The 141,415-nt window shown below is 57.5% G+C and overlaps 1 protein-coding gene across 1 annotated transcript; it reads right to left on the bottom strand.

Moving 5' to 3' along the window:
* Positions 1 to 25,830: 25,830 nt before the first annotated feature.
* On the bottom strand, positions 25,831 to 125,532 carry Ajap1 (adherens junctions associated protein 1). Its single transcript, XM_048350132.1, has 6 exons — positions 125,357 to 125,532; positions 76,864 to 77,681; positions 36,535 to 36,622; positions 34,334 to 34,576; positions 32,369 to 32,500; positions 25,831 to 26,320 (listed from the first exon to the last, which is right to left on the bottom strand). The coding sequence occupies exons 1-5, from the start codon at positions 125,383 to 125,385 to the stop codon at positions 32,428 to 32,430; spliced, it is 1,251 nt and encodes a 416-aa protein (XP_048206089.1). The 5' UTR covers positions 125,386 to 125,532; the 3' UTR covers positions 25,831 to 26,320; positions 32,369 to 32,427.
* Positions 125,533 to 141,415: the final 15,883 nt, after the last annotated feature.

Here is a 141,415-nt window from a genome sequence, read left to right as displayed (position 1 = left end):
GCTCCGAACATGGAAGCAGATGGGCGAAGATTTGGACGATAGCTTACTAGACCTGCCAGACCTTGTCCATGAGCTCGTGAGACCCTTTGAACTCTTGACTCCCTGTGACTCTGCCCCCTTACCATGGCCCTATGTAGGCCTCACTACCTCTACCTCCATGGTGCCACGCCTCGTGTCTCCTGTCTCTCCTCAGGTCACCAACGTGTCCCTCTCCAACTTTCCGTTAGAGTTGGTGTGGTCTGTGGAGATTAGATCCTGCTCTTTCTTTGCTCTGCTACCCCAGTGGCTCAGCTTCCTAGCAGCCTGAAGTGCATTCAAGGCTGCAAGTCTTTGGGACTTGAGTCCACTCGTAGTCTCTGGCGTTCTAATGAGTCAACCTCTCAAAACGTGGCTTCTGTATCTTACAATTGATTTCCTGTAGAACAGTTCTTAAAGATTCCTCCTTGCAAAAAGTTTGTCTTTCCCTTTTTCCCAATGTGTGGGGCTGGTGGCCTCCGCCTGGGTTTCTTTCCCAGCGGGATCTTGTCTGCCTCTCCCTGCAGACCTCAGGCTGGGTTTCCTGTGCCCCTGCAGTCAGAGTACTGTGAAAGTTGCCACCCTAGCACCGGGCCTGACGCACGCAGGCTGGCCAACTCTGCTATTGAGTAACCAAAGGTGACATACACACCCACCAAATGTCCCTGGTCTTGTTAGCAAACCCAACACAGAATCAGACCCGGGGGGCGGGAGGGGGGGGGAGTCTGAATCAGAAAACGCCAGCAGGTAACAGTCTAACCTTGCATGTAGCGCTGGTATCCCCTGTGCGGCTCCCTCATCGGTGACCTGCTGGCTCGGTTGAACCCATTCAGCAATCAGGAGCAGGGTTCCATTATTGCCTCCTCCACTTCTAAACTATTTTGTCATGAAAAACATGGTACGGGACTCTCTCGCATGACTTCCCCCTGTTTGTCTCGATCTTTTCCTCAAACCTGCACGGACAGGGCTGCCCTTTGTTCTGTGATGGTTCTTCAGTGCCAGAAAGTGTTTGGCCTGCTGTGCTGAGAACAGCTGTCATGTCAGCTCCTATGTATCATGTTGGTTGCTCACTCAGGTCTTGCAGCAGTCCTGTGGGCCAGAGGGTTCACAGTGTTACAAAAGACAAAGAAAGTGAGGCTCACAATGACAACCCATAGCAGCAGTGATTGATGCCCAAGGAGCCCCTGATGTTGTGTTGCCCCAGACACGGGAAGGAGGGAGCCTTCTGGAATCCCCATACCACTCAATCCCAGTCCCCGTCTGCTCCTGTGTTATCCCAGGAACCACGTGATCCCATCCCCCATCTGATCCCAGCACCCTATGAACTGCAGCCCCATTTTATCCCAACTGCCACTTGACGATAATCATAAGGGAGACAGTGCAGGAGAGCCCCTCAGCTAAGCCCAGCCAACTCCAAGGAGATTTGGAGAGACTAAATTTGAGATTGCTCTGCTGCAAAGCAATGGATGACGAGGCCACTGGCCCCATCCTGCCCTGTGCTTTTGGGTCAACGTTCAGAAAGGTCAGCCTCTGGGTCCTGCCCAGGGCAGGAGTGGCCTAACCCGTAAGTTAGGATGATTGAGGAGTCAGACATAAAAAGTATTCTGGGACTAGTTAAAGAAGAAAGTCCACTTGTCCCTGGAGTCAGAAAGATTCCCTGGAGAGGGACAATTAGGCAGAGCAAACAGCTCAAGCATGGCCCCAGAGAAGTCACAACACTCTGATTTTTGGCCGGAAGCACAGGATGATTGGAGGTTAGAACTACAAAGTCTTAAAAGTGGGAGAAGCTGGACAGGGAAGATGGCGCCGTCACAATAGGGAGGCACCCCAACTTGCTCCAATGGAAGAGCGAGCTGGGAACTCCAGCACCCAACACCTCATCAAGAATCCAGCAAACCCAACAACCAGAAGCAACAGAGAAACACAGGAAACGAAAAAGAACAAAAAAAGAAGAGCCTATAACCTGCACGGAGCCAGAAAATCTCCGAGGTACCCCCCCCCCCACCTGCCGACCCCGGCCTGAACAGGGCCAGGCTGGGAAAAGAGACCCAGCACCGGCAAACCAACAGCCAAAAAGTCACGCCAGGAGAGCAGAGTCCAGACAGCAGGAGCTCCACAGACCCCAGACGGAGCGTAGACCGACTGAGACAGACGGTGGAGAGGGACGGGAGCTGCGGGACCGAACGGCAGGGATCAGTCATAAGCAGCAGGGGAACCGGTTGGTGCAGATGGGGAGAGCAGGGGCTGCCACCACCAAACGACCGATCGCCACATCCCAGCACCCCACCCCCGAAAAGCCCACAGCAACGCGGGACGCACACACAACCCAGGACCAGTAAATTCCCATTACCCCCTCCCCCAATGGGAGACCAGCTCTAGCAGAGACCCAAAACCTACAAAGAAGCTAGAGCTCCCTCCCTCCTCCTCCCTACCCCGAGGGAATAAAGCAGCCCCATATCTGGTGGTGTTAAGACCTCTGGGATAGCAGGATACAAAATCAACCCACAAAAGTCAGCCGCTTTTCTGTACACCAGCAATAGACAAACAAAAAAGGAAACTATGGAAACAATTCCATTTACAGTAAAGAACCAAAAAAGAGAACCAAAAGAACCAAAGAAGAGAAAAGCCTCCACGCCATGCTGAATCAGCAACCCGCAAACCCCCACCAGGGGCACGCTAGGGTCAGCACAACACAGCAGCAGGACACTGTCCTGCAGAGAAAGACACAGAACCTACCCACCCCCAAGTGCAGTGAGGGTGACCACCCCGGCAACAACCGAGACGGTCACGCTCACCCATTGGGCAGTAAGGTTCAACAGCCAAACTCAAACCCAGAGCCAGGACACAAACAAGTCTCCCACTGATGGACCAGCAGGAACCAGCACAAAGCCAACCCAAGAAAACCACCTACAGATCTCCATATGCGCAAATCACAAAGAAATATTACAAATTACATGAAAGGGCAAACCAACTCGCCAGCTCCAAAAAGCAGTACAACCGAAGAGGAGATGGAGAATAAAAAAGCAACTGAGGCTATGATAGCAGAAATGATGGAAAGCCTCAGGAACAAAATCAGAAAACAATTCCAGGAGTTTAGAATGGAAGTCTCAAAGGACCTTCAGGAAGCCAAGAAAGAAATGGAAGCAAAAATGGATACAGCATAAACCTCTGTTAAAGAAGACCTTAACATCCTGAGAAGCAAAATGCATGAAAAAATAGATTTAAAATACGACTCTTTAAAGGAAGAAATTTCCACGTTCAGAGCTGATCTGGCAACCATAAATAGCTCCCTAACATCCATAAACTCCACACTTGAATCCACAGCACAAAGAATTGACCATATTGAATCCAGAATCTTTCTCTTGGATGATGATGCAGCCGACAAGGACCAGAAAATTGCCACACTCCAAGAAACGGTAAAGCTCCAAGGCAGACTAATCCAGGAGCTAGTGGACAAAGACAAGAGATATAATCTGTGCATAATTGGAATAGAAGAAGGAGCCGAATACCAGAGCAGAGGGCTTCAACATATTTTCAATAAAGTGATTGCAGAAAACTTCCCCAATCTCACAAGCGACCTCACCCAGGTAACCGAAGCCTATAGGACACCTGGCAAAACAGACCCTAGAAAATCCTCACCCACGCACATAATAATCAAGACTTCAGATCTCAAGAATAAAGAGCAAATTTTGAATGCAGCCCAAGCGAAGAAAGAAATTTATTACAATGGGAAAAGGATCCGAATAACAGCAGACCTCTCCACACAAACCTACCACGCGCGAAGAGAATGGAAGAACACCAAGTCCTACAGGCCAACAATTGCCAACCCAGAATGAGATATCCAGCGAAGCTGGAATTCATATTCGAGGGAAAAACCAGATCTTTCCATAGCAAAGAAGATCTAAAGGAGTATGTGAGAAAAAAAAAAAAACAGCCTTACAGCAAATTCTAAGAGGGGAACCCCACCCAACAGAAATCGTACAGGACACACAGACAGAAACAGAAAGAAACTACAATAGCCAGAGCCCAACAGAAAGAGCAGCTCACTAAACACAAGAAAACAAAAGAGAGGAAAAACAGCCTAACAGGAAAATGGGAGGGGAAAAAAACATTCTTATCCTTGATTTTTTCTCTTTGAATATAAACGGTATAAACTATCCGATAAAGAGGAGCAGACTGGCAGAGTGGATCTTCAAACAAAAAGTTGCCATCTGTTGTCTACAAGAGACACATCTTATAGCAAGGGATAAAAACAGGCTCCGAATGAAAGGATGGAGTAAGATCTTCCAAGCAAAGGGACCTACCCAAATGGAAGGAGTAGCCATCCTGATCTCAGACAAGCTTGACTTCTCATTAAAATTAACTCAAAAAGACAAAGAAAGTCACTATATTTTAATACAAGGAAAAATCCAGAATCAAGACATCACAGTGATAAATGTATACTCACCGAACAAAAGAGGCCTTACATATGTCAAGGCAAATTCTCACAGAACTACAGAACAAGATAGACCCAAACACAATCATAGTGGGTGACTTTAATACCCCACTCTCTCCAAGAGACAGATCCAACACCCAGAGGATTAGCAAGGGAGCTGAAGACCTAAGTAACACCATATCCCAAATGGATCTGACAGATCTATACAGAATCTTCCACCCTACAGAGACCCAATACACCTTCTTTTCAGCAGCCCATGGATCATATTCCAAAACAGACCATGTCATAGCCCACACAAAGAACCTTAGCAAATACAAAAGTATTGACATCATCCCATGTATTATATCTGACCACAGTGGAATAAAGGTAACCTTCAACAACAATGGTTACCACAGAGGCTATACACATTCTTGGAGGCTAAACTCCTCACTGCTATCTAACACTTGGGCCACAGACCAAATTAAAGATGAAATTAATGAATTCATAAGCCACAATGACAATGAAAATACATCACAAAGAAACCTATGGGATACAGCTAAAGTAGTACTGAGGGGCAAGATCATTGCCCTCAGCACTCACATTAAAAGAATGGAAGCAGAGCAGGTAAATAACCTCACGATGAAACTAAAACAACTGGAGAAACAAGAAATGACAGAATCTAAAATGACTAGGAGGAGAGAGATCACAAAGATTAAAGAAGAGATAAATCTGATTGAAAATAGAAAGACCATTCAACAAATAAATAACACTAAAAGCTGGTTCTTTGAGAAAATAAAATCGACAGACCCCTCACAAGACTTACAAAAAAAAAGAAGAGAAGAGATTCACATACTTAAAATCAGGGACTCCACAGAAAAATTTACCACAAATGCATACGATATTCAAACAATCATAAGGAACTATTTCCAGAACCTCTACGCACTAAAAAACAATAATTTTACAGAAATGGATCAATTTTTAGAGAAGTATAAACTCCCCAAACTGAACCAAGAAGAAATAAGTAAACTAAATAAACCAATAACTTACAGCGAGATACAGGGGGTAATCAAGAGCCTCCCAACAAAGAAAATCCCAGGCTCAGATGGATTCACCAACGAATTCCATAAAACCTTTAGTGAGGAGCTAATACCAATACTCCTCAAACTCTTCCATGAAATAGAAACAGAGGGAGAAATCCCAAACTCATTCTATGAAGCTAATATTATACTCATCCCCAAACCAGGCAAAGACCCAACAAAAAAAGTGAACTACAGACCAATATCACTAATGAACACAGAGGCAAAGCTCCTCAATAAAATATTAGCTAGCAGGATCCAGAAACTGATCAAGAAAATTATACATCATGACCAAGTAGGCTTCATCCCACAGTCACAAGGATGGTTCAGCATCCGTAAATCAATCAATGTAATTCACCACATCAACAGAACTAAAATCAAGAATCACATTGTTATCTCAGTCGATGCCCAAAAAGCCTTGACAAAAGACAACATCCATACTTATTAAAAGCTCTGGAGATAACAGGAATAGATGGAACATTCCTCAAAACAATAAAAGCCATATACAACAGACCAACTGCTAACATCGTATTAAATGGGGAGAAACTGAAAGCATTCCCCCTAAACTCAGGAACAAGCCAAGGATGCCCACTCTCCCCACTTCTTTTCAATATAGTGCTGGAATCCCTAGCCAAAGCAATAAGGCAAGAGGAGGACATCAAAGGGATCCACATCGGCAAGGAAGAAATCAAGCTATCCCTATTCGCAGATGACATGATCTTATACCTGAAGGATCCAAAAAACTCAGTCCCCAAACTCCTACACCTAATAAATCATTTTGGCAAAGTAGCAGGATACAAAATCAATCCACAAAAGTCAGCAGCTTTTCTGTACACCAGGAATATACAAGCAGAAAAGGAAATTATGGAAATAATTCCTTTTACAGTAGCCAGAAAAAGAATAAAGTACCTAGGGATCAACCTAACCAAAGACGTGACGGACCTATTTAATGAGAACTATACAAATCTAATAAGGGAAATCAAAAAAGACACAAGGAGATGGAAAGACCTCCCATGCTCATGGGTAGACAGAATCAATATAGTGAAAATGGCCACATTGCCCAAATTGTTATACAAATTCCATGCAATCCCCATCAAAATCCCAGCTCCATTCTTCACTGAAATAGAGAAAGCAACCCATACATTCATATGGAACAGCAAAAGACCTAGAATAGCCAAAGCAATTCTAGGCAAAAAAAAGCAGTGCAGGAGGTATCACAATACCAGACTTCAAGCTCTACTATAGAGCCATCCTAACAAAAACATCCTGGTATTGGTATAAAAACAGACCTGAAGACCAGTGGAATAGAATTGAAGACCCAGAAATAAAACCGCACTCTTATTTAACTTGATATTTGACAAAGGAACTAAAGACATACAATGGAATAAACATAGCCTCTTCAACTACTGGTGCTGGGAGAACTAGGCAGCCATATGCAGAAAACTCAAAGTGGACCCTAGCCTACCACCATGCACCAAGATCAACTCAAAATGGATCAAGGACCTCAACATCAGACCTGAATCCTTGAAACTTCTGAAGGACAGAGTAGGAAAGACGCTAGAATGTATAGGTACAGGAAGGAACTTCCTGAATAGAGTCCCAGGGGCACAACAGTTAGGAGAGAGACTCAACAAATGGGACTACTACAAAATAAAAACTTTCTGCACAGCTAAGGACAAAGCCATCAAACTAGAAAGACAGCCAACCATATGGGACAGGATCTTTACCAGCACAGCAACAGACAAAGGCCTAATATCTGTCATCTACAGAGAACTCAAAAAACTAAGCCCCTCCAAGCCCAGTAAACCAATTAGGAAATGGGCAAAGGAGCTAAAGAGAGACTTCACAAGAGAAGATATAAAAATGGCAAAGAAACATATGAGGAAATGTTCAACATCCCTAGCAGTAAAGGAAATGCAAATAAAAACAACCCTGAGATACCACCTCACTCCAGTGAGAATGGCCTATATTCTGAATTCAGGCAACAACAAATGCTGGAGGGGGTGCGGGGAAAGAGGAACCCTTCTCCATTGTTGGTGGGAGTGCAAATTAGTACAACCACTTTGGAGAACAGTATGGAGGTTTCTCAAAAAGCTCAACATAGACCTACCCTATGACCCAGCCATACCACTCCTAGGCATCTATCCTGAACAACAGGTCCCAAAATATCAAAAATACATTTGCACTTCCATGTTTAATCGCGGCACAATTCACAATAGCCAAAATATGGAAACAACCCAGATGCTCCTCCACAGATGAATGGATCCAAAAACTATGGTACCTATACACAATGGAATACTACATAGCGATTAGAAATGGTGAAATATTGGTATTCACAGGGAAATGGTCAGAACTTGAACAAATAATGTTGAGCAAGACAAGCCTAGAGCACAGAAAACAAAGGGGCATGATCTCTCTGATATATGACTGTTAAGAAAGGAAGACGAGAGACAGTAGAGATCAGGTCTGTGAAACCAAAAACTTCTTGTCAAATGGTATTTCCCACAGGTTTGGGTCAGCGACCCTACATTATGTAACTAAAACCAAACAACTACTCAACATATAAAGGTCAAAAACTGACCTCTCAGTGGAATACAATAGCTCAAAAGCTATGTATGTATGTTCATATAAGACTATTGTTGACATATTGTCTACTGTTGACATTACATTTAAAGCCCTAGGCGATTTTCCTTTGGCATAGGCCACGTGGCTACTGTATATGTTCTTGGTACACTGTATATTGTATTTATGTCTACCTGACCTAAGGAAGGGAAAGAAAAACAAGGTGTAAGATATCACAAGAAATGTACACACTGCCCTACTATGTAACTGTACCCCTTGTGCACAACACCTTGTCAAAAATTTTTGTTTAATTAATAAATAAATTTTAAAAAATGTGGGAGAAGCTCATCCAAATGACGCATGGAGACAGAAAGAAGCCTTCCATTGGATGAAGCCTCGGACTCTGGAGGCCTCCCATTGGACGGAGCCTCGGACTCTGGCGGCCTCCCATTGGACGGAGCCTCTGACTCAATACTCCTTTGGACTTTTGTCTGATGCCCCAGCCTTCGTGGGTTATCTCACCTAGGGGTGGAAAGAAAGAGTAATGGCCCTACCACTTTATCTCAAGAGGGAACAGAGGATTTATTAAGCTACTAACAGAAGGTCTGCAGCAGTAACAGATGCATCATGATTTGGCCATTCATATTTCTAGAAGCTGAGGTTGCTGGGTCTTCCTTCGGTAGATGCTCTGTCAGCTCTCCTGTGCTCAGCCCAGCATCTCTGATGGCAGATAGGGGGTTGTGAATTATGCCTGACTTCCTGGTCCACGGCTGGGAAGGGTGGGGCTGGTTGCAAATTACCCCGGGTGTCCACCAAGGGCTTCCCAATGCCTCTGTGGCCAGATGCCTATGTATCTGTGATGCTTGATATTCTTAAACCCATCACCAGTAATAATTCCAACTTAATAGAAGAGAGAAGAAATTCCCTTTGAGAAGGAGGTGGCTTTCACCTTGGTTAGCTTTCAAACTGTGCATAGATGGCAGAAGACACTCAAGAGTACCACATTGGGAGAAAATCACTGGTTTGAGCATAACAAGGGGCCCCAGAGACCTGGAGGTGCTGTAAAGTAAGAGCCTAACATCACGGGGAAGATAGAAATGCCTTAAGCTTGAGAGGCTGGGTGGTCGGGAGAGCTGGAGAAGAGCAGTGGAACCAGTGTCACTGATCCAGGTGCATTGCACTCACCCACCCACCTGTTGAACTGCATCCCTTTGTACAGCTACCTAAAGTTAATAACAAATGGAAAACAAACAAAATAATGGTCCACCTTCATCCTCTGTGGAATGAAACGAACTTTCTCCTGGGTCTTAGCTTCCAAGGGCCTGCTTTTTTTTTCTAGACAAAATGTGACTGACAGGCACTCATCCTTGGGGAGAAACAGGTGGAGTAAAATCACTAAAGTCGTGTTAGTGATGGACAGCAAGAGGGTGGAAGGTCAACGAGAAAAGACTCCGGTAGACTGGTATAGCTCAGCAAAGGTGTGGCCAGAGCAAGTGTGTCTGATGACATTGGTGAAGCAGTAACAAAATGCTAGAGAAAGCTTGGAGGCTGGAAGTCCAAGGCCAGTCTATAGCTGCAGAGGACACGTGGCTTCCATGGTGGAAGGCAGAGGGGTGGGCAGGAATGACTGTGTTCTCACAAGGAGAAGGAGACCGGTAGTAACATTCAACTCCCACTAACCCTTTGCACAGTTGTATTGATATCCTCTCCAGAGCAGAGCCCTCCTGTGCTCTTCTCCCATGAGGTCGCAGATCCCGCCACTGTTCCTCCAGTCTCAACATGAACTTTTGACCAGGACACAGACTTCTGAGACACCGCAAAGTGGGAGGTACAGCGAAGGGCTGAGTCCGAGGAGGAGCTGGTTACCTGTGGGTCCCTAGCAATGACGACCTGGCCCTCAGTGATGCCATCTGCATGCCAGGGTGGTTCTATCACCTTCCCTGCCCTGGGTGGCTCCCGTGGCCTGCCCTGACTCTCTGCCGTCACTCAACAGAGCCCACCCAGGAGCATTCCTTATCAAGGCACAAGTCTCTTGCTTGTGTTGAGTGTGATGTTGGAGGGACTCTGGGACGGAGTCTAGGGAGCGGTAGGTGAGAGCTGAGCCCCCAAGGGGAGCATCTGGGAGACGGCGGCCCTGGGGACCTGGTCAGGGTCCTGGTGTCTGCTTTGTCCCAGGATCACACTGTGAGATCGTCCACCCCTCTTCAGTCCCTCCATCTCAGAGACTGGGAACTGCACTGCCAGACCTCCACTTGGGCTCGGAGCAGTTGTGTGTGGATGTGCTCCCGTAGCGGTATCTGGCTTCCGGGTGGGGTCAGCAGATGGTGATGGAAATAGCTCCATGTTCTGCTTCTCCCATGGGCTCCTCTCTCTGCCACAGGCCTGTCTCCAGTGGCCTCTGTTCTCATTCCTGTCTAGATTACGGGCTCTCACCTGGCCATCCTAGGCCCATCCTCAGCCTGCGTCCAGGGGCTCAGAGCCAGTCTTGTCTGTGATCCCTCGTTTTTCAAAGCACAAACACCCTGCAGGGCTTGGAGACGTGGTTCTGTACCAGTGGGTCCAGGTGGTCCTCTGGGGTGTCAGGTGGTGTGAGCTTGGGCACGTGACCCCCCTGTGCCTCACGTGGGTCATCTGTCAGCTGACTGGCACATGTGAGGCCTGGCATGGAGAGAGGAATGGGGTGAGGTCCTGCCAGAGAGGGGCACTGGGTCTGTGGTCAGGAACAGCCTGATTCGCAGTGAAGGGGAGGAGGAGAAGAAAACTCACCTCTCCCGGGAGAGCTGCGGGCTTTGCCTTTAAGGTGATCTTTTCCCCTCACTGGCAAGGGAATCCTAGGAAACATTCTCCTCTTCATAAAAATCAGAAGGGAAAGAATGGCTGAACCCAAGGAGTGGTTAAGGCTTGCTATAACACAGGCCTCAGATCTAGCAGAGACAATGTCCTTTGGGCTAGTGGAGGTTAGAGGGAGAAAAGGGAGGGAGTGGAGGAGGGATGGGCAGTGCTGTACCCAGCTCCTGCCATCTGCCCTGCGGCAGAGCATCCATCCATCAGTCCAGCCCCTCAGCCGTGCTTCCCATCAAATCCGGGCTCAGGGATGATGCAGTAACCCTGGGGACAGGGTGGGAGCAAACATGTTCAGCCCTCTTCTCCAAAGAGTACTGCCTGTACTGAAGTCAAGATGGGCGTGGAGACCATTCATGATGTGCGCACAGTGCCCTGTGTGTCGATGTCCCTCGGTGCAGGCTTTTATACACAGTAACATCACACAGAGAATTAGTGAGGACCGTTGAAAGACGCGGCTCTCGCCGAGAGCAATGCCCTTGGGGATACTGACAGAAGATTGAACAAACACAAGCAAAGAGAGCCCACAAGAGGGGGGACGGAACCAACGCCATCTTTGACCTCCTTTGAAGAGCAAGTCAAGATTTACATTTGTAGACTGGAATCCTCACTGCATGGGACTGGATAGACTGGGGGAAAATTGGTGAGAGGTGCCCAGTGCTGAGGAGAACCTAGGCTAGGCCCCTCTGTGGGGGCCAGAGCTGAGGGTGACCTGGTGGGGGTCATTGAGGCCCCTCTGGGAAGGGCAGAACCAAGGCTGGAGAGGCTCTCTCTTCCCTCTCTCGTTGGTTCACCTTGGTCTCTCTACCTCTGGCCATGCGGCTGACCCCACCCTAGCCACAGGCAGTGGCCACAGGAAGGGTTTCAGGAAAAGCTCTGTTCTCCCACCCCACCAGGATTAGTGGGTCTCCTTCCTCCCTACGCCTCCAGCCCGCTTTGAACAGTTTAAATATAGAAGGCGGCAGAACCTGGTGTGGCTTCCTGCCTCTCCCAGTACCAGATCCTGCCAAGCCGGCTTCCTGTGTCATTGCTTCCCGAATGAGATGTTCATTTGCTCTTCGAAAATAACATTTGGAACCACAGAAACAAGTCTCTCCGGCTCAGATAAATCACAGGGGTGGAACCGTGGCTCAGGGTTATATTTCATGGAGAGCTGGCCTGCTCTCTCAGAAAGCACCAGGGCTCCTCAACTGAAATACAGCATCCTCCTTAATTTCATTCCACAAGCCCCCTGCCCACTGTCAGGTTGATTTAAGTGCCAATTCAATCCCAAAGTGAGCCACCGATTTCAACGGTTCTCATTATTTTTCTGCATAGTGTTACCATGTATAAAGACTGGGGCTGGGGGAGGCTCCCACCCGACATCACTCAAGCCATGCCCGTGGCCTCTAAGCTCAGCAAGGGTCTGATTTGAGGAATCAGGTGTCTGCCTTGTTCCGGGAGCAATGGTGGTATGATTTCTTCTCTCCAGGGAAGAACAAAGCTCAGACAGATACCCACAAATAATGCTTCATTATTGTTTTTCCTCTATGACACACAACAATGCAGCATGAGTGGTCCCTTGCTGACTTGGGGAGCAGACAACCGTGATGCATGACTTTGACAAAACAAAAGGAGAGCGTGCTCATCACCCTGGGGGGGAAGAAGGTTCTCAGCTGCCTCCTCCGGTGGTGATAGGTTCTGGAAGCCGCTAGTCTTAATGGGACCAAACAGTAGAAGGTACTTTGCGGTTCCAGGAAGGTCCAGACTGAGTCCACGGCTCACTGGCTGTCATTACCAAAACCTCATTATCTCGTAGCTTTCCAGAAGCTACTGTTTGTGCAGAATGGTGCTCAACAACCGTACTCTGGAAGATTGTCTATAAAACTATCAGCAGGATGTCAACACATGGGCTCCAAATGGAATCAGTAAACGAAGCCTCCATCTCCAGCACCATGGAGAGCTCCAGGGAGCCAGCGCAGGCTGGGCGGGCTCTGGGCAGAGCGGTGAGCAGCAGGCTGGGTACCCCTCCCTCCCGAGGCTGAGCACCCCTCCCTCCCGAGGCCGGGCTTCACTGGCCCTGACCTCCAGAGCCCGGGGTGCCACTTCAGGGGTGCCACTCATCTGGAAAGCCACGGCCTCAGAACCCAGAGATTCTGCAGCATCATTTCCACCAAGTTCAAGGTTGAAGAGCTGGGAAACCGGGAGAGCTTTGCAGAGGAAGGAACACGAGGAACTGGTATGGACAGATAGAAGCGACCTGTTTTAAGGCCAAGGGGACTGGCGGGGAGGGGCTGGCCGTTGTTCACAGGCCAGTTGCCAATGTCCCCGGCCAGCAGGGCCTCCTCCTCTCTCCAGGCGGGCAGCAGACCCCAGGGCACTGAAGGTGAAGATAGGAAGCTCAGCGATCTCGAGGCAAGAAAAGGAAACAGAAAGAAGACTCACAGATGCAAATGAAGGAAAGTAAACAGGCGGAGCTCTGCTTTTGCAGCTGCTCTGCTTGTGAAGAGCCCAGCCGAGCCCCCCTCCCCTCTCCCGGGAGGCAGTGTAATGTGTAACCCCTGCAGCTGCTTCACCTCTGTCTGCCAACCCAAGCCACAACACGGCACTGCTCCCTTGCAGTCAGGTAAAGGACGCTGCTTCCGTTCCCTGAGCCCCTCCGTGCCTCAGCTTAGGGAGGCCACCGCTGGCCCTCCTGCTGATGCAGGAGAAGGAGCCTGAGCCTCTCTTTGGACACCACCCTCCCCCCGCTCCCCACTATTCCTCTGAATAGAAGAGGAAAGGGGGGGGAGGTTTCACCCACTTCCTCTGACTTGTGGTGAGATCTGAGCCATGATCCCATCCTGTGTTGAGGTCTGAACTCCAGTGCCCACAGCTGACCTGACTTGGGTCACTGCGTTCCCAGGAAGTCGCGATGAGGAGAGAAGGGGCACGTGCATTATGACTATGCTCTTATGAAAGTGATGCTCTGTGCACAGGGGCACATGGGAGAAATGCCGTGTACAGGTTGGGGTGATACCTTCATGAGCCAAGGTGAGAGAGGCCTGGACCCCCCCCCCCCCGCCGCCGAGGGAGCACAGCCCTGCCAGCCCGACTTCTGGAAGGAGATAAGGAATCCATATTGCTTTGAGCCACATAGCATGTGACCTTTGGCTGCAGAAGCTCCAGCAATGTAATAAACCCAGGAGCAAAGGCAAACCTGGGGAAGGAACATTCATCTGGCATTTCTGAGACCCCTGAAGCCCCGCGGCTTTGCCCAGTGGAGAGCCAGTGCTGGGAGCCGAGCAGCGGCAGAGCGAGGTCTTCGATGAGTCACACTGAGTCCATCCCCAACACGCTCTGTGTGGCTCGGGGGACTTCACCTTGCCCTCCCGCGCTCCTCAAGGTCGGCATGACGGGCCTCGGAAGCTGGGACTTTCCGCATCCTGGGAGGCTTTGCGGCACCCTGGGCCTTGGAGAGCCCAGTAGCATCCCATCCTGTGGTGACAATAAAGTGTCCTCAGCTGTGGCAAGTGTATCTGAGGGAAGGGAGGAAGAACCGGGGACGTAACCCCATCCCCCAAAAGCCACTGTTGCAAGGGAGCCTGTCACGGAGTCAAGCATCACTAAGTCATGGCCTGGGTGATGCTCGGGTTTGCGAGAGCAACTGCAGACGGGAGGGAGCGAGCCCGCAGACGTGAGGTGCCTGAAGCTGGGCGCGTGCCTGCCTGCAGCCCTGGGCCCGGGACCCTGGGGTCTTTCTCCATGCTGCTGCAGCCTGGGTCGTTGGGTTTTGTGGCCGATCCAACGTGCATCCTCCACTTGTAATCCATGAGAATCGTTTCACGGGCCAAGCTCTGGTGGCTCATGCCTGTAATCCCAGGGGTTACTCAGGAGTCGGAACTCTGCAGATCGTGGTTTGAAGTCAGCCTTGGTAAGAAAACCATCTGTGAGAATCTTATCTTACAATTAACCATCAAAAAAGCCAAAAGTGTGGGCATCCGTCCTGAACATGGCCAGCCAGGATTCTGTAAGGACACCTGCGCCCCCCGTCCATGTCCACTGCTGCACTATTCACAATGGCCAAGCTGTGGAAATCACCCAGATGCCCTACAGAAGATGAGGGGACCCAAAAATTGTGGTACCTATGCACCGTGAAATTTCACACAGCCATTAGAAAGAAATAATACTATGCCGTTTGCGGGAAATGGATGGACTTAGCACAATCCATGTTAAGTGAGGTAAGCCAAGCTCAGAGAGACAAATGATGCATATTTTCTCTCATATGTGGGACCTAGAACACGGTGAATTATACAGGACTCTAGGCGTTCACACACACTGAGACCAAAGGAGGATGCTCTTAGGAGCGGAATACAATGGCACACTGCCTAGGTGCATCTGATCATATAAAATATTTAGCGAAATAAACTCCAGGAAATGGAAACAAGAGATTTTCATTTTCTTTGTTGCTGGTCTTTACCTGATGTATGTAACTGTAACATCACCTTTATAATAACAAGAGAGAATGGGAGAGAGAGAGACAGAGACAGATAGAGACAGAGACAGATAGACAGAGAGAGATAGAGACAGAGAGACAGAGAGAGAAAAGTATACAGCATCTTAACAAAACAAAACAAAATCCAGAAGTGGACCTGGGGCTCAAGTGCCAACCTTAAGTGAAAAAGCTAAGGGACAGTGTCTAGGCCCCGAGTTTGAGCCCCAGTACTGGCATTACAAAAGAAAGACCTACAAAAACAGGAGAAACTGTTTTACCTTGAAAGCAGAGCTATGGAGGTCCTTGCTCCTGAAAATGCACCAGCCTGCCCTGTGCGGACCAGGCCCTGCCCCCGTGAGAACCAAGCCCCACCCCGTGAGGACCAGGCCCCGCCCCATGAGGACCAGGCTCCACCCCGTGAGGACCAGGCCCGGCCCCTTGCTGGCCAGACCCCGCCCCCTTGCTCCTGAAAATGCACCAGGCCCCGCCCCCATGAGGACCAGGCCCCGGCCTGTGAGGACCAGGCCCCGCCCTGTGAGGACCAGGCCCCGCCCCATGAAGACCAGGCCCCGCCCCTGGCCCTGCCCAGCCAGCGCCCCCCTCCACGATTCTGATGCGTTTGCACATTTGGAGACTCACCACGGGCATTCTGCCAAATTTCTTCAGCCATATTGAAGCTTATATTTATTTCCTTGGCTTCAATTCAAAGACTGGAGCATTCTGCACTGGAAAATGGATAGCAGAAACCGACCCAATCCCCTCACTGGTGAGCAAATTGAGTTTATTTTAATGGTATCCAGGCTGTTGATTTGTTTAACTCAGTTAAATGACCAAAGTAGTAATTGTGCAGGTTTTTTTTTATTCTACTTGTTAAAGACAGTTATACATCCCGTCCGTCATTGTGTCCAAGGGCATTAAGGCCCTCACCGACTCAGGACAGGTCCCGGCTGTCAGTGGTCATTTCAGCCCTTGTCCAGAGAGCTCACCCATGAACCGAGGCTGGGAATGAGTGTGCAAAGCCAGGCACGGGCATTGCTCAGTGCCCCCACCATGGTCTGGAAGCTGGGGTGGCAGTGGCAGCCCAGGATGGGAGGCAGGTGAGGGACCAGGTAAGCTGCCTACCTGCTCTGTGGTGAACGAGGGGTAGGGCTGACATGCTGGCCCCAGGAGCCATCCAGGAGAAGGGGGAGAGTTGGGCCACTCCTGTCTGCATGGTGGGCTCTGGCCCAGGAGGATGGAGTGCCCTTGTAAGAAGAGGTGGCGGAATCTGACCTGCCACGTTGATGAATCTATGACTATAGCTCTGAGCCTTCTTCCCTCCCATCGTCTCCCTCTTCCCTCCCTCCCTCCCATCATTCCCCTCTTCCCTCCAGTCGCCTCCCTCCTCCCTCCCATGGTCCCATTTCGGGTGTTCAACCTTAAGAAGGCTTTGCATACAAAAAGAAGCGGATCACACCTGTGAACCTAGATACTCAAGAGGCTGAGAGCTGAGGACTTCAGTTCAAGGTTAGCCCAGGGAGACAAATCCAAGAGACTCTAATCAGCAGCTAACCAGCAAAAAGCCAGTACTGGCTCTATATTCTTGGAGGACATTTCAGATGAATCACTAACAAATAAATAAGCAAATAGCATCCCTCCCCCACTCCACAAAGGCCTTGTGATGTTGTGGCCTGAATTCTTGGTGATCTTTTTTCCATACATATATGTGCATATCCATACATACACATATAGATATATAGATATATATTTAGTACCAATATCAGAGTACTAAATATACACAGGAAAGTTAATACGTGTTGCATTTACAATGTTATCCAAATACAGCTTTGAAATACAGAAATAACCTAAAACATCTGGATCAGAAGTTCACCTGTAAGGAAATTACACTCTGTGCCCCCCCTCCTAGCAAATGTATTGTGTTGCTTTGGTTTATTAACATATTTGTGATACGCATTTATGGAAAAATACATTAAACTCCAATAATTTAACCGTTTCAGAAGAGAACTTGCAAATGTGTCCACTGAGACAAATATAAGTATATGGACATGTCACAGAGGGACTTAGTTTTTCTTTTGAAAAAGAGCCATTATTTCATGTAAATGCACAGATAATCAGTTAACACTTTATTGTATCATAAAATAATTTAGGAAAATCAAAATAAACCTGGCTTTGCTCTACACGAGAAAATCGGGCTCTGAAACAGTCACCTTGAAACCTGTGAACACACACATGGACCATGGAGGCTGCGGCCATGTAAGTCTGGGGGCTCTGGGGGCTCCGGGGGCTCTGGGGGCTCCGGGGGCAAGCTGGGGCAGGCAGAACACTGAGCAGGCCTTGGCTTCTGGTTTGTTCCCTGAGACCCGGTAAGACGGATTGAAATGGAGGCGGTGGTGCTGTTCCTCACACTTGCTGTTCTGGGCCAGGTGGAGAGACAGCCCCTCCAGCTAGGAAGCTCGATGCTCCTCTAAGTGCTGATTTCTGCCACCCCAGCGTCCAGTCCGGATGTGCCCAGCAGCCAACACCTGACCGCCTGACAGCCACCCGGGCAGTGGTGCCTTTTCTACCTAATCGCAGAGACGCTCCCCTGACACTGAGCTTCGTCCATGACAAACTGAGCAGCAAGCCTTCAAAGCCTTTGGAGAGATGAAGTATTGGAGCCAGGTCCACTGGACACATCGATTGAAGGAGTCACCGAAGGGACACCTGTCCCCTGTCCCCACACTGCCAGCGTTTGACTTGCCGTCAGATTAAACGATGATTGAAGGGTGTCAGATGTTTCCCTTCTGTTTGGTTATTAGCTTTTTTTTCCCCCCTCATTTTTTAAAGACAGGATCTCACTGTGTAACCTAGGCTGGCCTTGATCTCATGCTCCTCCTGCCTCAGTCTCGGAGTGCCGGGATTGTAGGTGTGTGCCGCCGTGCCTGGTGGCTTCTGGCATATTCTAAATGTTTGTAGTAAGTACATGTTCTTTTGGGGGGAGAAAGAGGATGTAAATGACTGAAAAGTAGTATTATCATCACATGGTCCTTCAACGTCTCCTGACACTGTTTTCCATTTTCTGGGTCTGATGTGTGAGGGATTTGCTTGCTTCAGACCCCGTCCCTGCTCACCAACTGTATTCCAATGATAAGCTAAATAAATTTAATCAACAGGCTCACGGAAGTTCATGTGGGGCTTTGTGGTGGGTGAGTCTACTTTCTACTTAAATAATTTTGTTAGCCTTTCAGTCCTAAGGCTTGAACTCAGGGCCTGGCCACTGTCCCTGAACTCCTGTGGCTCAAGGCTCGGGTTCTACCGCTTTGAGCCACAGTTCCACTTGTGGCTGTTGAGTGGTTAATTGGATGTGAGCCTCATGGAGGCTTTGCTGCCCTGGCTGGCTTCAAACCACAGCCCCTCAGATCACAGCCTCCGGAGGAGCCAGGAAAAGGGGGTGCGGCCTGCCCTGCCCTCGGTTGCCCAAGCACGTTCTCTAGGAATGTAGGGAGAAGAAGGAGCTCAACAAGGCTTCCGGAAGGAAGACGTGAACAGAGGCCCTGTCCTTGCCTGCTGAGTTTCCAGAACCAGGGGGCCCCTCTTCCCCCTCAAGCTCAGAGAAGCTTCGTGTTCCCAGAGCTGTCTAGAGTCATGTGGCCTTCTGCCCGGCCACCAAAGAATACACATGTGACCTTGTGGAACTCAAGTGGTTCAAGGTCACACAACTTGATGTGAGAGAGGAAAAGGCCCTGCCCACGTGAAGGAAGGAAGAAAGTGCTCAAACTAGCGCCCAGGTGGAGGCGGGCAGGGCAGGAGGCTCGTTCTGCTGGAGGCCATCGCCCTGGGATGGAAACTGCGCACTGCTCCGGCCGGGATGGTTGGAGGTTGGGGCGGGAGGGTCCCCGTGGGCTCCGAGTCATCCTGGGTGACCTTGGATGACTGAGGCGTGGAGAAGAGCGGAACTAGGATGGTGGGTGGGGGCGGAGCACGTGTGTTAGCCGATCGTTCCGGGGGTCTTCAGAGTGCCACGTCCCCTAGACAGTCAAGGCGACGCGACGCGTGGTGCCCAAAGAGCCGCCACTCAGAACACACAGTCTTCTTGCCTCCCCCAGGGTGCTCTGAAAGCAACGGGCCCTCGTTCACGCCTGGCAAGGCCAGGGTTCACCGAGAAGCTACTAGAACCACCAGGAAAGAATTGAACTGCGGAATTTCAGGAGTTTGCTCCCTATGTCCCCTATCCCCGCACAGACGCAGCTCCCTCAGGGAGTTGTGCATTAGCGTCGCTCATAGTTCAGTGTTGGATTCTGCATGGAAATGTGGGAGGGGGCTCGGCTCCCCCGGCTTAGTCCAGGCACCCACTTAGCTGAACGTTAGCTACAGCACACGTGAGTTCCGAGTCCACCCCATGCTAGTCAACAACGTCGCGGAGTATGTATTCACGGTTCCCTTCTTCCCCCCGCCTCCATGACACAGGTCCTTGATGGGCGAGGTTGGCCCATCCTTCCTCACATCATTTTTTGATAAAAGCTAAGATTGTCCCGTACGTTGACTTCGATTCTGGGTTCCCCTCGGAGCACCTCCCTTGATTCCATGCACGATACTTCGTGTAGCAACAAGAAGAGGATCTGCAAGATGACATGGGGCAGATGCATCAAAACCCTGTTGGGCCCTCCGTCCAGCTGTCCTGACAGCTGGGTGTGGCTGTGCACTCACAGGTACAGAGGGCGGCCTGCGGCTGTCTTGTGAGGCGACCCATCACGGGTGGCTCCCCTACCGTACCCCACTGCCCTGAAGAGCCCATCACTGCATCTCCCCTGTGGCTCGGTCTGCACTGACTCAGCTCGAGGCTCTGAGGAAGTTCGGGCGCCACCGCGGGCCCCCTGAAACAAGTACTCCGCGGGTTCTTGCTCCGCATGGCCTGGCCACGGGATCCTGAGGTGAACTTGGAAGACTGGGTATTGCAAGCTTGCTACGCTGACCAGCTGAGATCTTTCTAGAATGACCTGAGGGTAGGTGCAGCCCATTCGTCTGTTCGTTTGATGGTTGGGGTGACTGAAAAGATGGCCATGCACTGCCAAACCTCTTTCCATCCATTCCTCCCATCCAAATGCAAGGCCTCAACCCAGAAGTGATGCAAGACTCCCGGTGACCATGCTTCACGCTCTGTAGAGCATATTCCAAAATGCCACACGATCCCGGAAGGCCTCCCGGGGACCCCCTAAGGTAACCCCGAGAGTAATGACAGGCAGGCCTCAGCTCAGAGCCTCCCTCACCACGGCCAGGACGCCTATGCAGAATACGTGTCAAGATAATCAAAGACTCCCGGATGACAAGAGCTGGGCTCCTTTATGTGGGCTGTGCTATTTACACAGGGTAGCAAACAAACAATCACAAAAACAGTATGGCAGAGCAAATTGACAAACTGTTCCCAAGTCACCATTCCAAAATTATATGAATCATGGCACGTTGTGGAATAACTGCTTACTTAAAAGCAGATGTTGAGTGAGAAGGACAGGACTAAGCGGTTTGCGGGGGGGGGGGGGCGTGCATTGGGAAAGGCAGCTGCCTTCTGGGACCAGGATGGCTGGCACTCAGGGTTTCCGTCCCCTTGTCCTCCTTGAACCAGGCTGACCTGATGGAGACCCGGCAGGGGAGGGGTGAGCACGTAGAGAGGCGGTGGCTGTCCGTGAGATGGGCAAGCCCACAGCGAGGAGCAGGCTGATATCACTTGTCTCCCCTCTGCCTCCCCCCTGGCCCCGCCCTCATGACTGTGAGTGAGGGGATCTTCGGAGAGCCAGGTAGAGCTGTTGGCAATGCTTGGGACGTATCACCCTTGGGCTGCACTGCATTTCTATTTGTAGGGTAAGCTAAGGTTGCTTTGCTCCACCCAAGCCCAGGCTCTCCCTCAGAAAGCCAGTGATGACTTCCAGGAGATGAAGGGTAATGGAAGGGAATGGATGCAGGCATCCATCCTCCTACTTCTCATTGCTCTGATGTTTCTCTGGCCTCTGTATGTCTGTCTGTCTCTTCCTCTCCATTATCTGCTGAGCTTCCTTGGTAATTATCTGACTTCTCTGACCATAGGATGCAGAGCCATAGAAACAGGAATGTCCCTCTTGCCCTCAGTAATATAAACACCATGGCAGGAGTTCTACAAGGACTTGGTAAACAAGCAGCTCGAAGGAGGGACCGGCCTGTCATGGGAGAATTCTTCCTCCTCCCTCTGCACCTGACAGTGGTATCTACTCACAAGCTGAAACAAGAACGGCTTCACCAGTCAAGAGCCTGGGTGTCTTCTCCCTCCATGGGCTGAAGGACACGTCTGTGGGAGGCATCAGAGGAGCCTCAGTAAGTGCCGGGTGACTGGGCAGCGACCGATGGACACAGGAAGCTGTGTCCTGGCACCATTTTCAAGTGAATGGCTGGGAAGGGCTGGCCTGACTGTAGCAGGGCTGTGGGGTCTCCTCTCATCCCTGTGTCCCCATCATATCTCTGAAAGTATGGCATCAGCTCAGTTTCCCAAGCTCCAGAAGATCCAGAATCATCTGGGAGCAGAGGTAGGAGGATAGAGTGTAACCCATGGTCAAGGCGGTCAACGCGGAGGCTGCCAATGGCCATGTGTTCCTTTTGTGATTCAGCTAATGGATGGGCCGTCCCCACACCATGCGGCTGAAGATGGAATCATGTTTTGTGAGAAGGAAGAACCTAAGATGACAAGATCGCGGAAGTGACGGCCGGCTTGTGGATAGTCAGATTCAGAGTTGGGGGGGTCTCTAAGTATGAAACCCCCAAGGGGGACCCCTGATAATTGAATACAGAAGTCCACAGGGGCTCAATAGCAAGAAGGACCCAAATCGCGAGTGAGGACCCCAGACGCCCGTCTTTCCCATGCCAGGAGGCCACCACGCAGTCACTACAGCCCTTGCCTTCCCAGGCCATCGCCATGCATGCCCACTGTGGGGAGGCTGCCAGTGCCGAGGGCAGTGGTGACGTGCCCGGCTGTGTCATGGCGTGGTGTGGGGCACTGGCTTGCAGCTTTAAGAGGTGGTCCTAGCCAGCCTGCCCCTTCTCCAACCCTGGGGCTGCTAACCCCGCCTGCCTTCTCCAGGTCCGGACCAGAAAGGTGGTGAAGGCGGCTCTAACCAGCCCCGCCTCCCGCCTCAGACCGCGTGTGCACCAAGATGGCCGCAGATGATCAACCCAGAGGTGGTCCAGTGGGCAGTGACATCTGCCCTTAGGGGAAATGCCATGACGTCACCCTTGATGGACAGCCTAACCAGCCTATCACAGTGCCTAGCTAGCCGCTCCAAATCCCTCCCCTTCCTGCCGCCATTCCTGCTTTATAAACACAACCCTGGAATAAATCCTTGGATGAATGCTAGACTTCTCCCCGGATCGCCTGCGTGTCTTTTCTGGGCTGCAAGCGGGCGGTACGCGGCTCTTCTACCTCTTCTCAGCTAGACCCCATGGGATACGCTCAGCGCTTCTCCTGCCGGCGGGGGAAGCACATGGGCTGACAGCATGGCTGGAATCTGTGCTCAGGGAGAAAGGATCAGGAAGTTTCTCTTGCCTTTCATGCCTGAAAGCTGGACAGAGAGCAATTGAGTCCCTCTTCTGACTACGTGCGAATGGTATCGAGTTGTGAAGGGTAGAAGTGACTGAGCCTGGAAATGAACTTGACCACACAAGAACATGACTTCCAAGAGCCAAACACAATTGCCTCCAACGCTAACACCTAAGGGGCTGGCCAGTGGGCAGTGAGTGACCAGGAGGCGGCCTCGGGCACCTGAGATGGAGAGAGGGAACCAGGAATGTGAAAAGTTTGAGAACATCACCACCGTGTCACACACACTAGCTTTTTTCCCCCAGTCCTGGGCCTTGGACTCAGGGCCTGAGCACTGTCCCTGGCTTCTTCTTGCTCAAGGCTAGCACTCTGCCACTTGAGCCACAGCGCCACTTCTGGCCATTTTCTATATATGTGGTGCTGAGGAATCGAACCCAGGGCTTCATGTATACAAGGCAAGCACTCTACCACTAGGCTGTATTTCCAGCCACACACACACACACACACACACACACACACACACACCAACTTTTAAGAAAGCCGAAGCAAATGTAAAGACCAGTGTTGGGGGTACATACACTGGTGGGCTGAATTCTAGAGGTCAAGGGGAGAAGGGGGAGGGCTCAGGAGTCAGGCCCCACCCACACGGCTGAAGGAAGGACTGCTCCCCTCCGCACACCAGGCGCTGAGCATGCTGGGACTCGCACACCTGGCCTGCCTGACGGGTCCTGAGCTGCAGGGACCTGCTCAGCTCGGATTGGAGGGAGGGCAGGGGCAGTGGCTGTTTACAGGGCCGTGTATTTAAGTGTCATCACTTCTTCCTCCATAGAGGTGCTTTCAGTTGAGGGGTAGGAGAGGTAAGATAAAAATGGAAGACTAGAACAGTGCATGCTCACACTCACACTGCCATCCCAGAAAAGGGAAGCCGTGAATGGGTTTAGTAGGCCGCAGAATGTTCTGGTCTAGCATTCACACCCTTCTCTGTCTAGGGATTGTCCTCGTGTGGTCCCCGAATCTTCTTTAACTTCCCTCCACAGCTCAGTGTCTTAGGGGCTCTGCAAAGGGTGCCAAGCACTCAGCCTGCAGCCTGCCATGCAAAGGCGGGGCGCACGTGCAGTCCGAAGTGACCCAGGAAATCTGCCATCCCCTCCTTTCCAGCTGGGCTTGCTCTGGAGCTTAGAACTACCAAGGTCAGAGCAGCGGCCGCTACGACTTGCTGGACACGGGCAGCCCTCAGCTTGGACCTGGACTGGCTGGTGCTCAGCCAGTCAGGGAGGCCCCAGAGCCCGCCTCCAGGGGGAGAGGTGGGAAAGGTGACGTGATGGACGAGGCTGTGACCCCGGAGGCCCCGTCCAGTTCCAGGAACCCAGAGCAGGTCACGTGCCAGCACCTGCCGTCTGCGTCGTCTTGGCAAGTGCCGGAGCTTTGGAAGGAAAAAGGTGAGACAGAAACCCAGCCCCGAGAGAACCAGTTCCCAGAGCTCTTAGTGAAAGCCACGACTGCACACCTCAACGGAACCACAGCAGGAAGGCATCGGTCTCCCCTCCATGGGTGCCTCTCAACCAGCATGTGCTTGGGGAGGTGCGAAAGCAAACTTCTCAGGTGCATCTCAAGGTGCTGCTGATTCCCCCCCCCCCCAGAACCATCAGAACTTCAGCAGTCCGAGAAGTCGGGGCAGGCTGAGGGGCCTCCTCACCCCTGAGCTTGGAAGCTGGTCTGCAGACACGCTCTCCACCCATCCACACAGCCCCCTGGTGACACCAAGGGGCACCTGGCCACACGGGAGCAGCGCATTCTTTGGAGACTGGTCAACATCTACTTTTGAGCTGGGTTTCTGGGGCTAGCAAGGAGAGAGGGGCTGCTGAGAGCTGTACCCCCGGCTCCCTGACGACACCCCCCTGGACACGGGGTGTTTGGCTGCGATGGGGCCCGCCGGGAGCACGGCAGCTTCTAACACAACGGGTTTGGTGGGGATTCTCAGAACCAAGGGCGGCTCTCAACAGTAAAACCCAACCGTGGCCCACAGGAATCGACAAGAAAGAGGGCACCATTCCCGCCCTCCGGGCCGGCAGTCAGTCACCCTTGAGCTCCAGGGAAAGCCCGCTGCCTGCCCAGGGGCTGGGGGCAGGGAGGGGGGCGGCCCCCACGGAGGGCAGGCCCCGCAGGAGCTGCCTGGGCTCCGGACGCCGAGCCTGGGGCTTCACTCCCCAGCACGCGGGAGCCCCCTGCGTCCCTAACATACGCACACACGGTGTACGGATATATGTCCTTTAATGTTTGGAACTGGAAAATCTCTTTAATTCAGTCTATGCTTGTATAACACAAATGTTCGAGAATCCACCACCCACCCAACCTGGTGCTCAGGCCCGCCTGTCAGCAGCCAGCGACGGAAACGTACGCGTGGCTGTTAGGTAGCAGCTTCCAGCAAGTAAATGAAGAAAGGTAACATTTATGCAGGTGTGTGTATACATATATATAGAAAATCGTGGCATCCTTACTTCCGGCCCAAGGTAAGAACGCATACACTTGGGGAGCACTTGGGGAACACCTGGCAGACACACGATGTCACTGAAGGGGCTCGTCCTCTGATGAGGCTGCCCCCCCCCCCAGAGATGAACCATCAGGTCACTAGGAAGAAGAACGAGTATGCTCACCTGTGGAACTGTATCTCCAATAGATGCGGATAGATGCACGTGTGCACGTGTGTGTATGTGTGTGTGTCTGTCTGAAGGTGTGCGTGCCCATGTGTGGCATGTGTGTGAGCTGCATGGCCAAAGTAGAAAACACCAGTTTATTCTGTTCGTACTAAGCATGTTAAATAAATCAGATTTTTTTTTGTAACCTATAACACAATTCTTTTCATTTTTTTTTAAAAAGGAACATTGAAGATCTTCAAAAATTGCTACAGTACAAAAAAAGTGTATGTGTTTGTGTGTGTGTGTCTGTTGGTATTTATATATTTATATATGTATAGTAACCAGAAATAGTGACTCTATCAGAAGATTCCCACCCCTGTTTGCTGTGAGATTTCTACGCGTGGTCCGCTTGGCTCCAGCTCGCAGCCAAGCTTTGGGGTCAGTTCATGGCACATAATGGCATTATTGGCATGGGTTCAGAATCGTGGTACAAATTCCAGACGTCAGGTTTCCTTCCTCCTGTCCCTTCAGCTGGGTCTCCTTGGCTCTCTGTCTCCAGTCCCCTCCTTGCGGTTCTTCGTTCTGTTCTCCAAAGAAAACTCCGGGAGAAGGCGGCCACCCTTAGGCATGAACATTTGTACAAAAATATATTTTTCCTAGAGTGTCCCGCTCTGCGAGTTTTCAGCCCGCCGACAGAATGGCAGGTTCCCTTAGAGAGTCTAGTTTTAGGTTTTGTATTTTTGTTTTGTTTTTGTTTTTTGTTTTTACAGGTTCACCAACGGAATCCTGTGCAGAAAGAAAAGAAGACGACGTTAGAAGATGGGGGGGGGGGGGGGGGCGGGTCCCGGCACGAGGAGCCTCGGAGGCTACACGCAAAGCCCATGCGTCTCTACCGCCATGAGCCGGCACCCCAGTGGCCTCGGGATGTGCCGGTGTCCCGAGGATGAACTGGCCGTCGAGAAAGGCAACGCGGCAGACACTGGGGATTCGGGGCCAGAAGGTGGGATGCGGCCCCCAGTCCACCACCAGGATCGTCCGTGGAGCTTTGGGCTAAGAAGATGCTAGGCTGGCCATCTCTACTACCCCGGGTCAGTCTGCTGGTGTGTCTGTCTCCTCTCTGCCCCTCTCTCCCCCTTCCCCCCGCCCCCAGCCACCAGGAGGAGGCCCACTGACACCAGCACGCATGAGGGAACAGTGCATCTATTGGAAAAACCACCTCCCTTGGCCCCCTGCCCCCTCCCCAGGCGTCTTACTGAGGAGCACGTGGAGGGCCCTGCCTGGGGGCGGCCAGTCAGCCTTCGGCAGCTCCTGTGGGCGGTGCTGGGAGCCGAGCTCCCAGGAGAGGAGCACCCCACGAGCTCACGGGGGTGCCTTCAAGTTCTCCTCTGTGGATTCAGCTATGGAGTTTTGTTGGGTTTTTTTTCCTGCCCCAGTGAGTTGGGGAAACGGAGGGCTGACGCTCCTGGGTAGAGGGCACCTGCGGGCCACAGGCCTCGTCCTAGGAACATCCAGCAGGCTAGCAGACCCGGGCCCAGGCCCCTGACCGGTGGCCAAAGCCCAGCTGGACATCTCTGTCCATCCAACCAGGGGCAGAAAAGGAGGACAGCCTCTCCCCTAGGACCCCGACCTGCACATCAGAAGCAGGGGGGGGGGGATGCAGGGGTGTCAATTCACTTGCCCCGCTACTCCAAAGGCTACCTGTCCATGAGACCGGTGGGACCCCGTGTCATCTTCCTAAAGAAGGACGCCCTGTCCTGTGACATCCACAATGGACCCCTCTCCGTAATCTTACTGCTGCCGCCCCTGCCCCAGCCCCCACCCATGCACCGCTCCCAACTTCCTAGAATGGGGCAGGGAGGGGTTTGGAAGAAGGGTCATTTAACACTCACAGAAAACTAGCCCTCTTGCCCAGATGCCCTCATTTGTGCTTTCCAACCTTAGAGAACGGGCACACATGTTGTATGATTCCCCTCAGATGAGGGACTTAAGAGTTGTGGGATTCAGAGACCCAGAAGCAGATGAGGGGTGGGGCCAGAGGGGGCGGTGCTAGAATAAGGGGCGGTGCTGGGGGTGGTACTGGAGGGCCGGGGTGGTACTGGAGGGCGGGGCTGGAGGGGGTGCGGTGTGGAGCAGGCAGAACTTGAGTGGGGGAGAGCTGGGTCTGGACAGCTGTCACTGCCCCACAGTACACATGGACGCCATGCACCTTTACAAATGGTGAAAACAGAAGGCTTTTGTTACATCTGTTTCTCCACAATTAAACAAATTTAAATGATACAAATGGTGTCCTTAACCTGGGCACCAAGTGCATCATACCTGTCATTCTAACTACTCAGGAGGCTGAGATTTGAGGGTTGTGGTTCACAGCCAGGCAGGGCAGGAAAGTCTGTGAGACTCTTATCTCCAATGAGTCACCAGAAAGTCAGAAGTGGGTCTATAGCTCAAGTGGAAGAGCACCAGTCTTGAATGAAAAGGTCAGGGACAGTGCTCAGGCCCTGAGTTCAAGCCCCAGGACTGGTACAAAAAAAAAAACCTAACCAAATGAGATCAATAAAGGCTGGACTCAGTGACTTTACTCTTGATTCTCATATGTGTGTGTATACATATATACATTAACATATACACATATATATGTGTTTATATGATATATAATATGCATATATTTGTGTATATGTAATATGTGCATATGATCTGTGTATAATATATATGTGTGTGTATATATTATATGTGTGTGTGTGTGTAAACCACTTTACCTGGCCTCCAATTACTGACTATTAACAGAGGCTAGCTGCTGCTCCAACCTATTCTGAGCAGGTCAGGGACTGGACCTTGAATCACAGGGCCACCTCACCTGCATGGCCAAGGTTTCTTGTGGTGTGCTTCTCCTCCCCCATCCTGACATTTAACAAGTCCAGGCTGGGGGAGCAGCCCCGCCCTGGAGAGGGGCCGTCCTCTGCAGCCTCGCACCTCCTCCAGGTGCTGCTTGCAAGGGGCTCCTGGGGGCGGGGGGCGGGGGTGGGGGGGGGGCGATCGGCAGCATCTCAGAGGAGCTCAGCCCCTGAGAGCCAGACATCTCCAGCCATTCAGGGGAGAAAGTCCCCTCTAAGCTGCCCATACCTAATGTCTGGGGACAAAAGAAAACAAACAACCCCAGAGATAAAGGGTGCCGGTCCCACCCGCATGAAATGACATGCAGTGACCTATAGGGCGGCTGTCAGAGCAAGGAGGGAGCTGCGTCCGTCACAGCCAAGCCCTGAGGGGCTGCCAGGCCCTGCGGCTCCACTCAGGGGTCGGCTTGGACTTTCCAAGACCTGGGGGAAGAACTAGGAGCCCAGGCCCGGCCACCGAGATGAGGGTGGCCAGCCCTGGACCCCAGGGCAGGAAAGACAGGGCAGGGGAACCCAAGGACGCCTTCTGTGGCGCAAAGCCACCTTGAAGATGGGATCTGGGATGAATTCTGCCCTCTGCTGCTTGTGAAGGAGATTTGGACTGTGAGCACCATGGGCTCAGCATTTGCCGTTGTAAAACAGACAGAACAAACCGACAGCAGCCAGCCTGCCCAGCACAGCAGCTCCTGTTCCGTGTCTCCCAAGTGGGAAAGGGCATCCACGCTTCCTTAATGTGGTTGTCATCTCAGATGACAGCTAGAAAGAGTCCGGACGTGGCTTTGGGAAAAGAGTGCTCCTTTGAATTCCAAAACCTTGATATCCACTAATGGGATCTTTAATATAAGAGCAAAGTGGGAAGGCTCAGGTGCATTTCTTACTGTTTTCATTGGTTGTGCCTTTCATATGTTTTCTAACATAATAACAGGATGACTTATTTGCCACTCGTTCTAGACTCGGGGTCTTTGATGGCTCTGTCTGGGATGGAGTGTCTCCGGCGAGTGGGGAGAGAGAATGGAGTGAACTCTAATGAGGTTTGCTCCGCGTTCCCTAATTCCATGAAAAATGGCAGGGGATTAGTGCGGGAGCTAATGGCAGGTGCCCCCTTCCTAGCTTCACTTCATCTCTGTCCACAGCAATCTGGTCCCCTGAAGGAGGATCTGGGCTGCGATCCAGGGAGGAGGCCGAGCCCGGGGAGGAGGTGTGCGTCTCCCGGAGGCCCGGCTCTGCACATCCCTGTCTGCAGGGAAGCAAATGCTCATGGCTGGGTCTCACCTGTGCCCGTGTAGGTAGCAGGGGGGAGCGACATGAGAACGGACTGCTACATCACCATTAAAAAGGCATTCGGAGCGTCCTAACAACTATGTGAGAGAAATATCTCCACTGGCTCTTAAGCCTTAATTAAATGTTTTAGTATTAATTGCTGTTTATTTAAGGGACAATAAGTACCCTAGTAAATCTGAGGGATCTGTCTCCCTCTCTGACTCTTCCAGCTTGATGTTCATGTCCAGGCATTAATTACTAGAATCAGAGGATTCGTGAATCCAAACGCCCTCACTCCAGCGAGTGAAAAACAGTCTGTCGGACACACAGCGACGGAATCTTTAAGCATTTATCACAGACTAACGAGGCTGTTTGCTCAGCCCTCCCAGTCTGCGCCACGGAAAATCACCAGGTGTGAACCAGGACTTGTGTCCACAGGTGTGGTGGCCGGGCTTGGCAGTCCGGGCGCCTCTCCATGCCCCTGGCTCTCCAGCCACCCAGGGGCCCGGGAAGAGCCCCAGGGAGGGAGCCTCCCGCTGTCTGTGTGCAGGGACATTCCCTCATGCAAGCAGGGGTGCTCAGAAACAGTCCCCAGAGCAGGGCTGAGAAGTGGGGTCCCATCTGTGGACCATCTACAGCTCATGTGCCGTGGGAACCCACGCATACGGTGGGACCTTTAGTGCACAGTGGAGCTAGGGGCCAAACAGCTAGCAGAGGAGATGGGGGAGGGGTTCCTGGAATTCAGAAACAAATACCCCCATGCACCAGCTCCGGGGCTCAGGCCCCTGTCCCGCAGAGGAGGCTGCCTGACCCTGAGGGGCCTGTATAGCTGGAGATCTTGGGTCCCCTAGTCCCTCGGCTGTCCTGCCCATGGGGTAGTCTGAGGCAAGCAGGGTCCTTAGCTAGGCAGCTGGAGGTAGCCCCACTAGTAGCCCCACTAGTGCTGTGACAGTAGTAGCCCCACCACTGACAACCTGACAGGCCCTGGCCAAATTGCTTTCTTTTCCCTGGCCTCCGTCCTGTCCCCTGCAAGTGGGATTGTTGGGGAGACTAAATGACCCAGCTTTGGACCCAGTGGTCCCCTGCATCCAAGGCCAGCTGGAGCTGAAGATGGGGGGCCTCTACTCTGTGGGTCCGCACCTCTGGCAGAGAGTAGAGGCTGTTACAGATCCGCCATCTCCAGGTCAGTGAATGTTGTTCTACCAATTTTTAGCACTGGGGATCGAACTCACGGCCTTGTGCACGCCAGGCAAGCACCGGACCGCTTCACTTACACCTCCACCCTTTTTTATTGTTTGCTTTAGTTTGTTTTTCGTACGGGGTCTCATGCTTTTGTCTGGAGCCTAGCCTTTAATGCGCTTTTTGAGTTAGAACGACCCATCTGCGACCTACCGAGCATCCCCGAGCTGGTCCTGGGAGCCCGCTGCTAATCAGCAAGCTCCTGTGATAAGCTTGGCTGCAAAGCCAAAGGGCAAAGCCACAGCCCTAACTAACAAGGCGTGCTCTGCTCTGAGGGTGTACCATGCTTCTATTCCGCCCACCCAGGGGCTGGGGGAGACTCCTCTGCTGTCCACGGGGCTCCACAGAGACCTGCGAGGATGGATGGGGCTCTGGTCTAATCTCACTGCATGCCCTCGCCCACTGGTGGGGCATGCTGGCTTCGGGACAGGGAGTGAGGCTGGAAAGGCGATTTGGAGGGGACCGGACTCATTAACTCTGGGATCTAGAGCTGACCAATACATTCCTGGACTGACTTTCGCTGCCCCCTGGCCGGCCGAGTGCTGTGGACTGAGTCCCCTATAGCTTCTCGGTCTTCATGCCATCTGTCCACAGCGATTCTCACTCAGCCCCGCAAGGAAGACAAAGTGGGGGAGCACTTTCTGGAGGAGAGGCTCCTTCCTGGTGCCCCTACAGGGCTTGGCGGCGTGGCGTGGGAGGATTGTGGGGTGAGGCTCATTCTGGGTGATTCAAGGAGGAAGCGGAGGGTCCCTAGCAGGCCTGGCGTCACACTCGAAGCAAACACGGAAACCCTGGCACGTGCGGGCCATGGAGTCGCCAGCCCTGGGCGGGGTGCTGTCTGCCCTGCAGTCCAGCGTCGCGTCCAAAGATTCGGCACCGAAGAAGCAATTTAACGTTTGCATCCACATTAATATCATTGAAAGCAAACCAAATGTTCCCAGGCAGTAGAGCGTGGAAAATTCATCCTGTCTGGGTGTCGGTCCCTGGCTTCAAATTAGTAGATGTCTCCACTTTCTTTATCATGTTCTTTCTTATCTCTTATTTTTATATTTCAAAATTGTATTTGAATTCTGCTCCTTGCCCTCCCCGAGCTGGTGCTGGGGCAGGGGGGTGGGGGAGGGGGGTGCCAGCCCTGCCCAAAGCCTCCCTGCTGGGGAGGAGCTGGAACCAGAGCTGCTTCCTGGGTGACGCTCCTGCCACACAGGCCTGTGCCTGGCGGCCGCCACGAACACCAACAGACAGACAGACAGACACGTCCTGAAGCTCCATGGGGATGAGGAGAGCCTCCTCCTCTTCTTCCTCCTCCTCCAGAGAGCTGCCGTCCAGCTCCGTCCAGCCTCCCCGTGCGTCCTGAAGAGGGATCCTTCAACACGTACCCCAGCCGCAGAAAGGCCCTCGATTGCCCCCCCCCCCCAGGACGGGAGGAGGAGAGGAGCAGCACACTTACCATGAAATAGACACATGGCGTCTGCCCCGCCCCCAGGAGGTAAAAAAGCCCACGGCCAGTCAGCAGGAGATTTCGAACCATTTCTCAGACACAAAGGCCACAGGGATGAGATGCCGATCAGCAGAGGAGGATCTACAGAGAGAGAGAGAGAGAGAGAGAGAGAGAACGAGCGTGAGCAGGGGAGGGGCTCACAGGACCTGCAGTGCACAGGGGAGGGGCCTGCAGGGCTGGCCTATTTTGGGTGCCCAGGGATGGGGCCCCAGACCCCGAGGCCTGGCTAGCTAACCCCGCTCACACCCTGGAGGACACAGGCCTGGGCACTCAGACGAAGGCGGTGTACGAGTGGAGGCAGAGCCTGGAACCCCCTACCCCATGCTTGTGCCCGCACTAAGATGTGAGTTCTGGAATTTTCAGGACAAGCACCAAGCTCAGGGCATATTTACAAATAATATAGTACGGCGATATACGCAATGGAATACAATACTGTGTAATATCTATCCCCTGGTGGTAGAGACTTGATATACCTTATTGTGTGCCACAGAGAGGGCTCCTAAGATGGAACCGCCTCACTTGGGCAGCTCTGAGGCTAAGCCACCCGGTCCCCAGGCCAGCGAGCCCCAACAGAGCACAACTTGGGGCCCCGTTGTAGGAACCCATCCATTCTCAGCCTTTGTGCCGGGACACCCCAGCTCCGCTCCAATGGGGCCCGCCGTGTGCTGATCAGGTTCCTCCGCACAAAGCAAGAACCCCGGGGGACAAAGCGAAGGAACAAGGCCAGCCTGCAGCCCCTTCCTGAGCACCGCCCTCCACCAGGGCCCCACGGGACAGCCCCGAGGCCCACCCACGAACACAACCCTAGCAACGAAATGTCCGAAGCTCCAGTCCGATCTTGGTGAACTCAGCCTCTGGGGGATAAGGCCGCTCTTACAGAGCTCCCCAAATGTCTGAGGGGGGAACCAAAGGTCTAGGACAAAGGTGCTGCGGTGTCTAGGGTAGGTGGTCCCCCCCGGAAGAAAGGGGGCCTCAGAAGAGAACACTGGAGAATCCAGCACGGACACTAGAAGAGCTGCGGTGACAAATCCTCCCTCGTGGTGGAGAGCAACTCGTGGTGCCCTCAGGAGGAGGGCACAGCACCCATGGCCCCCCTGGGGTTCCCAGCACACCTGGACTGCTGAACCTCTGCCTCTGGGCCCCTGAGGAGTCGCTGAACACCACAAAAGTCCTGCCTACAAGTCAGGATGCCTGGGGGTCCCCGGTCCCCAGGGACTCTCCGACGTGTCCCCGCACCCTGCTGCTGACGGCCCTTCGGGGGACCCCGCAGCACCCCACCAGCTCTTGGCTTCCTAAGACTTTAGTTGGGGATTTTTTTTTTAATTTTACAAAATAATGCAAGAGTGCATGCTCACTTAAAAAAATAGCTTATTGATATTTTAATTTAATTCTGGACAAACCTTCAGAAGCTGACTCAAGGGTTTCGTAAATATTGCCAGCGATGGCTGGAGCAATATGTCTTCTTTGGGAGATCATACATGAATAATAAAAGAAAGCATTTAATAAGAGATGACTGCTCCCGGAGTCTGGATGCTATTTGATTCCTCTCCGCGCTTGCTGCTGACATGTTATTGATGGGGTCTCCAAGACAGACTGGGAGGGACCCGTCATTTGTTGATCTTCAGTGAGGCCAGTCGCTACACGGCCGGCTTTGAACTCTAAGGCCCCCAAGGGCAGAAGCTCAGCCTCTACATCCCAGAGGGGACGGACGGCGGAGGAAACAGCGTCCCCCTCCACCGCCGGTGTTCGGGGGTCTGCCAGGGGAACACAGCATCTCCAAGTCCCCGCGTGTCCCCGCCCCTCCACGAGACGCTAGAGAAAGGGCAAGCAACAGCCCCCCCACGCGCTGGGGCTACCTGCGCACGGATCGGGTCCGGCCCACAGGGGTCCCGAGGACGCAGGAGCCGCGCTTACCGGTTGCCGTTGAACGTGGACTTGTACTCCCCGGTCGAGTGCAGTGTCTCGTCGGTGTAGACGGGCACGGACGCCCGCACGCACTCGTGCGAGCACTGCAGGGTCTCGTTGTAGGCCGTGAAAATGTCTATGCTGCTGGGCACCCGCGCCGGGGTGAAGTCGGTGAGGTTCTGGCAGCTCTCCTCCTGCTGGTTGACCTTCCGCTGGTGGCTGTTCCTCCGCGTGTTCCCGCTTTGGGCGCAGCTAGGAGACAGAGAGGAGGGCGTGGGGGCGGGGGCCGGGAGGGGGCCGGAGCCACAACAAGCACAACTCCCCAGGAGGCGCTTCCGTCCCACAAGGCCCGGCTGCCGGGCCTCGGAGACACCCGCGTCTAATGTCAGACGGCAGGCAGTCTCCGGCCTCCTCGGGAACACCCACCACCGTCAAGCCATCAATTCTTTCGGGGGGGGGGGGAAAGTAAATAAATAAATAAAATAGCTAAAACACAATCTGAAATTCAAATGTGGCTCTGAACCGCAGGGAGAGTCACGGGGTACGTGTCAGCCGGGCGGGGGTGCTGATCTCCGTGTCCCCAAGATGTTTCTGTAGGGTGAAGATTGTGACGGCACGAGGGCCCGGGTGGCGGGGGCCCTGGGGGGACAGGTCAGGGTGGGTGCTCTCCTTCACGGTGGGGTGCCCTACAGAACCATCTCTGGGGAGGCCTGGGCGGTGGAGACACCCCGTCCTCACCCCTACCCTCCTCCAGGAGGGTTCGCAGGAGGGGAACGGTGTGGCTCGCCCTCCAGCCCCGCCAGGGCCATCGAGGGTGCCATTGTGAGCACCCATGCGGCCGTGGAGAATGACCACCCTTGGGGGGGAGGGTCGGACAGGAGGAGGCTCCGCTAACCCCCCTTCCCCGCCCCCATGGCACTTTGATGACTAGCTCACAAAGAGGGTACGTGGGCTGCTGGGGGGAGAACTTCCCTGCAGCTCGGGGGTACCCTCTGCAGGTGCCCTCCCTCCTCCAGAGCCTGTCCAGGCTCCCGTGGGTCTCCTTCCCCCCTGCCTCGGTTTCCCCACAGTGGGGATAGACTCTTGAGCAGAAGCCGTGCCCTCCCACGGAGGTGAGGCAGTGACGGGCACCTCCCGAGGGCGGAAGCCCCGCACGGAGATGCCTGAGGGTCACCACAGCGTCCGCCCCCTGCTGTCAGCCTGCTCCACACCCGGCAGGCAGGCAGGTGCCACGGGAAGGCTCCGCCCCCCGCACAGAGGGGCAGCCAAGGCCCCAGACTCCCTGGGGAGAGGCGACTCTTCCCGTTCCTGACAGAGCCATGGCGACTATCCTGCCACGCCTCTGGCGGGCACGGGGTCTGCAGCCCTGCCAGTCCCTGCCCCAGAAGGTCCTTGTCCCCCATCTCTAGGAAACACCCAGCCAGGGCCCAGGATGTCAGGAGGCAGCTTGGGGCCCTGGCCCCGGGGGGGGGGTGTTCCACCATGTCCGTCCTCTTGCCACCTGCCACTGGGTTTCTCCAGTGGGTGAGTCCTTGCCACGCATTTCTCTGTGGCCCGCGGCCGGGGCCCCGCCGCCCTGGGCCCTGTCTGCTCCTGTGGCTCCGCACAGCACGGGGACCCCTAGAAGGAGGAGCGAGCACCACCCGAGGGGCTGTGCAGACAGAGGCCTCGAGCGGCTTGGGACGCAGCTGCTCCCTCCCTGGCTCTCCGGGCCGGGTATCAGGACTCAAAGTAGGCCATGTTCCAGGAGCAACCAGGGAAGGAGCGCCCCCCACCGCCAGGCAGCGACCTAGTTCAGGAACAGAGCCACCAGGAGAGGAAGGAAGGCGGGGAGGGCTAGGCTGGCCAGGCCCCGCCCCCTCGATCAGGGGGGGCCGGCTGGGCCCCTCCCTGCGGGGAGGGCGTGGGGGTGGGGTGGGGGGGGCACACAGGGACAATCCCCAGGCCAGAGACGGTCAGGCAAGAGGAGCAGCCGGAGAAGCTGGGGCAGAGAAGCCAGGGTGAAGGCCATGGGGAGCCGCGTGGAGAGGCTGCCCCCCCCCCCCCCGCGGTGGCCCCGGCGCCTCAGGGCCCAGGGCCGGGGCTGCCTGCGTGTCTCTAAATGGGAAAAGCAACTCGGAGGACGACAATCCCAGCCCGGGTTTGCCGAGCTGGGGCGTCTGTGCACAACCATCCTGAAGCACCCGCTGTCCCCCATTCCTGAGCCTTACCAATTTTTTAAGACAAGAGTTGTGATGAGCGCAGCGATGACCATGATGAGGGAGACGGTGATGGTGACGATCTGATGCACAGCCAGGCCTGGAGAGGAGGAGACAGGGGTCAGGGCGGGGGCCACCGGGCACGGGGCACAGGGCAAGCCCGGGGCTCTCCCCTCACACCTGCGGGAGGGGGCTGCGGGCACAGAGGCCATTCACCAGGGGAGGGAGGGAGGGAGGGAGGGAGGGAGGGAGGGAGGGAGGGAGGGAGGGAGGGAGGGAGGGAAGGGAAAGACGGAAAGAAAGGAAGAGGGGAAGAAGGGAAGGAAGGAGGGAGGGAGGAAAGAAGGAAAGGAGGGAAGGGAAGGAGGGAGGGGAGAAGGAAGGCAGGGAGGGAGGGAAGGAGAAGGGAGGGAAGAAGGGAAGGGAAAGGGAGGGAAGAAGGGAAAAGAGGGAAGGAAGGAAGGTAGGAAAGAAGGAAGAAAAGGAGAGAAGGAGAAACAGAAGGAAGGGAACAAAGAAGGAAGGGAAAATGGAGGGAGGAAAGGAAGAAAGGGAAGAAGGGAAGGAAGGAAGGAAAAAAGGAAGGAAGGAAGGAAGGAAGGAAGGAAGGAAGGAAGGAAGGAAGAAGGAAAGGGGGAAAGCAGCTCCTGCCTCCAGTCTCTTCCTTCCTGACCACATCTGTCACTTACTTCTGGGACCCAGATGCTAGGGCCAGCCCTGGCTAACTCTCCCAGCCAGCCAGGCCCAGCGAGGTGACCCATTGCCCTGGCCGTGTCCCGTCATTGGAAAACGGAACCCCAGGAGCGGAGGACCAAGCTGTGGAGCTGCGGGGGACATCCCCGCCTCTCCCGGGGCTGAGCTGCCACGGGCTCGAGACACGGGGTGCTCGACCTACCTCCCTACCCCAGATCCCCAATCCTCACGTCACACGCGGCAGAGATCCGCCGCCACGCCACACCCGAGGCCCGGGGTCCGCTGAGGCGAGCCCCGCGCGTGCGCGCTCCCCACGGCAGGCGGCCGCGTCCCCGGCCGACTCCCACGGCAGGCTCGCGAGCAGGTGTTCCCGCTCTGCTGACAGGGTCCTCGTGGAGGAACGGTGGGGAACGATGCAAAGTTGGCAGGCGCAGAAAACCAGCTCTGCCTCCCCACCGCGTCCTCTTCGGGAGCGCCTGCCGTTCGTCACAGGGGACCCCCGCCCTGAATCGCAGGGGGCGCAGGGTCGTTCAAGCACCGTCGGGAGGCAGTGTCGTGGCCGCCCGCCATTCGCCTTCCGTCCACGGATCCGCCCTGCACGCGCCGCACCGCGTTGCTGGGGGCCAGCCCGGCCCCGCCGGCGACCTCAGGGCCCAGCGCCGTGGGGCCTAGCTTTGAAATGTCACCACGCCCGGTTGGCTTGGCCAGTGGCCTCCCTGTGCCCGTGCTCAGCGTGACATCTGCGATAAAGCCCTGTGTGAGCTCTGTGTCCTCTCGCCCTCGCCCCCCACGCAGCCTGAGGGGGAGCCGTCCGGCCCTGAAGAGCAGGTGCTTATTCCGCGCGTGTGACTCCCGCGATGAGGAGAGGCGAGGCTGGTCGTAACAGCAAAGGTGGGATGGACATCCAGGCGGTGGTGAAGAGAGGGCAAGGGGTGGCAGTGATGGTGGAGATGGTGGTGACCACAGTGGTGACGGTGAACGTGGTAGTGACTGGTGGTGGTGGTGGTGGTGGCGATGGTGCTGACGATGGCAAGGAGGGAGATGGTGATGGTGTGTGTGGTCACGGTCGTCTCGATTACAGTGGTGATACGATGCCGGCGGTGACACGCCGCGTTTCCTAGTGGCCCCTCGGACACCGAGTCTCACAAGGAGCTGTTGTCTCCCCGTCGGATGTACGCAGGCACGGGTCTACCAGGGTGATGATGGTGGTGATCGTGATGATGGGGGACGTGACCACGAGGACGCCTGGTGATGGTGATGGTGGAGGTGACTGTGTTGACAGTGGGGGAGGGGGTGATAATGACGATGGAGCTTCTCACGGTGATGGTATGTTGGGGCATTGACTTGGCATTGAGGGGAGCGATCCTGAGAGACTGCCTCCTTCTCCCGCCCTGGGGCTGCCTGGCTGTTAGCCACTCCTACCCCCTTCTGGGTCCAGTACAGGAAGAGGTAGCAAACCAGCCCCACCTTCCACCTCGGCCACGTGTGTGTGTCAAAATGGCACCGGGCCAGGCCCAGGGGGCGGTCCTGTGGGATGTGATGACCGCCCATAGAGGAAGTTCCGTGACATCACTGTGATGGGAAGCTCATCAGCCTATCGCTAGTATCCAGTTAGTCCCTCCCCTTCCTGCCGCCATTACTGTCCTATAAACCCCTCCCCTGAGTAAAATCAGTGGAATTCCCAGAAGTTTTCCCCGAGACGCCCGCGCGTGTCCCGTGTCGTTCTTTAAGTGTGCGAGGGGAGGAGGGGCGTCTCGTGACTACGCACACCCCGAGGCTATCACGTAGCCCTCACTCCAGCTTTGCCGTCTGCGGGACGGGCGGCTCACGCGTGAGGGTGAAAGGGGACTACACAGGAGGTAACAAAGCCCTGCAATGGTAGAGGGCGGGACGATGGTAGTGATGGTGATGGTAGAGGGCGGGACGATGGTAGTGATGGTGATGGTAGAGGGCGGGACGATGGTAGTGATGGTGATGGTAGAGGGCGGGACGATGGTAGTGATGGTGATGGTAGTGGAGGAAATGATGATGGTGCTGAGGAAGATGGTGGTTGTCACCGCCATCTCCTCCTCCTCGTCAGAGTCCTCCTCATTGCCATCGGTGTCAGCAGCATCCTTGCATCCCAGCTCCCACCACCGTCAGCACCGTGGCATTATCGTCATCAGACGATGCTATTGCCATCATGGCCGAGATGATGGATTGGACCAAGACCACGGAGGCATGGCCACAGACCTGACAGGTGGCAGCCACGGCCACCGGGCACCCTGTTTGCTGCAGGCACAGCTCTCCATGATGGAAGGGAAGCTATCTGAGAAAATAGTCCTCGCACCACACAGGGCCCGGTGGCGCCAGCGCTCGCACGAGCCCGTTGTTCCACAGAATGCTGAGCTCGGACTTGGTGAATGGAACTCGTGGGCGGATCTTGTGGCTTTTCCTTCCATCCAGGTCAAAAGCTGGCTCTTCAGCCCAGTCCAGGTCGGGGAGAGAGTGCTCTCAGGCAGCAGGTGTTCACGCCCCGTGGCCTGCACTTTGGGAAGGCCTTTCGGGGATGTTCTAAGTGCATCTCGTGGGGTTCTCAGTCATTTCTTGGCCTACTATAAACCATTTCCCACAGCAAGAGCTAGATTTTCATTTCATAGGCGAAGTGGACCAACTTCTGGGCCAAGGTGGGAAGAATTCACACCTGCGGGAGCAGGTGATAATGGCCAGTAGAGGAGCAAGGGTGAGCCAACAGGTCGATACCAACAGGACTGGTGCAGCCTGAGAGAGCAGGCCTCTTCTAGAGGTTCCAAGAATCCCCTCGCCAGCACCAAACACTCTGCTATCTATTCTGACACAGGGGTCCGGATTCTGACCTCTTAGTTAGGACTCAGAGCAGTACTCTCGCCCTTTGCCTGAGAGGTCCCTGGAGTTTCTGAGCCTCATAAAAAAAGTGCCCGAGTCATCATCATCTTTGTGTCTACCCAACCCCATGCACACACTGCCTGACACAGTTTCTACCCTGCTGCAGTAATTGCATGTCACGTTGCTAAACTTAAAACTGAGAAGTCAAAAATAAGAAGTCAGGGGAACAGGAACAAAGGTGGTGATGTGTCTCTGGTGTTTGATTGCTCTGGGAGGGCCCTTCTCGTGCCTTCTTTGCGAATTCTCTCCATTGGATTTCTCCAATTGCAATTTAGAGAAGCAGTGTGTGGTTAATAACCAGCTAGGAGAATCTGGATGACATGCGACCATAATAGAGCAGCTGTGCTTTCATGGGTAGATTTCTTTATGCTGGGCACCTTGCTAAGCCTCCCCACCTGTGATCTACTCAGTCTGACCTCATCTGGAACTTTTTTCTACCTCTCTGACTGATCAGGAGCCTGATGCTTAAAAGAAAAAATGACTTTCTCTTGGTCACCTTGACAGAGAAAGGATAAAAGGTAGTTTTCTGCTCTGCAGATCTTGAGAAAATCAAATGTCTGAATCCAAATCCAACAGATTGGTAGCCACGTTACGGTCCTAAATTGGTCAGAGACAAATGTCTTTCTACTCCTTGCACACTTTGTTCACAAAGAAAAGAGCCTTGCGCTTCAAAGCTGGGCACATGGGGTTCCTGAGCTTTTAGACACCAGCATAAGAAGCCAGGGCTGTGAGAAGAACTTACAGACCCTACAGAAATTGTGGGTGCACAAAGACTGGGCCTTGTGACAAGCTGTCCAAAGAATATTTGAAGGAAGCAGTTGGGAATGTGGGAACTCCAGAAGGATAACTTTCTTCTCTTTGAAAGGCTGGCTACTATGAAGACAGCAGAGCAGTAGCTGAGAAATGGTTCAGTGTTTAAAACATCTCTGTGACATCTGGTCCTTCCCAACGTTCAGGGGCTGTTTTCTTGTCTGGCTTCTTTACGTCTTGGCTCATGGATCCCAGATAGGTGAATCTTTTCTCCTGAGAGAAAATCTTTTTCCCTGAGAGTCCAGGAAGAGCCATGTCTGTACTGATCTGCTTTGCATGACCATAACAGCGCACCCAAGCATACAGCTTTACATAGGGGAAAGGTTATGAAGGGCATGGTTTGGGAGGCCGAAGGACATGGTACCTACATCATCTCGGTTCAGATGAGGGCCGTAGGTGAAGGCTGCCTTTTTGCAGGTAGAGAGCAGGAACAGGCAAAGCACAGGTGTTCAGCCCTGGAGCTGTAGAATATGGGCAACGTATAGCCATGTTCCAGCGAAACTTCCTTTGCCAACACAGGTGACAGCCCTGTTTGCCCCCACGGGCCAGAGGGCCCCCGCCCCTGATTACTTCACACAGAACACAGTAGCCAAAGGTGGCTTGGGTTGTGAATGGAACATATGTGTCTGTTCCAAATGACTGGTTGAGGCTGAGACTCAAACTACAGTCCTTTTGGTTCAAAGACTAGAAGCTTTCCACTCCATCATCAAACGGCCACAGTCTGGTGGGACTTCCAATGGCCACTGTGAAGATGATTTCAAAGACAGCCACAGCTTACGGCTCACTCAACACCCAGCCGTCCTGGGTTTCATGGAAAGCAGTGTGAGCGTCAATGGCATTGCATTAAGATTTCCTTGTAGAACTCATAAGACAGGACTCTTGAATCAAAACTCAGGTAGGCTTGAACAAATTAATCCTTTGAAAGGCACTTGGAAATATTTCAGGTATGTATCTCATTTCTCGACGTTCACAGTTCACAATACCTCTCCCCTCCTTCCACCCCTCCCCACCTGCTACAACTTGAGGAAGGGAAGGAGGTGGCGATCAGGCAGCCGCGCGATGGAGACCTACTCCACTTTCCTGGACCGTGCAAAGAGGTTCTCAGGAGGAAGTCCCCCAAACTTCTGACTTCTCCCACGATGTCCCTCAACACTGAAACCTTAAATCCGATTCTCTTTAACTAAGTCTCTGGTGGCCATGGGCAAGCAGGGAATGTGTCCCCAGCCCCCTACAGACCCTGGGCCAGGCAGTCCTGAGGGGGCTCCACACCAGCTGGTACGACTGCTGTGATCGGGCGGGTAATGATGTCGCCTAAGTGAAAGCTATATTCCACACCCCAAGGAAGGGGGAAAGAACACCCCCACAAACTTTCTCCTCTCTACTGCCAAGGTCAATCAATGCCGCATCCATCCTCAAACTCGTTGCAATTCTGACGTGGTCCCAGGGCCCAGAGGCATGCTGTGTGGGACTCTTGCTTCCTCTTCCTGACAGGTGTTATTGTTTCTGCTAATTTAGGGGCTCTCTCTGCTACTGGTAATTGCCACTGTATACTAATGTGCTAGGAATCAGCTGCCATCCCGATAATGAAAAATTATACCCAGAATAATGGATGGGGACAGATGGATTACCAAGTTCCACATCCATCAATAGGGCTTTTATGGTTATATTTGTGGTGGTTTGTAATAAGATCAGGCCCTGAAGATTGATGGGTAAGTGGGTAATCCATCTCTGGGTCTGAACGAGGCCTTATTAAAAGAAGCCGAATCAAACACAAGCCATTGTCCGTGGCAAAAACAAGCTTATCATGGCTTTCTTTCCTCGCACGTGAGGGGGTTTTACGGCACATTGGGCCGTCACACTTGGCTGAAGGCCGGAACAATGGCCCCGGAATTTTCCAAGGCAAATGGATGACATTCCTGGGCTCATAGCGGCTGGTTGGACAACGCGGGCTCCTGCACGTAGGCCCGGTAGAGACAAAGGGCCCTCGTGACTGGGCGCAAGCGGGATGTTCTGTAGCGGTCGGTGCAATAGTGATGGCTGGCACTGCTCACCCCAGAGTGAACGTCCGCTGGCCTCTGGGACCAGGAACACACAGAAATGTGCAGTTTCCCTGAGTGAGCGTGCCCAGCCCCCCCGAGGGAAGGGTATTCGTTGGAACAGAACCAGCAGGTGGAACAGAGACGTACTGCTAAGAGATTTCTTAGGAGGATCAGCTCCTGTGTTGATTGATGGGAGGAGCCACGGAGCCCATTGCCTGTCGCTGGCAAGCCCGGGAACCAGAACAGCCTGTGCTGTAGTTTGGTTCAGTCCTAATCCAAAGATCTGAGAGCCAGGGAGCAGCAGTGAGCACCCCAGTCCAAAGCAAAAGCCTGGTGGGCCGAGGGGTACAGACACTGGTGTCTGAGTCTGCCCAAGAATGGAGGTCTTGGGAAGGGCAGGAGGCCCAACTCAAGGAGAGAGCTCACCCTTGCTCCTTGCTCTGCTTTGTCTTCTACCCAAGCTCTCTGCTGGTTGGATGACGCCAGTCCACCCCGAGGAGAGGATTCTATGCTCTGGTTCAAATGCCAGTCTCTCTCCAGAAATGCCCAGCAATGCTGTTTTCCCCATTTTGGCCAGGCAAGGTGAGATACAGAGTGAGCCCCCACCCTGAGGGCCGGCTTGGCTCATGAAGATGCACCAGGCCCAGGCTGTACAGGCCGTCTCCTCATGTCAGACAGGAAAGGGGAGAGCCGAGGTCCCAGGGGGCTCCCCACAGGGCATCCTCGGGGGGTCCCCAGGGAGCCACGGGGGAGCAGCCACCTTCAAACGGGAACACGTGGTCATGCGCAGAGCCAATCCTGATGACCATAAAGTGGCTCTACTGGCACCTAGTGGGTGGAGGCCAAAGACGCTGCTAACCGTCCGTAAGCATGCAGTGAAGAGACAGTGAGTTACCCCTACACGACCATGGTGTTGAGGTGGAGAAGCCCTGGGCCAGAGGCTAACAATGCCTCTCAACCACACCTGGGCGGGGCGAGCTGCTTTCCAGCGTCCCCGCTCCAAAGCTCCCGCCCGCAGGTCCTGCCTTGCTAGTCACATTTGCTACCACTAAAGCTAAGCACTAGGGACGGCATGACGGGGCACGAGGCTGACTTCCAACAGCCCCGTGGGGTCCATGACATCCCCAAGCGTCCCCGGCATCAGAGTGGGCCACAGAGCACCGTGCTAAGGGAAACAGGTCATGCACAGATCACTACAGCACCCCAAAGAAGCTGCCAATGGCAGGGGGCGTTCAGAAAGTTTCCTCAAGGTCACACAGTGCAATTCAGGGGTCCCTCAGTTCTCTAGAGGGATTCCTAGAACTCAGGAACGCTGTCATACTTGTAATTGCGTTTTATTCCAGCAGGAGAACACAGACAAGAAGCAGCGATGGGAAGAGGTGAGTGTGGTTGAGTCCGGAGTACACAGGCAGCCCCCTGCTAGATGCCCCCTTCCGGTGGGCATGGAGGGGAGCACTCGAGGTACCCCAGCAGCTGCGTGAAAACACGTGGTAGCACTTCCAAGGAGGGGCTCTGGCCTGGGTCTTGGGGCCATGGTGTAGCTAGACAGCCGGTCTTGGTATGCAGACCCTCTAGAGGTTAAACTGATAACATAAGGCCAAGACCCCGAGTAGATGAAGAGAATCAGGATTCTCCAGTGGTGTGGGGGCCGCCCCTGGAGAGCAGGGAGCAGAGGTTACCTCCCCTCCTGCTCCGCCCCCCGTGTAAGGCTGGCCCTTACTGCGTACCTGGCAAAGACCATGAATGGGAGAGTTAGGCTCACAAAGCTCCCTCCGGAGCTCAGCTGACTCTAGGCTCGAGGCAGGCTGGAAGCCATGACCCCAGACCAAACCCAGCCCACTGTCTTGGTAGATCAAGTTTGATCAAGGCACAGCCATGCCCACTCATCTATCTCCATGTTGCCCCTGGCAACCCCGAGGGATGACGCCTCGGTTCCCACAGAGACTGCCCGGTCCTTAAACATGGCTGGCCTGGGCACGAGGAGCCCCTGACCCTGGAGCGGGGCCGGCAGCACGGCCCGCGTGCCGGGCAGGCTGTGTGCTCTCTGGGGCTTTTCCAGAATGCCATCCCTCACACCAGAGAGGGGCCAGCCAGCGCCGGGGGAAAGCGGCGAACGCGGAGCGGCCTGGATTCCGAGCTGCAACGCCAGGCCGCCCGTCTCTGCTCCTCCTGACTCCCTCAGCCGGCAGCACAACAGACAGGCATAACGGGGACCCCGGGCTGGGGCTGCACGGGCCTGGCTCCCGCCTGGGCCCCGGCTCCCCGAGAGGAGGGAGAGACGGGCGGGCTTCTGACGGGGCCCCTTTTGCTTGTGCGGCAATCATCTTACAGGAGATGCGGACGCCTCCCAGAGGGGATTAAAGTCAGGACTTCCAGGTGCTTTCAGATCCTGAGTGCACACTGGCTACGTCTGCCGTCCATCTCCCTTGAAAACGGAGGCAGCCACTCGTGGCCTTGAGCTCAGGAGCGGATGCAGAGATGACCCACTTCCTCGGCTAAACCCCAGCAGCATGTGCCGCTCCCGCGGAGGAAGCCGCTCCGCGCACGTCTGTAGGAAAGCCTGCTCTCCTGGCGCCCAAGCGAGGCCAGGGCCTCACAGGGGCCATGACACGTTCTTCAGGAAGGGCGGGGGGCTCAGAGAGCAGACATGGCGGGGGGCCCTGGGATCTGTGTGTCCGCTGGAAATCTGCTCAGTTGTCCCCCAGGAGCACAGCCTCCGAGCAGGAGTGGCGCCCACTCCCCGCTGCACACGGAAGCCGGCAGCGCCGCCCCAGCCAGCCCGGCAGCCCTCCGGCAGAGGTGGCGCCTGGCTGTCAAGGTCTGGAGGCGAGGCCAGGGCTCTCCTGCCCTTTGGAGCCAGCGGCGCCTCTCCCTGGACCCCCGCCCCCGGGGCGTCGCTCTGCAGCTCTCACTGGGGCTTACTTCCTCCGTGCCTTGTGCATGAGGGGCGTGGAGAGGAGATGCCCAGGTTTCGAGACTGAGCACACCGAGGCTACTCACGGGCTGCCGGAGCTGGCCTGCTGACATGCGCGGATGTGCTGGTTCCATGTGGTGAGGTATGAATGCATGGACTGGTATTTGGTGGCTTTATGGGGCGGTGGTGGGGGAGGGACCTGGGTGGAGGCGCTAGGTTGCTGCAGACACGCCTTCGAAGGGGATCTTGCTCCTGGAACCCTGCTGTTCGTCTCTGTGCTTCCTGGCTGCCCTGAAGTGACAGGCTCACCTTGAGACCAAAGCAGCAGGGCCGCCAACCACAGACTAAGCTTCCTAACGCAGGAGCCAAAACACATCATTCCTCCTTCACAAGTCCTCTCTCTCTCTCTCTCTCTCTCTCTCTCTCTCTCTCTCTCGGGTATTTGTCACAGACACAGAGACGGAAAGTAGACCCACACAGGTGTCAGTGCCAGAAGCTTGATTCTGCTCAACTCTGTTTTGATTTCTTTAAACATACGTACACTGCTCCCAAGTGATAGCACCCAAATGACGCAGACCGCTACCCGGCCTGGAAGAGGCTTGCGTGCCCGTGGGTTAAGCCCTCAGGACCAAAGCTGATCCCCGCCCAGAGCAGACACAGCCAGACCTGCCCAGCAGCTGGGCTGACCTCTAACTGGGGCCCGCCTACACCACCGCCTGACACTGCTAGCAAAGGATGAGCCCACCAGTGCGTTCGCTTACTGATCGTTCAGAGGGCTCGTGGCCCAATCTCCTCTCACTGGATTCACCAGCTAGGACCAAGCCTTCGGACGCGTGAGCCCTTAGGGGGACACTGCATGTCCAAACCACGGCGATACTGGATGCCACTGGACAAGGACGTCCTGTGAGCATTGAGGAGCCTTGTGATGCCCGGGCAGTAGGTGGTGGGCAGTGGGCCCTTCCAGTTGTCTATACCCGGTGTATACAATGTCTGCTCCAGGCCACACACGGAGCCACCCAGGCTTAACGGAGCTGAGAGGCAGAAGGGTCTAGTGTAGGCACCACAAGGCAAGGCCCAAGCTGCCCATACAGGCAGCCCAGATGGCTGCTTCAAGACCGCCAGTGTCCTCAGAGCCAGCAGGAGGCCCTGGTCACCCACGCCCCTACAGGGCCATCTGCAGACTGGGAGGGGGAGGGTGCAAGCCCCGAGCCAGATCTCCCTGGTTCTCCGGGGCTTTTGAAAAGGTCCCAGTGGAGCCGGGCGCTGGTGGCTCACACCTGTAGTCCTAGCTACTTAGGAGGCTGAGATCTGAGGAATATGATTTGAAGCCAGCCAGGGCAAGGAAGTCCATGAGGCTCCAATTTGGCCATGGGGGTCAACAGCTTGAAATGAGCTGTCGTTCAGGTGGTAGAGTACCAGCCTTGAGCACCAAAGCTTAAGGACAGTGTGCAGGCTCTGAGTTCAAGCCCCAGGACCAGCATACGTGCATGCACGCATGCATGCACGTGCACACACACACACACACACACACACACACACACACACACGGCCTCCTCAGTGTGTTAAATTCACTAGCACTCACTCTAAATAGCCATTTTATTAAAAGCAGAAAATAGATCAATAGATGGGTTTTGAAGACCCCAGAACCCTTCACTGGACAGTCAGAAGAGGTCCCTTCTCCCAGGGGAGGCCGAGGGCAGCACAGAGGCAGCTCACTCAGCCACAGCTGGGCCTGCAGGGGAGAGGCAGGCTCTAAGACCCACCGTATCCCCAGAACCCCAACTCCAACCCGGGAAGTTGAGGGGCTCGTCAGGGCAGGACAGTCTCCTTACTCTGCACTTCGTTTCTTGGGCTTTTCCAGCCTGTCGGAGACATGAAAAAATAAGAGACAGATTGTCCAGCCTAAAAAATCAGAAGCTGGGAATTCCCTGTAAGTTTGGAGTAAGGAAAGGGTGAAAGCCCAGGAAACACCCACAGGCTGGGGGGGGGGGGTGGGTAATAAAAGGTGAAAGCATCGAAATAAGGTGGGCGACAGGGAAAGGCAGCGGGGCAGCCCCTCTCTACAAGAAGGGTGGATGGCTGGCTTAGGGACGGAGCTGGCGAACCTCCCTGCCAGGGCGGGCGGGGGAGAGGCGAGCAGGTCACGTGGCCTCTGCTAGACCCCCCCCCCCCCCGGCCCGCGTGGGAATGGACGGGCGCCTGCGTGTGCTGCGTATGGTCACTGAGATGAACATTTCAAATCGTCTTCACGCACTGCAAAGTATTACCCTTTCGATTTTCTCAACCATTTAAATATCCGCGAGCTACTCTTGGCTCTGGAGAGGTCCCAACACTGGGAACAGACATCATTTGTCCCAGAGGTTGCTGCCTGCCAAACGCTGATTCAGAGCCCCGCATCATCTCTAGGTTTTCATACACACTCCTGAACGTTCTGCACAGGCGCACCAGGCCCACCGAGGACAAGACCAAACTGGAGAAAAAGAAACTAAAGTAAAGATTACCAGGCCCACCAACAACAAGACCAAACTGGAGAAAAAGAAACTAAAGTAAAAGTTACCAGGCGCACCAGAGGACAAGACCAAACTGGAGAAAAAGAAACTAAAGATTACCAGAGGACAAGACCAAACTGGAAAAAAAGAAACTAAAGATTACCAGGCCCACCGCAGACAAGATCAAACTGGAGAAAAAGAAACTAAAGTAAAAGTTACCAGGCCCACCAGAGGACAAGACCAAACTGGAGAAAAAGAAACTAAAGATTACCAGGCCCACCGCAGACAAGATCAAACTGGAGAAAAAGAAACTAAAGTAAAAGTTACCAGGCCCACCGAGGACAAGACAAAACGGGAGAAAAAGAAACTAAAGTACAGATTACCAGGCACACCAGAGGACAAGACCAAACTGGAGAAAAAGAAACTAAAGATTACCAGAGGACAAGATCAAACTGGAGAAACATAAACTAAAGATTACCAGGCGCACCAGAGGACAAGACCAAAGTGGAGAAAAAGAAACTAAAGATTACCAAAGGACAAGACCAAAGTGGAGAAAAATAAACTAAAGCAAAGATTACCAGGTACACCCGAGGACAAGACCAAATTAGAAAACAACAACAACAACATCAGGAATGAAAATAAAAATCATCAGACACAGCAGAGGACAAGACCAAAAAAAAAAAAAATCAAGAATAAAAATAAATAAGAGATCACCAGGCCTAGTCTCACCAAAGGACTAGACCAAATGAAACTAAATAAATAAATGGGCCAAGAAATAGTCACACAGAATTACAATGCATTGGAACCATCGGTTCCAACTTAAAAATAACAGTGACTAATGTGTCGGAATAAGAAGCAGGTTACAAGATGGGTGATTCCACGAGTATAAGTGCTAGCACTGTACACGTAAGCGATGTGCATGAAGAAGGTGTATATGTACGCATGAATGATACACGGGGGGTATTTTTGAACCCGTGTTAGTAACCTGGGTACTGGCCGATCCCCTCTGTATGAGGTGGAGCCGGGCCTGGACCAGCCGCTCTCTGAGCCAAGCTTGCTCCTCCAGGCTGTCTTTCAGCTCACACAGGCACCCTATCTACACGATCCACACCACCCTCCACAAGCTACCACTAGGGGAGTGTCTTGGGACCCGGCCCCCCATCACTCAGGCCAGTCCTCCTGAAGGTCGCCATCTGTGGCTACCACCCAGGGGAGGGTCTTGCTTATTTCCAACAAACCAATCACCAAATTGCCAAAAGCGGGGAGAAGAAGATGGGGAGGGCAACACAAACAGCCAGTCCCCGACCATCTGGTGTGTAACAGGTTTCCAGGTTCCGCTGCTCACTCTCCTGAGTGGCCTTTACATCCTCTTTACTACATAAACTCTTTACAGGTGCAAACAGAACCACAAGCACCATAGCAGGAGGCCTTCCCCCACCCACGGCCTTGAGCACCGCCCGTCCTTGGCTCACACCCCCGGGGCATCTGTTTCCAGGCTCCTCCTTCACCATGGCTAACCCTGCCTCTCCATCTCAGCAGGTTCCCCTCCTCTGCTCCCCCCCAATCCCTTTCTTCACCTTCCTCCCCCTCCCCAGCTCTCTCTCTTCTTCTTCCTCTCCGTCCTGCTCCCCTTCTTCTTCTGTTCCTCCTATCTCATCTTCCCCTTCCCTCCCCTCTCTGCCCTCTCTCTTCTCCTTCCCTCGTCCTCCTCCTATGCTAGGCTGTGGCTCACCCCAGTCCTTTCTAGGGTGTCTTCCAAGCGCTCAGCTTTGGCATAGCTTTCCCGGGAGCTCCCCTCTGCCTTGCGGGCACTGCTGTGAGGATCCGCGCGGATGGATGGATGGACGGCAGGCACCTGGCCCGGGAGGGGCTCTGGCTGAATGAGGAGGAGGGCCGGGGGCGGGTGACTCCAGGCCTGGCTCCGCAGCGGCTGCACAGGACCCTCTCTTTCTGTGCAGAGTGGAGGCATGCATGGCAGAAAGCCGCACTGCAGCCCCTTCCTGGGCTTTTGCGGCAGCCGCGTTTTCTACCCCTGGACTGAACGCCATCCTCCATCTTCTCACCAGGTGAGAAGAAGTGTGCGGGTGGATCTGTGGGCTTTGGATAAACGTGGGAGAGGGAGCCCCGGACAGGGTGAGATGAGCTGTTCCCAGGACGGGCCCCCAGGAGGAGGCTCCCCGCTCCTGGCTCGCTGTGTCTCCCCGAGCGGCGGTCACACGGCGGCGAATCCTTGGCAAGTGGGGAAGACAGCCTTTGATCCAGTGGCGGGCGCTTCCCCTCTCCCTGGCTGCCTCCCCTGAGGCGCACCTGGCAGGGGGCCCGGCCTGCTCAGCTCCTGGTCCTGCTGAGTCAGAGAGCCAGGGAGCAGGCTCCTCGTATCTCTCTCTCTCCTGGAAGCGAGCCGAGGTCTGATGCTCATCCGTGGCTTCCTGCACACGCGGGGCTGCGCCGGCGATGCTGGTGGGATCCTCTGGGCCGGTGACAGAGGGGGAATGGGTGTCTGGAGGCCCGTGGCCTGCCCTGCTGGGCTCCCGAGGGGCGGCACGGGTCCTAGGTGAGAACCTGCTTGGGTCCTGGAGCCCCTTAAGCCTCCTGAAGGAACTTTATAATCCAGGGGGAGATGCAGCATTCACACGGTGAGGACAGAGGCCATTAATTAAGAGCCCAAATGCGCTGGAGTTCAGGACATGTGTTACTGGTGGAATTGGGTCAGCGAGGACCGGCCGGCCCTCCATCATGGTCCACTTGTGCTGGGTAGCTTCTACGCAGACGATCGCTCCCAGGTCCTAGAGACTGGAAAGTCCAAGGTCAAGACGCCGGCAGATGCAGTGTGCACTGGGGGCTTGCTCCCTGCTTCCAAGATGGTGGCTCGCTGCTGCGTCCTCCTGTGGAGGAGGAGCCGTGGGCCGGAGACGCTCCCTCTCCTCCTCCCCCGTAGGCGCGCTCACGCGTGGGTGTGCACGCAAACCACGAGTGGGGGCGGAGGCCCGCACGGCGCCCTCTGTGTGGGTGCAGCATGAAGCCACGCACCGCCTTGGCATCCTGGGTGCCCACGGGCGGCGGGCTTCCGGCGTCCGCCGGGCAGGCAGTGTGGCCGCACACTAAGGGGGCAGAGGCAGGCGCGGCTACGTTGCACGGAACCAGGGGTCTTCTCCGAGGGACGGAGGCAGACACGCAAAGGCTCTCGAGGCATCGGCGATTGGGAGGGGGAAGCTGTCTGGAGTTTGTGTGCGGATGAAATCGGGGTGCTCAGGAAGTGAGAAGGGACCCGGGCCTGTGCCTGGGATGCAGAGGGAAGAGGCCAGCTTCCACACAGGACTGGAATTCCGGGCGGCTGAACACCCTGTGCCCCACTAGCAGGCAGGCGTGCAGACGGCGGGCATCCTCCAAGGTGTGCGTTCCTACGTCGAGTGGGATGGAGGCCAGTGGGACCAGGAGGCCCCCCACGTGGAGCAGCCGAACAGATGGACGCCCACGACTGAACTGGGTCAGAAGGATGTTGGGGGCACAGGGGACGGGGGGAACCCCAGAACCGGGGTTGAACGCGCTGAAGAGAAGCCGTGAGCAGGCAGAGCAGGCAGAAGAGCTGGGAAGGAACGCGCTGGGCGGCAGAGGGGCGAAGGACCTGGCAGCCTGGGCACGGCCGGGCTGGAGCAGCCCTCCGGCGGAGGACGTGGCTCTGCGGCTGCCAGGCGGAGGGGCCGGCGGGCCGTGGAGGATGGAGAGCAAGATAGAAACCCGGGAACCAAAGTGCAGGTGGAAAACCACAGCTGGCAGTGCCCAAGAGGGGAGGCGACCACAGCCAGACTCCACTGCCCGACGTGGAGAGAAGTGAAGCCCTGAGACCCCAGGAGGTCCCCACCCTGCAGGTGGGTGGGGGGAGAGGAGGGGATTGGCCAGGGATGGGGGGGTGGGAGGAGTGGCTTTAGGGTGAAGGTGCCCTTGGGCGGGTCTCAGGCCAGGCTGAGCCCCCCACAGAGCAGCTGCGTAGCAATGTGGGACCCACGACACAGAGCTTCCGAGGACCTGCGATGTCGCCCCGCCTGCCTTCTGCCTCCTCTGTGCTTCAAATCCCCTCCAGTCCCCTGGGCTGCACCCCTGGGCTCCGGCTGGCAAGGAGGAAGGCTAACGAGACAGCCGCTAACTGACCCGACAGCAGCAGACAAACCCAGGCCTTTGCCCTGCGCCCTACGCCCAGTGTCCTCACAGTGTGGAGCCCCAGGGACACGCCACCTCACTCTCATGGTGGGTGGGGGACACCCACAGAGCATCACACTCCCCAAGTCCCTTGGGAATGGCCTATGGGAGGGTGGTGACCCCACTCTGGTGAGAATCGTATCCGCACCCCAGGCTGCATGCGGGGCCTGGCCACTCTCAGCCGCCCTGCTGGCATGGAGCTGGGAAAGAATGGAATCCAAAGGGGGATTGTACTGAATAAGGCAGTGGCTCATTGTGAGCCTCGAGAGGCCTCGTCCGTCAGTCACGGGGGAGGAGCCATGGATGGGAGGAGCCAGCAAGGAGAGGGACCACACCTGGGCAGGGGCCACAGAGAAGATGGCCTTGGGCTAGAAAGGGTGTACTCCTGATCTGCACAGCCTTCTCACAAGCTTCCATTCGTGGGGTCCTTGCTGCATGCCAGGTGCCACCCTGTGCCGGTCACTCACTCTCCTGTCCATTCTTTTGTTTGTTTGTTTGTTTGTTTTTGGCCAGTCCTGGGCCTTGGACTCAGGGCCTGAGCACTGTCCCTGGCTTCTTCCTGCTCAAGGCTAGCACTCTACCAGTTGAGCCACAGCACCACTTCTGGCCTTTTCTATAGATGTGGTGCTGGGGAATCGAACCCAGGGCCTCATGTATACGAGGCAAGCACTCTTGCCACTAGGCCATATCCCCTCCTGTCCATTCTTACTACACGAATCTGACCGGCGAGGTGTCTCGAAATGTCCACATCCTAAATCCCGAGTCTGTGAATGGAACCAAACTTGGAAACAGGTGTCTACAGATGTGACTAGCTACAGATCTCAGGCATCCTGGATCCTGGGGGGGGGGGGCCTGGGCCCGATGATGGGCACCCTTATAAACGAGGGAGGGAGGGACTGTCCCCAGGTGCCTTGGGCCATTACCCCTAACACCTGCCTGTCACCCCAGAGTTCCCACTCCGCTCACCTCCTCTACCGAACTTAGTTTTCTTACCCTAACGTAGGCCTCACAGGACAGTAAGACTGAGAGCTCTGTCACATCCTCAACCTGACGGAAGCCAGAATAGAAAGAGCCACAACCCTCCTGAACTACAGTTCCCAGTATCAGCCCGCCCTGACCGGGTCACCGCAGCCCCGACCCTGGGCAGGCAGGTGGGACTGGCATCACACGTGCTCTGTGAACACGTGGTCAGCTCCACCCAGACAAGCCCCCCTCCCCCCCACCCCCGCTTCTGGGAGCTTCTGCAGGCCCAGGTTCCTCTGTGGCAAGAGCCCCGAATGCTGGACACACAGAGGCACAAGGGAGATGGAGGGATGCGGCCACAAGCCAGGACACCAGGCTGTCCCCCCCGCCCCCAGAGCCCGGCCAGCGCCTCGCTTTCAGAACACAGAGAGAACAAGTCCTTCGTTAAGTCCCCCTGCTTGGGGTCATGTTTAAAGCAGAAGTGGCAAACTAACGTGGCTGGGGTCCCCATCTTCATTTCACAAGGAAGGGAGCCGGAGATCGCTGTCCAGGTTTGTAGCAGAGCCCGGGCCCCCAAACCCGAGCCTTCGCCACACATCCGCACGAGTGGCTGAGTTCCCGGGGTGGCAGACCCAGGATGCTGACTTCAGAGAACCCGCTGCCCAGGTCTGCATCGTCCTGGGGCCAGACTCCGCCTGTCCCCACCCCCCCACCCCCAGCCCCCCACCCCCCACCCCCACCTCCAGGCCAGGCGCACAAAGGAAGCCATGCACCTTGGGGGGTGGGAAGGAGGGCTTGCATCTTCGATCTCCTCCTCAGAGCTCCATCAAACGCCTCCCTGGGAACTCTGAGCCATGCATAATTCATTTCTGTACAAACAGCCGATGCAGGAGCTGCACTGCTGGCTGGGCCAGGGGTGGCCCGGGCGCGGCAGAGATGGAGGAGAACGGGGAAGCAGGCTCCGGAGCTGGGCCTGAGCTGCACGCTGCACTGACGTCCGTACCGCCTGAGCGGCAGCCCTACGGAGCCGGGCTGGCTGTCCCGGCTGGAGGGTAGGGCGTATCCTGCCCACAGGCCTGCACAGGAGACGAGGCTCACGGTGGAGAAAGAAGGCCCCGGTGGGGCCCCGGGCCCACCCCTGAGAAAGGAGCTGGGGCGGGGCACGCTCAGGGCGCAGCCGCTGCTGCTCAGGGCAGGCTGAGGTGGAGGCCCTGGAACAACGGGGGAGATTGTCTCGGGAGGCCGTGTGTTACCGCTACTCGGTGTTCCTTAGCAGGATGGCAGGCAGTGACTCTCAGCACCTCCGTCTCAGCGACAGAGAGAACGGCAGTGGGACAGTGCTTCAAGGAGCTCGCTCACTCCTTCCAAGATCTGCCAGAGGGGTCGTCCCGGGGTGGCGGGGCGGCCTTCTGAGAGCACCAGGGAGCACGGGGCCCTTCGGTCTAGCTGCCCAGGGTGCTGTCCAGTGTGCTGCCCCGGGTGCTGCCCAGACCCTCCGAAAGCTAAAGCTCATCACCCAAGCGGGCCCCATCTCTCTGCTTACCCATCACGCAGGGGCAAACCATCAGGTGTAGCCTAGTAACTGTCTTCCTTAGTACGTGTGTGTGTGCCTGTGCGGTGTGCACACAGCTGGGCATGAAGCTGTGAATGCATGAGTGTGTACCACGCACACACACGTCCAGGTCTCCTTCTCTGCTGAGCTCAGCCCCAGGCCTGCCTCCTGCTCCGCCTGCCTCTGCCCATGGCCTGCCGCACACGTTCACACTAATGAAGTTCAATCATGGCTCTGCTGATTGATTCATTGACCTTGGGCAGATCACTTATGTGCTCAGCCCACTTGTCCTCCAGGGGAAGGAATCTCTGGGAGCCCTGCACGATCGCAGAGCCTGGGCTCGGGGGCAGCAGGCAGGCCTGCCTGGGCTGCCAGAGAACGTCCCGCATCTGCACCCGGGGCCCAAGCTCCTTCCTAGGCGAAACCCACATACACAAGCAGCCGCAGTAGACCACGCCGGCCTCCTGCCCTTCCCACAGGGACACGGGCCCGCGCAGGCCAGCTAGACCCCACACTCCATGCCCTGAGAGACTGAGATGCCACTGACAGGAAGCCAGCCGGTGTCTGTGTGACCTGCCAGTGCCCACCGTCAGGTTCCCTCAACCACCCCGTCCTGTCCAGAGATCTCAGCTCTCCCCAGATCAAACACCTAGTGGCTTTCCCTCCGCACCTGAGCTGCAAGCCCATGGGGTGGGGGCGGGGGGTCCAGGCCAGGCAGCATCCTAGCTCCCTGGTAATTATATCATCAGGCGGACTCAGCAAGTGGGCATCACGGGAGTCAGCCGGCCTATTACTGCCAGTCAACGTCCAGCAGGTAAGTCCAGCGTCGTTCTGACGGGGGCATCCCGTAGGCTTGCTGGGCCAACCTGACCATCACTCTGTGGCTCTGACCAAGCTGCACAGACAGAGCACTACAGGTTAGGTGGAAGACGCAAAACCTCAATCCACCGCTAGGCCGGGAGGGAGAGGGAGAAGGGAGAAAGTCATCTTCGCCCTTCCGCTGGCAAGCTCCTGAAAAAGTCTGCTGGAAATGCATGCATGCATGAGTAAATGAACGAACACACAGATGAATGAGGGCACAAGTGAATGTGTGAACAAATGCACAAATGAATAGAAAACGGAACAAGTGAACGAATGCACAAATGCATGCACGCACGGATGAATGAATGCATGCATGCACAAATGCATGCATGAATGAATGCATGGATGTACAAACACACGAGAACACAAAAGAAGGAATGCATGTGCCTATGGGTGGACATTTCCCCACGCAGGTGGCAGGCACAGCCTCCACCCTCTGTTTCTGTGAAGGTTGTCCTCAGTACCTTCACACCTAACCGGGGCTCCTTTTCCCTCCAACTCCCTACAGCCTCTCTTGCTGTTCCCAGGTCCCTCTGCCCCCTCCTGTTCAGGCTCTGCCCCCTACACACAGTTTTCAACTCTACAGAATCCTGGACACAGAGACGCCACTTGGCAGCCTTTGTCATACATACTGACCAAGTGCCTGCACCCCGAGGACAGAGCCAACAGGCCCCCGGGGTTCCCGAGCAGCCGGAGACTGCATGGCCTGCAGCTGATGCTACGGTCGCCGCTGGGTTGGTTGTGGGGCAGACCTGGACGCAGGCCAGGTCCCGGATGCCCAGCCACACTGCACAGTCGCTAAAGAACTTGTAAGACGCTGGAACCTTAGGGAATTTTCCAGAACACCCCAGCACACCTGAATCTTCCCGTCACGCACTGTGGTAGCCAGGAAGTTCTTTTCTTGTTTGTGTTGTGTTGTTTTATTTCCAGTCAGATGGACTATCTAGAAAGTGACTGGCATCAGTTCCAGTTCTCTCCACAGTGAATCAGCCTCTGTGGACTAGGACAGTGGGGGCAAAACATATGCCAAGAATCACCCTGATCTGCCCTGCAGGTGGGGCGGGCAGTGAGGAGGGTTTGGTCCCCAAAGGTGCTGATGTCCCCCTCCTGGGGGTACAGAGCCGATCCTAGGGCAGGAAGTCACTGAGGAGTAAAGAGGCAGCAGGTTCTGCTACTGAGCTATCTGACTTGCTTTGCTTTATTCTGAAATAAGGTCAATCTTGCAGGAGAGGGGCAAAGCCCCCCCCCCCACCGGCCCCTTCCCCAGATCCTTCCCTGCAGGTTCCACAGACACCAAGCTTGCTTTCAGTGGTAGAAAGATGGGAGGCCCCGGCTCCCAGGCAATGTGGATGCATCTCTTGTCACCATTTCTTTCAACCAGGGACCATTTCCTATTAGATGTTCATGACCTTGGCCTTTTGAAGATCACAGACTAGTCATTGTGTAGAGAAGTCCCCCAATTCTGACTCGTCTGAGGTCTCCAAGAATGTGGGGAGGAAAGCCAGGAAACAGAGACTGCTTCCTGTGGCACAAGGTCAGTCCATGCCCTGTCTGTGGGGGTAACAAGGCCTTCAGTCCCTACTCCATATTGGGGGGGGGACGATGTGGCCTCTCCTAGGCATGGCCCCCCGAGCCTGCTACTGTGACAGGAAGTGCGCTCTTCACTTCCTGTGCACTCGGGCATTTCTGTGTCACCCACGGCTGGCTGTCCCCGGGCTTCTTTTCTCCTGGATACCGTCTCTGGAGTGGCCGGCAGGCAGCCCTTTCAGCGAGCCTCGGGCTCTTTCTGACTCTTCTCTCTTTTCCGGACTTCTTCCTTACTTTCTAGGGAACCAAAAGAGCCCAAGTTCATAGAAAACGCTGGAAACTAAATCCCCAGCAGCAGGTTTGCTCTTGGCTGCTGGAAAGCCAGAAGTGTGGGGACCCCGAGTTGGCACCAACGGGCAACTCTGTGTCGGGCTGAAGGATGTCCTACCTCGGCCACGAGGACCTCAGAGCATGCCGCTCCGTGGACAAGGGTCTGTAACACAGGGGCCACGTCCAGAGGACGGGACCTCTAGCAGGAAATAACCCAGCGTGGCCCCGAACCGCGGAGCACGCGCAGCTCTGAAGCTGGAGGGGGTGAGCAGCAGCCTCCGGCGGAGCCTACGGGGGCGCCCGGCCCTACAGACACACTGGTTTAGACTTTGGTCTCAAAATCAGGGAGGGAACACGGCACTACCGTTTGCCGTCATCTAGGGAGTTTTTGTGATGGCAACAGCAAATACGCACCCCAAGGTCAGCCCGGAGGCGTGGGCTTCCTGCGGCAATCCTCCCCACTTCTGCCTCTCTGCTCCCCCATCTGCTCGAGGCTCTGCTCCACAAGGCTGGCCCCAGACTCCCAGTCCCTGCCGTGCGCCCCCGTTGATGGAACTGGCCACCCCGCTTCCCACACAGGGACTGGGGCAGGGGCGGCCAGAGTCCTCCAGCGGAGAGCAAAATGCCTGGCCCCACCCTACAGCAAACTCTGTCATACACTTTTTTTTTTTTTTTTGGCCAATCCTGAGCCAAAAAAATCCAAGGCCTGAGCACTGTCCCTGGCTTCTTTTTGCTCAAGGCCAGCACTCTGCCGCTTGAGCCACAGCGCCACTTCTGGACGTTTTCTATCTATGTGGTGCTGGGGAGTCGAACCCAGGGCTTCCTGTATTTGAGGGAAGCGCTCTTGCCACTAGGCCACATTCCCAGCCCCATGTTGTACCCTTTGTTGTGTGTGGGTCAGTTCTGGGGTTTGAACTCGGGGTTTAGGTGCTGTTGGTGAGCATTTGTGCTCAAGGCTAGTGCTCTACCACTTGAGTCGCAGCTCCGCTTTCAGCAGCTTTTTGGTGGCGAATTGGAGATAAGAGTCTCACAGACTTTCCTACCCGGGCTGGCAGGTCTCAGCCTCCTGAGTCGCTAGGACGCACACTTTTTAAGTTGGCATGAAATACACACCACACAAAAGTACTCTTTTAAAGTGCACCATTGAACCACACTGAGCACCCTCCCACTGTAGGACTGCCATTACCACCATTTACTTTCCAGCTGCAATTCTGTCCCCGTGACACCTCAGCCCCTGGCATCCCACGCTACTTCTGGTGTCTGAATGAGAGCACTCCAGTTCCCTGTGTAAGTGGAATCACAGTAGAAGTACCATCCTTTTGTGTCTGGCTTCTTTCCCCGAGCACAGTGGCCCCAGGTCACCCACACTGGGTATATCCTCATGTTGGAATTCTCTTCTTTCTTTCTTTTTTTTAACTTATTTAGGTTTGAACTCAGAGCCATCTACGGGCTAGGCAGGCGTTGTACCACTGAGCCCCATCTTCAGCTGAATGCCTTCCTTCCTAGGCCCAGTGACATCACCCATGGGCGGGTCCCATTCTGTGATGTGCAGGGCCGTGGATGGATGGGGGGAGGCTCGGACTTGAATGAACACAATGCCTGTGTTATTGCCGGTGGAAGTCTTCCCTTCTTTGGGGCCCAAATTCCACCAGGTCCTTTTCACGGCCAAGCTCCCAAGTGGAACGTTGCTGGAAGCCCACTGGGGAGACCACACCCAAAGATGGCCAAAGACCTAAAGAACAGCAAGGGCCCACGGGGACACCCCGCAGTCCTTGGAGGCTGCTTGCTAGGGCAGCAGAGAGAAAGATGCATGGAGAAATACGTAGCTCAGGGGGGCCGCACCACACCCCAGGGGAAGAGGATCACAGAGCCCATTGCGTCCATCCCCTCTTCCGATGGCTTTCCTTCTTGATAAAGAAAAGTGCTCCCAGGGTCATCCCTGTGCAGGGCGAGACCGTGAAGAATGCGACCAGCTCCTGTGAAATACCACCTAGGAAGACTAAGGAAGAAGGACGGGACGCACATCCATCTCTGTCTGCCTGTTGGGAACTGATTTAAGAATCTGTTCAAAATCAAATTAACTTTTTGACTTATCTCCCCTGAAAGCCCGTAGAAGGCAACACGGGCCCTGCGGTTCACATTCTCGGCAGTAAGCGAGGGCGAATTGGGAGGAGCGGGCAGCCGCGGTACCGGAACGCAGCCCTAGCACGGGTTTCCCAACTGGTTGTTGGGACACAGTGGGGACCGTCGGTGACCATCCATGCTGGACGGGACAGGAAGCAGCTCTCCGTGGCTGGAGACACCAGGGCCTTGGCCCACGTGGGGGTCTGGAAAGCTCTGTGTTATTTGGTTCCAAGTACCAGGAGCCTTGCACTGGTGTCAGCGGGTAATCCAGGCTGCTGGGGAGAAGAGAAAGGAGGTTCTGCCTCCATCCAGGCCCTTGACTTTCCTGTTCCAAACCCCATCTGTGTGCCCGTGCCCTTCTCCAATGTGGTGACGGTAACTGTCACATGGCCTTCCAGCCTTCCTGCTTTCCTCTCCTCCATGAACGCCCCCCCCCGCATATTAATCTAAATCAGGTCTCACTCAGACCACTACCTGCCACCCCTACATCCTGGCCACCCACACTTCTCCGGGTCCCCCCCCCCCATCCACAGGAAGCTTTGCAGATGGACTTCAGCTCTAGCTGTCTCTGACTGAAACCCTCCAGGGTTTCAGATGTCCTCCAGTGCCTCCCGTGGCTCTCCGGGCCTTCTGTGCTAGCTTCCCCTCCCCGGCCACAGCCCCCTCCCTGGCACCCTGCACCCCTGTCCCCGGCTATCACCTTGGCAATCTGAGGCTCTGGCGTGAGGGGCTGACCAGGAAGCCGGAAGCTCAGTTCCCATCTTACGTTGTGGCCATCTGAGCCCATGAGTACCGCTGGGGAGACGCAGTGTGTGTTTAGGAAAGGAGAGGACTGGAGGGAGATTCATTCGTGTGAGCGGAAGCGTTTGTGGTGAGCGGCTTTGGAGAAGATGGGGACCCCAGGGAGTACGGGGGGCTCAAGGAGGGTCCCGGGGGGACGCATGCCTGGAGTTCGGAGCAGGGGAGAGGCAACGGTTGTTTGGGAGAAGCCGTGCCGGGGCGTGGTGGGCCCTGGCGTGAGCTCACTCAGGGGTCAGCTGACAGCCAGGGTTTTACACACGTCATCTCCTCCTGCTCCACTCTGCCGCCTCCCTCCCACGGGGGAACAAAGAGAGGCACCTGGCCATCACCGCGCGTGAGCAAGCAGGCTGGTCCCGGCTTCACGCAGGGCGGCCAGCCCTTTCCTGTCCAGCTGTGTGGCGGTGGTGGCCACAGGACGGACGGTCACCAGAGGCCGGCTGAGCCCTCCCGCGGTGACAGAGCGACGTGAGGACCGCCCCGTGTACCCCAGCCTCCCCACGCTCCCTACGCTCCCGGGCCGTGGGGCCTTCACAGCCCACGCAGCCGTGGCTCCGGCCCCATGCTCGCGTCTGCCGTCTGAAGTGTGCGATGGGATGGTCTGGGCTCCTCCGAGGAACGGCCCCACGGGAGGCCTGCGTGAAGCCCGCGGGACGGGCAGTCCACCGGGGAGCCCCTGCCCCGCGGGCCCAGGAGACGACGCACACACCACGCTCTGCGTCCGGCGTCTACAGATCGCACCCCGAACCCTTGCCAAGGGGGGATGAAGCAGTGAAGCTAGACCCCAGGGAGTGGGGGGGGGGGGGCGCACGGACAGGAGAGTGGATGGAGGCCGGGACCAGCCGCGCCGTCACGTCGCTTAGGCGGTGAGGGAGAAAGGAGAGACACGAGGAGAAGGGCGGCGTGGGGGGTGGACAGGAAGAGGGCCAGCACACCGTCTCCGGCAGCCTTCCTGGAAACGGAGGATGCACCCGGGCCTCCAAGGCCCCGTCCAGAGGGCAGAGTCTCGCCCCCAGCAGCAGCTCCCGCCAGGGCCCTCCCTCTCCTCTGCAGCGTGACTCAAAGGCCCCTCAGACACCGCACCCAAGGCCGAGCCTTGAACCACCCCCGCGGGCGCGCTCTCCACCACCCGGTGCCGCTGCACGCATCGCAGGGTGGAAGTCAGGTCAAGCTGGTAGAGTCTGGCTCGTGAGTCGGATGTCATGTCTCAGCACCAATTGTTCGATCAAGGCAGGAATTACAAAGAAGCCCTTCCTGCCCCCGCCTGCCGTGCTGAGCCCGGCCGGCGTGCGGCTTTCTCCTGAGCGGTGGAGCTCGGCGTCTGTCCTCCTGCACGCAGAGCGGATGCGCCCGTTCAGGCGGGGGAGGCTTTGCATTGGTAGCTGGGGTTGCACTGTGAGGACAGGAGAAGCCTCTGGCTCCGCCTGGCCCGGCCAAGCCCATGCTCGGATGGCTTCGTTGACAAGCGTGGCTGATTGGGGCACAGGCAAGAGTGGGGCCGTGTTGCGTCAGTCATGTGACCCACCCCCCCTCCATCTCCCGTGGTCCGCATGGCAGAGGGCATCTTGCCCTAGAATCATGAGCTGAGACTCAGAGCGAGGCTCTCCCGTGGTCTATTTCTGGACACACACACACACACACACACACACACACACACACACACACACACACAGCAGACCCTGTATGGTGGATGGGAGCGAGTTTTCTCTTGGAAACAGCACATGTCATGGTAGCCTCTGGCCTTGTCAGAGACCCCGTGGCGGGGCCATGCCTGGTCTGGCCTCCCCTGTGGACTTCCTGTCCTAGGGAGCAGGATTCGACCGCCTCACCCTTCTCCCCAGACGGCACGTGGGGGCTCTGGGACCAGGGCAGTGGGGTGGGGTCCCCCATGGGGGGGCAGTCTCGTGGACACAGGCTGATCTAGCTCAGGGCCCCTGAGGGGTCCACTCCAGCACAGAGCGGGGCCTGGGGCACTGTTTAGATGGCACACTTTGGTTGGTTGAATAAATGAGTAGCTGTATCCCAGCGTGGGTGACTCTCTCCTGTCATCAGCTATGCAGTAGACGACACTGGGATGGTCAGGTCTTGAAGCTAGTTCAGGCAGAAAAGACAGGCAGGAGGCCTGGCTCAAGTGGTAGAACACCAGCCATGAGAAAGCAAGGTAAGTTCAAATGCCAGTAGTGAAAAGAAGAAGAGGGGGGAGGGAAGGAGGAAGAGAGGAAGGAAGGAAAGAAAGAAGGAAAGGAGGGAGGGAGGGAGGAAGGAATGGGTGAGCGAGCAGTTAGGGAATGCTTCTGGACAGCTTCTCCCTACTGTGAGTCCTGCATCTGTGGGTCCTTCTGTCTGCCTCTGGGTCCTGTCTGCCTCTGTGTGTCCTCCTCCGCGAGTCCTCCTCCACGAGTCCTCCTCCACGAGTCCTCCTCCGCGTGTCCTCCTCCGCGTGTCCTCCTCTGCGTGTCCTCCTCTGCGTGTCCTCCTCTGCGTGTCCTCCTCTGCGTGTCCTCCTCTGCGTGTCCTCCTCTGCGTGTCCTCCTCTGCGAGTCCTCCTCTGTGTGTCCTCCTCTGAGTCCTCTGCGTGTCCTCCTCTGTGTGTCCTCCTCCGCGTGTCCTCCTCTGCGTGTCCTCCTCTGCGTGTCCTCCTCTGTGTGTCCTCCTCCGTGGGTGCTCCTCTGTGTGTCCTCCTCCGTGGGTGCTCCTCCGTGTGTCCTCCTCTGTGTCCTCCTCCATGGGTCCTCCTCTGCGTGTCCTCCTCTGTGTGTCCTCCTCCACGGGTCCTCCTCTGCGTGTCCTCCTCTGTGGGTGCTCCTCTGCGTGTCCTCCTCTGCGTGTCCTCCTCTGTGTGTCCTCCTCCACGGGTCCTCCTTTGCGTGTCCTCCTCTGCGGGTCCTCCTCTGCATGTCCTCTGTCCTCCTCTGCGTGTCCTCCTCTGTGAGTCCTCCTCTGCGTGTCCTCCTCTGCATGTCCTCCTCTGCGTGTCCTCCTGTGTGAGTCCTCCTCTATGAGTCCTCCTCTGCGTGTCCTCCTCTGTGAGTCCTCCTCTGCGTGTCCTGCTCCGCGTGTCCTCCTCCGCGTGTCCTCCTCTGCATGTCCTCCTCTGCGTGTCCTCCTGTGTGAGTCCTCCTCTATGAGTCCTCCTCTGCGTGTCCTCCTCTGTGAGTCCTCCTCTGCGTGTCCTCCTCTGCGTGTCCTCCTCTGCGTGTCCTCCTCCGCGTGTCCTCCTCTGCGTGTCCTCCTCCGCGTGTCCTCCTCTGCGTGTCCTCCTCTGTGGGTGCTCCTCTGCGTGTCCTCCTCTGCGTGTCCTCCTCTGCGTGTCCTCCTCTGCGAGTCCGCCTCTGTGTGTCCTCCTCTGTGTGTCCTCCTCTGAGTCCTCTGCGTGTCCTCCTCTGTGGGTGCTCCTCTGCGTGTCCTCCTCTGCGTGTCCTCCTCTGTGTGTCCTCCTCTGAGTCCTCTGTGTGTCCTCCTCTGTGTCCTCCTCCGTGGGTCCTCCTCTGCGTGTCCTCCTCTGTGTGTCCTCCTCCACGGGTCCTCCTCTGCGTGTCCTCCTCTGTGGGTGCTCCTCTGCGTGTCCTCCTCTGCGTGTCCTCCTCTGTGTGTCCTCCTCCACGGGTCCTCCTCTGCGTGTCCTCCTCTGCGGGTGCTCCTCTGCATGTCCTCTGTCCTCCTCTGCGTGTCCTCCTCTGTGAGTCCTCCTCTGCGTGTCCTCTGCGTGTCCTCCTCTGCGTGTCCTCCTCCGCGTGTACTCCTCCGCGTGTCCTCCTCTGCATGTCCTCCTCTGCGTGTCCTCCTGTGTGAGTCCTCCTCTATGAGTCTTCCTCTGTGTGTCCTCCTCCGTGAGTCCTCCTCCATGAGTCTTCCTCTGCGTGTCCTCCTGTGTGAGTCCTCCTCTGCATGTCCTCCTCCGTGAGTCCTCCTCTGTGTGTCCTCCTCTGGGAGTCCTCCTCTATTGGTCCTCCTCTGGGAGTCCTCCTCTATTGGTCCTCCTCTGTGGTCCTCCTCTGCCCAGGCCTTGGTAGTGACAGCTGTCAGGCCTTGGCTGAGTGCAGACCCTCACTTCCCCTGCAGCCTCTGAGGAGGAGGCTGTGCGGGAGCACTCAGCGTTTCCAAGGAGGGGAACTCACGTGAAACCCTGAGCTCATCTGGGGGGCCCTGCCCTCTCCCCCAGCCCCCGCTGTCACACAGGAGGAGAGACGGCTGGCCTGGGCCATGGGGGCCCCGGGGCAGGAAATCCCACAAAGATCAGCCACGTTTTCATTCCTCTCCGCCGCGCAGTGGTGGGATCCCCCCGGCCGAGGGTGGGGAGCAGGGCCGGGAGAGGCCCCGTGGCGGTGCCCGTTGGAAGGGTCAGCGGCCTCAGGGCAGGAGGGCGAGGCCCCGGCTGCTGGCCACGGGCTCCGTCCACGCTCTGGTGCGCTGCGCGGGCTCTGCTCCCGCCTCACCGGGCTCCCTCCCCGCCACCGTGGCCGCCCCGGGGCCAGGCCACGCCAGCGAGAGGAACAGAAGCACGCAGACAGGAGGAACCCACCGGGCCTCGCGTGGAGGAAGAAGGGCGCCCGCAGACGAGGGGGGCAGGGAAGTCCACCCCACCCCACCCCACGCCCCCCACGCATGCGCCATCCGGAGGACGCCAGGCCCAGGGGAGCAGCCGAGGCGCTGGCCCTGCTGCAGGAGCCCGGGGGAAACCCCGGCCTCCCAGGACCCGGGAGAGCCAGGGGTGAGGACAGACACACAGCCATGACTCCAGGAGACCCTGGGCATTGATTTCTCTCCAGAAACTGGGGTGGGCACAAGAGCGGAGGGCGGCGAGCTGTGTCCCCCGCTTTGTCTCTCTACTCAGTATCGTGACGGAGTGTGAGTGGATGCTCACTCTTCACGTGTTTTTTTTCAAAGCAGTAAACTGTAAAGTCGCAGTAGTAAAAGCAAGCAGCCACCTCCTGTTCAGTCTGAGCACGGGGTCTCTGGGTGAGCCAAGGCGAGGGACTGGAAGGAGCAGCTACGTTGGACTTCGCAGGGAAGAAGGCAGGCTGCAGGCAACGTGGGATCCAGCAGAGGGTAGGAGCACTCCCTCGCAGTGTGGGAGGGAGGCCAGGCTGAGGGTCTAGTCTTCCTGTGCCCATCCGCCTGGCTGCACAACTCCAGGCAGCTGAAGGAAGACAATTCTAGACTGGAGACAGCCGTGGTCCAGCAGGCTCCGTGCCGGGCAGACATGGCCAGCATGTCCCCCCCGTTGGGGAAAGTGGGGGCTCTGGTCTTAAAGGGCAGCCCGGTGGACGTGGCCTTTGCAGGTGCAGGGTGGCCGACCGGTATCCCGCTGTCTGGTTCACAAGAGGCCCCGCCCACCTTCCGAGGGGCCGATGGGCACAGGTCAGGGGTAGCAGCCGCCGAGGCTCTGCTCTGCTTGGGGGTACAGAAGCCTGGGAGGTGAAGAGGCCGGCAGACACCCCCCGGAGCTGGCCTGGGAGCTGCGGCGGAATCTGGGTTTCTGGCCATTCAGATTCCTCTCCCAGGGGGTCACTACGTTACTTTCCCCCGCAGCAGCCACAGGGAACCAGGAAATCAACATTTCCACCACACCTCTGCTACCAGCGCAGCAAGCTCAGCGGCTCCTGTCTTTGCCACCTCTGATCAAGAAAAGCCCGGAGAAACTCCCGTTGGTGCGAAGCCAAGCGTTGGCAGGTGCGTGGACAGCGCTCTCCCAAGCCCAACACCCCCCCCCCCCACGACGTCTCTCCAAGCTTCCCCCTGCTCTCTCCGGATGGGCCTTGGCTCTGGGAAGCCCTCCTGCCCGGGAATTCGCTCCTTCTGACCAGCGTCCCTCAAGAGAAGTCACGCGTGTCCTGGTCTGAGGATCTGGGCTACTCGCTGACTCCCCACGGAAGCAAAGCGTGGTGTGAGAAGTCGGGAGGGACGGCTGAATTGATCAGAGGACGAGCCCCCTCTCCGTGCCACCGCGCGATTCCTCTCAGCTGTTCGCTCCAAGGGCATTACCGGACCACTGCACTCCGGGCAGGCCGAGGCTGGAGGGCCGCGGGGCCGCAGGCTCAGCATCCCTGGGTACGAGGAGCACGCCGCGGGCTGCTCGGCCCTCACCTGGCTGCAGGCTTCTGGTCAGCTGCATTCCACGGGACAGCAGCGTGCCCTGGGAGCCCGGCCGGGGCTCGGCTGTGTCCCCTGCTCAGGGGATCAAAGGTACGGAGGGCGGCTTACGCCCCCTGTTCTCAGGTTCTGGCACCTCTGGAAGTGAATGGAACCCGTGTCAGGAAGCTACCTGGGCGGGGCAGCCCGCAGGCCTAGCCCGTAGCAGCAGGGGCCATTGCTCACTCTGCAGGCTGAGAGCCGCGCTTCGGGCTGGGGGGGCTGCGTCCCCCGGCCCCCAGGGCCTCCCAGACACCTTCACAGAAGACGGCGGTTCCTCCCAAGCGGAGGAGACAGAGCCTCCTGGGGGGGAGCTCAGTGGTAGGCATTGTTCTGAGAGCAATGGTGGGAGGGCGTCTGTTACCTGGACTAAGTCATCTATTGGCTAGCAGGACGTGCCCCTCCTGAGGGGACACCATCTTCTCTGGTTAGCACCAGGCCCGGGGGCAGGTGCAGGGGCCTTCACCCTAACACAGGGGCGGGTGCAGGGGCCTTCACCCTAACGCCAGGCCCGGGGGCAGGTGCAGGGAGTGTCGCTATAGCGCAGCACGGTCTTTCTGCCGTCTGGGTGAGGATGTGGTGGTAAATACAGACACTGAGTCAGAGCAGAGGGTGACCACATGCTGGTGAGGTCAGCGCTGGGTGACCAGAGGGCCCTTACAAGGCTGGGCCCTAAGCACAGTGTACAGGGGACTGGAACCTCATCCCGATCCTGGGCGATGGCCATGAGGACGGGGGAGGGGCCCCCGAGCTGTGGGCGAGGGAGTGGGAGGGGAGGAGCTTCCTGGGGCTGCTCACTCACAGGACCTTTACCCAGCCAGCCTGGGAAAGGCCACCTGGAGAGAGCTTGGCTCTGCGTGGGGGCCCCGGGGGGGCGGGGGGAAGGGGGGACTTGTCAGCCTCTCCTTTCCCCACCAGAGAGGGTGCTGGAGAGGACTGAGGCCCAGTACCCACTTCCTGAGACCCTCCCGCTGGAAGCTGAGCCCTCCACACGGCTTCTCAGATCCTGTCGGAATCCGGAGGAAGCAGACACGCCCTCCCCAAGCCATCCTCGGGCACCGTGCCCCGCAGCCGGCCCCTGCACGGGCTCCAGCCCATCCCTGCGCCCAGCAATCCCCTCCGGACTCCCAAACTGGCTGTCCCCTGGATACCTGAGAAGTGCTGTGTGTGTCTGTGAGGTGGTCCTTGGGAGTCCACCGTGAGGGGTTCACAGCCCGAGTCACGCCCTCGGCAAGAGGCGCTAACCCCACGTATGAGATGAAGGAATAGCGGTTCTTATAAAGCACCCCAGTGCCTCTGTACTGTCCCGCCCGGCCGAGGGGCTCCTGCTGGCCTCTCCCCCCTCTGCCTCTCCATGTGGGGGTAAGGGTGGAGCTACAGCGCCCACCCCAAGGGCTCCAGGTCTCAGCATGCATCACATCCTGGGAAGGCCCCAGGACCCCAGGGCCCGCCGTGTTCTGAACTGCACCTCTTGCTGTCACTTCAGGTCTAAGGATGACATGACACCTTAGCCCCTGGGGCCAGGAGACGGGGCCAGGGGGCTGGGTGGCGGTGCCACAGGACCTGGGAGTTTCATGGCTGTCTGACTCCTGGAAAGCACCATGTCCTGAGTGACACAGAGGGGCGGCAGGCCACACACTGAGCTCTCAGCCTACTCCGGGCACACTGCCCGCGGGAGGGAGGGGCAATGGCCAAGGCTGTGACCGGGAGGACGAGGGACTTGGGTCCTCAGGAGGTCTCAGGAATGGAAGCTCTCCCGCCAGCTCCCACTGGCCACTCCCCACCCCCTCCCGCCCCCTCGGAAGCTCCGGGCAACAGCAGGGCAGACATCAGTGAGGACCTGCCCGGATGGTTCTAGCTCCCTCATAATGGCCCAGAGGCCCCACCAGGCCCTGCCCTCTGCTGGGAAAGAAAAGCAAGAGGGACCACTGCAAGCTGTATATCTTATTCTACGTGGCTCCAGCGTCCCAGCCCCTACACCTGGGAAATAAGAGCCCAGAAGGCCCTGTCTAGCTGACAGCAGGCTAGTGTTTGGGGCTTATGTTGTTCCTGACTGGTTCTGAAAGGGCTCTACATTGTGGGACATGCCGGGGCATGTTACATCAGAAAGAGGCAATTAGCTGGCCCGGAAAGGCGGTCCTAGTTGGCCCCGCCTCCCAGCCTTGGGACCACATGTGGCCAAGATGGCGCCTAATGTAACATAAGGCCGCCTCTTAGGACTGGTCCCTCGGCCCTCCACCCTTGACGGACAGCTCAGGCCTCCCTTCACAGTCCCTAGATAGGTGCGCTACACCCCTCCCCTTCCTGCCGCTCTCTGACCTGATTGGCTCCTGTGCCTTATTTAATAGAAGGATCTACCTCAATAAATGAGACTCTGCACTGACTTAGCTCCCAGACTGTCTGTTGTCCTCTGGTGAGGGAGGGCTGGGTGCGGGTGGTCCGTCGACCCTTTCCTTTTCTTGGCTCGCCCGGTCGGGGCGTGTTTCCCCATCTCTCCCGCAGGTCAGGAGAGCGCGGGAGGCTAGAGACCCTGACACTACATTGTGTCCCAATGCTCTTGAACATGTACCCATGTCCCATGGAGGCTGGTGGAATATCTTAGACATGTACCCATGTCCCGTGGAGGCTGGTGGAATATCCTTCCTCATAACCCTGGCCTGGGAAGGACCCGGAAGAGGCCGTCAGCATTCACGTCTCAGTGGAGCCTGCGTGTGGTCAGGAGTGGGGCACTCGTGGCTGTGGACGGGAGCTCATGGGTGCAGGGCCCCGTCAAAGGCTCTGATGGAGGCGAAGGCCCCTCCCGGGGTGGGGCGGAGGCGGGCTCCCCCACCATGTGGGGTCACCTCACCCCGGGTGCGTCTGGGAGCCATGAGTGGCAGCTCCCCAGGGAAAGGTTCTGACCTCAGCAAGCCAGGGGATGGAGGATGTGGGGGGAGGGTGCGTCCTGGGGCGGCCTGGCTGGGATGTACCCGCACAATTCCTGACCCATTTTGCGGTCCGGCCACACGCTGTGGGGAGAGCCAGAGTTGGGGAGCCCGCAGGCACTTCCCCTGGGGTACTGCTATGGCTCTAAGGTTCCCGAAGGCTCCTGGGTAGCAGCGTTAGTCCCCAGCTTGTCACTGTTGAGGGTGGTGCAGCCTGTAAGAGGCGGCTTAGCAGATGCCTTAGGTCATCGGGGTGTACTCTCCGAGGGCACTGTGGGGCTCTGGTCTCTGCCTCTTCTGGACCCCACCACTGAGTCAATGGACACCGCCGTGTTCTAACGCGGTGCACTGTCACAGGCCCAAAGCAATGGGGCCGAAGGAGATGGGCTGGAACCTCTCAAACTGTGGGCTAAAACAAACTTCTCCTCTGAAGTTGGCCATCTCAGGCATGTGGCTAACACAGCCATAAAGAGAGTGGCTTTGGTCGCGTATCGGAAAGCGCCTTCCACCCACCCTCCTCCCTGGCCTGCTTCCCAGCCAGCAGAAGGCCCTGTGTTCCGTGGGGGGCGGGAGTGGCTCAGACCAGAGTCATCAGACTTCCGGAGTGTCATCGGTTCCTCCCACCCACGGCCCGCCGCACCGCAGGGTCTGGAGATGGGCACCTGTAGCTCCTGCGTCCCCATCTCTACCCAAGTCCAGGCTGTCGGCCCCTCCTGCCTGGAGTCTGGCGTATTCCAGATCATCCCAGGGTCTCCCTCCTGCCCAGCCCGACTTCCTACCTTCAAGACTTCCCACTTCCCCCCCACCACTGCCCCTCACCTCTCCTGCCTGGCCCTTCCCTGCCCCTTGACTTGTACACGCCTCCTCGCCCTCTCTTCCTCTCTGTCCTCAGGGGGTCACACACGTGTGTCACGGTGGCCAGAGCCACCTTGTTGGTGCTCTCCCCGCCCGGCTCCCCCTCCACCCCCGTGACCCACGCGCCTGGCACTTCCATGGCCAGGTCCCAATCTCTGCTCCCTTGCCAAATGTGTCCTCGCCGTGGGAAGGAAGGGTCGCTGGTCATCACACCCTCGTAACAGCTTCGAGACGGGGGTCTGCGGGGCGTTCCGAGACCCGGGCCCTGTCTCCTCACCTGGCACGTGGCACGTCCGCCCATCGTGCCCGCGTGTGTTGCGATTCGGGCTGAGTTTCCGGAACCAGCGGCGGTGGCCGGCTGGGGAGCCCTGGAGCAAGGGACTCGAGGACCGTCGCTGCTGCGATGCCAGGGTGCCGGGGGTGGGGAGGTGATCTGCTCTGGCTCTCAGCAGGGGGACGCTGGAGCCCCCAGTCCGTTCAGGACTGCCCTCCACAGCCTCTGCTCCAAAGGCTGGCCTAATGGACCGAATCCTTGTGTGGTCACTTGCCCCAGCTCCTCCCACAGGTCAGGTGAAGAGGCTCCGCCCACTCTGGGGCCCCCTGCGCCCCTGAATGTCAGACGACTGATGAAGTTACGGCTTGAGCTCTGGTGGTTTCATAGCAACTCGGTACAGAGCTCACGGTTCATCACATCACCGGTCCAGAGGCAGACATTTAATAATTCGTCTTGCATAGTCAAATGAAAGTCCTCTTACATCGTCAAATACGACCGCGTTCAGTATGCGCGGCATCTGAGCTCGACGCTGGGGACTTTTGTGCCCTTTCGTGGGGACAAAAACCCAAAAGCCAATCCTGCGGGTGTGAATGGGTCTGGTATTGAGTGACAGGCGGGGTGCAGACGCCGTGGCTGCCGCCCTGGCAGGGCCTCTCCTACCCCTGACAGGAGGCCGCTTTCCAGGCAGAGGGGTCTGGGGCTGCCCCTCAGCGCTGCACGGTCCCCAGCAGGGCAATCTGAGGCCCAGCGGCCGCTCTCAGAGGCCGGGAGGGAGAAAGGGGCTCGGGAGAGTGGATCTTAGCAATGCCCAGGTAGACAGCACTTGGAAAAGGAACCTGGGCCGGGCGAGAATCCAAAGCCTTCCCCCGTGCCGGAGGAGCCTTGCAGAGGAGAACGAGGCCCGGGGGGAACCAGGAAGCTTAAGAGGCACTAAATGCGCAGGGATGGGAAATGAAAGGGAGCGGGGGAGAAACCCCTCCAGAGCACGGGCGGGCTTTCATGAGTCCCGGCTCGCGTGTGCACTCGGGGCGAGCAGAACCTCGCTCCGCCGGTCAGAAGGCTTGCTGCTTCCCAGGGCCGCTGCAGGGCCCGCCTGCACGCTCACCTGCGTCTTTGCACAGCCGGCCCGGGCCCCGTCCAGAGCCAAAGGCTCGCAGCAAGCGCGGGCCGCCTGGATTCAGAACAAGTCCCAATTAGGACTCGAAAGCCCAGCCCGGTGGTGTGCCGTTTCCCAAGCTTCGTGCGGCTCCAGCCGCTCCTCCGCTCTTTGATGTTCTAACCCCAATTAAAGCCACTCAAAACTTTTGAAGTTCATGAGTCATTTGCTTCAAATATCTCTAAATTAAGGACAGATTCGCTTCCCTCCCAGCAAACACCCAGCAACTTAATTAAAAGGGATTCAGCGTTTAAACTGCCACGGCACGGCTTTTGGCAGAAGGGAGAAGGGGCCTGCTCCTCCCTGCGCATCTGCCTCCACGGCCCTGCACTTCAGAACCAGTATTTAGACAGCATCTCCTCGTCACCAGATGTGATCCCGGGGTTAGCTGGCCGCCGGAGTGCGGCAAAGATACCAGCTCCCGGCGCTTGCAGAGGGGCACGCCGGAAGGACATTGAAGGTGACAAGGACAAAGCGAAGTGGAAGTTGCCCGTGGAAACGCACGAGTGAGTTGTCACGTGAAAATTACCAGGCAGGACTCAAGTGACATCTGAGCCGTCACATCCTGAAATGCCGATGTCACAAGCGGGTGACTGATCCAACAGAGAGAAACCTTCGCCGACCATGGGGTCTACGGGCCTGGCTGCCTTCCCGTGACCAGGGCTCCGTCCCAAGAGACCCGGGTGCAGGCCAGTGGCACCCACAGCAGCCGAGATCAGTTGGCTGGAATTCCTCATGAGTTCTCTTGATGGGTTCTTGCGATCAAAGCTCAGGAAATAACTTTCTGCTTCTCTCCCGGGAGGCTCTGTGGTTCTCGACTGCCAGCGTGAGCAGCGAGAGGGCTGTCACGGGGAAAGCGGCTCCGTGGGAACCCTGCTCGCTCAAGCTCAGGCGAACTTCTGACCCGCCCGGCGTCCTTGCTCCACCAGCACCTATGGGAGGCTGGAGCTCTAGCCCTCTGCACCTGGTGATTTTCCATCTCAGGCCGTTCCTGGCTGGAGCCATCTCTACCTCTGTAGAGAGCACCAAGGTCAGGCCCAAGGGCTCAGGACTTCATCGAATCATTCCCAAAGCCGGCAGCAGCCATGGCAGCAACCAAAATCATCATCACCACCCCTGATGGCATCATTACCGTCACCACCATCATTCTTTATATCACCATCATCATCGTCATGACCTTTATCATGACCTTCATCATTATCACCACCATCACAAGCACCATAACCACTATCACGGATATCAACACCACCATCACCACCACCACCACCACCACCACCACCACCATGGTCATCACCATTACTGTCGTACCGTTACCAAAAGCATCACCATTATTGCCACTCTCACTGCCATCATCATCGTCACCACCATCATCAGGACGTCACCATCGTCATCCTTACGTTAACAACGCCGCGCCAGGCCCTCATTACCGCATGGTGAGCTCTGCTTCCTTTCACCTCACAGCAAGGTTAGGAAACACCAGACGTTCCCAGATGAGTCAGGCAGGTTGTCTAAGTCAGTACAGCTAATGTCAAGTGGATCCAGAGATTAAAAACGCAGAGTCTTGCCAAGTACCAGTGGCTCATACCCGTGATCCCAGCTACTTAGGAGGCTGAGATCGAAGGATCGTGGCTCAACGCCGGTTTGGGAACGTCCCAGGAACGTCTGTGAGATCCTTATCTCCAATTATTTACCAAGAAATATAGAAGTAGAGCTGTGGCCCAAGTGGTAGAGTGCCACCCTTGAGTAAAAAAGTTCAGGTACAGCACCCAGGCCCTGAGTTCAAGCCCCAGAATTGGCACCGAATAAATAGATAAATACATAAATAAGCAAGCAAGCAGAGTCTCTAATCACTAACCTAAAATTAAGGGAGATCTCTGAGTCAGCCCACCTGGGTAGGTATCCCACATAACCTTAGGTCCCCAGGAATTTCAGAGCACCCCCCTCCCCAAAACACCACGCCCCACCATTTCTGGGCCCAGAAATGGCTTCCTGCAGACAGATGGGGCAACTTGCCCTTCCACATCATTTTCTATAGAAGCGAAGTAAAACGTCACCAGTTCCCAACCTGGCCCCAAAGAACCCTCTCCAGACCACAGAGCTGATGCAATGACAGCTTCCATCACCTCCTGACACCCACATTCCAGGTTTCTGGGTGCCCTCAGCAGGGAGTAGGTGTGTCTGTGTCCGACATGAGAGCACCTCCGAGTCCCCTGCGGGCAGTTTTACTCCCCTGTCCTGGAGCTAGCTGGTGGAGAATGACTTGAAGTGACAGCTGCACCCTAGAACTGCCCTTGCCGCTCGCCTGCTGACCCTTCTCTCCTCCCCTCCCCCTGCACAAATGCACCTGGTGGTCTTGGGAAGAGAGCTTGAGGCCAAGGCCAATTCTGAGGCTGCTGCCCCTGGCAGACACAGGTGCTGTTGACACCTTGAGACTCGGTCAAAGTACCCGTGCTCGCCACCCCACCTCCATCTGACCCCACAGCTCCACTTTCTCTGCCCAGTATTTAGAGGGACCCTGGCTGTCAGGGATCCGTGCTATCCCGGGCTGGAGGAGACTTGACTTGGTTGCCCTTCCCAGGCTTTCTGCCTGAATAAAACCGGTGGACTATTGAGAGTCAGCCTTCCTCCTCTTTCTCTTTTCTTGCAGTAGCCACTGTTGCTGGGCATAGAAACAAGTGCTGGGGAGCAGATGCGAATTCCTCTCAGCAATGGTCTAGGAGAACAAATCTCAGGCTGTCAGCTCGCAGGTGAGGAAGGAGACATCAAAAGAGACGAGACCTTGCCCAGGGCAGCCGAGCTCAGGTCCACACCCGGACCCCAGACTCCAGGGCTGCCCGGGGCCACAAAACATGGCTTCCCAGAACAAATTCCGGGATCCCCAAGACTTCTCTTGCTGTCTGCAATCCTGCCTGGCCTGGGCTCCCCCTCCTGGGCCCCTCCCTTGAGCCAGCAGCCCGCGCCTGCATCTGACAGCGGCTGAGGGCTCAGGACTCCTTCCTGACCCTCCCCACCCCACCCCAATCCAGGAAACTCATACAAGCCTGGTATAGTGACCCAGGAATATAACTCACCTCCCGCACCACTGGACAGTTCTCCCAAGGGTCTAACTTGAATTGCTCTTGCTTGGGTATATGATACACCTAGAAAGTGCCAGGTGGGTACCATGAACCTCATCAGGAAACACATCCCAGAATTCCCTCTCTTCCCTTGGCCTTGTCCAGGAGACGGAGCAGCGCCATCCGCCCCCCAGGAGATCTGCTTCCCTTTCCTCGTCAGCCAGTATCATTTCCCAGTATTCACAAGTCTCTGCCTAAGAAACAAACACCCATATTTTCCTCACTTTAAATTTGTTTTGCTAAACGAATTAATCTAGCACCAGATTATAAGGAACCATAAATCTTCTGTGAGATAAGCATCTGTCATGTTGGATTAGCAACATGCAGTGTACTGTGAATTAATTTGCTAAGCCTTATGATGCTGTCCCCAGCACTTAACTTTAGTAACAACAAACACAACTTGGACTAGACGGGGAGCTTGTTTTCTCATCTGTGTCCACGTAGTGACAGTGAGGTCCGTGACGACCGTGAGGTGAAAACCAGAGCTTTGTAAAGTACTTGTAGGTGCCTGGTGCCAAGATGGTGCCCTGCGGGCTGCCCTGGGCATCTCTGGATTCCTGAAGGGGACTCTGTGTGGGCAAGCTGAGAGAGGCCCCAGACCCCTCTCCCTGGGAGCCCCCAAGCTCAGCCCCCAACCTGCCCATCCCTCGGCCTAGGCGGGCCTCTCAGACCCGGCTCATACAGATAAGCTACTCCCTGGGAGGGATGAGTGAGGGTCCAGGAAGTGAGAGCAGGCGTTCCTGTCTAGAGGAAGGCAGGAAGGCAAGCAGGGAAGGAGGGAGTAAGGAAAGGAAGACAGGGAAAAGAAGGGAGAAAGGGTGGGAGGGAGGGAGGGAGGGATGGAGCGTGGGAGAGGGAAGGAGGGAGAGGGGAAAGGGAGAATGGAGGGAGGCACAGCCATCTCCCACACTGGACTCCAGGAGCACTGGGCCACATGCCCTGCAGGTCCATCTTCTCTGGGTTCAGAAGAGGCCCGTGCCGGCCCATGGAGCCCAGTGAGCTGGCAGGAGGCTGATCACATCTCCAGCCCCTGTGCATCCGCATCCTGGAACTGCTACCCTCCCGCAGGAATTAGCAGATGGCACGCTTTGTCTGGGGTGTGCTGCTACCAGGGTCCACGTGTGAACTTCTGAGTCACTGTGAACCCCCAGCCTGCCAAGAGAGGCCGAGGACTCCAGGATGGAGGGAAAGGAGCTGGGCCGTGGGCTGTCCCTGGTGCGGGGTCAGCTCTGGCCTGGGAGGCTGCCATGGCTCCTCCTGGTAAAGCGACGGGAGGATGCAGGAAGGGAGGAGGAGGACAAGCAGAGCCACAGGGAAGGACATGGCTCAAGCGGAGGAGCTGTGCCCCTCCACACGCGTGGAAGAACCAGGGCCCGTGTTCCGGCTTCAGCTCTAGGCCCCCACCCCCCCACCTGACCCCCCCTCCCGTGTTCCAGCTTCAGCTCTAGGCCCCCACCCCCCCACCCGACCCCCCCTCCCCGCAGCCCTGTTTATAAAGATTCAATCAACAGCCACGGCAGTTCCTCCCCTGACTGGCGCTCGGCCGTTCCTGGTGACCCTGGGCTCCCCCCGCGGAAATGCACGTGCACACACGGGACGCCCCGCCGCTCCTTCGGTCTCCCCCCCCCACCCCTGCCGCGCCCCGGTGCCCCCGCCGCACAGGACCCCGGGAGAGGCGCCTACCTGAGGTCTCCCCCAGCATCCTTGGGGGCTTGGTGTCTTTCCCGCGGCTGCTGGGACTGGTGGAAGGCTCCGTTGTGCTAACCCCGACGGGGAACTTTCTCCGGGGATCCGGGGACTCGGTGACCCCCTTAGTCTGCAGCGTCACGGCGGCGGCGGCCGTGGAGGCGGTGGAGGCGGCGGCGGCGGTGGTGGTGGTGGCCACAGTTGTCTTCCGTGTGTGTAAGGTGGAGAGGGTGGTGGGGCCAAACAAGCCCGGGAAAGTGTTGGACTCGGGGGCCTCCTCGTCCCCCGTGGGGCCCCAGGCAATGAACTCCGTCTCTGTGGTGGGCCTGCTGCCTCGGAAGTCAAAGCTGTCGAACCCCACATCCCGCAGGTGCCTCCGGCCCCGCCGCAGCAGGCTCTGCTCGGCCGCCCCGCCCGCCACGGCCGAGGACGAGGACGAGGGGGACGCGGAGGCCGGGGAAGGGCGGGATCCGGCGGCGGTGGGGGGCTTCGCGAGTCCGGCCTCGGGCGCGAGCGCAGCCACCTGGTCCCGGGGCCGGTGGGCGCGCCGGGCGCGGGGCGTCTGCGTCTGCCCGTGGGCCCGCTCGGCGCGGGCGGCCCGTGGGCTCCACAAGGGCACGGGCAGCCTCCCCGGCTGCCCGCTTCGCAGGTTCCAGAGCCGCGGGGGACGCGGCGGGGGCCGCGGCAGAAACCGGAACTCGGGGCCGGGGCCCAGTGACTCACAGGACGGGAAATCCACAGCGAGCTGCATCATGGCTATCAGAATCCAAGCATGGCTTCCGAGGGAGCAGCCGGGCCAGCGGATAGACATGGAGCTGCGAGGGAGAGAGCGAGAGGTCAGTGGGCAGCAGGGCTCGGGGTGGGGGGGGGGGCCCGGGGCGGCGTCCGCCCTCCACTGGGCCTGGCGGCTCTGCTGAAGAAAGACCCGAGTGCTAACCTCCAGACGGAAAGCCACACCCTTCCCAGAGCAGCTCAGGCGCCACTTCCTCTCCAGCACCAAGGACAGGGCCCGCTGCCCGTCTGCAGCCCCGGCTCCTTGGCCTGGGGGCTCCTGAGGGCCCCCCCCCTGCCTCCACCTGATAACCAAGGCCTCTTTCTGTGAGGAGGGGGACCGGGCCTCAGAAATGTCGCGATGCCAGCCTTGCCGATACGTTCCGGAAGACCTGACCCGTACGGAAACCAAGCGGACGCAGGTGGCAATGACAGCGTGGCCGCCGGGCCCTCCTGAGCTCTCCAGGAACAGGGGCCTGTGAGGCACCTCGGTGAGATGGCCTTCCCCGAGGGCGCAGGCCAGCCCGGTACCTTCCAGGTGTCTGGGTGGAACACCCACCGATTAGAGCAGGCCGGGTCCCCTTCCTCCGGGGCACGGGAGGGAGGCACGGAGTCCTCATCCCCCCGGGATGAGGCGGAGGAGTGGGAGCTCAGATAAGCTGGTTTCCTGATGCTTAAGTGTTTGTTCTGTGGACATTTCCATTCCCCCCCCCCACCCCGTCCCCCCCTCCCCCGTTTACCTCTGGGGCGGTGCCTCTGCGCCCCCTCCCCCGCCCACTCTAGCTCAAGGAGGGCTGAGAAGGGCCACCCACCCCCACACAACCAGGCAGGAGCCGGGGAACTCACAGCCCAAGGAGACCCAGGGGGCTGAGGCCTACGGGCCGGGAAGCCCCTGCGGTCCACCGCAGCCTCACCACCGTGCCCGAGCGTGCTCTCCTCCGCTGGGGCCTGGGCCTCGCGTGACCGCCCAGAGCCGGGCGCAGAGCCGATGGCGGGGCTTGGCGGGTACAGCCCACTCTCCCTCTTCACCAGCACGGGTAATTGAGGGCTGATTGCAGGTGCCACTCACAGTCAGATCTCGTCACCAACCCCCTGCCTGAAAGTTACATTGAATCTGAAACTTCCACAGCTGCCGGAGGGGGGAGTGCCGAGCGCAAGCCTGAACAGCTGGGCCGAGTGGGCCGAGCACCGCGTCCAGTGGGCTTCCTTACTCCGTGTCTCGTGTCCGGGCGTGTCACCGCGCACACTTGCGTGCAGGTGAGGGGTGTGTGGGCTGTGTGAGCGTGACCATGAGTGTCCACGAGCGTGTTGGGTATGACTGTCAGAGCTTCCGTGAATATGAACTGGAGCGTGTCAGCATGGCAGGCAGGAAGATGTGTGTGAATCAATGTTCCTGGGACATCGCAAGTGTGCCCCTGTGCATCTGTGGACGTTGCCGAGAGTGTGTACAACCCCACGGGTCCGTGTGTACTCGTGTGTTACCCTGTGTGTGTGTGTGCAAGTGTGTCCAAGCGTGCCTTGGCCACAGGACCGGGCTCTTGCTGACACGTGGGAATGAGAGGAAATGGTCCCCAGGAGTCATCCACACGGTGAGAGAAGGAACTCTGGTCAGCGAGTGCTAATTACCAGAGAGGACTCGTCTCCGAGTCATTCGGCCCGGGTTTAATCAGAGCGAAAGTGCTCTGCTGCGGAAATGGAGAACTGCTCATTAGGCGAGTGCCTCTGTGAAATCTCCCTGCACAAACAGCTAGCTCGGTGCGGGGCAGGGCCACGGTCACCGCACGCAGAAATCTAGGTCAGCAGAGGCTCCCTGAGCCCCCGGGGGCTCCTCTGCAGCCGCTGGTGACGGGAGGGAGCGTGGCTGAGCAGCTCGGGTGTGTCCCCTGACTTGCACCACTGGACGGGACTTTGCCCTCAGGGGAATGAGGTGCTCAGGGCAGGTGCAAGGTCTCCCCAGGCCTCGGCGGTCCCCGGTAGACCCCACCAGGCCTCTCTAAGCCACCCTGGTCCCATCCAAGCCACATCCAGGTCTCACTAGGGCCTCCTGAGCCCGACCAGGCCTTAGAAGCCCTCACTAGACATCCCCAGGCCCCCCTAAGCCTCTCCCTCCGGTCCCCACCGGGTCTCACGAAGTCCCGGCAAGTCCCTCCAGGTCATTAGACTCCATCAGAGCCCCACCAGGCCTTAACAGGCCCCTCCAGGTCCTGCGAGGCCCCGCTAGGCCTCCCCAGACTTCTCTAGGCCCCATCAACCCCCCCAGGTCCCAGCAGGCCCCGGTGAGCAGGCTGGATAGACAGGAAATGGGAGGCACGTGCCCCCGCCTGTCCCCGGTGCTGGGTGAAACATTGCCCCAGGAAATTAAAACCCCAGCACCGAAGCGAAGCCCGGGCCTGCCTCCCCAGCATAACTTCACACACAGGATAGGGCTGTGATTTTTTTCACCAATCATGGGCTGTAATTGGTTACCATAGTAACCCCCTCATTTCCAAGACACCCAGCTGTTATGCAGAAAACCCAGCATGGCCCGCGAAGCGGCTCCCTTCTCCTCTTCAGTTTCTCCCCTTCCTTGAATGGGTTCAGGGAAGGAGGGTGGTGGGCAGGTGGGGACAGAGCCACCCCCCCACACACACGGCAGCCAGGGAACACGGGCAGTGGAGGACAGCCGCTCCCACAGGGTGATCAAGGAGGACTCCGTCCCGCGGGGGCTGGGGAGGACACTGCCCGAGGCCTGGCCAGGCCCCTGGGCTCGCTGGACCTCCTGGTCCTGAGTCTCTCGGGGTCTGGAGGACAGGCAGAGAGGGGGATCCTGACCCATGGGTGAGGGTGGGCGACCAGGCCCACCCCGATGAGGGACGGTGTGGGAACTCGTGACAGGCAGCGAGCGCTGAGCCCACTGATGGGACAAAAGCCGGCACCCTGGCGTCCACGAAGCACCTCCCGGCTGCCCAGAGCGCACACGGCCGGAGCGGTGCCTGCAGGTGCTCAGACGGGGCCTGCTGGGCGGGCGGCGGGGACCGTGTGGCCGCAGGAGGGCACCGCCAAGTGAGCGGGGGCAGGACAGGGCTACCGGGGACCTGGCCGTCCCAGGGGAGGATCAGGACAGCGAGTCCCTCGGCGACAGAGATGGCTGTCCAAGGAGCTCGGGGAGGGCATGGCGGCGACGGCTGCTAGCTGGGGACCGGGTTCCTTTGGGGGTGATGGAACATCCAGAACTGATGGCGCAGCTTATAAAACAGCGAAGCCACTGAGCCAGACGCTTCCAAAAAGTGATTACCCCTTAACCAAAAGAAAGGGACAAAGGGACTATGGCAGAGAAGGAGGTGTGCAGAGGGACCTGGGGGGGGGCTGACGTGGGGGTGCCCCAAACGAACGCCTAACCCTAGAACCTGGTTGGAGGGGAGGGGGAAGGCCTGAATGGACCACGGAGACTTCCAGGTTCCTTCCGCCCCGTCCACAGGGCTCCAGGAGGACCCACCCCTCACCCTCTCCCCCAGCCTGAGGACAGTGACCCAAGTCTACCCCTCCCCACCAGGACAGGCCTAGGACATTGTCATTCGACTGTCGGCAGGGACATTTTTCAAATGAACCAATGGCCACCTGCATGCGAGCAAAGAGCGAGTCCCGTGCCAGTTCCCTTTGTTTCCTAGTTTGCAGCTTCAGATAGTCTCCTTTGTATGTTTTTACGGAGATCACTTATTTTTTCCTTTTTGTGCTTATCCTGGGACTTGAACTCAAGGCCTGGGTTCTGTCCCTGAGCTTTTGTGCTCAAGGCTAGCACTGTACCACGTGAGTCTTTGAACCATGATCCTCCGATCTCAGCCTCCTGGGTAGCTAGGATTACAGGTGTAACGGCTTAATAAGGTCCAGTGGGTTGAGACTCATTAGCTTCTGAAGATTTTCCTCACAGGAGAAAAATCACTGTCCATTGGGGGCAGAGATCTCTTTACCTCTGGGGTTGGTAACATGAGCTTCTGGACACTGCTGGTCCCCAACTTGCAGGGACTCTGAGGCAGAGGGAGCAGAGCCTGGTGGAGTCCTCGGATTGTGAGGCCAAGGGCGATCCAGGAACCTTAGGATGGGACGGGACTGAGGAGATGCGGACCGCTCAGCCGTCCGCTCCGGTCCGGCTGCAGATCTCGTGTCCATGTCTGGCTCTGACCTCGGGGAGGCTGAGGCTGAGGCTGGAGAAGCGAGCCAGGGCCTGGGCCTCCCACTTTCAATACGCGTCCTTCCATCACACTGCTGGAGCGCATGTGGTCTGAGATCCACGCGCCTGTCACCAGCCACGCACGGGGCACAGCTAAAAGGACTCCAGAGACGTTCCCTTGGGGCCACCAGTGCCCCCATCTCCCATCGCGGAGTCCCCTCGCCTGATGAGGAGGTCCCTTTCGTTTGGGGCTCAGCGGAGTGCCCCTGCCGAGCAAGAGTGCGCCCCAGCCCGGGCTCCGCGCTCAGTCACCTTCCGGCTGCACCCTGACTCTGTGAGCTCGCTACGCCGGCCTCCCCTTAGAGGCTGGCGAACCCACAGAAGCGCTGCGGGAGCATAGCTCGTTCCGGGGACTCTTCTCCCGGCTCCCCCAATGTCACATGTCACTCCACACATCGGCAGCTCAGCGGTCACACTCGGGGAGGGGCGCTGGTGGCTCTTAAACCAAACTCCACTCCATTCGGAGCTCACTGGTTTGTGTCTCGGTTCCCAGCCAGGACGAGGCCTCCTATCCCACTCCGCCCGGGTCCCTTCAGACTCCCCTGGGCTGGGAGTTTCTCCGATTCTTTGGGTGGTGATGGCCTTGGTGGTTTGGGCGGCACTGGGCACTGAGCCCCTCCATCCGGCTTTGTGCGGAGTTCCTCTTGTGGTCAGACGAGGGTCCTGGCTTGGGGGTGCGGTGCCCTCTTGTCCCCTCCCATCCACGTCACCTACTCTCCACAGTGCGGCTCACACCGCCTCTGTCTCCTGGAGGAGGCCTTGCCGGCGGGGGTCACACCCGGGCAGGGCCCCCCGCTTCCCTTGCTGCCACGGTGGGAAGCCGGTCACTAGCACAAGGCACATCTTTGGGCTCACCCACTTCCTGTGGACTCTCCAAGAGCCAGGGCCGCAGGAGCGGGTACGGGGTGGCTGTCCCAACAGCAGGTGCAGAGGAGGCAGGAATTCCCCTTTGTTTAAAACCTCCCTCCAGAATGCCAGGTGCTGCTGGCTTTGAGGAGCACTGGGGGTGATGGGTCAGCCTCCAGAGCGCGGAACCATGCTCCTTGCATCTCTCCTGGGGAGCTGTAGGCCCGGGAGGGAGGCCAGGAGCTCACACACACACACACACAGACTCGCCTTGGCTGGAAAGAAAGCAGCGGATGCTAGGCACCGGGCGCTCACGCCTGTAATCCTAGCAGGAGGCTGAGATCTGAGGACTAGCTCAAAGCCAGCCCAGGCAGGAAGGTCCAGGGGACTCTCATCTCTATCGAATCACTAAAAAGCTCAAGTAGTAGAGTGCCAGCCTTGAACAAGAAAGCTAAGGAACAGTGCTTCATCCCTGAGTTCAAACCCCAGTACCATCTAAAAAAACAAAAAAAAAAGGGAGAGGGAACAGGAGGAGAAGGAAGAGGAGGAGGAAGAGGAGGAGGAGGAGGAGGAGGAGGAGGAGGAGAAGGACAGGACAGACAGGGAGGAAGAGGGAGAGGAGAAGGGAGAGGAGGAGGGGAGGAGAAGGGGAGGAGGAGAAGGAGGAGGAGGAGGAGGGGGAAGAGGAGGGAGGAAAGGAAAGGGGGAGGGGAGGAGGAATAGGGAGAGGAGGAGGAGGGAGAGGAGAAGGGGTAGGAGGGGAGGAGGAGGAGGGGGAGGAGCAGGAGGGGGAGAAGGAGGGAGAGGAGAAGGGAGAGGAGGAGGGGAGGAGGAGGGGAGGAGGAGGAGGAGGAGAAGGGGGAGGAGGAGGGAGAGGAGGAAAGGAAAGAGGGGAAGAGGAAGAGGAGAAGGGGAGGAGGGAGAGGAGGAAAGGAAAGAGGGGAAGAGGAGGAGGGAAAGGAGGAGGGGACAAAGGGGGAGGAGGAGGAAGGGGAGGGGAAGAGAAGGGAGAGGAGGAGGGGGAGGGGGAAGAGGAGGAGCAGGAGGAGGAGGAAGAGGGAGGAGCAGGAGGACAAGGACGGAGAGAGGAGGAGAAAGAGGAAAGCTCTGGGGAGGCCCACACACTGTGGTTTGGAACTGAGGGTCCCTTGACGCACCATCTTGGGCAGCTTGCGCCTCACCGTGGTGTCCTCAGATCGGGTCCACTGGGAGGTCCTGTGGTCCTGGTAAAGGATGCTTTAGAAGGGAGCTGTGGGACTCGAGTCTCTTCCTCCCTCCTCTGCTTCCTGATCACCAAGGGAGCCGTTTTTTCCTTGCCATGACACCCCACCACACTTCCAAGACAATGAGGCCATCATTGATCACGGGCTGAAATCTCCCTAACAGTGAGCCAAGCTAAACCTTTCCTCTCTCTAAGTGATGAGAGAGAGGGCCCGGGGTACTTGCTGTGGCGACAGGAGGCTGGCGGAACCAGGCCCTTCCCTCCCAGTCCTGCCTGACCTCCGACACATAGAATGTGCTTCCTCTGGGAAGAGAAATGGGATGTTTACTGGGAAGTGAGATCTCTGTGCCTGGGGCGGAAATGGCTCCATTATCCCTAATTTCTCCTCAGAGCCCACGCTGCTCAAGTTTCCAGGTGCTTCTACTCTTGGGAGGGAGAGAAAGATGCTGCATACCAGTGCTGGTTCTTCACAGCCAGCAACAAGCTTGGCTCCTCTGCAGAGAAAGCCAGGCCCAGGACTGCCGGCAAACACCTGTGAGGTACAGGCAGCCCCTGGAGGCTCAGGCGGGCTGGGCAGGAGCCCCCCAGGCTGCCCAGGGAGGGCACGCCCCTCACCGGCTCCTGGGAGGCCAGGGCGGGCTCCACCTTCCTAATGAAGGCGCCTGAGGCCGTGATTCACCAGGACGCTTTGGGTGGCTTTTGTGGCTGTTGGTTGCATCCTGTCACGGCGGAATCTCACGCTGCTCCTGGTCCAGAAGGATCGAAAACAGCCCTCCCTTTCTGGAAGAGAGCGAGCTTCCAGCGGCTCCCAAGGGCCCCACGCCACCTGTCAGGTGTGGCTGCCGTGTCTGACTGTGGGGGAGCAGCACCCGAGCCGAGTCCTCTGGGGTGGCGTTGGGTGCTGGGAACCCCCCCCCCCCCGCAGAGCCCACGCTGCTCTCTTCCCCAGGCTTGGAGGTCGGCACCCCCTTCATCCTCCCAGCACCCATCCCATGGTAGCAGGAACATCTTCCGGGACCAGGAGGTGGTTCAGAGCCTGGGAGGTCCCGTCGGCACCGGGAGGGAGCACTGGGCAGAGAGCCCCTCCCCCTGCCCACGGGGCTTCCTCCGGGCCAGGCTGTGCCCCAGCGGCCACGGGAGGTCCCACAGGCTGGCCACGCCTGCTCCAACGCGCACGCCTACAGCTCAGCACCCCAAGAGCGGTGCGCACGCCTACACCTCAGCACCCCAAGAGCAGGGTCCACCTCACCCACAGGGCTCTGGGGTCAAGCTCTCTCAAAGCAACAGACCACCAGCATCTTTTCGGTGGGAGGTCACGTGGACGAGTGCACCTGCACCGGGCCAGCCTCCCGTGAGTGAGCACAGGCCTTCCCCCAGCCCTCCGGGGCCCGCCACCGAAGCCCCCCCGGCCCTCGGGGGCCCAACACCAAAGCCCCCCGGCCCTCCAAGGCCCGCCACCAAAGCCCCCGGTGTGGACAGCACTGCACCGGCCTCAGGCTCCGACCCGAAGCCCAGGACTTGGAATACTGAGATCTGTGGGCTCAGGTGCTGGGCTGTGAAGTTCTAGCACCTGAGGGAACAGGCACCTATTAGAGAAACTGGAGCAGAAACAATCTTTCAAGCTCTCTGGAACTTTCCATCTTGGACGATCCGTGTAAGCGCCACCAACCAGGGCGGTGCCTGTGGGGTGGGCAGGGCACCTTGGCAGGTAAGACCCACCTGAGGGGCCTCCCCTAGCACAGGGGCCTCAGCCAGTTGCTCCCCACCCTTGTGCAGAAGCCCCTAAGGCATGGTGCCCCATGCTCACGACCATCCTCCAGACGTGTCACCGGCGCTCACCTGGGCACCGTCCTGCTCCCAAGAACATAGTTAACTGTCTGCAGACACGCTGGGCTGCCACCATCCGAGGGTATGACCAACATCCAGCCAGAGAAAACACAGAAGCCAGGAAATTCCTAGAGATCAGGCGGCGCCCACCCTGAAGACCTACCCCACCCTAAACACAACTGGGGGACCAGGAGGCACAGACCCCTCTTTCCTTCCCACCCCGGGTCAGACAGCGGTACCCAGCTCACTTCCAAGAGGGAAGCTGGTCCAGAAGCCAAGCTCCGAGGACCGTGCCATATCATCAGGGCGTCCTGTCTTGACCCTGTAACCCACTAGCTGGATGAACCTGCAACCTGTACCCTCCCGTGCCCTCCTTCAGGGCATGCTGGAGACAGCATGGTGGCTATGTTCGGGCTGGCTCTGTGCAAGCGTTCTCTACTCCCGTCCTGACGCAGGGCAGCCGAGGGCCCGACCCTGTCCCAGAGGCTTCCTTCCCCCCAGGGAGCCCACGGCCCCCTTGGCCCCCGAAGCATGTGGCGCGACAGCCCTCACAGGTGCTTGAAGGAGACTGAAGGATAGCAACGCGTTGGCATTCTGGTTGCCCCGGCAACGTGCCCGCGAGCATTCCGGAGGAGTGAAGTGGTGACAAGCGGTGGGTGGCGATGTGCTTGGGCCTGGCTGGGAGCGGGGAGTCTGGCTTTTGCATGGGAAGCTGAGCCTGGCTCCCCAGGGCTGACTGCAGTCCCACCGTGGCCCTGCTGCGGGGAGAGGGCCCCACAGCCCGGGGGGGGGGGCCCAGCTCAGCTGCCGCTCCGCCCCCACACGCCGCGCACGTCGGTGTTCTTCCCAGGCAGCCGCCCAGCACCGGCGGCCCGATCCCGCCCGCCTCCGCCCTGCCACGCGTCCTGGGCCACCCCTGGCCTCACTCCTGCCAGGGGAGAGGGGTCCCTGCCGGGGTGGCCCACGCCGGCGTCAAGCCCTGTCCCTTCTCCATCTGCCTCTACGCACAGGATAGAGCTGGCACCCGCGAACACGGAGCCGTGCTGGCCTGGAGCCTTCCTTGAGCAAACCCCGCCAGTCTGCCCGGAGCCAGGAAGCTCAGAGGCCTGCAAAGGCACCACAGCCAGCCCGGAATGCTCAGCACCGGTTCTCTGCTTCTCTCCACCCAGACTCGCCTGGCGGGGGGGAGGGGGGGGAGGGAGTTCACCAGGCACCAAGATCCATCCATCCGCTTCTAGAAACGAACCAGCACCTGTGTGTCCAGAAGCTGCCAGGCACACTGAGTCAAGAGACAATGAGCACCCTACTTCGTCCCACTTCCCGCCCATGCTCAACACGAGAGCCAGCATGGGGGCGTCGGTGAGGGTGGGAAGCAGCCCTCCCACAGAAGCAGAGGAGACTGACCGGGCGGGCTGGCTGGCGCGAGGGCAAAGCCAAACTGTCCCTGGATACCAGACTCTCGACCCAGAGCCCAGAACACGCGGCCATCTGGCCGGGAAGACTGTGCGGGAAGGTTCTAGACCCACCATGGGAAGGCAGGAGAGCCATCACGCAAGCAGGCGCCTATTTAACGACGGAAAGTCAAACCGCGGGGGGGACTGAGCGTGGAGAGAAAAGACACTGGGATCCTAAAATAGCGCCGCCCAGGGACTGAGCAGCAGCCGCGTGCCAGGCGGGCATCTTGCGAGAACCGTCTCATGCGGCTCGCTCGCGCGTTCTCTCGGTAACCTGAGAAGAAGGAGTGTTACTCTCATCTCGCAGGAAAGAGACAAACAGAAATAGTAGCTGGGCCTCTCTGCAGGGACAGCTCTTAAAAATACAACTGAAAGAAGGTGGCGCTCGGGGAGGGAGGGTGTCGCGGGGAGCAGCTGGTCCTGGGGGGCACACAGCACACACCCCCCGGCCCCCAGGTGTGCCTCCCGGGACGGCTCCCCGGCCGGTCTCACTGGGAAACACACGTTCCTCTTAGCCAGCCCGGCACGTGTCGAGCTGGAGCTCCAGTGGCTCATTACTGATAAGTCTTGCTCCTGCAAGGGGAGCTGAGAGGAATAAATGTCAGGCTGTCGCCAACTTCCTAAGCGCCCATTGCAGCCTCTGTATCTTCACAGGAATTTTTCTATTTTGGTTTTGTCGCAATGGTTATGTTCATATTTACGAAACTCCACACGATTGCCCGGCACTTGTTAAATCGAGTGAGGAGGAGGGGAGGAAAGCCACAGAGGAGCGGCTGCCTCTCAAACGCATGGTCCCGGGTTTCCAGGACGCTCAAAAGAATGGCAGCGGCTGGGTAAGGAGGCCTGGCAAACGCTTGGAGTCAGGTGGCTTGGGGCCCCAGACCCCGGCAAGCTCTCTGACCAAGGGCCAGGGTGAGTCCCTGGGCCCCTCCTGGCACTGGCGTGTGTGAGACCACAGCAAGGAGCTGGCCGAGCTCAGAATGGGAAGGCATCTCTGGACCGCAGCCATGGCAAGCCACGGTCCCCGGAGCAGCTGTGTGCCCAGTGCTGGAGGGGCAGACGGCCAAGGCGTGGGGGAGGGGCAGCTGGGGGAGCGGGGCTGGAGCACGGGTGGTGGGGGAAGGAGGGGCTGCATGGGAGGAAGACAAAGCTGGAGTGCGAGAGCAGAGCTCCGGCAAGAAGTGGATGAAGGAGTTTCTGGGCTTCAGTCACAGAAGGGACCCGAGAGGCTCGGTACTTCCTGGAGGAGGTGTTTGACCTTCACACGTGGGAAGCACTGCCCATCAGGCGGGTGACCTTGAAAGGCTGGGGTGGCAAGGAAGGCGGATGACCTTGAGGGTCCTTCTGAGTCTGTAACCCCTGGATTTCAGGCCTGGGGAGAAAGGGCCGGCAGGCAGACCTGGCTGCAGGAAGACCTGCTCTGCGCTCCAAGCACAAGCTGAGCCTGTCTCAGGTGACCCCATCCACAGTCAGCTCCTCCCCGACAAGCCCACCGTGCCGATGCACAGAGCGGCACGCCCCAGCCAGGCCGGCCGGCCTGCGTCCACCAGCAACGGTGCCCACATACGGCCGAAACCCTGAAGACAGCGCAGACCTCAGCACTTCCAGGATCACGGAGCAAGGCGTTTCTTCCATTACAGAAACCTTCCTAGGGAAAGAAACCATACTGCCTGGAGATTCCCACCCCCCAGGCAGGACCCAGGACCCAGCCAACCCTGTGTGGTGCTCTTGGGACACCCAGCCTCCCACGTGGACAGGCAGAGAACACACGGACACATTTGTCCAAACTAACACCATCACGTAGGCACAAAACACAGAGGTCTATTCCCCCCCACCCAGACACTACCCCTGAGGTCTATCCCCCCCACCTGAGGTCTATCCTCCCCAGGACACCACCCCTGAGGTCTATCCCCCCCACCACCTTCTGAGGTCTACCCGCCTACCATCTCCTGAGGTTTATCCCCCCACTAAGACATCGTCCCTGAAGTCTGTCCCCCTCCTCCCATAGACAGAGTCTCCTGAGGTCTATCTCACCCCAGGACACCACCCCTGAGGTCTATCTTACCCCAGGTCACAACCTCCTGAGGTCTAGCCCCCTCCTCCCCCCACTGCCTCCTGAGGTCTATCTCCCCCCACACACACACCGGCACAGCCTCCTGAGGTCCATCTCCCCCCCCACCCCTGGCACAGCCTCCTGAGGTCTATTCACCTCCCTGGGCTCGGGCTACTGAGAGCTATGCCCCCACCCAGGTCACAGCCTCTTGAGGTCTATCCCCCTCCCCCCCAGGATACCACCCCTGAGGTCTATCTCACACCCCCCCCCTGCCCACACAGCCTCCTGAGGTCTATCTCCCCCCACACACTGGCACAGGCCCTGAGGTCTATCCTCCCCCCCCCCGACACCACCCCTGAGGTCTGTCTCACCCCAGGACACAGCCTCCTGAGGTCTATCCCCCCCCCACACCACCCCTAAGGTCTGTCTCACCCCAGGACACAGCCTCCTGAGGTCTATCCCCCCTCCCCCGGCACAGCCTCCTGAGGTCTGTCCTCCCCCCCCCCACCCACACGGCCTCCTGAGGTCTATTCCACTCCCTGGGCTCAGCCTCCTGAGATCTTCCCCCCACACACACCCAGGACACCGCCCCTGAGGTCTGTCTCACCCCCCCCCTGCACAGCCTCCTGAGGTTTCTCCCCTCCCCGGGCTCAGCCTCCTGAGGTCTATCTCCCGCTCCCCACCCCACCCCCCGGAACAGAGCAGTAAACACAGCCTGGCGTAAGGCTGGTACAGAGCCAGGCGCTGGCGTGGGGACAAGACGCTGCGGGCCAGGCCGCCGTCCACAGGGAAGCACAGAGGAGGCGGCCGGCTAGTGGCTCAGGGGCAGAGCCACTCCTGGGAGCTGAGCTTCTAAGGCTCTCTGAGAAGGACCCGGGTTCCTGGGACAGAATGGGTGTCTGAGAACTCATCAGCTTGTCCAGGTAGCCCCAGCATCCTGGATTGAGAAAGAAAGGGGGCGAAGTTCTGTTTTGGGGGGGAAACGTCTTTTCTGGCTGATCAGAGGCGGTGTGACCAGACACAGGAAGCCCCCACTCAACACAGCAAAGTCCTGACGTTCCGGGGGCGGTCAGTCCTGGTCGGGGCTGCCCGGCCGCCAGTCCACTCCACCATGGAGAGCTGGATTCAGACGCTGAACTGTGCCTAACACCCTTACCTCAGACAGTCCCGCCTCTATCGGTGTGAATTTACATCTTGCTTCTCTCTGTCTTACAACAGAGAACTCCAGCAGGCAGGAAGGGGTTGCACGCATGAGGACATGGCAGCTGAAAAGTGATGAGTGCTGTCTAGAGGGAAAGGGGGTGTGGAGCAGAATCAGGGTCTAATGTGGCCCGCCCTCCCCTGTCACCTTTCACCCGTTACATCACCTACCACACAAGGAGCAGTCATCTTCAAAGTCCATGTGCCCTTAACATCCTAACCAGGAATTCAAAAACACAGTCCCGTGACAAGGCCCAAGGTGCCAGGCTGGCTTCTCGGGGCCCTCCCGATGAGCTTGGGAGGCGAGGAGAGTGGGGTGCTCATCCACTGACACACAGTACCTCCAGGGCTCGAGGCCGGGTACTGAGCCCAGTTCCTCCCAAAGACCAGGGGTCACTGGATCACATGGGGCCTAGGACAAGTTCTTCCACAAAGGAGTTGGTTTTCCAGACTTCCGTCCTCGCTCTGTCCCCGCCCTGTCTGACTGGCCTCTGGCTCCCTCTAAACCCAGTGGACTCAACCAATCCACAGGCTTAGTCTTCAACCCAGAGGACCTGGGAGTGTGCCTGTGTTTGAGGCGTCTTTGCAGGTACCGTTAAAACAAAGTCACCAGGGTGGCCCTGACCCAGTGCCACAGGTGTCTTTCCGGAATGGGAGCACAGAGAGAGGCCTGTAGGGGAGAAGATGTCTAGCATCCAGAGACAGGCCCCAGGAGGGAGGAGTCCTTCGCCCTGGACTATAAAGAAATGTGTGTCTGTGGTTCGAGGCCCCAGGTCTGCAGTTCAGTGCCGTGGCTGTCCGGAGCACACCTAGGGAATGTGGACACTCGTTCTCTCCCTGTCTGACTCAGTTCCTGCCTGGGGGCTCATGGCTCGGTCCTTCCAGCCCCAGGCTCACTGCTACACTCTGGAAGTCGTTCACCCACAGCATGCATGCACACGCCTGACACAGCCCAGCCAGCTCAGACCTCCGGCCCTCAGGGCGAGCTCACAGCACAAACTCAACGTGGCCCTGACAAAGCCTGGCCCGCTTCAGTGTGGGGTGCCCACGGGTGCCCCAACGGCCCCACCATTCACTAGGAAGTGCAGATGATGCCAGCAGCCGCCACCGAGCCCATTTCCTGCCCAGCCCCCTTCGTGGGCCCTGCCCACCTTCCCTGCCACACAGCTTCTCAGCCTCGGCACTGCTGTTGTTTGGGGATAGGGCATTCTTTACTGGTTATTGCAGGGTACCCCTCCACAGAGGCCAATCTCACTGCATCCCATGTACCTGTGATGCGGGGGGGAGGGGGGAGGGAGGCGGGCACACTACCACAGCTTCCTCTCCAACCCTTGGCCTAGCTGAGAACATTTTCCCCACCTTCCTCGTCTGCCTACTCGGCTGCTTGTGACTGTCCCAACACAAGTGTGCTCGGCCTCCCTCAAGAAGAAAGACCACTCACAGCCAGCTGGAATACTGGCATGGTGCCTCTGAGGAGAGTCTGGGACCTCCCTGTCAGACAGGAAGCACTCCCTGCCCCACCACGTGTCCTCCACCAAACCTGTGACGAGTCCTCTGTGTCCCTCCCCACCAGCACTTCTGACTGTGACCTCTGACTTGTAGCTGCTATTGACTTGGGTTCAGTCAGTGACCTGGACACTAAACGTCTCCCAGGCACCTCTCCAGTGATAAAGGCCTTTTAATCCCACCTTCAGGCAGCTGAAATCTGCATGACACAGCACTGGGCTCTACTGAGGGTTTCTCTGAGGACCCCCAAGTCTCCCTACCATAAAACTAACAGGGACAGGAAACCACACAGCAAACTGTAGAGCGCGGCAAGATGGGTGGTTGGTCCTTACTTAATATTAATTATGCTTTAATATGAGTGTTAACCATGCTTGTCATTTTTATTTTATGCAATTTTCAACAGCCACATATTAATAAGCACCTGCCATGAGAAGGCGGGTTGTGGAACTGAGCAGCAAGTGCCTTTCCCTCTCCCTCTCCTTCTCCTGGCTCCACACAGCACCGTCCTGGCTCACTATCCACTAGCTGGGGACTGAATGGGTAGGTAGGTGAGTGGATGAATGGATGGATGGTGGGTGAATGGGTGAACAAATGAGTAGACAGATGAATGGATGGATGAAGGAGTAGCTGACTGGCTGAGTGGGCAGACAGATAGATGGAGAGATGGTTGGGTGGATGGATAGATGAATAGATGGATGAATGGATGGATGAGTAAGTGGATGCGTGGGTGGGTAGATAGGTGGATAGATGGATGGTTGGGTGCGTGGATGAATAGGTAAGTGGATGGATAGGTAGGTGGATAGGTGGGTGGATGGATGGATGAGTGGGTGGATGGATGGATGGGTGGGTAAGTAGATGGATGGATGGATGGGTGGGTAAGTGGGTGTATGGTGGGTGGATAGGTGGATAGATGGATGGTTGTGTGCATGGATGAATGAATAAGTGGATGGATAGGTAGGTGGGTAGGTTGAGGGCGATAGGGGACCACACAGAAGAGGTGGATAGGCCCAGGACCTCCACGAGGATGGAGGTAGAGCTTAGCCCGGCAGGTAGGTGGATGGATAGATGAGTGGGTGGATGAGTGGGTGGGTAGATGGATGGGTGGGTGGGTGGGTTGGATGGGTAGGTGGATGGATGAGTGGGTGAGTAGGTGGATAGAAGGATGGGTGGGTGGGTTGGATGGATGAGTGGGTGGATGGGTAGGTGGGTGGATGAGTGGGTGGATGGATGGTTGGATGGGTGGGTGGGAGGGTGGATGGATGGATGGATGGATAGATAGTACATGATCCACTTGTGGTAGTTAATCTTGATTGCCAACTTCACCGGATTGACAAACGCCTAGAATATTAGTCAAGTGCAGCTGAGTGTGTCTGTGCAGGTGCTGGCTGGCAGAACTGGCAAGAAGGACACCCTCGTGAGTATGTGTGGTCCCATCCCGTACGTCGGAGGCCAGGTTCGAAAGAAAAGAGGGAAAGGAGAAGCAGTGACTGCTGGCATTCTCTCTGCTTCCTGGCCACCATGAAGTGAGGTGCTCTGCTCCACTACACCCTCCCTACCATGACAGACAGAAACTTCTGGAACTGTGAATTCATTTTCTTATTTAAATGGTTCATATCAGATATATTTCCCCAGCGATAAGAAATGAAATCAGCACCAGAGGAAGCAGGCAGCTTGGCTGAAGGAATTGGTCCTGGACTCAACTCTGCCTGGACAAGCCCAGAAAGGCACCTGGAGGAGGCAATGAGGTCTCAAGTACCAAGGAGGAATTCCCTGGATGGAGCAGGAGGAGGGCTGAGATTCATGGCAGAGAGAGGACTGAAGAAAGTGGTAGAAGGGAGCTCCATTGTCAGCCTTGAGGCAGTCAGCTGCTTTTGTTACCCACATACTAGTCTTCTCGCCTCCCAAGGTCCTCTCCAGAGGAGTGTGTTCGTTGTCTCTGGGTTTCAATGGAATCTCCTGAGCACAATGTTCAGAAGGACCTGCAGACGTGGTACCCCGGGGTCCTCTCTGGACCCTGAGGACTTAGCTTAATGACACAGTCCCAATGATTCCTTGAACACCTGCTGTGTACCCACACTCCCACGGCAGTGAGTCACAGAGTACCAATGGGGCAGAGGTACTACCCCCCCCCATAAGCACTGGCCCTGCTGGCTCCACTGTCCACTTCCCCCAAGAGCCCAACTAAACCAAAGGAGGTGTCATCTACTCCTTTCTTGATCCCACTGTCCAGCTCCAACCAGCCAAGGAGAGCCAGCCTGGTCCTACGAGGCTGGGAAGGAGGACCGAGTGTGGCTGGATACTACCCAAGTCCAGGTGGACGTCACTGAGCAGAAATGGAGCAGTCCTGGGAGTCGGCCAGCACATCTCTACGTCTGCCTTCTGTCCCCTTTGCAAAGACAATTGGCTCCCTGCTGAATCACCACCGTCAGCCGCCTCACTCCGACCCCGGGTGTGGACTCTGCCCCTCCCCCTCCCGGCACCCCGGCTTCATCCCGGCCTGCACAGTCCTGGCACCACACGATGCTAACTAGGTACTTCCGGAGCCTGCGTGGGGCCAGCTACCACAAGGAGGCAGGAAGCACGGCGGACAGCTGGACAGAGCCAGCCTTCCGCAGCAGAGTCAGCATGCGTGCTGGGCAAGTCAGGATGCGGGGCCTGGGGGCCACACCCGCTCTGAATCCTGCTCACCAGGAATGCCTTCTCCCCACAGCGCTCCTGGGCTTAGCGGGCCGGCCCTTAGCCCACTCGAGGGGCCGTTGTGTAATGCTCCACTCTCTCTGACACTAAATCAGAAAACAGGTACTTTAGGTGCAATAGCTTTCTCGTTCAGTTGTTAATCGGGAACCCTTTGGCAAGGGAAAAACAATTTAGCAGCCGTAATCAGCTGAATTCATAGCAGGCGCGTTGCTCCGATTTATCAGTAATTGTCTCTGAAGCCTCTTTGGGGACAGAGGTGTTGCTGTTTCTCTCCTCTGTCGAGGACTTTTCTGGATGCGCTCATTTCTATGTGATCTCAGGCATGCTTCGTGGAGAGTGGAGAATGCCCACCCTGGAGTTCCGTCCAAGTGGGGCCCCTTCACCGTGCCTGGGGAGGGTTGGGCCAGGGGAGGGTCTCAGACCTGATCCCCACAGCCCTTCTTTCTACAGCACAAACCACGAGATGTCCACTCTCCATGGCAGTGCACCGCTGGGCAGCCCTACGCACACTCTGTGCCTCAGTTTCCCCACCTGTAGAGGGGAACCTCCCATGAACTGGGATGAGTCCAGTCTGTGGACATCCCAGTAATGACAAGAAAACCAGCCAGCAGGCCCTTCTCTCCACGAATCCTGTCTCTAAGTGAATCGCTTGTGGGTTTATAATAAGAAGCTACACCTTGGATGTCTTCCCCACACAAGACTCTGTTTGAATACTGGCCAGGGGGTGTTCCCTTTGACCCAGGTAGCATGTCACCCGAAATGTCAATCTGTCCTTCCTTCCCCGCTCTCCTTCTTCTTCTTCAGGCCTGCGGCCAGTGGTCGAGAGTGGGGCAGGGGCATCCTTCCTCCAAGCTCGGAGCCCACGGGGGTCCCACCTGCCCTCAGGAAGGCAAAGTGGCAGGCGGGCGGGTGACAGAGTGACCGGATGTGCAGAGGTGTGGCAGAGGCCAGGGCTCAGGTGCTGCACCCTTCCTCCTCTCCACCCATCTCCTCCCGCCTTCCCCACCCACGGCCCAGCACGGTGCACCCCACGCTGCCCACGCTCACAGCTGCCACCTCGGGTCTTGGGGAAACATCCCGTCCTCTGAAGAGCTTTCGTTGCCCTGGACGAAGGCCTCACACAGCGCTGCCCCCACCGGTGGCCCTTGTCACCAGCCTGGAGCCGCAGCCCGAGCCCTGAGCAGGTGATGTATCTGACGTTTGCTGCCTGCCTCCTCTGCAGAGGGAGACTCCATTTCCCACTGTGTCCCTGACACAAGGCGGTCTGAGCACAAGGGGAGCCTGATGGATGAATGGCTGAGCAAGTGAATGAGTGAATAGAGGCAAGAGCCAAGAAATGTGTGAATGAGTAAGTCAACAGGAGAGCCAGTGAGTGCACACGTGAGTGAACGGGAGAATCAATGAGTAAACCAGTGAGCGGAGGGGTCGGTAGTAAATGAATGAAGGAGTGAATGAATGAGTGAGCAGGTGGATGCATGAGTAAGTGAGCACACCAGTGAACCCACCGCTCTGCCGTCCCCGCCCGGACACCTCCCTGCGCCGGGCTGCGTCGATGGCCTTCGACGGCGGCATGTGCTCTCTGCGCTCAGCTGCTCCTAGGTCCGCTGTGGCCGAGTGGACGCGTGAGCGCGTTCCCGCTGGGGGGCTTGTGTGCGTTGAAGAAGTCAAAGGCAGGCAGTCATCTCTGGAGGAGGCTCCCGCCCGTTTTCCTCTCTGGCAGCCGTGTGACCCTGCTCCTCCGCAGGGAACCCCAGGGGCTCCTGCCCCACACCAGTCTGCCTACCAGGCTGCTCCTGTCCCCCCCCACCCCGCCCCACCAGGGATTCAGTCCCTGCGCCTGCAGAGGGAGGGAAGGCATTCCTCTACCTTCTCCTGCTCGGCGTGAGGGAAATGTGGCTCCAAACACCAGCTAAGACAACACTTAGGGGAGAGTGACAATGACCCTTGGCTTTCCGGAAGGAGCTCTCCCGGGCTTCTGCCGGGGGGCGGGCACCTACGACGAGCTTCCGAGGATTTTCAGGTCCTCGAGGCTGCACGCTCACCAAGATTTTGATTGCAAGCGTTCGGTCATTTTCTGTTTGTGGAATGGAGGTGATGAAGACTTGAAGGAGAAAGAAGCACAGGGCCCATCGCTAGGAGGATACGGCCAGGGTGAAAGGCCCGGCGAGGGGCGGGGCCTCCCGTCGGTCTCCCGTGCACACCTGAGCTGGGAGGACGTGGCCCAGAAGGGCGGGCCGTGGCTGGAAGGAAGTGCTGGTCAGCTCAGGACAGCGCCAGGAAGCCCAGGCCGCTGCCCATCCTGAGCCCATTGAGAGGGCGACGACGTGGCCACGGGGGACCTTCCCAGACAGAGAGTTCTGCGCACACGAGCGTGCAAGCGCTTTCCCTTTCTCATGGCAAGGTGCCGGGGTCTTTGCCAACAGGGAGGGAAGGCATCCCTGACACACACGGGGGTGCCCCGGGGGGGTGGCGTGTCTGTCCAAGACTGGGGTTAGTCATGTATGTGCTTACAGAAGCTGACTGACGCGTGTGCGTGCGTCCGTGTGCGCGCGTGTCCACATGTGCTGTGTGCATGTGCACCCGGGTGCACTCCTGTGCATACGCATTTGCCTGTGTGGACAGCCACGCGCACATGTGCATCTACGTGTGTGAACCGACGTGTGTGGGTGCAGTCGCACGCGTACGTGTGTCTTTTTGCATGTGCGTGCATATGTGTGCATGGGACGGCATGTAGCTGGCTGTACATCCATGTGTACGGGGTACGTGTGCGTGTACGCGTGGTCAGGTGTTTGCACGCATGCATGTTCACGTGCGTGTGTATCCGTGTGTGCTGTGGTGTGCAGGCATGGGTGTGAGCATGGGAATGCTCCTGTACGTACCAATGGGGAGGCAGCACACCTTTGGGAGACAGGTGGTTCTGGGGACACAGGGAAATTAGGGGTCTTCGCCACACTTTCAGGCAAGAAGAGAATTTGAACATGACCCCTGCCCTCGGTCCAGTGGGGAGAAAGAAGATGGGTTGCTGGGGGAGGAGCCTGAACACAGCAGCTCAACAGCCCTGGGTGAGATCCAGCTTGGCCACTGAACCCCAAGCCCCCGTGCTATACCAAGGCCACTGCACCCCAGTCCCCCCACTATACCAAGGCCACTAGGGCCTCTGTGACCCCCCCCCCCGCTATATCAAGGCCATTAGGGCCTCTGTGACCTCCCCCCCACTATATCAAGGGCACTGGCGCCTCTGTGACCCCCCCCCCACTATATCAAGGGCTCTGGGGCCTCTGTGACCCCCCCCCCACTATATCAAGGGCTCTGGGGCCTCTGTGACCCCCCCCCACTATATCAAGGGCTCTGGGGCCTCTGTGACCCCCCCCCACTATATCAAGGGCACTGGCACCTCTGTGACCCCCCCTCCACTATATCAAGGGCTCTGGGGCCTCTGTGACCCTTCATGCCAACATCACAGAACACGAATGACAGAGCTGCCCACAGGGTCGAGATTGGAAAGAGTAAGAAAGGAAGCATGAGGCCCCTGGTCACCGTAGGGGCTCCCTGTGACAGTGCCACTGAGGTGGCTGACTGGTGGTAGCCCCTGGTCCTACCGTGGCTGGTATTCTTACAGGAAAATGACAAAGGAAGGTCTGGCACATCACAAAGAGGCTACGAGGAAGTAGAGGCAGAAAAACAAGAGGGATGCCACCGCCAGCCAACGGATGCCGGAGCCGCCAGGAGCTGCACAAAGCAGACCCACCCGTGAGTCTCCAGACGGGGCTTGGCGCTGCTGACATTGCACTTGGACCTTTGCCCTCCAGAACTGTGGCAGGCCAATGTCTTCAGGGAGACTGGGAGAAACACAAGTCTGAACACCACCACGGTGGGGTTCAGGCAGACCCAGAGGAAGCTGGAGGTGACCCCTAGAAAAAACCACCCCCTCAAGCGGAGTGCATTCCAATTACTGCCAGCTCCATCCATCATCTGACATCTCCTGCCATCGCAACGGTGAAAAGCACAGCAACAACCGAGGTCACAAATCCCAGTCCTGCGTCGCAGATGGACCAGAGTATCCCCCAGAGACCACCCCTAACACCCGCACCCGAGGGGGCTGGGCACCCGGCAGCCCTGCAGGCTGGGCCCCACGGTGCCCGCAAAGAGAACAGCACTCCTGTGGGATCCCTGTGGCGTTTGTCTGCCTGGCCCACGCAGGAGCAGCCCCCAGGGTGGGGTCCCACTCACTGGTCCTTGGCAGGGACTTGGCCAATGGCAGCTTACAGGTGTCTCCACGTGGCCCAGGGTGAATGAATTAAAGCTATGCCTGCCGCCAGGCTCCAACCAATTGTGAAGTGCACACGGTTAGCAATTCTCAGACCATCTGCAAATGAACCATTGTGGCAAGGCATTAAAAGATGCCCTAAATAAGCATCCCAGGAAGGCAGTTACACGGAGCTTGCCAGTCTACCTTCCGCTTGACACTCATTCTGTAAAAGGGAGGCTGCTGCACTCGGCCCCTCAGAGAGACTGAAGGGCAGGGATGTGCTGGCTTCTCGAGCAGAAGTATACAAATGGAAGTGCTCTTCGCCTTCATGATTGAATGCAGCCATGCACCGGTGGTGTAGCGAGAACCAACGTGACGCCCTTGTTTCCCATGATTTATGGACTTGGAGCATTTCGTAGCTGCTGGTACTGAGCACAAGCATGCCAACGGTGGTCACACTGGGAGTGGCCGCACTCACGGCGGCCGTGCCAACGGTGACGGCATTAGTGGCGCTCATGCTAACAGCAGTCCCAGGCACGGGGCTCACGCTAACGGCGATCCTAGTCAGGGTGATCGGGCTAAACAGTGCTCCCGCGTGTGGAGACCGTGCTCACGGCCACCACCCCAGCGCCGCTGTGTCTCCTGTGCTGGGAAGGCCACAGCCGCACAGGCACTGGACGGCAGTCAGGCCCGACGGGCGCTGGGCCTCCCCTCCCCCGCAGCCCCCTGGGGACAGACTCTGAAACCCAGGATGGCTTTGTTGTTTTGTCTCCTTTCCTTCTGCCCTCGTGACTGAGGACAACCAAGGCAGGACTGTCTGTAACTCCACCCTCCCAGGCCACCCCAGGTCTAGACTCTGCCAAAGGCGAGGGGTGGCTGGCCCTCCCCTCGGGGCTCTTACGGTGGCAATCACAGCTGGGCACAGCCAGGAAGGAGGCCGGGGCCCAGTGAGGGCAGCACAACCCCAGCCTGACTTGGTCCATCCCGTCTCCATCTCTGCGGGGCACTGACCGGCTGCCCTGGGACAAGTGGTCCCCTGTGGGGCCGTTTCCTCCATGAGGTGGAAAAAGATAGCTCTGTCTGTCTGTCTGTCTGTCTGTCTGTCCTGTAGGTTAAGGCCTAGCTGCTTGAAAACAGGTGAGGAGCCGGTGGCACTTTAAAGGCCTGGCTTCCCCCGGGACAGGTGCTGGCTTCCGGAGGTCTCCGGAGCGGTGGGAGAGAGCTGCTCCTGGAATCAGGACACGGGCTGCGGAGTCTGCCGGGGCCCATTGGGCAGCGCCTCGAAGCTGACTGGTGAGAGGCGGGGGCCCCCTCAGCTCGCGCCACCCGCCTGCCCCTCCCGGCCCACCCCTGAACTCTGAAACCTGCAGATACGCTGAGCCAACAACAATAGGAGGAGAATGGCTTCCGGGGGAGAATTATCCACTTATTAACAGCTGCTCCCCGAGCGGCCGGGATGCTGCCCTGCCCTGCCCTGCCCGCGCCTGCAGATCCAGCAACATTTGGAACCTGGGGCCTGGCAGACAGGAAGCAATTCACTCCCGCCGAGTCCCCGGGGAGGCCCAGCCTCTCCCCGGGGCCCCCACGCTCCCCTCCTGCCAGCCACCTCCTGCACCCCTCCTCCCCGCCACCTCTTACACGGTAGCCCTCGCCCCTCCGTGTCCAGGCTCCTGGACAGCACCCCCCACCCCCGCTCATGCTGCTTCGGGCCCAACGCCGCCGGGCAGAGTGAATGACAGGAAGGCGGGGAGACGCAGGATGCCCAGCAGGTGAGTCCCGGGGAGCTGAGCCGAGCTCCGAGACTAGACAGTGCGCAGCCACAGCCCCGGGGGAGCCACGAGGAGCCCAGCGTGGTTGGACCCTCCCGACTGTCCCGACTGTCCTGACCTGCACCGAGGCCAGGTCTTCACGGCAGGGGTGGCCCAGGAAAAGACCTTTCCACAAGATCTCCTGCAGAAGCACCCAGTGACAGTACCTGCCCGGCTCAGCCGTGCACTGAGGGCTACAAGAAGGGAGAGGCGGCTTCTGCAACAAGACATTAACAGCGGCACCCGTCCCGGGCGCAGCGGCCCCCGTGGCCGCCTCTCCACTGCCCCCCAGGCCCTGAGGCGCGTGCCGCTTGCTCCGTGGACGCGTCTGGAGCCGGGAAGCTGGGATGGGGGGCCAGGGCCCTGGTGGTCTCTAAGCCACACTGATCTGGGCTTTGCGAGCTCCTGGCTGTGTGGCCTTATCAACTTCCAGTCTCAACCTTCTCTGTGCGTCACCTGCAAACGCGGATTGTCACAGGGGTACCGGGCACTCCGAGCAGCTCCTGGGACCAGCAGTCCTGAGGGGAGCTGTGTTTGTGGCTAGGGTCACTCCCTCATTTTGAAAGTGAGAAAACCAAGGCAGGGAACCTAAGTCTCCCAAGATGGTCGAGCTATCACTGTTCCACTCGGGGGTCTGTCCGTCGGACTGTTGAGGTGTGGTGTCCTGCGTGGAGCAGGCCTGTTCTTTATATCCCACCAGGAGCAGGATACGCAATGCGGCACGCTCTCCGCAATTCCGGCCAGGCCAGGCTGTGCACGCGGAGCTACGTTCTGCCTCCAGCGGGGCTTCGGTCTGAGCAGCTTCCCCCCCCCACCCCCAAGCCGGACTTGCCGGGGACAGAGGGCAGAAGCACATGAGGACTTCGGGAGCCCGGCTTCCCAGACTCCGGCTGAGCCATGCGAAGCAGGCCCCGTGCCTTTCCCCTCGCTACGGGACACCCGGTGGGTTCCCCGGAGGCCTGCGCCCCTGGAGGGCGTGTCCAGCACCCAGCCCCCCTTCCCTGGCCTGGGGCCCTGGCAGGGCGGCCCCGCGGGCGCCTGTGCCCGCCGCAGCCTGTGGCAATTCTGCACACTGCCCGCGCTGCGCGCTTCCAGGCCTTCAGCAAACACTGCGGGCATTTAGCGAGCTGCGGGTTAACAGTGGGGCATTTTATCAAACTGTCTGAAATATAACACTTGATGTTTGTCCTGCCTAGACAAAGGGATTTTGTATGAGTTTGGCTGTTTAATCTAAAAACTGCACCTGTCTCTTTGATTTATTTAACTCTTCCCCCCAGGATTTTAAACCGATAACGGGTGCTGGAGAATTTGCTCAGAGTTTATCTTTGTTATATTCCCAAATCCACCCAAATTCTCAGGCCAACGGCCTATTATTTAGCTCATCCATCGCACAGGTTAGAAGACACTAAAATGTAATCTTGCAGAGAAATGAGCCATTTCTCCTCCCTTCACCCACAAGTCCGCATAAAACCGCTGCCAAAGAGAGTCTCGTGATGGAATCGGGGACCCTAAGTGGCTATGCAACAGTGAACTTCACCGTTTTTACTGGGACGGAAACCGATTTTATATGTCCCTATAAAAACTCCAGTACATCTGAAAATACAGCTCTTAATCCTCCTTACTGGGGAGAGAGGCTGACTCGGCCCAGTCTCCATGCCGGGCTCAAGGGTGGCTTTGCACGAGCCTGAAACGAACACCGGTGGCTTAGAAAGGGGCTCGAGGCTCCCTAAGAATCCATCTGTAGATGTCCCCCAAGAAAAAGCACCGGGCCTCGTGGAAGGGGTGGGAGGGAGCCCAAGGCACGCAACCCCCACCTCCTCCAGCCTCTGCCTCCCCAGAAAGTACAATGATATGAACAGGGACCCCCCCACAAACCCAGGTCCACCTAGACCCTCAGACTGGGGCCTTACTGGGAAAGAGAGTCTTCTAAGATGTACATAAGTAATGATGGAGCCATGTTGGATTGTGGAGACCAGCCCCCAATGACTGTGTGAGGGCTACTACCTGGTATGGGCTGGACCTTACTCCAGGGGCTCTGTAACGTGTCCCCGGGTGAGGTGAACCCCTGAATTAACAGAGGCCTGAGGCAGATGCCCCCCCCCCAGCATGGGGCCCTTGTCCAATCAGCTAAAGGCATAGCAGGAAAGGGAAAGAGGTTTCCCTGATCACTGACCAGTCCTTCCCTGCCCTCAGCCTGGAACAGCGCCACGAGCTACAGCCTCTCTAGCCAACAGTACATCGCGGGACTTCTCAGCATCCAGTCACGTCAGCCAGCCTCTGACGTCTCTCCCTCTTACTGTGGGTCTCCTTCCCCCCTTACACACACACACACACACACACACACACACACACACACACACACACGTAACTGGAAAACCGCAGTGAGAACACCCCAGATCCCAAGCCTCCTCTCTCCGTAGCCCGGCACAACGGAAGGGGGTGGCCAGCATGGCCTGTGACCCTGACAAGGCATTGAGAGAGGAACGGCATATCACCGGCCCAAGATAAGACCCCAGTTCACACTTCAAAGCACAGCCTCTCCCGAGTGTGCGCTCCCTGCTCCCTGCTGACAAGTCAGGCCGTCATCATCCGGGACACCACTGTAAGCCTGCACACTGACACGCACACGATATACACACGTGCCACACGCCACGCACAACACTGCAACGCAACACATACCAGCCCTGCTCCCTTTCCTCTAAAGAGCCCTGACTGGAACAACCTGTGTCTCTGTCAAGGGGAGCGGGTCCGTGTGCATGCACACACACACGCACACACACACACACACACACACACACACACACACACACACACACACGGGAGAGGCCCTGCGAGGACAGAGGCTGCGAGATGGGCCCACTGCGGGAGAGGCAGGAAGGTTGGTCCGCAGGGCCTGCAGCAGGCGCGCGCCCCGCCCACAGCTGGAGAGAGGAAGCTCTCCCGGGCAGTCCCGAGACGCAGCAGCCTCAGGCCAACGGGAGTCCAGGCTGTGAGACACATTCATTCACCCACCATGTGTAACATGTCACTAGGGCCGTCTCTGCTCTGGAGCTGGGGTCACAGGGTTCACTGTCGACCACGTGGAGTTCAGGTTCAAGGGAGAGGACACCAGCCAGGTGCAAATGCACGGGTGGTGATCGGTGCTGGGGCCCGATGGCAGCCCCGTGGCCTGGGAGGGGTGTATGGCCACATGGAGGAGCTCTGGAGGCCAGGAGGGAGGCCCGGAGGGAGGCCAGGATGCCTGACTGTGTGGCTCCAACCCTTCCCAAGTTTCTCTGTGAGTCAGTTTCCTGAGCTAAGACATGGGTGAGGTCAGAGCTAGCCTGCTTGGCCTGCTGGGAGCCCGTGGGCACCCGCCGAGGGCCTGTGAGCCAGCAGACCCGACCTTGGCCACCCCCAGCCTCCGGGAGGAGCAGACTGCCTGCCGAGGTGGCCGGAGCCTCGGCGGCTCGTGGGCCGTGCCTCGTGGGGCTCACGCGCGACTCAGCCCACTCCTTGAGCTCAGAGGGACCCGGGACTGGCCTGTCAGCAACAGGCCGGCGAGGGCGAGGATGCCGCTCCCATAGCCACATAACCAAGGCTGCGGGTCCACTTTGTTGGGGGGCAGGGAGCGCTTCCAGCCTCCGCTTGTGAACTCCCATTGGGAGGAGGCCTCAGGGTCCAGAGCTGACTGGCAGCCAAGAAGACGCAGAGCCCCCCAGGGCCTGGCCACCAGGCCCAGAGGAGAGCACAGCCACACCCACAGGAGCGAAGGTCAGGGCCCTAGAGCAGGTTCACTGTCACTCACCCTTCCCTGACTGCAAGGAAATCCCATGAACACAAGTCTCGGGTACGGAGGGGGAGGAGGCAAGGCAGACACACAAATGAATACCATGGTCCAGGTGGAACAGGGGTGAGCCAAGCTCTAGTAATAAGCCAGGAGAGAGCCAGGCGCCGGTGCCTCACACCTGTCACCCTAGCTACTCAGGAGGCTGAGATCTGAGCATCAAAGTTTGAAGCCAGCCCCGGCAGAAAAGTCTCCATGAGACTCTTAGCTCCAATTAACCACTCAAAAATAGGAAGTGGCACGGTGACTCAAGTGGTAGAGCGCTAGTCTTGAGCAAAAGAGCTCAGGGACAGTGCCGAGGCCCTGAGCTATAGCCCCACAACCGACCCCACCCCCCCCTCAAATAAAAATAAGCCAGGTAAGGCAAGTTGGAGAGATGGGCCAGGTGGACTACAGTTACGAAAGCCGAGCTTCCAGGCATTCCTGCACGCACTGGATGTGCATCGTGGCGGAGAAGGAGACTGTCAGCCCACGGGGTCCAGAAAGTGCAGGAGAGAGCACTAAGAAGACCCTCACCAACCCCAGCAAAGCAGAGGCAGCAGGGCTAGGAACTTACTCCCCAGCCTCTCGGCTGCAGTGACCTCCTTGCACCAGCCCTCTTAATCCTTTGTTTCTCCTCTCTGCCTGCCAGGGTACATTTTTGCAACACTCTGCAGCCAGCAAGTCAGCCTGTGTGGCCCCTAGCACTGGAGAGAGGCCCCTTGTCTCCATGTTGGCTGCATGGCCTCCCTGTTTATGGGGTCCAAGCCTCAGCTCACCCCCGCCCCCCCACGCCAGCCACTGGGCCCAGCCCTGGCCTCCCCAAGCCACCAGGAAATCCAGCTACTCCATGCTAATCTCATGGCCTGGGCCCACCTGATGTTCCATTTCTCACGCAAATGAGCAGATTAGCATTCTAGCTAGAAGCAATAGCTGGCTCCAAGACCATAGGGCAGAGAAAAGAAATGCACACTTTTCAATGACTTAAGGGACATATTTAGCATGCAGTCCTGAAGATGCAGATGTACAGCCAACACACGCCTTACCCATTCCCTCCAGATCCACTGTCCCCTGAGAGCAGGGGACAATGGCTCTTCCATCCCATGGAAAGGAGAGGAGAGTTTACAGGATTCTTCCATCCCCTGGGACAAGCACTGTCTTTTTATCTAGCCCCCACCCCCACCCACCCAGCATCTGCCCTCCAACTTGGCAAGGGCAGGGTAGAATCCCCCCAGGGCAGTGGCTGGCCAGGTCAGGTCCTGGGGGGCGTGGGGGTGGGGGGTTTCTCCTCCATCGGAAGAAGTCATTTACTACACACACACAAAAGCGATTCATCTGAGCCACAGGCCGGCCAGCCAGGCAGGGCGGGCCTAAGCAGGGGGCCTCGCTATTAGTGGAAGCACAGGTGTGAGGTGAGAGTCCTCCACCCCCCTCAAGCCCTGAAAGCCCCCCTGCACCGTCTGCCGGGGGGGGCCCTCTACGACCACCCCTGACTGGCGACTCAGCCTGGCCCGGCGTGGAGGAAAGGCTCCATTCTACGGGGTGCCTCCTGCATGGGGATCTCGCTGCTCACCCCGAAGTGCTCCCAGCTCCTGGGTGACCTCCCCCCAGCCCCCGCAGCCGAGCCTCCCCTTCTGTCCTGGCATCTCACGTGCCACCAGACACCCCTCCTGCCTCCGTCTCCCTCCTCCCACATGCTCTCTCCCCAGCCCTGTCCTCTGGATGAGCCCCCAGCCCCACGGGGACCGTGTGTTCCGTCCTCCCCCGCGGGGTCCAGCCTATCAGGACACCCATGGGAGCTGGGCCAGCTGGGACACAGAAGGGGGTCCTGGGCACTCCAGGCAGCTCTTTGTACATCCAGAATGTTCTCTCTGGGGTTCTACAGGCAACAGGGAGGAGTGTGGTGAGCGCGGGCAGGGTCTTTGCCACCCATCTGCCCTGCCCCTGGGTCGTCACACAGGCTCCTCAGGCTGCACTGTCACCCTCGGGTTAGGGTGGAGCCACCCATCCCTGAGGACCAGGAGAATTCACTGGGGGGGGGGGGGCGGGGAGGGGGTTCAAAGGTTGGTCTGAAGAAGCAGAAGGGTTCAAGAATCTGAAGGGGGTCCGGGCCCGGGCCCCAGAGCACTGTGCTTGCTGGCAGTCCCTCCCTGAGGCACAATGTCCATCCGCTCCCCCCTCTGGGCGAAGTGACAAGGGCTTCTGGAGCCCTTACTGTCAGACACACTAGTCCTGCTTCGGGCCAGTGTTGTAACACCACCTCACGGCTCCCCAGAGGCTGGAAGGCCTGCTCTGCGGTTGAGTTGCTGCTGGGGCCCAGCGGGTGCAGACTCAGGCAGAGGAGAGCCGTCTGAGGAACAGGATGTCCCCAGAACCTCAGGACTGGCAGGCAAGCCAGCCCTCCGTCCCTCCGCACCTCCTGCCACGCGCGGCCCGGAGTTCCAGAGAACAGCCTTCTGTTCGCCTGTCCTCTTGCCATGTGAAAGCTGACTCTGCAGAGTGCCCCCCCACCCCAGCGCTGGCCTGGGATGGCAGAGGGGACCCTGCCCACGGGGGCATGCAGCCCCCCAGGAGGCCAGAGCCGGGTCAGAGCCCCCCGGGCCAGCTGGGCCGGAAACGGGGCAAGCGGTGACGCACCCAACCAGTACCGGCAGCCTCTTCTGGATTTCTCTGCCAAAAGTTGGATTCTACTGATTGTCGTAAATAAACTCAATTTTCACTCCCTTCACACAAATCATCTTTTTTTGGAACTGTTTTCTTTTTTTTTTAAGAAGACGAAGGAGCAAGTGTATGAGGGATGAGGAAATCAGAGGAGCGTGACTAACGCAGCAGTGCCGAAAATGAAGTTAGGAGGCTGCGGCGGGGGCCCACGGTCTCTGTGGCAACAAGAACAAGGCAGGTGGGCACCACCACTCCCCACGCCCCCCCCCCCGTTCCCAACAGCCACAGAGATGGGGGAGGGTGAGCGAGTGTCCCCCGGGGGTGGCGTCCCCCACCTGCACGCAGGTGTCTGAGGATGACTGAGAGGGGCAGCCACGTGGAACCACGTCCGCGTTTCCGCTTACTCTGCTCCCACAGGGCAGTGGAGCTGGGGGGGGGGGGCGGGGCCACGGTCAGCCCTCAGTCTGTGAAAGGCACCTGGCTCCGAGTTTAAGCACAGGATGGGGTGAAGAAATGAACTCTGCTCAGGAGAGACCGGGTCTTTGCTCTGAGTTCCTGGAAGGCATCTTGGCCCTGAATGTCCTGTTTAATAGGAACCCGGGTTCATCCCTGGAGCCTCAGTCAATGCACCAGCCAGCAGTGTGATTTAGGAGGGGGGTGTTGGGTCACACAGTCACTATTCAAGCTCCCGGGGACTAGGGACCGAGAGCAACCACATCTGTACCAGAACACCTGTTTCCAGGAGAGGTGTGGCCACACAGAGAGCTCCCAGAGGACATCTGGCTGCACTGACCTCTGGCCTCTGCCCCACGCAGGCCCTCCCTTGGCCGACTTTGACCTGAGCCCCTTCCCTTCCCTCCCTTCCCCTTCCCCCCACTTTTCCTTTTCTTTCCCTTCCCCGTGGTGAGACTCTAGTCCTGCACTTAGAGCAAGGTCCAGTGAGTCCCGAGCCCTGTGGGAAGTCATTGAGCCTGGGGTGGGGGGAGCCCGGGGCCACCAATTGCTGCAAAGGGTGTCAAAAGATGGGGCTGGCCCTGGGGATGCCTCAGCCCCAGATTCTCACCCGCTCAGCCGCTGGCCCCGCCCCTGGGACATAAGCCTTCAGTTTGCAAAGAACTTTCTAACAGAGATCTCAAAACTCAGCGCTGCGCAGGGGTGGGCCCCTGGGATCCGACGTGGCTCAGGTCTGCAGGACGCGTCAGACCACTGACTTCTACCGTCTGTCCTCCTCACCAGGCTCCAGGCGGGGTGGGCCACTTCGCGGGGGCCAGTTAGAACACCACAATAAAAGCAGATTCTGACCAGCTCCCTAAGACACATCCTGCTCTCCGTAATTCTATTTTCTCCTCCGGCAGGGACTTGATTTTGAAAAGGTCTGTGGGTTTACCAAAGCAGGAGAACGAATGGGCAACTATCTATTAAGATGAGAGGCGGGGCCAAGGAGGTTTCCCCACAGGTTCATGCCTCCCTCCTTTGAGGAAGAGGAACAGGACACACACACAGGAGGGGTGAGGCGCATGGGGGAAGTCAGGACCGGGGCGGGCCCCCTGTCCCCGCCTGCTGCGGGTCGGTCCACTGGGGAAAGGCTGAGCCGTCCACGGCGGGCACCCCGCACCTGTGGGATGGACATGGTCCTGACACTGGGGTGGACACAACGGGGAGCCCTGGGGAAATCTGGCTGTCCTGCGGCAGTTATCACCATAAGGGGGGGCGCCACCCCCCTCCTCCCACCTTGGATCTCGGTTTCTCCTCTGGGACAGCACTGCGCTCTGCTGCGCGTGCAGGGCGGGTAGCTGCGTGTGGTCAGTGCGGCGCGCGCTTCGCCCGACACCGGGTGTCCCTCCGAGCAGCAGGGACATCACCACAAGGTGTCTTCCCAAACCTCAGGCCTCCACTATCAACAGCTTGCTTCCAAACTCTCCTTCCTCCCCAGAAGGGAGGGAGCTAAATGTTCCAGAACACCCTGAAAACCTCCCCTGGTTGATCGGGGTTTGCTGTTGCTTTTACATCTCTTTCCTGAATAGATTATCTGCCGGGTTCCTGGACTAAGAAATGGCGGTGGATGAAGCTGGGAGCGACACCCCCACCTCACCACTGCTCAACGGAGGGGTGCGGAGGGCCGGGAGTGCGGGGGGGTGAACCAGCCACAGAGGACGACGCAGAGCACTTGCGGGCTTCGCTCTGAGGCCAGGACCTCGCCAGGAGAGCACGCTTCCTGTCGTACACAGCTAGGCCACGTCCGTGACTCTGCGGGCCCCGGCTGGTACCATGTAAGATCCACATCAGCTTGGGTTGTTTTCCCACAGACCACCCAGCTCGGCTCTGAGGTCCAGGAAGGGGGGGAAGGAAAAGTCACAAGAGAACAAGCTTCATCCCAGGGGCAATTGCCTTAATCCACTCCCAAAATGGCTCATAATCCCTGCTTAGCCAAGAGCTTAGAGGAAGCTTGCCTCTCACCCGGGCCTCCTCCTCACCGGGCTAGGAGTGAAGACGGACAGGCCAGTGCGCAGCTCCGGCGCCCAGGCGGACGGGGCTCTCGGCTCTGTGGAGGGGTGGCTCGGGGCCTGGGGCTGCTCCAACTGTCCCCATGTTCGCCAGGCAGCCTCACTTTCCAGACCAGGAGGCTGACCCACCCTCGCTCTTCAGAGAGACTGTGGGAACCTCCCAAGACCACAGGACATGGCAGCAGGGGCCTGGCTGGGCCGCAGCCAAGGGGGATCAACTACAGTGAGAACCGGCGCCCAGGCGTGCGATTGGAAGAACTGGCAGCGCACGGGAGAAACCGACACTCCAGTTCACAGCAACACCACCACAGGAACGGCCCAGAGACAAGGCAGACAGCACCCGGATGTCCACCCGTGAAGATAGGGACCAGGAACACGGTACCGCCCAACACTGGCACAGAACGCAGCCGTAAAAATGAATGGAGTGCCAATCCATGCTACACTGTGAATGAATGAATGAATGAATGAATGAATGAATGAATGAATGGCAAAAGCTCTGTGCCAGGTGAAAGAAGCCAGGCCCGAGTGGTACTCTGAGGTTCCATCTCTCTGGAATGTCCAGGACAGATCAACCCACAGACACAGAGGAGAGAAGCAGCTCCCAGGGGAACCCAGAGTGACTGCACACACAAGGGGGTGGGCTTTCCTTTTGGGGTGATAACTAGAAAGGGTTTGGAACCAGAAACTGGTGATGGTGGGAACGAACTAAATGCCAGCTGGAGTACACTTTAAAATGGTGAATGTTACGTGAATAGCACCCTGATTTAGAAATAAACATGAAAAGACTGGCTCAGTCTGAGTCCCTCCTGTTGGCTGAGTCTGAATTTCTCCTGTTGGCTGAGCCTGAGTCCCTCCTGTTGGCTGAATCTGAATCCTTTCTGTGAAACTCAGACATGCCCTGCGCACACTGACATGAGTTTTACCTACTTGTGACTCCGTGGGAGCTCTGGAACCCTACGCAAGAAGAGGTCTTGAGCAGTGGGGGACTGAGGGGTGTCCTAGCACTTCAGAGATCCTGTAGATTCAGCTCTCACTAAGTTGAGGGAGGAGTAAGGGGAAGCAATGGCATCTGTACCTGCCACACGCCCAGACAGCATGCACGCACACCCCCTCCCGACAGACACCTGTACACGGGAGCACACACACACACACACACACACACACACGTGCACACATATACACCCTTCTGGCAGAAGCCTTTCTTCCCAGCTGCCACTATACAGCATGGGCCCCACACAGGGACAAAGGGAGCGACCCTCTGATGACCTTGGTGGGGCTCCAAATCCTCCAAATGCCTTCCCTTCCTGCCACAGTGTCCCTGCCTCAGTGTCCCTGCTCACTCCCCTCTTCCTGCTCAGTGTCTCTGCTCTCTCCACACGTCTGCTCCCCAGGTCAGCGGTTCAGCTGGGCAGGTGGGGTGAGCACAGGAGAACAGGGTGCCCCGGAAGGGGCTCTGCTTCCCCTGTCCACACGGGGGCCTTTACCAAGCTGTCCTCCTCACTGGGCTTCCACTCATGGAGAACCCCTGGGGCTGCCTCTGCCGGCCTCACCATCCAGAGCTCACAGCACTGAGTTTGAATGGCCTTCCGCATGGCCGTGCTACCCCCAGAACCCTGAGTTCTACCCAGAGTCCCAGGTCTGCCTCTCCTTTGCACAGGAGCGCCAGGCCAAAAGCAGTCCTCCACCTGGACTACCGCTGGCTCCCAGCTCAGGGGCCAGGGCCCTGGCCAGCTGCCGCTCCGGACCTGACCCTCCCACTGCCCCCTGCCAGCCACTGGCACTGGTCCATGCCCCACCTCCCCGCCCTCCCTGCTCCCGTGGTCCTCCTGAGGGCCATGGCCCCGTGGCCACCACCTGAAGACCCCGTCCCAACTGCTCAAATGCAAACAGCAGCCCACCGCCTCCGCCCGGACGCCCTTCCTCTCCTTCGGCGATGCCGAGCCTTGGGATGGGTCCACGGCCTCCAGGAAGCCTCCCCGAGGCCAGCGCGCTTCTTCTTGGCCGCATCCTGTCTGCAGTGCTGGGAGGTTCCAGAACACCAGCAGGGGAGACTCCTCTGTGCACACATGGTCCCCAGCAAGAAGAGCATGGCAGGATGGCAGGCCTGCAGCCAGCCCTGCCTCAGGCAAACTCAGCTGCAGGCTGGCCAGCCAGCGCGCCTGGGTCTCCATCCACCTGCCAGCCGGTGTGCCTGGTCCTCCGTCCACCTGCGGTCCGGTGCGCCTGGCCCTCCATCCACCTGCCAGCGCGCCTGGCTCTCCATCCACCTGCCGGCCGGTGTGCCTGGCCCTCCATCCACCTGCCGGCCAGTGCGCCTGGCCCTCCATCCACCTGCCAGTGCGCCTGGCTCTCCATCCACCTGCGGTCCGGTGCGCCTGGCTCTCCATCCACCTGGGGTCCGGTGCGCCTGGCCCTCCATCCACCTGCCGGTGCGCCTGGCTCTCCATCCACCTGCCGGTGCGCCTGGCTCTCCATCCACCTGCCGGCCGGTGCACCTGGCCCTCCATCCACCTGCCGGCCGGTGCGCCTGGCTCTCCATCCACCTGCGGTCCGGTGCGCCTGGCTCTCCATCCACCTGCCGGTGCGCCTGGCTCTCCATCCACCTGCCGGCCGGTGTGCCTGGTCCTCCGTCCACCTGCCGGTGCGCCTGGCCCTCCATCCACCTGCCGGCCGGTGTGCCTGGTCCTCCGTCCACCTGCGGTCCGGTGCGCCTGGCTCTCCATGCACCTGCCGGCCAGTGCACCTGGCCCTCCATCCACCTGCCGGCCGGTGCGCCTGGCTCTCCATCCACCTGCCGGCCGGTGTGCCTGGTCCTCCGTCCACCTGCCGGCCAGTGTGCCTGGCCCTCCATGCACCTGCCGGCCGGTGCGCCTGGCCCTCCATCCACCTGCCGGTGCGCCTGGCTCTCACGTGCCGGCCAGCAGACCTTCAAGGGACCTCCGTGGTGGCGGGCGCTGCACACCACAGCCCTGCTTTGCAGGGAGAAGGGCAGGGGCCGTGTGGCAGCTGAGGCATGCACAGATCTGGGGACAAGCACCAGATCAGCCTGAACGCTGGGGAGGGTGGAATCTGTGACCAGGAGGGGCTGTGGCGGGGGGGGGGAGGGGAAGCTCTGTGACCGTCCAGGGTGGTGCCCAATGGCCCCGAGTCCTGCCCCCGCCTCAGGAGCACACAGAAGGGCCTGGAAGGCAGCAGTGCAGCGCCCCAGCACAGGGGCCCTAATGGGGCCATTCCATCAACATTTCCTGGGGTTTTGAAAAGCAGTGCCATAAAAATAAACATGCTTACTCTTGTCTTGTGTAATTGGCTCCCCAAAGAATCCTTGCACTCTGAAAGCCACCGCACCCCTCGGCAAGAAGCAGGGCTTTTTCTACATCTGGGCATAGTCTAGAACTTTCTCTTTGGAGAAAGGAGGGGGTGAAGGCAGTGACAGTGCTACTAGCCCTGTGGGTCAGGGGCAGGGAGTCCTTCCTGCCCTGTTGGCCCAGTTCTTCCTTCCTTCTGGAGAGAATTTGACCCCTGGTTGGTTCTGAGGCCAACCCTTGGGTCTCGGGAAGGCGCTGTGGTTTGGGGAGGTCTCTGCACACAGAGGGAAGTGCCCTCCAGGAACACGCAGCGGGTCCCTACGCCAGGCCTGACATAAGGCATTGGAGGCACCCAGCCTCCGTCACGAGGGTGTGGCACTGCTGAATCCTCTCTCGTTCGGCCCCCAGGCGTCCTTGACACTGTGTGTGGACACAGCCAGGCAGGGAGGAAACTGGCCCGGATGCTGGGCTCCAAGCCCACACTTGGCTACCGGCCCCAGCCCGGTGGGCGCCCCCTTCCTTAGCTACATTCTGACACCACAGGGCATCTTCCAGCTGAAGACAGGCAGGTCAGCACGTGGAGGAGGGACACTGGAGCTGCTCTCCACCTCCTGTGGGACCTGGCACCAGTCACTGGGCCTCTCGGTGGCCTCCCTGACACGGGGAGGTGAGCACTGAGCGGCCAAGGTCGAGGTGAGGCACATCAGTGAGGGCAGGTGGCTCCCGGCACAGTCAGCACACACTCAGGTTGAGAGTGCACTGCGCACACACCAGTGCAGGGGGCCGAGAGGAGCTGAGGGAGGTCGGGAGCGCCACCAGCCCCTCACAGAGGGAGAGGTCACTGTGCTCTTCCCTCTCATGAAAACAGATCCTCCAAGTTCCTGGCTCCCGCTGGACAGCCCCGTGTTGAAATGCTCATGGCTGGGGAAGAGTAGCCCCTTCCCAGGAGTCACAGCAAGGACCCAGCAGCAGAGCCAACCCCCTAGAGAGCTCCAACCAAGGCTCCGGGGCCCCACGGCCTCTCTCCTCTCTCAGGACGTCCCAATGCCCTGCGGTGCCACGCCCCATGAACTGGGGGACCCAGAACACAGCTGGGTTCTTCCCTGGAGGAGCCTCGGTCCATGCCGTCCACATGGGGGGAGGGGGATGGAGAGGAGACGTGCTGACCGTTCACCACTTCTGTGACCACCTCTCCTCCAGCTCCGGACCTCCGAGGGGTGAGGCGCTATTCTCCCTGAGCCCACACGGCCCCAAGCACGCTGTCTGCATTCTGAGGAAGAACAGAAGACTCCATCCTCATCTTTACTGCACCAGAAACACCTCACCGGGCTAGAGCCAGGGCGGACAAGGAATTAACTTGCAACCTTCATCGGATTGTTCGCTTGGGAGGGTCAAATCTGGCTGGGAGTAGTGGCTGTAATCCCAGCCCTTCAAGAGGCAGAGACCGGAGGATCACAATTTGAGGCCGGCTCCCAAGGCAAGAGCAAAACTCCATTTGGAAAATGCACTAAAAAGCAAAAAAGGCTGGAGGCGTGGTTCAAGTGGTTGAGCACCTGCACAGAAAGCAGAACACCTGGAATTCAAATCCCAGTACTGCCAAAAAAAATTACAATGGCCAAATTTCATGATATGCAAATTTTATTTCAGAACACAGATGCTCACACGTGCGCGCGCGCACACACGCACACAGATGTGTGAAGGGCGGTCCTCTGTCCATCTCAAGCTTTGAATGCCAACTTTCGCAGTCTGGTGACCGCCACAGCAAACTCCTGAGCCTCCAGAGAGAGGCCTCCTGGATGGGGTCACACATTGATCCCTCGTTATTAAGTAGACTGAATAGCCATACCCTGCGTCACGGGAATGTTTCCGTGTCCCAAGACAGTTCATTAATTCCTTGCTACAAAATCATCTCTCATTCTGCCAGAAAGACACTGTTCCTGAAGACTTCATGCAGCACCGATGCCGCTGTCCTTACAGCAACTGGGGCCACTGCCTTTATTTAATTTTTTTAATTTGTTTTGCTTTTTTTCCCCAAAGGACAACGTATAACTTAATAAAAGGAGTAAGAAATAGGATTTTATAGCAAACACAAAAGCCACAGGGGATCGTGAAAAGAAAATAAGGAACTTGGAGCTCTCAAAATCTGGGTTGAAATCCCAGCTCCCCCATTAGCTAGCTGTGTGACCTTGGATGTGTGACCTAACTTCTCTGAGCTTCAGTTTCTCCCCCATGTAGAATGAGGGCAACAAAGCTAACCTTCCTTGAGGGTCATATGGATGTGCACCGTGATGTAGGTGAAGCGAGTGGCATGGGTTGGTGCAGTTAGACCCCAGGGCTCAAGGGCTGAGTTATGGAAAAGTCTGGAAGCAGAGATACTCTCAGCATTTCTGCTCTGGGCAGACTGGAAATACAGTGTCAGGTGCAGCAGGTGAGAAGGCAGAACCAGTCCAAGGCAGAGCTTCCCATGGGTCACCTGACTTCATTCAACACAGGCTGGCAGGGCCCCAGACAACGGGTGCTTTTGTCATTGTGAGGACCAAAATGCAGGACGGTGTCAACACCCCAGCCTGAGCTCACCTGCCACTTGTCTCACTGAACCAGAAAGGAGACACAGACTGCCTTTGTGTTTGACTTCAAATCCCCCGAGCCTGGTCTCCCAGCATCCTGGAGCCGGGAGCTTAGGAAAGTGGGTCTGACCCCATAAAAGCTGCTCCACTTTCAGAATGACCTGGTTTATGTAAGGATCTGGACAGCCATCCGCACCCGTCATTATACAGCAGGCCATTTATCACTGCCTCTGACAGTGGAGGGAGGATCACATAACCACCACACCCAGGCCTAAAATGCACCATGGCACAGACAGGGGGCCCGAACACTGTAGCACTCAGGGGGCCTGAACTGTAGCACTCAGGGGCCTGTAAACACTGTATCACTCTGGGGCCCTGAACACTGTAGCACTCAGGGGGCCTGTAACACTGTAGCACTCAGGGGCCTGAACACTGTAGCACTCAGGGGCCTGAACACTGTAGCACAGACAGACAAGGCCAAACACTATGGATATTCTGTAGCAAGTTTGGAAGCATTTTACCTGGAATCCACTTCTGCCTCATCTAGGACCACCTTGAAGGACAAACAGGTGTTCTCTTTAAAAGTTACACACACACACATCCATGTGCGCATGCACGCACGCACACACACACACACACACACACAAGCACATGTGAGCAGCAAGTGTTGATCTCACACAGATGGCTACAGAATGTCACCTTGTTCCCTTTATCTAAAAGGTCTTGATCCAACTGCAGACTCCCACATACCAGTGGACTCATACAGTGGTATCACTGTACCCCTTAGCCACCCTTCCCACAAGGTGCCATGTTGCTAATCTAAAGAACAAAAGTGACTCCATGGCCACAAAAACCCCTCCTGCCGTTCTTCTGATTCCCCCTTCCTTCCTGTTCCTGCTCACCCCCAATGTGGCCCCTGCAAACTACCCTTCTGCCCTCCATTTCTGTTCCATTGCAGTTTTGCAGTTAGGAGACCTGTACCCAGTGCTCAAGATTTGGGAAGTAGCTTTCCTTCCTTACACGATGCCCCAGGAATGGGTGCAGGTGCTGGGTGAGTCCCAAATCCCTTCATTTTCATTGCTCAGCAATCCTCTGTGGTTTGGGTACACCATTTGTTTCACCGTTCACCCACGGAAAGACATCTGGGGCGTTCCTGGACTGCAGTTATTGTAAATAAAGGCGCTACCGACGACTGTGCACAGGCTGCAATGGGATCTCGCATCTGCACCTCTAGTGTACATGCTGGAGAAGGAAGTGCTCAGTTGCAAGGCAGGTGCATGCTTAATTTCAGAAGAATCTGGTACAGCAATTTTACCTTCCTGTCAGCAAAGTACCAAGGATCCTGTTTCTCTGTGGCCTGGCCAGCATTTTGTGTTGTCAGTTTTTATTTTTATTTTAGCCATTTGGATGGGGTTGTTCTGATGTCTCTCCTGCTTTCAGTGTATATTTCATTAATGGCTGAAGATTCCTGACATGCTCCCACCCAAACATCTTCTTCCTTCCTGCTTTCTGCCTATTGCTAGCTAGTGTCTGAGGTTCCAGAAATGTTTGTGTATTCTAGATATTAATCCTTCATCCAACGCATAGTTTACAAACATTCTCCCTGCTCTGTAGCTTGGTATTTCCTTCCAGAGATTCTTTGACAGGATGTGGTCCAGTTTATCAGCTTTTCCTTGTAAGGATCATGGTTTTGGTACTAAACCCTAAAATTTCTCTCCCTGAAGATTTTTCTCCCATTTTTCTCTAAATATTTATAGTGTGACACCCAATTCTCCAAGGTGATTTTTTAACAAAGTGTAAGACATACTTTTCTCTTTGGGCTGTGGCTGCCCGCGGTCCTACTTGTTGACAAGACATGGTTTGTGGGGTGCTCCTGGCTTCTCTGTGCTGTGTCACTAACCTATGTGGTCCCCCACTCACTCCTCACAGTCCTGCTTTGTGATCTTGCACAATAACCTTGCCAGACGCGTCTTGCTCCTTAGCCCTGACATAGACAGTGTAGAGTGACGTCACGCTACATCTCCACACCCTGGCTGTGCTTCAGACAGCAACACGGTGTCACTCTTCGTCCACTTAGTATTTCCAGTCTTCCCATCCATGAACTTGGTATGTCTTTCCATTTATTAGCATCCTCTTAGATTTCTTTTATCAACACTATGTAATTTTTCAGCATGCTATCATCATGGTGAATTTAAAAACATTTTTTTTGTTGTCATTGTTACTCTTTTTATACATACACCTAAATATTTTGTGTGTGAGCAATCTGAATAAGGATGTCCCCAAAAGGCCATATACAAGAGGTTTAGTTACCAGCCTGTAGGCTACTAGGAGGTGGGGCCCAGGGGAAGGAAGTGAGGTTATTTGGGGCGTGCCCATTAAGGGAATCCTGGGATCCTAACCACTTCCTGTCTCCCTTTATTTCGGGCTACCAAACAGTCTGCTGTGAGGTACAGTGCCAACCCTGGCCCAGAGCCATCAGGCAGACTGATCCAAATTAAACCTTTCCACCTTTTGAGCTGATTATCTCAGGGGTTGATTACAGTGAGGGGAAACTGACTAACGACATTGTATTTTTAGTTTCATTGCTGGTAGATAGAAATGTAGATGGCTTTTGTGCATTTATCTCATATTCTGTGAGTTTTCTGGACTTATCTGTAAGGCCTAGGATTTCTTGATAAATGGTCCTGTCTGTGTGGATAATCCCATCATTGCAAAGAAGGACAGATCTGGTTGTTGTTGGTTTTTTTCCTCCTTTCTGCTTGCCTTCATTTCATCTCCTTCCTGCCTCACTCTGGATAGAACTTTGCCATTATGCTGACTAAGAGCTATGAGAGCAGAGCTCTTTCTCTTGCTCCAGGTTCACACCCTCATGAATGGCAGGCTCCAGGCTTGCACAAATGCTCTTTCTCAAACTGAGACACCAACAGCTCCACTGTTGTGTGCACTGTTGTGAGTTGAATTTTATCAGATTCCTCTTGTGCACCTGTTGATGGTGACATGGCTTTTTCTTTGGCTTTGTGGCACAGCAGAGTAAATAAAGTGCTTTTCAAACATTGAACCATCCTTGCATTCCCTGAGTAACCCTTACTTGGCCCCATGTGTGCTTCCTTTTACACACTGCTTAATCCTCTTTACCAATATTTTACAAACAATATCCTGTCTTATTTTCAGAAACAGTGCTGACCTGCAGTTGTATATGTATATGTGCCTGCACATACTTTGATATCCAGGTAAAACCAGCTTCCTAAAATGACTTGAAAGCACTATTTTTTATAGTACATTCCTGCTGCCAAGCCTCCTACACTGGAATCTTTCCTTCTCTAAACTTGCCTCAAGCCTAGGCATCCTGAGAATCAGCATAAAAAAGCTTTGCACAACCCTAGCCTACTGTTGCTTGTCAACCAGTGCACAACTCCTTTTCTCTAATGAGTATCTGTTCCTGAAGCCACTGGGGTCTGGCTTTTTCTGCTAGAATAGGAACAATAGGTAAGAAGACCCAGTCAGAGGAGAATACTAGTTAGAGGAACCTGTAGCACTTCACTTGGCTAGATCTGCTATTTTCTACCTGCAGAGACCTACACATTTGAATTTAAGGGTCTCAGAAGAAATCTCTTCCCTGCTTAACTAAGTCAGTGTATTCAAATGAACATAAACCAGATCAGTACGAGAATGATCTCAGAACTCAGGGTTCACTGCTGAATTTAGACGAAGTTCCATACCATGTTTTTACTTTCACACTTGAAGTGAGGACACGTGTATTAAGAATCAATCAGACACCTGCCTTCAAAGATTAGTGCAGAGCAGCCCTGTGAAGCCAGCTCCCACTGCCAGTATTTTATGTGGACTCATGCTGGCATGCTGATATTTGGGGGAGATTGGGTAAAATTAAGTATATTCTTAAAACCACTCCTATCTGTTTTGATGTGTGGAGTGGAAATTTTAAAAGTAGAAGCACAGCTCCTGTGCTGTGTCCATTGGGTGGAGGAGGTCAGCCCTGGTAAGAGCGCTTTACCCTGCACAAGTTCCCACCAGTTTCCAGAAGTCAAAGTCTCTTGAGGATGGAAACTCACCCTTTAGGCACTGAACACGACATCCGTTCATCCCGTTTGTGATCAGGCTTGACTGAAGCTGGAGAACTTGGGAATGAATGGAAGGGCGGAGGAGTGAGGAGGAGTGAGCAGCCGCAGGGACCACAGCTTCCTGTGTTGCACTGAGCTCCTGTTACAAGCAGCCCTGTGCGTCCCAGGACATGGTGATTCTTGCTCACACTAGGGTGGGACTGGGGACGTCACACTGCTTGCTCAAAAGAACCCTCCCCCTCTCCTCAGCTCCATCCCCTCCATGGACACACACACACACACACACACACACACACACACACACGCATGCACGCACCAGAAGCTTCTCTTCCTGGTTAAGTGTCTCTAGTAGGTAAATAAACTGCTTCAGTCCATGAGGGCTGAAGCTGAGGGGAGGCCTCCACCAACAGCAAAGCCTCCAAATTTACCTTCCATGCCCCTTTCCTCCCTGGGGGGACTTCCTCTGAGGATCCCCACCTGCCCATTCTCTTCCCATGACTCCTTTCTCCCAGACCATAACAAATCCAGTACTTCCCCTTGTACTGAGCTGCTGAGGACTAGAGGGGCCTGGAGGGGTGGTTTTTCTTCCACACATCCAGTCTTTCAATGATGATAAAGGCTCAAGCTGCAGGAATGAAATCCTGAGCCATGGTAGCTAGATGGAGAAAGCAGCATCTACCTGAAGCTCCTATACTTAACAGTGGAGATTTCCCTAGATGTCAATTCAGAGTCAGGAAGGAGCAGGAACAAGACAGATGGGATAAATAGGGGCAGCTAAACACCTACTGTGCGCCAGGCAGTCTTCTCAAGAAGCAATAAGAAATGGGATGAGCCCCACACATCCTTAGAGACTCTCAGCCCTTGGGTCCTCAGCACATCCTTCTGCATTTAACAGACAGCGTGCATACGTGCCCCACATATCAGAAGAACAGTCGTCCTGTGACTCCATGGCATACAAGTGCTGGGACTGTGCCACCCCTTCCAGAAGCATCCGAGGCCACACTAGGCTAAGGAGCAGTGTGTCCTGCCCAGGACAACAGCAGCAAAGCCCCAGAGCCACCCTCCCCTCTGCCCCCCCCCAGCACTGCCCATGGGACTGGCCCCACAAGAAGACAGGGAAGTGCAAGGCTGCAGCCCACCAGCTATGCTCAGCCAGTGACAGAGGGCAAGCAGCAGGCCAGAGGCAGGGAGTTGGGAGAGGGGCGACGGCTAGCCTCAGCAGAGGCAGACTTTGTAAAGATGGAAGCAATGCCTTTGCGTGGAGTGTAGACACAGGACACGCATTCAGGCACCAGCCTGACCCCTCCCTTCCCTGAGTCCCCCCAGGCCGACCACCAGAAACTCTGCCCCTTACAAATGCACAGTCCTTCACTCGGCTCGCAGCAACTCACAAACATCGGGCTCAGTCCTCTCCCCATCCCCAGGGCTCGTGGCGAAGAGAGAGGCCAGCAAGTTGGCAGAGCTCTCCAGCCTCTTCCATGTGCCTGTGTGGCCCAGTTAACCGGGGCCATCCTCGTGCAGTTAGGCAGTCACCACCCTGGCCCAGCAGCGGGGATATGGCCTCCTCTCAGCCTGGCGCTGAAGGGAGCCCCCCGTGTTCCTAGATGTTGTCCGCCAGGGAAGAGTGTGGCTATGTGGAGTGGCTGGAGCACCCGGTCCTTCCCTGGTGGCCCGGTCTGACCCCAACCCCAATATGCACAGGAGCTGGAGGACCCAGGGGGCCACCACAAGGCCCCAAGCTCTGACATGATTGCACACCAGCCTGCCTTGCTCTTCGAGGCAGATTAACTGAGTTAATCTGAGTTATGTAACTGCCAGCTCCCCATTCGCAGCCTCGTGAGTCACCAGCCCCTTTGAATTCCTGGAAGGGGTCTCAGGGGGAGAGGGAGCCGGGTCCGTGCTGCCCCGTTTGTCTGCGCTGCTCAGAAGCCCCCACTCCTCCCCCCCCCCCGGTCTGAATAGCAGGAGGCAGAAGGAACCCTCTCAAGCCAGACTTCAAACGACGAAATCTAGATCAAGGATATATTTGGCTTTCCAAGCTAATCTTTACATCAATTTGGTCTCTACTGACTTGTAACCCTTTGAAGAAAACCTAGCGGCTCTGTGTTTAAAGCAAATGAGCCCCCCATAACCCTGAGAAAGGAGCCCCCAGCTCTGGAGGGTCCTTAGCCCACTGCCCAGGGCTCTGTGTCCACCCCCTCCATCAGGGCTGGGGAGTGGCTCCCGTTCATAGGCGCACTGTGGTCTTCCACAAGATGCTCAAAAAGATGCAGGGCATCTCCCCTGACCCCCTGCCCGGGCAAGCTGCCAGAGCCACGCCTGCCCAACGCCTCAGGCTGGGATGGGAAGGGAGTCTGGAGGATGAGGGCCCTGGAGCAGAGCAAGCCCCTCCTTGGAGGGTGCAGATGCTCACAGTCAGAGAAACAAGCTGTCCTTCCCCAGGGACCCAGAGACAGAAGCCTTGGGAGGGGAGGCGCGGGGCTGGCTCCGCTTGTGTGCTGCATGCCCCGTCCCCTCTCCAAGGCACAGAGGGAAGGAAGCAGGAAATAAAGTGACAGAGACAGGCGGAGGGTCGCCACCCCCTGCTCCACTTGAACAGAGATGCCTAGGGGGGGCAGAGGGAACAAGAGATGAGGGGTACCCGCAGATGTTCCTCAAACCTTTGGCTGCCGCTGACATTTGGGAGTTATTTGAGCACTATGCCCCCTGCCTCTGACACCACACGGATTCCAGCGGCAATCAATGCCGGAGCAGCAGCTGCAAACCAGGGAGGGCCAGAATGCACGGGAGCCCAATGTTTGTAGACAGAGCCTTAGACTTCAGCCCCTGAAGCCTGACTGTGCAGCCCCAGCTACTACCGGGGACCAGGTGACAGCCATGCCCGCCAGTCCCCGCCGTGAGGCTCTGATATGTAGAGCACCCGGCACACACCACGAGGGACAGGGAAAGTGTGAAATATGTCATCACATGGGCGGGCGCTTCCACGGCAGAGGAGGAGTGCCCCCGTTCCCCCCCTCCCCCCGCCCCGCCAGGGCAAGGGCTGAGAGTGAGCTGGTGGACTTCTGCTGGAAATGACGGTGCAACAGCTCTGGGTAGGGGCTCCAAGCCCCTGACAAGGCTCCAAGCTCCCAGGTCTGCAGCTCCCAGGCAACCGGCAACCAGGAGGGACTCAGATCGCGGCCTGCGGACCAGGACCAGGCACACTCTCCAAGCTGCTGCCGGCTTGACAGCTCGGCAAGCCCCCCACCTCCGGCCAGAACCTTTTCCCAGAACCCCCTTTCCCTGTGCTGGTAAAAGATGCTTTGGAGCTTTGAAACAACTACCACCAGAAAAGCAAAGGGAGGAAAAAAAAAGACATAAAAGCAGATCAATAAGACTCCATCTGTTCCTCCCTCCTAAAAAGTGGAGGCTCGGTATACAGCTCAGATCCAACGCAGAAGGAAATAACCACTGAGCTGGGCCTCGGCGTGGTGTAGAGCTGAGCAGCCCCTCCCCCAGCTCCACGGAGGAGCCGCTTCCCCGCTTCCCGCAGGCCAGTGCTGCCTTCTGTCACCTCTGCTGGAGGCTCAATGTCTACCTGTCCTAACCAGGATCTGAGCTTGGGAGCAAGATGCCCAGTGCTCACCTGCGCAGCTGTAGAGAGCCTTGCAAGCCAAGCCAAAGGGCTTCCAGAAAGAAAGGCTCCGTGCACAGAGCAGAAGGGGGGGCTCGCTCGCCTCTCAGTTCCCGTGGGTCCCGGAGGATACAAAACCACCCAGCCCTCTGAGGCTGGGAAACGGCACGGACAGCCCCAGCAAAGCATGGCTATCAAGATCCATGAGAGGTGACGGCTGTCCTTAGAGGCACAATTACCAAAAACCTCCTGGGCTGACAGCAAGGGGAAGAAAAACAAAAGGTCAAACTTCAAAATTACCAACAGAACTATTTCTGAACACACACACACACACACACACACACACACACACACACACACACCAGGATCTTTCAGAGATGCCTTAGAGGGACTGCTAGTGATGTTGAGCTTAAAGAGAGAAGATTCTTTCCCTCATGTTTGTTCTCTTTTCTCCTTATCAAATGTGCTCATCTTTCAATCTAGCAACTTAGTAATGAAATTTTTTTAAGTCTGTTCAAATAAGTTCCCCCAGCAGGCAAGTGCCCGACAGAGGCTGGAGGAACACCCAGGGGCCCCGGGCAACTTCCGGGCACGGTGGGGCAATTCACACAGCCCAGGGGAATCTGGCTGGTCCAGGGAGAATGCCAGGCCCAGAAAGGGACAGCAAGCGCTCAGGGCACCGAGATCAGGGTCATCCCAGAAAAGCTGTCCTTGCTCCCTTTTGCAAGCACCCCAGATCTGCTAAGAGGAAACCTTGCCTGGCTCACGGAAGGGGCAGGCGAGCTACCCAGGGCCAGCCAATGCCCAACACCAGACAGGATCGGCTTCGCTGTTAACCTCTTCAAGCCCACAGCGGACACCAAGCTCGGCCACCAGGAGGAGGATTGGTAAAAAATAACTGGCAATTGACAATTTCCACTAGATGTGTTTGTTAAACAGCATTGACCCTTGGATGCCAGGTCTCATAAATCAAAGGAGCTGGGAAACGCTTTGCCTGGGCCAGGCCCCCTTCCAATTTCTCAAAATCAGGACTCCCTTGGCCCTCCCTCCCTTTGTCCCACTCCCCCCAACTTCAATCTGCCCGGATGGGGGCTGCTGAGGCAGCCTACTGCTAGCAAGGAGCGACCCCAACACGGGAGCGCAGTGCAACCCAGTGGACAAAGTCCAGAACCGCAAGCAGGCATTCTCTACCTCCACCTATGGCTCCGGCGGGGTTCCAGCCCTGACCCACACGCACCAGCTCTGCCAGCCTCCCCGCCCCCCCCCCCAACACACACACCGAGCGGGAGGGCGGGGGCTAGGAGGCAGCCTGGTTTGCAGAAGCGATACCTGTGCCCAGGTGGGCCCTGGGCACCTCAAAGCAGGGGCTGGAAAAACCACAGCGCCACGGCGGGTGGGCAAAGTTTGCTGAGAAGCGGTCGGTCTGGTAACCTCACCACCGCAAGCGCGGAGCTAGTGTTCTGGGTGGCCCTGGAGTCCGTGACACAAACAAGCCCTGGGCGCACCTGCTCGGGTGTGTGCGATGGTGATTGGGGGGAGGAGGGGTGCTGGCTCTTCAGCCCCAGCCGGGCCCGGAGGTCACCGAAACCCACCGGGTGGGCAGCTGGGAGCCTCCGCGGAAAAGGAAGGGGGAGCCTCCGGCAGGGCGGGTGGGCGGAGGGCTATGGGATTCTGATTTCTCCCAACTCCGCTCGCAAAGAAGGTCCCCAGGGCCAGAAGCCGGGAGCCCTGTGCTCCCCGGCAGTCCCAGCGCCCGACCCCGCCGCGTCCCCTGGCCCGCGACTGGCCCTGGGCTCGGGGGAGGAGGCGCGCCGGGGCCGCCGGCCAGGACACTGCGTTGCTGGCGCCGGGAGCTCCGGGCGCGCCCGGCCAGTTCCGCTGCCCGGATGGCTGGGGGCGAGCGCCCCTGCCCGACCCCTCACGCCCGGAGCCCCGGAGAACGGGCGCTGCCCGCGGAGCCACAGGCACCGGCCCCCGGTGCACCCCGCCGGCGGCTCTCGGGCAGCGAGGCGGAGTGGGGGTGTCCTGCATTTGCAACACCGGGGAAAGCGCCGCTCGCTCGGCTCAGCCCAGCACCCCGCGCCGCGCGCTCCCGGGCCCCAGCCGGGTCGCTCACCTGAGTCCTAAAAGCTGTTGAATCCACATGGTCACGTTTCGGGGAGCCGAGCCTCAGACCTCGCTCGCCCCGGCCATCTGCGCGACGCCCGCGCCCGCTCGCTTCAGTCCCGTGGCGCCGATCTCCGGCTCTCCGTCCGCCGCCACCCGCCGCCCGCCGGCCGCGGGGCGCACAGCGAGTCAGAGCGCGGCCGCGCGGGGCTCCATGCCGGCCGGCGCGCCGCCGCCCTGGGGGCGCATGGCTCAAGCGGGCCGGCCCGCGGGGGCGCACATCCTTCCGCGGGGCGCGGGGCGCGGGGCGCGGGGCGCGGGGCGCGGGGCGCGGGGCGCCGGGCCCCTCCACGGGCGGAGCAGCGAAGGCGGCCGCCGGCGGGCGCGCTCCGGGACTGGCGCCGCGCGGCGAGAGCCCGAGGTGCGGCTTCGCCCTCTGGTCTGGGGCGGCGGGCGGCGGGCGCGGAGGCCGGGGCGCCGCCGTGCGCTCGGCGAGCCGCTCGGTGCGCTCCTCTGGTCTCCAGCCGGAGCTCCGTTCGAGGGATCGGCGTTGCTGGGGGAGGGGGGGATTTGGACGGCGGCCCCTCGGACGCACGCGGGGCTCCTCCTCGAGCCGCCGGGGTCGAGGGCTCGGGCCCGGGCTCCGCCGCCAGGTGCTGCTCAAGTTGCCGGGGGCTCCGTCTGAGTGCGCGGCTCCGCAGACGGCCGCGGCCCGGAGGCTGGCCGGAGGCGGGCAGGGGAGGCGCGCGGGGCGAGGGCGCCGTGGAGCGCGGGGCGTGAGGACGCGCGGCGGCGGCGCCGCGCGGAGGTGGCGCGCGGGGATCCCGAGGCCCCGCCGCCCGCGCCCACCGCGCCCTCCGCAGAGCCGCCCGCGCCGCCCGGCCGCCTCCCTCCGCGCGTCTGTCTCTCTGCGCGCTCGCCCCCGCCTCCCCCCGCGGGTCCCAACTCCTCCCGCCCCGCCCGGCTCACGTCACCCGCCTTCCCCGCCCCTCGAACCCGCGCCCAGCCCCGGGCCGGCCGGGCTCTCTCGCGCCGCCCCTCCTCGCGGTGGCTCGGCTGGCCGCGGGGTCCTGGGGCCAGACCCCGGCCCGCCCCCCTCCCCATTCCGGCCTCGTCCCGGTGCCCACCTTGGGAAAGGCTCCAGAGAGGCCGCGGGCTCCGATTGGACCGCCCGGCGCCGCCGGATGGTGTTGCCACGGTAACCGGATGGCAAGCGAAGCAGTTAGAGGTTCCGACCCGGTTCTAAGTGAGCCCAGCGGACCCCGAGGCTTGGATCGGGGAGAGGGCGTTCCCGGGGTGGAGGCGGGGGGGGCGGGGAGGACACTCGTGATGCAGGCAGGGATGAGGGGCCGCGAGAAAAGTTTCCTTCCGCACGCAGCACCCGGCCGCGCGGAGGCTGGGGAGGAGCCCGCGCCCGCCGGCTTCCTTCTCTTTGGGCGGCTCGGGCCGCGGGCCCTGGCGAAGGAAGTAGCAGCGCTCCAGTCGGAAGCCTCGGAAGCCTCGTCCAGCGGCTCCTGGCGGAGGGCTCGGCAGCTCTCGCTCAGTGGCAGCTGCTGCGTGGCCAGGCCCTGACTCCGAGGCCACGGAGCGAGCGTTCCAAGGAGCCTCCCAAGCGCCTCTCCCACTGCCATCCGGCTCCCTCCCCGTCGCAGGACGCCCCAGTCCTACCTGGCTGGTTCTATTCCCTAAAGAAGCACGTGTGAAGGATGGCCCTCGGGGGGCCTCCTTTCCCTGAGATGGGCCACAGGGCCAGCTCCCTTCCGTGGAAGGCCAGAGCCACGGAGTCCCCGAGGAGCTGCGAGGACAAAGCCTGGCGTCCAGTGTGCACACTGCCCAGAGAAGGCCGACGGAAAAGCCCAGGGGCCAGAGCCGGCTCCTGGGTGACAGGAGGCAGAAGTCGGGGCCAGGAGGTGGAGAGAGGCCATCTGGAGCTTCTCCGGAGTGCTCGGTCAGGAACGCCTCCCCTGCCCCCAGATCATCAGGTGCCACCCCCACCCCTGTAGGTGAGGCTTGGGGTGGGGGGCAGACCTAGGATTCACCTGCCTCCAGCCAGGGCTTTGTCTCTGGGCTCCCAGCCCGAGTTGTTTGAGCACCATGGGTTTCTTCTACCTCACCAGCAAGAAAAGAGGTCTCCCTGCCACCCTTCCAAGATCGCAAGGGATGGGGGGAGGCAGGAGCCAGGGAGGGGGCTCCGGAGCCAGGGAGGGGGCTCCGGAGCCAGGGAGGGGGGTCAGGAGCCAGGGGGGGCAGGAGCCAGGGATGCTTCTGTGGTGGCAGAAGCCTTATGTGGGTAAAGTTGTTGCCGCTGGGGGCCGGCTGTGACCCCTCTGCACACGATGTGACTGGCTGCCCCTCTGACCCTCAGTCTCCTCATCTAGAAGAGGGGTCTCCTGTTTCCCTCCACATGAGGGTTTCCTGGGGGCTGGCCTCCCACCCACAGGAACTCTCAGAGCTGCGGGCCAGTCCGTGGTCCAGAGACACCTCAGTGTGTGAGCCATCCCTCTGCAGGCTTGGCCACCCCTGGACCACCTTCCTTCTAGAGCCCAGCCCCAGAGGCAGCAAGGGAGCCAGGGAAGTAGGTCCTGAGAACAAGCTGAACCCAGGATGGGGAGTGGAGGAGAGGATGCTTGCGCTGCTGCCACCTAGCGGGGCGATGTGGAAGTACTGCACCAGGAAAGCCGGTCCTGCAGACTGAAGTCTCTGGGAAGGTGGCCTTGGGGAAGGGGGGTGGGGACTGGTCATGCCTGGGCCTGCCTTCGACAGTTTGGGCCTGGCCTCTCCCAGGGTGCTCTAAGCACATGCTCTAAGCACTCGGGATTCTATTGAAATGCGTTCTCAGACGCTGGAAGAGGACCGGCCTGCAGCTCTGGTACAGCGTCAGCTTGGCGTGCCGGAGGCTGGCTGATAAAAGCCCTGTTAACAAAACTCATGTGTGATGTGCCCGTATCCGCTGTCTTATGATACATTTAATGAGCAGCAGCAGATCCCCAAGCACGTTGGTCCCGACACTGAGATATGCAAGCACAGCATTTTAAGATGCTCTTCCATCTTTGAGGAGACAGTATGTCTGTCCCCTGCGCCCACCTGGGTTTGAACTTGCCCTTCAGATCTAGGCACCCTAAAGGTGATTCCCACCCAAATAGTCTCCCATCTATTATTTTGTTTGTTTTATTTAGTTTTATCTCCTGATTAGACATTACTAAATTTTCACCACCACAAAACTACAACTTGCACTCCAGCCGGGAACAGCTGGAATCCTGCACACCACTGGCTCGCACACATCTGGCTGCCTTGCTTTCCTCCTTTGGACATTGGGAAGATGGGCATGAATTATCCCTCCCAGCACATGCGTGTGCACACGTGTACACACGTGGGCATGCGCTCGCGTGTATGCATGCAAGTAGCCATGGCGCGCATGTCACTCCACACACACGCACACGCACACGTGCACGCATCCATGAACACGCATGTGCCTGCCGCCGCATCTGGTAGGCACAGACGGTGGCCACTCCGGGCACCATCTCTGCAAAGTGCAGCTCCTGTTCCGGCACCACCTGGGCCTCTCCATCCTTGCCTGAACCCCCATGGGGAGTGCCAGGCTCCTCTCATCTCCCTTCTTCCTATTTTCTCAACAAAGGAGCTGGCCCGCTCTGCAGGAGGCCCTCCTTGAAGCTCTGCAAGGCCATTTACCTAATGGCCTGCACAGACTTGACTATTTTTAAAACCCATCCAAAGCCAAATTGAGCTGCCATTGTTCATTTTTCTCCCAAGGAGGTAAATGTGTCTTAAGCATGACATTTGATTAAGTAGCTAAGTTTGGGGTTTTAAATGGAAGGGAAATGCTGATTAAAATCACCATAGGTTCCTCCAGAGATTCGCGCTGCCCTCTTCCCCGCCTCGCCTGCCGGGCTCACTCCCCCTGCCCAGAGTCCCCTTCCCTTCCCCTGGAGGCTGCTTGAGCGCTGGGGGCTTTGGGGCTCCTCCCGGGGGCCTCACAGCCCAGTGCACAGACAGGCCAAGGTGTCTGGTCAGAAGTGGAGGTGGGGTTGCTGAGAATCCCAGCAGCAAAGGCCTCACAGGACAGACAGCCCGACCCCAGCGCCAGGAGAGGAAAGGCCCGGTGCCCGCTGCCGGGCTCACCACGTCCTGCGCAGAACGGGACACCGGTAATGGACTTCCCGCCTGCTGGCTGACTTGGGTCTGGCCCAGATTGGGGAAAACCCTCATTTGAGGGCTTTCTGGATTGCTAGTTGACAGGTTTCCCTCCCTCTCTTGAGATGGCAAAGGAGAAAGAGAAAGGATTGATTTGCATTGTAAAATAAAGTGGCACACTTGGAAAGAAGTCTTCCCTTGCCCGGTTGGGAGGTGTGAGGATGGGAGGTGGGGGGGAGAAGGGGGTGCCCTGGGATGGGGGCAGATGCAGGCTGGGAAGGGAGCCCCACCCTGGGAAGGAGGGGCCACGGCACTGTCAGTTCTACCTTCCAGTAACCTCGACAGGGACTCCATTTTGCAGGTCCCTTTGCTGGAACAAACTCCTGGCTTGGGCGTGGGGGAAGGGGGGTCCCCACAGAAGGGCCCCAGAGGGTGTGTGCACTTGGTGGAAGAGCCAGGCGGATCTGAGGGGCTGGCACTGGAGGGGGGGGTCATCTTGGGAGGAGGCCGGAGGAAAAGCACCTCCTGCTTTCCTCTCCCTGGGCGTCCAGGCCTTGGAGAGGGCCGGGAGGATGCCTGCCTGCCTGCGCCTCTCTAAGGACCCGGACATAGGATGGCAATCCATGCGGGGCACAGGGGATTGGCGTGCGGGTTCCTCACCAGCCCTGCCCCTCCCTCTGCCATCCTGGCTAGTGGGGAGCAGGGCACATATTCCTGGGGTCAACTGAGGCTCTGGAGTTGAGACTCAGCAGAACGGAGCACCGGCGGGTGGGAGGAGCTCCACGGGGGAGTCGGGGCGGGACAGGAACGCCCCAGCACAGGGCAGGCTTCTGATCTGAGAGCTGCCCACAAGAACCAGACATCTTCCATTCCCCGGCAGGAGAGGCAGAACACCGTGTCACCTGCAAGTCTGCACCCTTCATATCTCTCCCGACTGATTCAAAGCCACACCGGTCAACTTGGACTCCATGATGTTGTGTCAACAAGTAGCCCCTCCAGTCTTCCAGTCTCACTCAGCAGGGCTGATTTCTGGCTCCGGGTCACAGCTAGCCATCAAACGCTGGTATCAGCCCAGCACCAGTGGCTCATGCTTATAACCCTAGCCACTCAGGATGCTGAGACACGAGGATCCCAGTTCAAAGCCATCCTGGACGTGAAAGTCTGTGAGACTTTTATCTCCATTACCACCAAAAAGCCAGGAGTGGAGCTGGGGCTCAAGTGGTAGAGCAGAAGGAGCCCAGGCCCTGAGTTCAAGCCCTAAGTGTCTCTCTCTTTCACACACACACACACACACACACACACACACACACACACACAGAGAGAGAGAGAGAGAGAGCTGGCATCAACCCTGCTTCATGTCATCTTCATTCTGAGGCCCACCGTCAAGGAGCTGGTCTTCTCCAGGATGGCCCCGGCCACACGTGTAGGGAAGGACAGGGAGTCATGGTGGTGCCACACCAAGGCCGGAACAGCTTCTCCTGGGGAGAGACACCAGTCAGTCCTGCTCTGTGACAAGCCAGTCACGCGGCCGCGTTGGGGGCAGGGGAGTGGAGAAGCAATCTCACCCGTGGAGGGCAACCCTGGGCGGTCCCATCTTCCCCAGCCACCAGTGCCAACCACGGAAGGAGGTCATTTGTGTCTGCTTTCCCCGAGTCCCTACACGTGACCAACTCGCGAGGGCGAAAGCAGCGTTTCCTCTGGGAGCCCTGATGAGCGCGGGCTCCTCTCCCTGCAGCAGATCTCGAACTCGACCTGCCAGGGGCGCTGCACAGGGAGCGGCCGTGCTGGTCACCAAGCCTTTGCTCGTGCAGTTGAGGGTCTCCCACTCCAACAGGGCCAGAAAATGCATTTTTTTTGGACATTGAGCTGCTACTAAGAAGAAGAGAGAGGTGTGAAAAGTGACAAAAAAAACCCCACTGTTTTACCACCATCCTCACCACCGCCACCAACATCATCATCACTGTCTCCATCAACGCCACCACCGCCACCACCACCACCTTCATCATCACCACACTCCTCCTCTCCACTGTGTTTTCAAGCTCGGTGGCTCAGGCTGGGTGGTGAGGTCGCCTCTGGCCCCCCGTGGAGGTGACTGCACACACCTGTGATGACATCGAACCTGCTGACCTGGACTTGCACACCAGGGCCTTCGCTTGCAGTGATCTGGGTTATTTTCACTGCACAATTGCAGAAATCATGCGTGGGTAAAGAGATCCGGCCAGTGTAAGGGTTGCGAGTGGACTTCGGCGTGACGTGGGGCAGGAAGCTGCCAGGGGGAACTCCACGCAGGGGCTGAGCTCCGGGAAGCAGTCCTGTCTCGGGTGGCGGTTAAGGCTTGCTAAGCAACTTGTGCACACGCAGCACTCCAGAAAGAAGACTTGACAGGTCGACCACATCCAAATGAGTCCTCAAAAATCCCTTCAAGGAAGCAAGGACAGACTGAGAGCTGCCAGAAGACACTGCTAACACATATCGGGATCACTTCCATACACGGGCGGCTTCCCACCTGCCCTGAATGCGCAGAAGAGCTTCCCAGTAGGAAAGCCAATGGCACAGGTACATGCGTTTCACAGGAGAGACGATCCACACAACTGGTAAATACCCGAAGACCAACTCAACCTCATTCGTAATTAGACTGAGTAAAGGCAAAGCAGGAACACATGTGCATGTTGTCAGACTGCGAATGCCACAATCTGCTCTAGGGAAACAAAAGCAGTCAAGCAAGAGGAGAGCACGAAACAATACATTCTCGGCCTCCCCTATTGATACAATGCAATTTGCCTGGAATCCTAGCTGAGGTCTGAGGATCAAGGTTCGAAGCCAGTTCAGGCAGAAGAGCCCATGAGACTCTTACCTCCAGTGAAAGGCTGGAAGTGGAGCTGTGGCGTAAAGCCAAGTGACAGCACAAGGTTCTGAGTTCAAGCCCCACTACTGGCACAAAAGAAAAAAAAAAGAAAACCCCACAATATCAATATTAATAAAAGGCCGTTCCAGCACAGAGACTTGCTCCTGATCCAGGCTGTTAATCAAATTCTCTGCGCCTGTGGTTTGCAATGGAAACCCGCAAGAGCGCAGCAGCCGGGCCAGTCCAGTCTCTTGAGATCCCCCACCGGAAGGGCTCCATCGGCAGGCGAAGGTCACCTCCTCGTGCCAGCACTGACACAAGTAGGGAGCAGGACCCCAGGTGCTTGTCAACATTCTCTGCAAGGTCAGGAGTTGCCATGGGCTCTTTGCCATTCCCTGTGTGGACCATGAGGCCGGCCAAACGAGAGCCTTCCCACAGCCTCTCCCCGCCCCCCCCCCCGCCCCGCCTGCTGGGGCACGCCTGCCCGCTGAGCTCGGCTTGCCGTTCTGCTCTCCAAGGACAAGAAAGGCAGCGTCCACCTAGGCAGGTGCCCCTACCGTGCTCACCGCAGGTGTGCAGGACTTTCCTGGGAATTCTGCCTGCTCTCCCCGTGTCTGCTTCTCAGCACGTGGCAAGTCCCAAGAACCATTCGCTCCAGGGCCTTGGGACAGAACACACGCCAGCCCCGCAGGAACAGAACGCGAGGGGACCCCAGAAGCTGGCTCTGAAAGGCACTGGGGTGGAGATGGGGTCTTCCAGTCCGTGCAGGGACCCCACTGCGAGCTGTGTGGCTGGGGAGCACACCCACCTCCTCTGCTCTGTGATGAGCCTTATTTTCCTGCAGCCACAAGGACGGTCCTCTGGTGTGAGCTGGTGTCTTGTGATCTCTCCCCAGCCCAGCGCCCAGCAGCTGCCTGAGAAGGAAGGAGCAGGTGACCTTCAGCGGCCTGTGGTGAAGGACAGGCTTGGCCCGTGGCTGGCCAGGTTGCCTGCGTCCTTCCCCCACTCTGGCCTCAGAAGCCCACGATCTGCAGACACCGGAGTCCCCAGCTCGCACTGACCCGCTGGGAGGGAGGAATTCCCTGTGTGGGTGGCAAAGCAGATGCAACTGACTTCCACGGCCAACGCCGCAGAGCAGACAAGCAGCCCCTGCGGTGAGTCCTGGACTTCTTGCATTTGCATCCCTGGTGGTGGTGGTGGGACCTGCTGGCCAGGGCACCACCTGATCTGTGCCAGAACTTCCTGCAAGAAGCCCAGGGCCTCATTCCCGGCTGGACAACAGATCTGCTGCCAAGCAGAGCAGGGCTGACTCCTGTGCTCATTAGCTCTCCCCTGCCCGACTTCAGAATGAAACCAGCTTGAGTTCAGGTGACACGGCCTATGCTGTCATTATGACCATTAGCCCCACATCGAGACAGTGGCCTTTCATCCAGGATTTCAAAGCAGAAAGCTCGGGAAGGCGAGGAGGCAGCTGTCCACTTGAGCCAGGAGAAGCAGCCTTTGAAAGCAGAGCTCGCGGACTCCGGACAGAGAGGATGGATTCCTGCCCACCCAGAGTTAATAACGCAAGGACAACCCTCTGGCGATGTGTCTGCCAAGGGGTGTCGAGTCCCAGTATCTGTCAAAGCAGGGTCCTCGCACCCATGGGGCTGGGCCCTGGGCCCTGCGCATGGCTGACGCCCTCCAGCCTGCTCTGCTCACGCATGCCCACCTCCCGTCCCTCACAGGTCACGGCGACCTGGATGTTCCCGAGGTACCAGCTCTGCCAAGCGGCTCAGATCCAAGCCCTGCTGTGTGCCAGCTTTGTGACTCTGGGCAAGTCACTTAACCTTTCTGAGCTGTCATTCCCCTTTCCATAAAACGGGATTCATCACAGCTTCTGGCTCTGGAACTTGCATCGTAAGAGCCATCACCGGCTGATACACACCTCAGAGTGGTGCCCGCCACACAGGAAGTTACTGTGAAGAGGTCCAAGGTGGCTGACGTCACTTCCTGCGATGCCCACCCCTCCATTCCCTTCAAGGAGAGCTCGTGGACAGCAGTGGTGGTCACAAGGACAATGGCCTCCCCTGGCCTGGACACCCCTCAGCCCTAGCCACACTCAGCTGCCACGCCAGACATCACAGGGTTTGTGTGTGTGAAGTGCCATCAAGTAACGGAGCCCAGCACACGCGCACACACACATAGCATATGCACACGCACACATGTGGGTACGCAAAGCTGCTCTTGTATCCCTTCTACTGGGGGTCCTTTCTGTCGGCATGACTATGAGTTGTTTCAGTGTTTATCCATGATTCTTAAATATTATAATGAATCCTTTTGGTAGCAATGAGCTAAAAGAGTGAAAGTGCCGTGTGCATTTAATTAAAACGCAAGCATCTCTAAGGCCAGGAGGCCGTAGCTTACAGTAGGAGCAACACCGCTACCTGTGGGAACAGACGGGGAGCCCCCGCCCCCACTCTACCCTGGAAAGTTTACCCACCAGAGAGCGATGCTATCTCTGTGGTCAGCCGCGGGTCTGTGGGCCACAGGCTGGGGGGAGACCCCCAGCCTCCGCTCCGAGCCTCATGACTGGGGGAGGCGTCTCTCAGAAGGAGCCTCAGGCCTCCCCTGAGCTCTCCGGAGAGGCTTCTCGTCGAAGGAGCTGCCCGGCCCAGCCAGGTCTCTTTGCCCCTACTTGGGGCTGTGTTCCAGTCTCGCACCTGCGCTCCGTCATCTGCCATGGGCCCCTCCGCACTCAGGGCCTGAGGCTGACCTGGAACTTCCACAATGGTGAGTTCTTAACGCCCTTTCTCCCTGAGCCGCCCGTTGGAGGCGTTTTGTTATAGCAACCACAACCTACACTCACTCACTCGACATGGCCCCTGGAGTCCCCACAGACTGTCGCACCGACCCCAGGGAGCCCCAGGGGTGACCCTTGGCTGAGGAAGCAGCGGGCTCAGCCCCTAGCAGCAGTGGTCACCCAAGGAAGGCCTGGCCCAAGACAGGACTGGACCCGTGGCGGAGGGAGCGGGGCTCCGACGTGGCCCCTCTGGGGCAGCTCACTCCTCTCAAGACAGCTCCTGCTGCTGGCAGGAGGTGCGGGGGACCCGGCTCCTCGGTGGGGAGACGGCGGTGTTCCCCTGGGCGGGGATGGACACCCATGGGGGTACACCACGCAGGGTAGACGTCTGAGGAGGGAGCACGTCATCACAATGGTGTCCGACTCGGCCCCGGCGAGCCCTCAGATCACACAGGCTGTCGCTGTCCCTGTGCACCGGTATTTCTGCGGGATGTGACGGTGTCCGAACGGCACCATGGTGTGGGAAGCTGCTGCTGGGCCTCTCAAGAGCCTTCAGCCCGGCGGCATGTGCCCCACTCTCAGCACCCCATGAATTAGACCCCAGACTGGCCGGGGCCTTTAAAAGAGCGGCTTTGTGAGTCAGTCCCAGGCTCACACAATGGCGATGAACCTGCTTGCAAACAAATCCTCTCAATTTCAGTGACATCAAATAATTGAATGGATTCGCTGAAAAGAGCAACAACCACAAAAAAACAAACCTCCGCTTTCAAAGCTTCCGCAAAAATTGTAATTATTGAAGACAAAGCTTTCTAACAGGGAGACATGGAGACTGTCCTCACACAAGCCAAGCAAAGGACGGGACACGTTACACAATGAGAGCCTCCACAACACGGAAGATTTAATTTGGAAATGATATAATTGTGTTTCAAACTATCTCCGTGTGCAGAAAGCATCTTTTAATGAAGCCCCGTTTTTAATTAAATAGATTTATATACCGAATCACAATGGAAGAGGATCCAAAGAACTGAAAATCTGCTGTCTTGAAAACTCAGGAAGTGTTCAAGAGAAACAGACACCCAAAGAAACAACTCCAAGGCAGACAAGGTGCTTCGTGTAGTGTCTCTAGAGACAGCTGACTGCCTCTGCACGCCGGTGAGGTTGCCTGAGTGGAGTCAGGTTTCAGCACCTGCAGGGGCCTCTGGAGTGAAATGGATGTTCCACTCCACACGGAGCACATAACGGAGGCAGCTGGGCACCTGCACGGGGAAAGTGCACTCCATTCAAAATCATCTGATCAAGCAGAGAGAAGCAAGTTATGGTGTTAACCATTGCAGGTTTGTCTATTTGAGTTGCCTTAAAAAAAAAAGTTTCAAATTTATTAAACCCAAAATGCAACTTTCAAGAACACAGTGATTTTGTGAAAAACTGTTACACTATTAGGAACTTTATGGGAGAAAAAAAAAAACTTTTAAGACAACTCCAGGCAGAAAAATTCCCTATCCATGAGACCTCTTTTCTAATTAACCAGCACAATGCTGGACCAGAGTTGTGGCTCAAATGGCAGAGCACCACCAGCTGTGAACAAGTTGAATCAGAATATGAGGCCCTGAGTTCAAGCCCCAAACTAGCAAAAAAAAGAAAAAGAAAAAAGGAAGGGAGGGAGGAAAGGAAGGAGAGAGGGAGGGAGGAAGGGAAGGAGGGAGGGAGGAAGGAAGGAATTAAAACAAAAAAAATCAGCCAAAAATAATATATAACTACATAATATATATACATAATATATAACTCCATGTTTATGTATTTAAACTATTTACCGTGTAGATGTGCATATGGACTATAACGCGCATTGCGATACATCACATATATTTGTGATCTCCACGGTGCCTCTCTGTGCAAACCGTCCCATCATCTGCACGTCCCCAGGGTTATCCAGAGCAGAGACTTCCTAACGTCAGGGTGACTGCCTTCCTCTGCAGGCAGACGGGCGTTGGGGTGTGGCATGGCGACCGACAGAACAGTTGAGAGCAAGCATTCCTCCGGTGCACAATTGGGAAGTGTTCACACCTGCGCGCCAGGCACATGGCCCTTGGCCTGGGTGGGAGCTTGCCCGCCACGCCACACACCCCTTGAGGAGCCCTCCCAGGGGCTCCCGCCCTCAGAGTTGGCCCCACTTTGGATTTCTGCCGTTGTGACTTTTGCCTGGGGAGACCTCACTTGAGAAGTTGGCTGTCTGTGCAGGACCCCAGGGGTGAGAGAGGAGTGAGGTCTTGGGCTGCCTGGGTTCTGCCTTTTTCACCATGGGGTGCTGCGGTACCCCAAAGGCTGGGCCTCTAAGTCAGGGGCCCTGGGGACCTGGATACCGACCTCTGCATGGTGCCTGGTGCATCAGAGTTGGGGGCACAGCCTGTCTCTCCTGCTCCTGAGCCCCATTCCCAGTCCAGTCTCCAGCCTCTCCATCCTAATTTACTGCTATGAATGACGGCATCGGCAGCCTGATCTCCTGGTGGGCCCCATCCTGGAAGATTCTGGAAGAATCGCTCTGCCTCGAACATGCAGATTCTGCCGCTGGCACACAGCAAAACCTGCAGGAATAAGGAGGTGACTAGTTAGAGACCTGGACTTTGGGAGGTGTTTGGGAGAGGGAGTTGAGGTTCTCAGAGTACTGAAGATCCTACCTATTTCTGGAGCCTTCATCCCGATCCAGAAAGGACCCACCATGAGTGGCCCAGGGGGCCGGCATCAAGGTGGGAATGTTGTCCGTGCGTAGTCTACCAGGGTGTTGTTGGAAGTGGTTGAGCACGAATGCAAGACAGGTTTTGACATGGTCAGATCTGCCCTGCCTGGGAGGGCAGCGGCAAGGCCCTGCAACTCCCAATGGACCTCTGGGCTTGGAGACTCCACCAGCCTCGTCCCTCCTGGTAGAAGTAAATCTGCACCTCCTCCCAGACCCCACTTGAGACTGAGTATCAAAGCCATCTGGACCCAATCCCAGGGGCCCCACTGGACAGGACAGGCCGTGAGGCCCTGCCTCGGAGACTCAGCCAGGAGACCCCGCCTGTGGGACCTGTATTCTGGCGGCCTGGGCAGCCTTGGCTCTCACCCTACGTTTCTGTGAAGAAGAATGGGGACTGGGGCTCAGATTCCTAGGCTAATGGCAGTGGCTTTCTGAGTCCTTCTCTCCTGCCCCAGGCCTTGGGGGCATGGAGGAGGAGGAGAAGGAGGAGGAGAAGGAGGAGGAGGAGGAGGAGGAGGAGGAGGAGGAGGAGGAGGAGGAGGAGGAGGAGGAGGAAGAGGAGGAGGAGGAGGAGGAGGAGGAGGAGGAGGAGGAGGAGGAGGAACTGAGGGCACCTCCCACAACTCAGCCTGGCATCTGTGCTCCACCAGGGAACAACCGAGGTAACTATTTTTACCTGCAAGTGCTTGCTGAACATGTCTGATAATGTATTTATAACGGCCCGAGTAACTCAGCTAGGAGCATCGGCCTTGAGTGACAAGCAAAATTGTTAGAAATTGTTCCCTGTAAAAATAATGAGTCCTGCTGAAACGAGCCAATCAAAACAGCCTGCTAATGGCTTCCTGCACAGCCAGGTGTGGTGGAGGCGGGGTGGGGGGAGGAGGTGGGGTTCTCTGGGGCAGAGCAGAGGGCCAGGCCCTCTCTCAGTGATCAAGGGCCTTTGGCACAGCTCTGTCCCTCTGCCACTGTCCCATCCCCTGGTCACCAGGAGGGGGAAGCGTAGATACAACATGGAGGGTACCGTGAGCAGTGCAGTTCCCACCCTCACCTTCCAGATGACCCAAAGCCATGTCTGCCATAGCCACACTGGCCCTGAGGCCGGAGGCCAGCCACCCGGCTGGCCCGCTGCCCTGCCCAGCCTCCCAGCCTGCACTGCCCAGGAAGCCCCTCACCGCGCCCCTCACTTGGAATCCCGCCCCCCCCCCCCCGCCCTGTGCCAGAAACATCCCAAACCTCCAGGCAGACTTGGCCCTCAGGGTGGTCCCTGAGGCTGGGATGCTGGCTACTGAGCCAGAATCTGTACCTCGGGGCCAGAGGCAACAGTGGGTCTATGGGCCCGGTCCACGGAGCCAGGACGGCGTTTGCATTTCCCCTGGCCCCATGTGGGAGACTGAGAGGAGACCCCAGCCTGAGCACAGGTGGACGTTGAGGCTGGGGAGGGGCTGCACGCGCTGAGGGTGTGCAGGACGCACAGGCGCAGGCCGCATCCCCTCCCCGGATGCACTGCTGCAGATCGTGTCTCCATTCATGATGCACAGGTGCAGGTTGCATCTCCCCAAAGCATGCACTGTGGCAGGTCATATCTCCTCCCAGGATGCACTGCCGCAGGTTGTGACTCTATTCATGATGCACTGTTGCAGGTCGCATCTCCTCTCAGGATGCACAGGCACAGGTCGTATCTCCTCCCATGATGCACTGCTGCAGGTTGAATCTCCATTCTTGATGCACATGTGCAGGTCGCGTCTCCTCTCAGGATGCACTGTCGCAGGTCGCATCTCCATTCATGATGCACTGTCGCAGGTCATATCTCCTCCCAGGGTGCACTGTCACAGGTTGTGTCTCCATGCAGCATGCATTGCTGCAAGTCACATCTCTCAGGATGCACTGTTGCAGGTCGCATCTCCTCTCAGGATGCACTGTCGCAGGTCGTGTCCCCATGCAGCATGCATTGCTGCAGGTCGCATCTCCGCTCAGGATGCATCATTGAAGGTTATGTCTTCCATCTGCTACAGCGTCTGTCCTTCCACCTCTATGCCTTCTCTTCTTCATCATGTTAGTTCATCTCCATTGTTGATGCTGCATCAAAATACCTGAGTGTGTCAACTTAAAGGACTCAGAGGTTTCAGAACCTGTTTGCTCGGCTCTGTTGCTTCTGGGTCATTCATGGTGGAGCAGAACATCATCAAGAATAGCTTGTGGAGGAGGGCTGCCCACCACCCGGGGAAGGAACGAAGAGAGAGGAAGGAGCGGGGAGCGGGGGGAGGGGGCACAGCCCTTCTGCCCACCAGGCTCTGCCTCCTAAGGTTTCTGCTGACCTAGTAGCCCCACTAGCCAGCCAGAGCTGGCAACACATAAACCTCGGCAGGATGTTCTAGATCCAAACACCAATTGTCACCCCTGGTTTCCAATGACCCCTTGTAGACTTTGCCCTCTTCCCACAGTCTCTATATTGTCCTCCTAGACAATACTAGCCCTTGGCCTGGGTTTGGAGGTCCTCCTTGCATAACCTCCCACACAGCTCTCTCCCCTGTCCCCCCTCTCTCTGGCTCCCTAGTAACTGGGTGCAAAGCTTCTCTACCACCCAGGGTCTTCTTGCCACACATCACATGCTTTTCATCTGGCTTAACCCATGACCTGTCCCCAGAGCCCACCCTCCAGGCTGTGGCTTGCCTCAATCCTAGGAAAAAGTTCCGGGGCCATCTCCTCTGGGGTCCCTGGTCTTCCCTCTTGCCCACTGCCCTGTGGTGGCTCAGGGCCAGCCAGACATACTTGTGAGGGTCTGGGCAGCTGGTGCTTGCTGACCTTGGTGTTGTTCTCCTGCTGCCTCTTGTGCTACTCTGTGGCTCTGTCTTGGGGGTGGGGGCTGCCTGTCCATGGGATCACAGAGAGAACCTGGGGACAGGTATCTTCTGTTACCTGCACGTCACGTTTTTAGGCACCATACATTTTGTAGGATTCGCTCAGGGAGCACAAATAACAGCCTGCGAATTCAAAATCAGAATGGATGATTAGATGATTGTGGTGCACCTGCCCTGTTGCACACGCGGTCTCCCCCAGCCCAGGAAAGCGCTGCATTCCCCTTCTACAGATGAGCCATGTGACCACGGGGCATCAAGAACAGGAGGTGGAGGCTGATGAGGTCTGGAGACGGAGCCCCTGGGAATGGGACACCCCGGTGTTTCAGAGCTGGCCCCTGGGGCTCGTCTTCCAGGTCCCAATGACGAGATGCCTCCAGCAGGATGCAAGTGGGTAAAGCAAGCCTGGCTTGTGATACCTTCAGTACAGGAAAGTCTTCTCCTGCCAGAGCCTGGGGTGCCCAGGAACAGCCTAAGGGTGGGACTTCAGTGTGGGCAGTTCTGAGGAACAGATCTGGGCAGACCTGGGGTCAAAGGCGAGGCCCACATGCTGAGTCTGAAGAGGACCTCCAGCTCAGCCCAATAAGAGCCATTTCTCCAAGCGAGCCAAGCGGCGATCACCAGCGTACCAGTGTCAGCTCTCCGCTCCAATTGAGGTGCGGATGAGGCAAATTGGATCATTATCCATTTTATCGGCGACTTAT

Source organism: Perognathus longimembris, chromosome 7 (assembly GCF_023159225.1).
Source record: "Perognathus longimembris pacificus isolate PPM17 chromosome 7, ASM2315922v1, whole genome shotgun sequence".
Lineage (NCBI taxonomy): Eukaryota > Metazoa > Chordata > Mammalia > Rodentia > Heteromyidae > Perognathus > Perognathus longimembris.
Note: the sequence above shows the minus strand (reverse complement) of the source record. Positions and strands in the feature narration are given on the sequence as shown.

Bases quoted from the DNA above. Each gene is read 5' to 3' on its own strand.
- Ajap1 (XM_048350132.1), bottom strand. From the start codon at position 125,385: ATGTGGATTCAACAGCTTTTAGGACTCAG. The intron at 36,623-76,863 runs GTAGGCGCCTCT...CCTCCTCTCCAG, and splicing joins GATGCTGGGGGAGACCTCAG to GCCTGGCTGTGCATCAGATC. The intron at 32,501-34,333 runs GTAAGCGCGGCT...CTCTCTCTGTAG, and splicing joins TCCACGTTCAACGGCAACCG to ATCCTCCTCTGCTGATCGGC.